The sequence below is a fragment of the Sinohyriopsis cumingii genome, chromosome 16 (assembly GCF_028554795.1).
Source record: "Sinohyriopsis cumingii isolate HCF-2022 chromosome 16, ASM2855479v2, whole genome shotgun sequence".
In the NCBI taxonomy this organism is placed as follows: Eukaryota; Metazoa; Mollusca; class Bivalvia; order Unionida; family Unionidae; genus Sinohyriopsis; species Sinohyriopsis cumingii.
In genome coordinates, this window is record NC_142976.1 from 55,188,894 (window position 1) to 55,324,301 (window position 135,408).

The 135,408-nt window shown below is 36.4% G+C and overlaps 2 protein-coding genes across 2 annotated transcripts; one reads left to right on the top strand and one right to left on the bottom strand.

Moving 5' to 3' along the window:
* The first annotated feature begins 5,264 nt into the window (after positions 1–5,264).
* LOC149780448 (DNA (cytosine-5)-methyltransferase 1.S-like) lies at positions 5,265–106,769 on the top strand. Its single transcript, XM_089937387.1, has 37 exons — positions 5,265–5,413; positions 10,298–10,346; positions 34,427–34,534; positions 39,941–40,135; positions 40,565–40,643; positions 41,625–41,715; positions 42,102–42,236; positions 43,727–43,865; positions 45,374–45,483; positions 46,911–47,029; positions 48,942–49,034; positions 50,423–50,574; positions 54,661–54,738; positions 56,618–56,721; positions 59,841–60,012; positions 60,576–60,746; positions 61,884–61,940; positions 64,019–64,102; positions 67,689–67,813; positions 69,318–69,423; positions 72,970–73,082; positions 74,349–74,460; positions 76,807–76,998; positions 78,143–78,321; positions 79,568–79,641; positions 80,956–81,071; positions 82,573–82,644; positions 86,861–86,993; positions 91,668–91,819; positions 92,999–93,130; positions 94,693–94,895; positions 99,385–99,496; positions 101,257–101,406; positions 102,609–102,775; positions 103,277–103,517; positions 104,246–104,362; positions 105,279–106,769. Exons 1-37 carry the CDS (start codon positions 5,361–5,363, stop codon positions 105,471–105,473), a joined length of 4,680 nt encoding a protein of 1,559 aa, XP_089793513.1. The 5' UTR covers positions 5,265–5,360; the 3' UTR covers positions 105,474–106,769.
* A 7,463-nt stretch (positions 106,770–114,232) lies between these two features.
* LOC149780449 (uncharacterized) lies at positions 114,233–117,575 on the bottom strand. Its single transcript, XM_089937388.1, has one exon. It carries the CDS (start codon positions 117,306–117,308, stop codon positions 116,109–116,111), a length of 1,200 nt encoding a protein of 399 aa, XP_089793514.1. The 5' UTR covers positions 117,309–117,575; the 3' UTR covers positions 114,233–116,108.
* Positions 117,576–135,408: the final 17,833 nt, after the last annotated feature.

The window sequence follows — 135,408 nt, forward strand, 5'->3', positions numbered from 1 at the left end:
ACACATTGCATAGAATTTTCATCTAAAGACAAAATTCGATAACGTAAAAAGATCTAGGTTCTCCTCTAACTCTTCCTCTGGAACACGTTGTAGTAAGACCAAGATGAAACAAGTAGGATGACTAGACACCAAAGTCTTCTGGTCCTCGTCCAGTTGAACAATGTCTGACAAATGGAACATTTTAAGAAGAATCAGACATCTTATAGCATTCAGGTACCAGTGGTTTAAACAGCGGTGACGTAACGGATGCAACTGTTCTTTGCGTTTCACATGTATTTTGACCAACTCTCGGTAAATGCGTTCTCTCAAGTCCACAGCAATCCAAGAATGTTCTCTTTGAAAGTATCCATGGTCATGTCGTGCTAAGCCCTGTTTTGTTGGAGATCATAAGTGTACTTATTGAACAGCATCGGTTGGTTCTATTTTAGTTCCGTACCAAAATGATTTAGTCACTAACTCACACACCACATGTCGTACAGACGTTTCCTCTTCAACCAAGATTTGTTGCTGTAAAAGATTTTGATAATCCTCTAACTCGTCCGTTGAAATTCGGTGTATTAGGATCACCTTGAAAGTAGAATCAGTGACATCCAAAACTGTATGAATCTCATGCGAATCACCAATGTTCGACCAATTGAACACTTTGAAATGAATCATTCCTCTTATGCCAGTCAGGTGGCGAAGCGGGTGCAATTGTTCTTTGGGTTTCACTTGTATTGTGACCAACTCTTGGCAAATGCGTTCTCTCAACTCCACAGGCAAACCACGAATGTCCTTTGTAAATTATCCATCCATGGATTACTGATATCGTCCCACTAAAGGTACGTAGTGACAATTCGGAGACCATCGAGTCTGTTCCAGGTATGCTGAATCTTGTTGTTCCCATTGGTGTAGTGACACATCATAACTGAAGCACTTTACTTTATCCCCTTCGCCCAAGTATAAAAATCCGGCCCTGGCTAATTCTTCGGGGGTAGGTCCTCCCAGATATTTAGGCCATTTTCCTTAGAACGATTGAAAACGATTTTTAAAGTGGCAGTATTCGGGCAAACGTACAGAGAACGAATAAACGTCTTTCACATGTTTATTTCGATAAGGTTAGGGTGAAATCGACAAGAATTTTTTCAGATTTGGTTGACATTCGTAGGTAGGTAGACCCATGGTCTCACGTGAAGGTTGACATTGACAATGAAAACCAGTAAAGAATCAACGATAACGAGTGGCATCGCTTTCGCATCCGTCAGGTTTGACACGCACATCATCACTTTCCATGGTAGGTGTAGTGGTAGTAGTAGTAGTAGATATAACAAAGTTCTCATGATGCTTTACTGCGTACGGCATCGCTCTCATCGCAAGGCACAGCATCGCACTCCACTTGAGAGTCCTCAAACTTGAATGACGTCTGTTTAAAAGGATTCATCTTTCTCGCTTGGTCTTGGTAGTGACAATGAACTATCGACTTTGGGCGTTGTCCCTTTCTATATGCTTCCGAATATCGACGTGAACGTACGGTAAAGTGAAATGGTTGGGAAGTCGCACTCGCTTCTGATACACAATTTGATACAGCTTTTCTAAGGGTCGACTGACGATTTGGTGAGTGAGTAAACATACAGTCTTCTGCGGTTCGTAGGTGGTCACATTAATGTTTCCATCCTCTCTAGACTACAAGGCTTCTTTCAATACGCCAAAGTTCACCACTCGACTGGTGCGATAATTGAGAAGCAGTCCTTTCACTTTACACTCCGCGTGCACTTCTTGTTTGTTCCGGTATTCGTAGCCGTAATTTGTAGGACCTCCACTTGCAAAACTTAGAATCTTCTCGTCGGGGTGCTCGTTCGTCCATGCTCCTAAACGGTCTCCTTCGATGTCACGGTAAAGTTGACCCGGGCGACTGACCGTGTTAAAGTACAGGACACGATCACCTAACAGTTCAAGAGCTTCGTACAATTTTAAGCGAGCATGGGCTGTCACGTAAGCCGCAATGATGACATTTCAAAATTCGTCGGCTTCTACATAGTCCAGTTCTTCTTTGTAATTGACAAAGATCAAATCCTCACGAACGACGTCCACGTGTTTCATGCATTTGGCTTCGTCGTGAATCATTTGGAAGTACCGGGAAGGTTCTGTCAAATACTCCGTCTTAGGTGAACACGGTGGTTGTGTCATTTTACCCCACAAGATATTTAACATGACTTTCGTAAACGATCGCCTTTCCTCGTTTTTCTCCACGTGGTCTAAAGTGATGCCTTCCTCCTCCCAGTAAAATCTCTTTGAATTTATTTTGGTCTTCGGGAGCGTTGTACCAGGAAGGATAGCCGCTGATTTCTTGTTTTAGTTTCTAAAAGGAATCAACGTAGTCTGCGAAAATGCCTGTCTGAGTCTCGTCGCCCTTGTGTCTTGGGAAAGTGGTAAATTTCGTACACTTCTAACAGTTGGTATCCCATGTCCAGAACTTTGAACAACTCTTCGCTGACCCACGTTCCCGTCAAGGAGAGTTCTTCCTGTGTGTGCTGCCAGGGATGGTCTTGATTGCCAGAAATTGCGGGTGCCCTGCAGGAAAGCGACAATATTTTCACACGTAGGGATACAGGGAACACACGTCCAAGTATCTGATTTCTTCTCCTTTCTCTTCGTCAGCGTAGTACAGAAAAACAGGTGGCTTTTGTCCGTCCTCCGTACAAACTATCCCGCTAGTTCAGGGGGTCCACCAGCTTGTAACTTTCCACGATGCGTTTAAACTCGGGATCGGTTTTCAAACGGTGATCGTATTCGTGACTACATTTTCAACGCCATGGGTCACATTATATCCATGTCAGACCAGTGTGTGACATCCCTTCCAATATTCAAAGCCTTTCCCACGGCCAATGCCTACTTCTGGACTGGCTCCTGTCGATGATGATTTGGTAGAAATCACTAGGGGTGGTATCGCAGGCGTAGTAACAGGGTTGTGTTGTTTGGCTTGGGATGGTCTTTTTCTCTTAAGTCGTAATAAATAAGTCTGATGCATTTGTTTCATGCTCCTTAACTCTGCTAAAATGTCTAAGAGTACCGTCACCGTTTGGCTTTCACTATTCGCCTTCTCTCCTAGACCTTGTTTCTTCTCTGCTGCTTCTTCCTCATTTCCTTCTTGCCTCTTCTTCTCGCTGTTGCTGTTGAAGTAGAAAAGTTTGTTCTTCTTCCTTCTGCTGTTGTAAAAAATTATCCAATTCTTCTGTCTGTTTTTGTTTAAAATCCTCAACGTATGGTAAAGAAGGAGAAAGTGGCGAAGGTACTGGTACTGGAACAAATTTGTGAGAAAGAAAATCCACAAAATCCCTATTAAATTTTATCTCTTTTGGAAGCAGGTCTGTGTTGACTTTGGTAGCCGCTGATATTCCATTGCTTCTCGTCTCCACAGCCGGTCCACCCCAATTCATCGTCTTCTTAGGTTCCGTCATATTTGAAAACTGTGTCGCATGAATTGACTGCGCACAGACGCTAGCGCATCTATATAGGGAGTGTGATGCCACAGGTCGCTCTCTTTGGATTGGAAGACCGTCTTCGTGTTATGACTGAATTTTGCAGCGCGTGATTGGATTGGTGAATAAACTCAATCCGTTTAGATCCGCCCTTCCACTATAAAAAAAAAAAAAAACCCGTTCAGTGCATTCCCTTCACCTGTTCTCGTCACAAGATGTGGACAAACGTAGAATCATCTACTCTTATATAGTCAGTGCTGTTCCATACGGACTTGCCCATATATGTGAAATCATTATGGACAATTATTCGGATCACGGATACGAGTGTTTGGAAAAGAAGAATTTATGTGGAGAGACAAAGCTGTTTGAAGAAAGTTCTCATTTACGGACCAGAAGTCAGAAGAAAAAAGTTTGAGGAACAGATGAAGACCTATGTGTTGCCTTCTATAATGTTTATTTATTGTCTGCTGTCTGTGTTATCTCTGTTCCATTTCTCTTGTTTCTATACAACAACCCAACTTTCCTTTGTCGCTATACAGGCCCAATAGTCCTATGATAAATTTCCATTGTCGCTAAACGTGCCCAGTGTGTGCTTAAAAGTGTTGTCACTAAACGTGCCCAGTGGGGTGGGGGGAGTCTTGTCGCTAAACGTGCCGGGGTGGGGGATCTGTAATATTTTCCATTGTCGCTAAAAAGCACCCTCCCCCCCCCCATTTCTATTACCCCATAGAACTGACTGTGTCATTTTTAAATGTGATAAAATATCTTACAAATAATAAGGTTCCATTTTTGATGACGAAATATATTTCTGAAGAATTATCAGAGTTAAGAGTTCATGATTACAAATCTACTTTTAAAAATAGGAACAATATATCGACATTAGAAACATTTCCACTTTTATAAAATCGGAATCAACATTCAGTATTTACCATCATTGTCAGTTTAGGATGGCTATCTGCCATCTCTACCATGCCTTTGCGAGCCTTTGTCCATCTATGCCTTTCTTTTGCCAACCCATATTTTTTTCCCGCGTCTTTGCGGTTTACTTTAACTATAAAATTATCATCTCAGAATATATGTATATTTTAATATTTTATTTTCGATGAAACATGTACCAGTGATAGGAAAATTTCAGTACATAAAGTTTGAAAACATCGTTGCGCATTTCTATTTTCCTCAATACTTACCACACATATTAAAAATATACAAATCAGGGAATTTACTGCATCATGATTAAATGTGATAAAATATGTTTCATATAATGAAGATTCCCTATTTTGTAATATTTACAATAATTCATTACAACTGTGAATGCAGATAGACATGGAAAAAATATGAGCAACCTGTGAACAATAGAAACATTTATATGTTTTCAAAACTGGAATCACATTCAGTATTTTTCCACTATTTAAGTTTAAAATGTCTATATGTCGTCTTTGCCATGTCTTTTCGCGTCTTTGCCGATTTTTGCCCTGTTTTTGCGCGTCTTTGCGGTATTTAGTGTTAACCTTTTTCATGGTTCCACTTCTGGTTCAATTGGCCAGTCCATTCAAGAACAGGGGAATTAGGTTATTCTCATAAATAAAATAAAGATAAATAAATTTAATAAAAACAGTATCACCGACAACAACAACAAAAAACCATTTCATAGTTTACCTGCACTTATAAAACAAATTATAAATACATCGACTGACAATTAACGTCATCTAAAATCTTACAATAAACTTTTAAAACCAACATTTACAAGAATCTATCCTGTATCATTTCTCCCTATCGGGTTGATTCCATTATTCCGCGGGAAATTAACAAGATTCGTGCACACATAGGATAATTTTTCTGTAACATTCTCCAACACTTTTAGTTGGCGATCGTGATAATTTTGTTACAAAGTACGAAGCCAGGATGCCGGGCAAAGTTTTGGAGGCACCCGTTCTGAAGAACAATTTGAAGGAGAAGTATGTGTTGGAAAGATGTATTGAAGTTGAATTTCTGATCTAAGTAGTCTACAACCGCTCTCAGTAGAGCCTTCTTCCCCAGTGTTTGAAATATTTCCCTCTCATGTCATTTTACTAACGTGTAATACTTTATCCCTCAGATAATATTACAAGTTTTTTTAATGAAATCAATTTCAGGAGTGTACCTTTTAAAAAATGCCTAGATTATGTTAAAAATAAATATTAATTTTTTGTCAGTAAAAGAACCTGTTGCAAAGATTTGCTTTGACAAATAAATTTTGCAAAGCTCATAAGCCTATAACAGTCTTGGAAAGTAACGCTGTATTATAATGTTCTTATTGGTACATATTAAAATTGTTCTGCTATTGCTGCATACTGAAGCAAATTTTCTCTGACTTTCCCTCTTTCTATTCCATTAAAAAATCTTTGTCAATCGAAGTGCGTAAATGTAAATAAAACAGTATATGGTGGTTGACCCATATTAACATACCATGGGGAAACAGCTCTATATTATCGTGGTATTTGCCTAATTTTTGTATGGTAGCATGCACTTATTGTAATAAACATAAATTGCAACTTGCGTTTGGGAAGGAATATAAATGCTTGCACTGGCAGAATATTTCCACCTTAACCGAAACAGATCTAATGATCAAATCAAACAAATCTAATTCATGAATAACAATATTGCAAATTATGAATAACAACATTACAAATTAAAAACAAATATTATTTAAATTTTTATTAAATTTAAATGTATTGTGGGCAAAGAAATATAAATATTTTAAAACTTTTTATTATTTATGTATAAGAAGTATGATCATTCTGTCAAGTTTGGTCCATAACAGCTTATCATTGTCATGGACGGCTTATCATGGACGTGTTTTATGTCACCATCTGTATATGACCTAATATGCTCATAAAACACCAGATCGTACATTGAGTATATTTCATAATCAAAGCCAATGAAAGTCTAGCAAGTTTGACTGGAGTTTTTTATATGGTGATCAATGGAATTGCATGCACTTTACGAAAATGTGATGTCATTCTTTTTCCGTGTAAACTTATAAAAAATGTGGACATTTTAGAGGAAATTGTGCTGTAAGATATTTGTGTCCTTATCAGCTACAGCTTGACAGCCATAAACAACTGCTAGTACAAAATTAATCAGAAAATCCAGTTTCCCGCAATAACATGGAGCCCTCGATAATTAAGCATCTGAGTATACATTTGTGCAGTACGTTGGCCCAGCAAGTTAGTCTAATGTTCAGAAGAGTGTATTGCAACACCTACCTCACTATATGGTATTTGCAAACCCCATTTGCACCCCATACCGATTTCTTAAAAAGAAAAGCATAAAGGCTTTAAAAAAAATGCAAAAAACTTAGTCATTTCATTCATTAGTTTATAATTTCTAACCTTACTGTCACCAGCGGTCCCTAACACATTCTCTCAAACCAAACTGGATCTCTCTATGTAAACAAGCAAACTGCTTACTGACTTTTTCTTGTGTTTAGAACAGTTAATTTCAGTAAAAACTGTTGTATATATGGGTTTAGCTCCCATATATACAGAATTATTGAGACTCAAAACAAATTCACCTATCCAAATATGGTGATGGTGTTACAAAGAAACACTTGTTTGATTAAAAATGCCAAGAAGTTGACAGTGTTTGGGATCAGCAGGTTAGAAAGTGTTTGGTATCAGCTGGTTAGAAATATGAATGAAATGATTTTACTGTAGTGCATTTTTTTTATATTGGTAGGGGTACAAACATATATAAATTTATTGACAAATTATATTTTTTATATTGATGTAGTATTGTAAACTTGTTCATACAGATAGATATGTAAATAGCTAAGGGAAATAATTCAGATTGTAACTATCCTTTTGAGGATATTTCCTGAAGCATATATGATGTGGCTTTGCCATTGGAAATATGTGTGTTCTGATGTAAGGTTATACAGTCAGTGACAAGACCTATGGTTCAGGAGAAGTTGTGTTATCTTGTATATTCATAATTCAGTCCACTTAAAAAGGCAGCCTTCTTGAACAGCCTGATGCATGCCTACATTTTGCATCGAGTGTAACACAACATTGGAACTAGGTGTGTTAGCATCTCAGAAGTTTTTAGCTATGTCTAAAATATTACAGGGTGAATTCATTTTCACTTTCCTAACAGAAGAAGGCAAAGTTTACATTTTTTAGGTAACTTAGTCACCCACTTCACCTGGTAGCAAGACCCCTGAGTATGGTTTGAAATATTTCACAAGATACACCTTAGCAGTTCTCTTCATGTCACACAATAGGATCATTGTGATTTTTACATTGTTCTACTTCCTTAACCCACAGCTTTTTCTGGACCCTCATTTACATGGGAAATTATTGGATCTATGCTGTTTTCACTTGCATCAGTATCCAAATTGAACTCTTTTGTTATGTAGGTGTATCTGAATACTTGTGCTGTTGTTAACTTAGCTTTTAGCATTTCAAATGCTTTCCCAGGTAAATGCTTTCTATCTCCATCAATTTATAAATCTCTTGTAGTAGGAACAAAGTACAAGCAAGCTGTCAAGCTTCTTCACAGTTATTGGTATAGTCCAAGATTTCACTGCTTCAATTTTTTGATGGTGTGTTTTATGCCACTTCATGTGACACTTGGAGCAAGTGAAAATTTCATGGCTAGATTCTCATTGAAAATGCTTACAAAAATAATGATGTCATATCAGGCAGTTTTTCCATTGCAAACCTGCAAGGCATCGATTTCTCGAAGGTAGAACCTGAATTGCACATAACCAAATGGAATGCATGAAATTGATACACTCCAGTCATTGTTATGAATACTGTTTCTGGTTTATCTTCCACTTTTTAAATCAAGCGTGAAAACTATGATACACCGGAAAGTCGCCCTAATGAATCATTCATACCTGGTAAGGGATGAGTGCCCTTCACAATTAATTGATTGCTGGCTCCATAGTCAACATAAAAATGTGTAGTGCCACCCTTCCTAGATGCAGATGCTATGGGTGTTTTACTCGACAGATGCTATGGGTGTTTTACTCGACAGATGCTATGGGTGTTTTATTCAACAGTGCCTTGATTCAGCATGCACTTGTATAATTCAGAATTCCATGTAGCTGTTGTGTCCGTTTTCTTGCATTTCCTGTATTTGTGACAAATCGGATCAGTTTTGCCAAGGTCTTATTTTGATTTAACAAATAATAGAGAACTTGAACAGAAATTGGTCAACTTCTTTGTTCTGGGAGATACATTGGTCAGGTGTTCGTGCATTTGGATGGCTTCCACTTAAGCCAATATATCTCCAGAAACATTATCAGTGTTACAGCCATAACAGTTCCAGCATGAACAACTTTTGTTTTATCAGTAACATTTATGATCCTTAAGGGAATGAAATCAGTGGGTCTGGCCCTAATGAGTGCTTTTCCCACCAGAAGTTGCTTATTTTCATTAAAATATAAACTTAGGTTCCTCAATTCCAGTCAAACCAGATGAGAAATAGTTTCAATCCAACCTCTGCCATCAAATGTTGTAGCATGCAACATGTTTAGGAACTTGCCATGGTCTTGTATTTAACACAAGCTTCTAAATTTACACTTAATGTGTCCCTTTCCCTGCCTTTAAGTAATATTTTATAATCCCACTCTAGATCACAAAGGTCATTAAAATTATGTCTGAAGCTCATTCAGGTTACCTTCCCAAATATGCCCCAGCCAGCTCTTATCATTTTCCCCAATTTCTTATGATCACTGCTCTGATGGCCTAGTGGTTAGAGCGTTCGCCTCAGATGTCAGATGCAGGAGGTTGTGGGTTCTACGCCTGGACCTTGTTATACCAAAGACTTATAAAAATGGTACTAAAGCTGCCTTGCTAGGCATTAAGGATAGACTGGTCGGCTTGGTATCAGGATAATGTGACTTGGGGGGGGGGACATTATGCTACATGTCTACAGCATGATGCCCCAGTGTTAGACATCGCTATAGATTTCAGGGGAAAAATTGTGACTTTGTAGAAACTTTCATGCTTTTAAAAAATGTTTTACAACTTTGAATAATTATTTTAAAATATTGTCTTGTAAATCCAGATCTGATTATGTTTCACTATGAAATGGGTCAAAGGATTTTGTAAGGCCAGATCTGATTGGGTTTCACTAATCACTATATGAAATGGGTCAGAGGATATTGTAAGTCCAGATTTGATTGGATTTCACTATGAAGGGGGTCAAAGGATCAATATCGTCTTTTTTTTTCATGTTTAAAACAGTGTTACACTTGCCCCGGGTCTTTTTAAAAGAAAGAAACTGCAATTTCATTGATACCTTTTTATGCCATAGTGGAATGCGGCAGGTTATTTCATTAAGGTATGTAATTAATTTTCACAGTCAAAATGTTTAAAGTCTCTCCACCATTTCCACCAATTCTATGTATGCCATTCTAATCATACTGTTAAGACATCAACTGATGGATCAAATTTTTGTGATATGTTATTAAAAAGAAAACATCTTGATATCAAACTTATACCTATATATATATATATATATATATATATATATATATATATATATATATATATATATATATATATATACAATTTGCATTGTTTGTTGGCTTTTCTTAATGGTTATATGCTATATACATTTATGTTTTTGTACTTTACATTATCCAAGATCAAATTCATAGTGTACCTGACCAGGGACATTTATTTTGAGAATACATGTACCTACAATGTGAGTGGATTAAATATTCAATTATTATAAATGTGAACAAGTTTGCTTGAATTTGAGCTGTAAGATCCAGTCTTGATTCTGATCTTAGAATCTTATATAAAGGAAAATAATCTTGTTTATCCTTCTTTTTCCATACTTTTCAGATTGCAAGAACTGGATAATGAACTAAAAGATGGCGATATCACTGAAAAGGTTTGTAATATCCATAAATGTTTTTCATCGTGTAACATTATTCCAGATGGAAAATATATAATATTTTTAGAATTTGTTTTCCTGCTAATTGCTATGGTTCCTTTGTCCCTTAAAATTAAATTTGCTCTGAATTGTATATGTGTAGACATTAACGACTCCTTGATATTTTGATATTATTTTACTTACTCTTGTACGATTTTTCACTTGGTTTTTACTCTATTACTAGACTTCCTAAGTTGTTTGTTGTTTTTATACTAACTGCTGAAAGATTTCTGAACATTTATTCTCTCCATTTCCTTAAAAATTTTCAATAAGTCACCTTGAAATCTGTGATATGCACTAAAATATTTTACAAGCCGACTTATAAGATTGAGAATGCTTTCACCTCAATTTCTTTGTTTTCCAAGTAGTATGTATCAGTTTCCTGTAGTTATCATGCTTTCAATGAAATCCTTCTGGTGGTTAATCGTCAGAGACTTGTGCTTTTGATTTCCAAACACATCAGTTAGAAATCTCGCACATTATATTATTAACAATTAACATCTACTTACTGTAAAGTCAGCGAGAGGCATCAAAAAGTATTTGACAAGCTGGTTATTTAGAGTATGCTCTATTACAGACTGCTCAAGGCTGTGCTTGGACCTGAATGTTGACGTATGCCGGATACATACAAATATTACAATTAAAATGTAACTACTATGTTTAAATATCAATATTTATTTGTTGTTTGTCAAAATTTGTTTTAAATAGTAAATATTCACATTATCACATGACTGACCTTGACATTGATTACAAAATGGAAAGCCATGATAAATGAAAGGAGCTGGCCAGACATGTAATAGAAAAATGCAGTACATGAAAACAATAAATAAATGTGTTATATGAGACGATATCACACAAGATAAAACTTGCAGATGATCAATCTAAAAGTTAGACAGTCTCTAGAAACAAAAATGAGGGAACCAGTATCACTATGGGCATTTTTTTGGCTTTCTCAAGGAAAGGTGCTTTGGAAACTTGAGGCTGCCTGAACTAAATTTGAGCTTGTCCCAGGAGTCAGGTAAGTTGATTTGTAAATCCCGGTTCATACTGAAAAAGATTGGGGTGTTGGTAATCAGTGAAAGATTCTACTTCAGTATGGGGCCTTGGGTGATTCAGTGCTTTAAAGTGCTCGCCTTCACTGATCACTGCCATCTGCCTGGATTCAATTCTTGGGCTCGGCTAGGAATGTGAGAAAGCTTGCCAGTAACTTCCCATGGGTCATTGGCTGTTACCTGTTTTTTTTCCCCAGGTATTTCCTCCATGAGTTGTACTGACTGACATGTATAGCTTACTGTTTGCTGGAAAAAATGACATTGAACCCTCAACTCCAGTACAGTAGACTTGGTTATCTTAGCAGACAAGAAATCTGTTGAAAACAGTTGCATATTCTTAACCTGCAGCTACTGATTCAAAGCATATAATGCTAGAAACGTGGATATTTATTTCAGAAAATAGTAAATTCATGATGCAAGTATCTGTGATGTTTGAATTTCTTGAATAAACAAGAAACAGGAAGGGATATTTGTTACTTCTGTTTTCAGCATTACCAGTCACAGAACAGAGGACAGAGGAGTTTATGGAATGGCTTGTGGTCCATCCATCATTTTGTCCATCAATCCAGGGTTCTTAGTAGATTTTTGCCTTCTTGTTTGACATTTGGAATTGAAATTTGACGTATTTCTGACACATGGAGATTCCAACTTGTCTATTTGTATGATGTGCATTGATTTGGGTTGAAACATCAGTCTTGATTACCATTAATTTGCCTCTGGCATCATTTTATATTGAGCTAACACTGACAAATTTACTGTATGTGCCTCTGATGTGGATTTGCTAGACTAATGATTATACCGTGTCAGTAAGTAATATTGCACTTCTATGAAAAAAAACAATATGAACTGGTCTGGGTTGAACTAACAGGTTTCTGGTGTTGCAGTTAGTTGTGAATAACTGAATCATGATCTGATTATTCTGAGATTATCTCTAATGCTTATAACAGTTAACCCTAAACAAAAATGGTGCTGATCTGACCTCCAATATGGCTGCCATAGTGTTTATCATGTTATTACTATTCCTCTGTAAATGGGTGGTCTTATTGATATTGTACTTTTACCAAAAGCTTTGTGAAACCTGTCTAGATGGTCCTAAATGAAAATGCTACCGATCTAATAAGTGCTGTGACCACCATGGCATTAATATTGAAATTCATGTTATTGCTATTCCAAAATAATAGATTATTTTGATGTCAGGTTTTCACAGAAGACTTTTGAAATGAATGAAAATCTAACCCTCAATGCCTGGTTGGTTCTAGATGAAAATGATGCCAATCATACATACAACATGCCTGAGATGATGATTTTGGTTTGGATCGATGGTCATAATGACATGTGGTATGCCTCAGATGTGGGAGGTCACAGGCTCGAACTCTTGAGCCATACCAAAGACTTATAATAATGGTGCTAAGAGCTGCCTCGCTAGTGCTTATTATTAAGAGGTGTGTTAGGACTGGTTGGCCTGGTATCAAGATAATGTGGCTGCTGGGGACATAATGCTACGTGTCTGAAGCATGACGCCCCATTGCCAGACATCACTATAAACTGTAACACTGCAGATATCATAGTGACAGACCTGCCAACTCTTATGATTTTGCACTTATAAAAATTACCCTTAAAATACGAACTTATGGCATACAAGCAAAAGATGTAAAAAACTATCGTTGCTGAAAAATCGACATAATTGATTCATCCGTGTTTTATTTGGATCTGGGTTTTATCTTAGAATTAGTGAAATTAGTCAAGGAACCAGACTAACTTTACAGCAGCACCCCAGACACTTTAAACTGCACCTAATTGTTCATTTGAAGCTTCTGTTTGATCAAACTGTTGATTATAGAATTTTTTAAAATGGCTTCCATAAAGCAATGCATGCTTAAGGTGAAAGGGAAAATAAGCTTCTAGAAAAGTGTTAATAATCAACACAGAAGAATGAAAAGGAATATTCTTGTGAATAAAAGATGGAAAGGACACAATTATGTTTATTGGACATCACGTGCCAATTTGAGTATGTCTCGTGGCAGGAGATATGATTGCCATCGTCATGTGAATTGGAAAAGAATTTCCAAGAATTATGTCAGGTTGAGAGATAGCAGCAAGCCATTGAGTTGCATAGGGTTTGGAACTAATGTTTTTTTTTCTGGTAAATCTTAATGAAAACAATAAACTGCCTTACCAAGACCAACTCATCAGTGTTGGCAGGTCTGTAGTGATATGACTGAAAAATTGTTAAATCTACATTTTTTAAAAATCCAAATCCAAAAGACTTCTGATGGTGTTTTTTGTGGTCCCAAATGAAAATTTTGTCAGTCTGACATTCAGTGTGGTTATTGCTGCAGCTAATCTGAAAATTTTGTCACTGAAAAAAAAACACAGATGGTTTTAGTACTTGGCAGTTACACAGAAGAAATAGTTTTATCCTGAACTCCGGAAATGCTTTTAATCAATAGCGCATCAGTCCTTTTGTTTCTGTTAAATTACCCCATTTTTTGACATTGTATGGGACACTTGGTACCATTTTCCTATCTCTGGAGTGTACACTTTGATATTTCTGGGATTTGTTTTTTGGAATTTTGATGATGGCTTGGAGGGAAAAATATGAACTGACTCAAAAGTTATGAGACAAACAGGCCTTAGAATTGATGTGTGTTATCACCAACCCGTTGACTATGTCATATGGAAGGTTAGCAGAGACACCAGCCATTTTGGAGTGTACAGGTGATATCACAAAATGTTGGTGAAATTCTTAATAGCAAATCATGTTGACAAAATTGTTAAATGTCTACGAACTGGTGTTTCTAATTTCTGACCCAATAACAGCATGTCATATGAACACTAAGGCAACCATTCTAAATTATGTCAATTAAATTCCAGAAAATAAATGTTATGGGATGAAGTTTAGAACAGGAGTTTTCTGTATAGACACACATAGGGACAAACATACTTCCATATCACTCACTGCTTGTATTCTTTGTAAATGTCAAGTAATCCTTAGTGCATCACCACCTTACATTGATACACAAGGATGTGGGCTTGATCCCACCTTGTTTTTGTTATCACAAATTGAAATCCAATCATAAACAAGGGTGTAAGAATTAAATTTTATTGGCATTTCCAGTATGCTTCGTTTTGTGATGTCATCTGAATGTTGCGGTGGCTGCCACTTACTGCCTTGAACCACTAAAACACTTGTGTGTTCATTAGTACTTTCAAGACTGGACTGTTGTAACTCAATTCTGTCTGGTTCATCTCAGTATCTGCTCCAGAAACTTCAAAAAGTTCAAAACACAGCTGCTCAGATCATACTTAGAGTACCACGATCAGAGCACACTTCCTGCTGCTCTGTACCCTACACTGGCTATCCATTTGATCCAGAATCAAACACAAAATTTGTTCTCTGTGCTACGTTTCACTGTCGGACTTTAGTCCAACATACCTATCTGACCTCACCCATTTGTACACACCAGCAAGATACTTACGCTCCTCTTCTGACAATCGTATACTCATTATTCCCACTATGAAATACTGCTCCGGTGGCCTAGTGGTTAGAGCATCTGCCTCGGATGTGGGAGGTCGTGGGTTCGATCCCTGGCCAAGTCATACCAGAGACTTACAAAATTGGTACTAACAGCTACCTCGCTTGGCGCTCAGCATTAAGAGGTTAGTGTTAGGACTGGTCGGCCCGGTGTCAGGATAATGTGACTGGGTGGGACATCATGCCACATGTCTGCGGCATGATGCCTAAGTGCTAGACATCACTAAAAACTGCCACACTGCAGACATCGTAGCGATATGACTGAAAAATTGTTAAAGCTACATTAAAAATGAAAATCACACACACACACACTTCCCACTATGAAAACAGTCATATGGACAGCGTTCTTTTACATACCAGGGCCCAGCAACGTGGAAAGAATTGCCCACTGAACAAAAACACAGTAATCACATTCAAGAGGGCTATCAAAATTCAATTATTTTGACTGCAATAACAAACTTGAATCCCTAATAGTGTTTAACACCTTACTTATTCTCAGCATGTTTTTTTTAATGTTTTCTAATTTCATGGTGTTTGTTTTTGTAATCATATCATTATGTTTTTTTTTTTCATCTTATATGTGTTGTCTAATGTTGTAAAGCGCTTAGAGCTTCTAAAGATTAGGCACTATACAAAGTCTTCATTATTATTATTATTATTATTATTATTATTATTATTATCATCAGTCTTGTAGTCTGTAACTGCATTTAAAGAATTCCTGACTTCTAGTTAATTGCCAAAATTTTCCCATTCTCACTAAAGCCATTGCAGAGAAAAGATTAGAGCAAATGCAATCTAAATTGAATCAGATGTCATTATGAAAGTGTATGGTATTGTCCAGGTGCCTTTTTACCGCCAAAATGACGACATTGTGGCGGTGTTGTTGTCTCAACCAAGGGAAGTAACTTGCAGCAAGGCGTATGAAGTACTTCAGAACTAATATGACTGACTGGTACATAGAATATAGTTTCTCAGTGTAAACAACCAGTCTGTGCAAAAATAAGAAACAGTTGATTACAATGTAATAGATTAAAAATTGTGGCAAAGATTTAATTTAATAGATGGGAACAAATGTTTATGGCTGGTGTTTTCACTACTTTCTCAGATTAGGGTTGTGGCTTGAGAAGAAAATAAAATACTATCATTGCACCAGTCTGTAGCAGATAAATGAAAATTTCACAACTGGTTGGCTTTTATTACATAAAAGACTGTTCCTAGATGGAACATTGCCTCCAACATGTTTGTAAATTTTAATGTATTCAGTTTTAATGACGTAATGAGAAAATCTGTATTCTCAATGAAGACAAGAATATCTAATAGTAAGAACTGTATATTGAAATCTCTTTGGAACTATGACATTCATATAGATTCTCATTATTAGCAGATGGAACAAATTGCTCTTTAAATGTGCCACTTAATTTCATTCTTAACAATGCATGGCGCAGTTATGTAGATGTATCTGTATACTTGTACGTATGATATATATGTTCTTTTAATTTAGATGTATGGACTATGTAGTCTGAAATAAAGAAATCTCATCTTACCTTATCTTAATGGTAATGCACAAATTCACTAATAAATTATTTAACAAAGCTCCGAATATTATAAAATCTTTATTTATATTTGTTTTTGTGGATTTGTTTTGTTTGTTTTCTTTCTTAGAAGTTACTCTTAGTTTTACCACTCCTCCATTAATTTGTAAGTTTTAAATCCCACCTCATTCCATGTTCCTTTCCTATTCTGTACTGTGGTAACCATAAAAGATTTACCAGTCATGTGTATAAAAATAATACAAAAAAGTGCACACATCAGTAAATTAGTCAATGGGTACTCGGGTACCCACTTGTTGATATATCCTGGGTAGTAAGATAAACAATCAGGTACACATTTTTAAAAAAAGTATTCCAAGTTCAGACAGAATAAGGATTACAGTTTAAGTCTCGTGTCATGTACATATTTATTCATCATCACAGGGACTTGTATGGCTGCTTACTTTTTACTTGTCATTCATATATAACAATACAAGGGAGGACACTTCTCTCCTTTCTTACACCACCTATTTAAGAATCAACGCTGATATTTAAAGCTAGATTGCATGTCCATTGTACATGTGCCATTTTTCTTGCAACTTACACGTTTGTTTTGACATCCTGATGACATTAACTAGGTCAGTAACTTTCATCAACATTGACTGTAAGTACTGATTAAGAAATATTCGATGAAATAAATTTTTTAATGTGTACTTCAGTTCAAAAAAGTGAAAGCACAGTAAAAATGTTCAGTTTAAATAATGCCATTTTTGCCTCAAGTTTGGAACCCTTGAGAGAGTATTAGCTGTTCAAGTCATGGCTGCTGTTCATACGTTTGTTTACTGAACTCTTCTTTGATTAGGAGGAAACCTGACAGATTTTTGTCACAGCAAAGGCAACACAAAAAATTGGTTACCTACACTGCTTATACCATGTTAGGAAAAATCGAACGAATGAATTTTTAACTAAAATATTTAAATATAAGGGAACTCTTTGTTATTTAATAACACTGAACAAAAATCTAATACAAATTAACCACTTGTGTCAATATGGAAACAGTTCCAAGAAAACAGATGGGATTATTGAATGTGAAACCACTTGTCATAGATTCATTCTAATTTGATACTACATATATAGTGGACCAGTCTAAATTAAAAATAAATGGCGCCAGACATCATTAAAAAAAACAGGTTGTATCAGTGTGACTGTTGGATATTATATGACTGAAAAATGTTAGGTGAAAGGGATTTTGTTAAACTTAAAATCATGTTGCACCGGCATGTCATTGAGGGACAAACCCTGGCATCGTTTGTGGACTATGACTATTTGCAAAAGCCACTGAACAAAAGACAATAAACCACTGAAAAATGTGTTATGGTACGGAAGAATAAAATAGAGTATTCAGGTTCTTGAGGGGAAAGTAGCACATACATTTAGTAGATAACGTGTTGATTTGAATATGTCACATGGCGGGAAAGATGATTTCCGTCACTGTCGCCTATGTGATTTTTTTTTAAAAGGATCAAGTTGAGAGATATGAATAAGTTATTGAGCTCCACATGGTTTATAATTGCAGTTACTGGAAACTGGTCCAACTTAAGAAAAAAAATTGACTGCCTTACTGAGAAGGTCTTGTTAGTGTTGGCAGGTCTGATAGAGCTGATAGAAAGATGCAATTTTTTCATATAGGTTTATTTATTTTCTGTGCTTGGCTGTGAAGATTCTACAATACAATTCCTGGTCACCATGCTCAGAGATTGGCATCTCACGAGTTGAAATGGAACCCGATGATCACAATTTTGAAACCACTGAGATCCCCACTCTATAACTAAATGTGTACACTAGTTTGCATGAAATGGCAAATATAACTGACATGTTGCCCTGTGTGTATGCTTATCTCTGCTTCTGGGTCATCACAGGAAAATTATTGAGATTCCCACCCTGTAACAATATATATGCACTTTGCAGACATACATTACAGAAAATTTATATATAAAAACGACACCATTCTATCAGCAAGTTACCCTAGCGGCCATCAGACATCAGGGCAAAAATCAACTCACAGCTGAATAATTGTCAGTTTTCCATCATCAAGTAACTTGTTTTTATTGAAGTTAGTCGCACATAAATATTTTGCTTGCCATTGCCAGTTTTTGCAATAACTGGTGTCACTACCAACGATGCCACAGGGACTTAACCCCTGGGTCATAACTTAGTTATTGAGATCCCCACCCTGTAAACAAATGTATAATATATACACATTATACTGAGCATGAAAAGGAAAATTTGTATGTATAGCTAATATTGGCTTTAGGGTTCATTCCTACCCAATAGCTTGAGAATTGTCCAGATCCTGGTCCTGTGACCTTATAATCAAGCAGCAGGGGGGGCGAATCGGACATTTGTCTGAATCGTCATTTGGCTTAATTAATACTTTCTGCACTCAGCGGATCCGGTGTCGTCAGCGCCCGGTAAAAAAAAAAGACGACGTCGTCGTCGGGGATCGTCCAATCGTCATTTGGTTTAATTAATACCTTCTGCGCGCCGATCCCAGCGTTGTCAGCGTTCGGTAAAAAAGCGCGACGACCGCGTCGATGTCATTGCCCCCCCTGCTGCTATGATCTTACAAACAGAGTGATCACTAACTCCTCCTCCTGTAGATCAGTTAGGTTATTTGACTGATCGGTAATTCTAAAATTAATTCTCGTTAAAAACCGATCATGGCATCGCATATAGACCGGATTAATTGGACTCTCAACGATTAAAAATCCCGGAGGGGCTGTTGGTGAAAACGAATAAAGGATATACCCCTGTTGAGCCTGATTTGATTGCTTGGTATCCACCTGGTAACTCCCTTCGATAACATCACACACTAGATTAATCGCTATCACCGATGCGATATTTACGTTGTATGGAGCAATATGCCTACCATCATCTCCGTTATCGTGTTTGAGGATATAAGTTGATGGACCGAGAAAATCATTAAGAGACTTTCTTAGTTCTGGCGCGTTGTATCCTGGAACCTTTAAATCGGGTAAATCGGCTTCTGTGATATTAAACTCGGTTAGGAATTTTTGTTTATTATCATTGCTGTTAGCAGATATTATCTCAACGATTCATTTATTAATATATTCCATGTCTGATATAAGTTGATTTAACACCTCAACGTGTTTTCGTTCTTTTGTTTCCCGTAGCTGTTCTAGTTGTAATTGGTAATAATGATTAATCTCGGCAAACATATCAGTGATATTCCTTAAACTAATTACGAATGTGGTGCGCAATTCAGGAGTTTTCCCATGCTGAAAATACCATTGCATGTTATTCCTGTCTTGAAATGCAAATATACTGGGTAATAACGCGTTTTTCATAATAGATAATTTATCTCGATACCGGGGGTAATCTCATGATACGATTGCGTGTCCGCGGAGATTTCATGAGGTGGATTCTTAGGCCATCCAAGTATGGTTCTTATTGAACTGTTATAAATATCAACCATATGCCCCGGCGTGCTTATTTCAATCGTCGACGATAACGTCGGTTCATGAACCGTAATAGCGATTTTTGATTCTTTTCCTGTGATCGATTTTATTCTGCGTTGAAATTCCTTATTGATTTGTTCTATTTGGTATGACCCAGTTGGTATTGTAACCTCCTCCCAGTCTGGGGTCCCATCGGGTTTATTTGTCCGTGCAAAAACCAGCAAGTTATTAGGTTGTTGTCCGTTAAATGCGTCCGCTCGAATATTAGGCCAACTGTGATATATTCGCAATTTTGCCAGCGCTATTTCCTTCACTGGAACCGGCGATGGGAAGTTCACACTGAATTCTGGCTTCGTTGACGTTATCGATATCATATTTGTTTGTACCGGAGTGGTGTTCTCCGCGATCCGTTGAAGCAACTGAAACCCTTCGGGGTTCAGCGACATTATTATTATTCGTTGTTTTTAGTGTCTAATTTCAACAACCAGGTGGTTCCGGCTTCCAGTTGAAAATCCTCGATTTTTGACATCGCGGAGCTATACAACTGGACCATCGTGGAGAATTCAACATCGGATATGAACAAATTATCAATCGATAACGAGATCAACCCGGATAATTTCGAGTACGCGTCGGATACTATTTGATGTTTTACTGTATACTCGTCGAGTTTTTTCTGAAAACACGATGATATCTTTTTAGTGATTGCGTTGGCGACTCCAGCAATTGTTGTCATCGCGGAGATAGCGATTGGAACAGCGATCGGGGCTATCGTGGTCACCGTGGATAAAATAACACCAGTACCGGCTACTATACCCGACACCGAGTACACGACCGCGTCGATGGCGGTTATTTTTCGGCGGTATTTTTTTATTTTTGCGCGGTATTGTTCGGAAAGCGTTTTCAAATTCGTGGAGAATTCTTTTGCGGTATCGAATCGATATTGATGTGACGTCGGTGATACCTCTGATTCAATTACCCTGGTGGTCATTTTTATTTTAAAAGAGCTAGTGTTTTTAATTAATTAGATTCGCTACAAATTCCACATACCATGTGATGTTTGCCCCGGCTAAATTTCCATCAACGGCATAAATTGTAAACTGTTCAGTTGCGTTCCTGTCTATAATTGTTGATATTGTATTGTTAAACCCGGATGAACTCGACGATAATATATTAAACTGCATCATTGAAACCAGTGTCAATCGATAAATGCCCTTAACAGTTGCGGTGATATTTACTGTATTCTGTGTAGGAGTCCAATCGAATGATCCATGCCGAATTGTGTATACTGTGTTGATGATGTTCTCATGAGGGGTTTTTATTTTTTCGAATTGCTCTGCTACTCTCGGTAGTCCGTCTTTAATCGCTTCAACATCAGTTCTAATTATTTCCATTCTCAGCAAATTCGCGTCCATATTATTCTTGCTCGCTGCAACATTAGTTTTGATTGTTTCTATTTCCCGTGTATTCTCGGTTATACTTTTTTTGTTCGCTGCAACATCAAGTTTGATTGTTCCTATTTCATATGTATGCACGTCTATACCTTTTTTGTTCGCTGCAACATCAGTTTTGATTATTCCTATTCCCCGCCAATACGCGTCTACATTTTTTTTGTTCGTTTCAACATCAGTTTTGATTGTTCCTATTTCCTGTGTATGCGCGTCTACACCCCTTTTGTTCGCTTCAATATCAGTTTTGATTGTTCTTATTTCCTGTGTATGCGAGTCTACATTATTTATGATCGTTGTAACATCAGTTTTAATTGTTTCTATTTTCCGTCCATGCGAGTCTACATTATTTATGATCGTTGCAACATTAGCGCCGATTATTTCTATTTCCCGTTCATGCACGTCTACACCATTTCTGTTCGTTGCAACATCAAGTTTGATTGTTCCTATTTCCTGTCCATACGCAGTGATATCATTTATAGTTGTTGTAATCTCATCCAGCTTGGTATTTTTCTTACCAAAAAATTTATCAAAGTTGTCATCGATCCTGTTAACATTTTTTCATAACGTGTAAAATTGGCCCGACAGCGTTGCAAAATCCAAAATAGTATTCCTTATTGTTGCAAGATTCGGTTCGGTTACCGTCGGGGTCCCGAAAAAACTAGCGGTAGTGAGTTGTATATCGGTGACAGATTTTTTCACCTCGGTGACAGATTTTTTCACCTGCGCGTCAAGTTCGGTCACCGATCTATCCAACCTTATAAAACCGTCTTTGACTAATGTTATCGTCGACAGATGTTCACCCGGTTTGAGTCGTCCGTCGCTGGTATACAGCGCGATAGTGTCCTCGGCGGCATCACGCTGTCGTGTTAAAACGTCATCCAGCGACACATTACTGGATTTCAATTTACCCTGGCGGTCTTGAAATACAACTATTTCACCTGGGTCAACACTTGTTAAATTCAACGTATCAGCGATTTCATCCTCAATTAGTTTTTTTATGTCATCGGTGGCGAGCGTTTCCGTGGATTCTTTCAGCGCCGAAACCGTCGTCCCCAAATATCAATCATCGTTATTGTAAAAAAAACGGCGTTTCTAATTAACCCGCCGGGCCACTACGACCCCACTAGTGTATTCGTTTACAACCACATGAGGTGGTTTCCGCGATGATGAAATCGCCGCGAGTACGTTCAATACCTCACGGCCACATATCGGTGGGTCGCTTAACTGCTGTGTTGGCAGCGTGGAATAAAAAACCCGGGCTGAACACGCCCGGATATACCGCATGAACTCGTTTGGCGGGGCTAACCCGTATGAATCAAAATAGACGATCGCACGCGGATCAATCGCGTACGCAACCCAATGAGTCCCCGCTCCGGAGGACCCATCGAGGTTAATTATGCCGGTTTCAATATTCCTTGGTGCCGCCGGTAATTGATCCCTCATAAAAACACCTCTGAAGTTTTTTATCGCTAGCGCGTTTGCGGCGTCTATTAAATCAAAATTAGACATGGGAGTCATTGACTCCTGAGTCAATAAACGGTTCCCGGTAGTCTTAGACCCTTTCCCGAGTATCATGAATACGGGGTCCCCGGTAGTCTTAGACCCTTTCCGGCTACGGGTCGTTTTTTTTTATAGCCTTTCCCGGTTGCCTTCTTCAATGCCATTCCCGCCGCGGTACCAACGGCCCCTAACGCCGCCGCCTTAGCCACTGCTGGTGCGGCCGCGGCAATCAATGCCGGAATCGCGGCTAACAGCGGAAATATCCCACCGGTCTTTTCCATGTTTTTGATTGCTGCGGCTGAAAAATCTATTTGAACACCCTTTTTATTCTTCATCGCATTATTGAAATGTTTTATTTGACGCGCCGTCAACGATATCTTATGATTACCACCTGCCATCTGTGACGGCTTCAGCGTTATTGTGGTCCCGCATTGTTTAGCCGACTTTGATCGTAATTTCTTGACTTGACCATCAGTCAACTCTACACTGACGACACTATACGACATTTTATTGTAAACGTGTTTGTGCTTTCAATTACATGTTTTCCACTGGCGCATCAACGATTCTCATTCGTCCGCCAACACCTTCCAGCAGCATTGATTTATCGCTGAGAATGACAGCAACCGCTCTATAATTAACACCACCCGGGGCTATACGAGCTCTAAAGTGTATATCAATGACGGATTGTCTCGTTAAATCAAGATGCTCCAACGAAAAATAATAAATCGGATACAGGTTTTTAAAATCAAGTTGTGATATTTGCAAACCAGTGTCGACGTTTTGATCACGGCCCATATATGACAGCAATCGATGATACACACGTGCGATATGGTTGTCGCCGTAATTAAGCTGTATATCCTCGGATGGTTCCTGTTGTCCGTTTATTCTCAGCGAAACATCCCTGACTCCTAATTGATCAAATATCATATGGCTGCGTTCTTGACTGCCCAATCGTTCCCTATTCTGTAGCGCTATGAATATATGACGCGGGGCTGAAACACCCTGTTTTGATGCCAAGTGCCATGTAAACGTATCGGCGACGTTATCCTCTTTAGCATCAGTTGTTACCGCTAGCCAACTCAACAACGATTTTCCTCCCTGTTCCATAAATGCTAACAATCGTGCTTCCGTGGTAACTGATGGAGTCAGCACCGGCATCCACAATGCCATTTTAGTTAAAATGACTTTACCGGCAGCGACGCCAGCAGCACGCCATATTGCATTGTTATCATCGCCCCTTCGCGTCAGCGCGATTGTATGCTTAGTCCCATAGATGACTTTTCTAACATTTCTGCAAAATCCAAATATGTGATGGAGTGGAATCGCGCATGAAAACTGTCGGCGTGGTCTTTTTAGCATTAATATTCGTGCTGCGAATCCCATATTGTAATCATTGTTGATACTCTTTATAATATTGAAATTAGCGCCTGGTCTTGCTCTGCGGTCTGGGTTATTTGCTTCAGCCTGTGGGTCAGTTGCGGTATCTCTTTCTACCAGCACGTTAACGTACTGAAAATGATCAGCGTTATCGGCGGAGTCCTTTGCAAACATCATAGATGGGCCCGCTGATCTCGTATAATCGTCCGAGTATCTCGCTAACCCAATTATCGTCGTTGCAACATCAACCTCGCGTTCTATTGACTCAATTTCTCGCCCATCAATAAGATATCTGGCGCTCTCAAATAACGCCATGATACCGTTGTTGACGAAACCAACTCGAACACGATCGTCATCTGCGTATGGTGCATTATCGGCGGCATTTGTCACGAGTTCTCCCTCGATTTCGATAAACGCTTCACACGGCAGAAAGTATTTACTGGTATCTTGGACTTGAAGTTCAATTCGCGATCGTAGGTCAGGTTGCGCTGCATAATAAGAATAATATTGATAATCACGGACAGAATCATCCCTGCGCACTGGGGCATCCATATCAAACGCGGGATCAGCGGTTCGCGCAAACATTTTATTATTTATCATGTTGATGTTTTCAATTGTGATTTTTTCGTCGTAAATTCTTTGAATTCTGTTTAAGACCACTCCCCCGCTATTGTGTTTATGGGCGCGTTGGTGGATGACTGAGCCGCCAACGACTCTAGTTTTTCTTCCACGGCGTTTTTTATTACTTTACTGACATTTGCAGGCATCACTGTCGTTGATGGCATCACCGGTGGTTTTTGCTTTTTTCTTCTCACCAACGACATTAGTTTGTTCCGCGCGGCTGAAAGCACCTTTCTGGCAACATCTCCAATAGCGCTGATTCCCTTATCACGAATAACATCAATAGCCTTCATTCCTAATTGTTTGGCTAACGGCGCTACTTTTGGAGCCATTCTTGTAAATAACCCCGCAATGGTGCTACCGAGACCATCTCCATAGTACGCGCGGTAAACAGGCAATCGCGAGTTTACCACGTAGACGAGTACTGGTTTATCGTGGTTGTAGTGTATAATCATCTTTATTATAAAAACACCGGTTTTTCAATTAGTGATTGTGATCACCAACCCTCCCCACCGCCGTGTGGAAAACCGGAATAAATTTTATCAAAATTTCCTTGGGTTTTTGCCCTCGATAAAAATCCGGTTTTTTTCCGGTTTTTTCTTGATTTCTAGTCATTTTTGGCCATTTTTTGTTGCCTATAGTGGTTTTTTTTCGATTTTTCAGCAAAAACATCGATTTTCTCTAAATGATTTCCTGGGGTTTTTGCCCTCAAAAAATAGCAAAAAACGGTCAAAAAACGACCAAAAACGGTCTAAAAATGGCAAAAAACAGTCAAAAAATGACAAAAACGATAATTTTAATCATCCACGAGTTCGTCTATGAGCGTTCGATACGCACTAATGTCCATGATACCGCCCGTAAATAACCGCTTGCAAATATCAGCGGCCTCATTGATTATTTCCGGGGAATTATTTCCGGCTCGTTTTTCTCCGATTAGTACCTCTAGCCGTGATATATCACTGAGAACACTGTTAGGACAGGTAACGCCGTAGGATTCTTTGCCAACAGAGTATCCTTTTCCTTTTTTTGGTTTTACCCTTTTTTCAACTTCCTTGTGGAATGCGTCGTAATCGGGATCACCACGATGTGATAATACATTCTCGTGTTTATTCGCCAAATACACTATTCTTGTCCAATCCTTTAACGACTTTATATTTTTCTCGTAACCGCTATTGATATGCTCCTTATCTCGTGTGCTCTTAGCAAAATTGTTGGCAGCAAAATCAATTAATTCTTCCCCCCTGCTGCTGAAGCCTCTAATTTGATCTATTGTGCTCTTCTTAAGTACATTACGGGGTATATTCCCCCTTTTCTCTTTTTCTTCCGGTATTTCTTCCGGTATTTCTTCTTCTGGTTCTCTTGCGGTAGCACCTAGTTCTTCTTCGTCGGCCATTGTAACATAAGGTTCTTGTGGTTCGGTTATAGCGAGTGGTGGTGGCCTCCGTGTTGTAGCAGCCGCTATTTTTGCAGGGAGTGTTTCTAAAGACCTTTTTGTTTGTTTTGTCTCTGCCGCTATCTTTTCAAGCGCATCGAGGACGGGTACAGTTGCCGCCGTAACATCTTTGGTCGCTTTAGTTACCGGGGCAAACAGTTGTTCGCTTCCAACAGTAAAATCGGTTTGTAGTTGCCGCTGTGTTTGAAGTTGCTCTCGGACCCTGTCTCGTAACGGTATGAACTTTTTAAGCGCCGCTAGCCGCTCTCTGGCTAGCCGAGTAGCAAGTGATTCGCCTACCATTATTGCAATTGCGAAGCAATTTCTAATTTCTCGCTGGAGTTTTCGTCTATAATCCTTCTAATGTTTTTGATCTTACTAGAAATCTCCCGGCGTCGTTCATAAACACGTCCGAGTTTTTTTCGTATTATTTCAACGGCAGTGAATAGTCCAATGAATGCATTTGCGTCATTGTGGTACAAGTTTTCATTAATCGTATGTTGTAATCGTTTTATAAAAAAGTACTCGCGGGCCAGGGTAAAACGCCCCCGTTTTGATTGCTTGTTAATAATTTCATAATCGGATAATATTTTTTCACTGTCGAGACCATCAGATAATTCAATTCCTTGATTTTTTAATTTTGAAATCTCGGCTAATATATTATTGATGTCTTCGATATTCATTATTCCTATAAAACATCTTGTTTTTAAATAAAAAAAAATGAAACCCCGCGTATCAATCCCGGGGTGTTTAACAATTCGTTTTCTTTGAAACAGACGTGACCTTGTCACGGTGACCTCGTATCGATATACGAAAATCGAATTCTGTGTCCGGTCTTTTTTGAGATCGCTGTTTGATATACTCGTTCTGCAACAAATCGTACTGCGGGCATACAAATATCAAAATATTTTCCTGCCGCATTCATGGAGTGAAAAGTTTTTTCCTCGTGAGTTATTGTATTAAATGAACTCACGGGTTTTGCTTTCTTTGGGTATTTACCAGTCTGGCCTTTTTTACTGTTTTCACTCTGAGAGATAGCTTGCAAATTACACAGTCTGTTATTTTGAGGGTATCCATCAATGTGATCAATAACGAGACTATCTTTGATTAATCCGTGAAAACATTCATAGATGATTCTGTGACAGAGATATTTTTTTTTTCCAGCAGTAAACATCAGATACCCCTGATTATTTACGGTACCAACCGGCTTCTTCAGTTTGCGGTTTCTAACAATGCCGTCGCGAGATGCCTCGTAATTGACGAGCAAGGGGTGAGGTCTGAACTCTTGGTCCATTTATATAATAATACTACTTGTCTAATTTATTATTTGGTTTAATTATAAATCTTTCAACGTAGTCTTGGGGGGTTTTGATGACGAAGTCAGCGGTGGGGTCAATGACGGCGTTTTTTATTCGTTTGTCATAATAGCGTTTTAGTTCCCTGTATCGCTTTCCGCCACAATTGATACACAACTGCGATTTTCCTCTTACACCGACGTGGCAAACCAAGCACGGGAGGGGGCCAAGAGAACCATTACGAACGCTTTGTAAATGATACCCGCAGAATTCACCTCTACATGATTTATTGCACGGGGTTGTCGACCCAATCATCAACCATTTGCAGTGATTCATTATACTATATTCTTTCATTTAAATACTTGTTTTAATTATATGGATGAGTTCGAGAGATTAGCAGCAATTAAGCCCTGGAAAAATATTAAGTTCAATCTCGATAGAGTCCTCAAGGACACACCAAAACCGTTAATAAACGATAGAACCCTGCTGAGTAAAATACGCGATTGTATCAATGAATTCAAGCGTGATGGCGCATCTCATAGTTGGTCAACATTTCGAATTGATGGCGTTGTTGATGCTACCATGAACGACAACCGCGCAGCAACGATAATATCACAACTTGACGGTAAAAGGTATTTCTTCAGAGTAAAATTCATTGTCCGGGTGGAATCAGGTGATTGGATCATACGTGATAAATTTGAACCAGTTCTCAGCGACAAGAAAACAGTCATTGTTAGCCGCGACTCCAAGCCGGGGCTGTTAACCGGAATTGACAGACCATACTATGAACGAGCGTATCCTGAAACAGCAGTTGTTTATGGAATATACCCGTTAAATAAGAAACCTGATATCGGAAAACTAGCGCCGATGAAACAGTCAACGGGGATAAATTGTGTAGCAGAACGAATAATAGAGCATTTTACAAATGCGTGTCGAGGAAACAAATTGACTGATTTACGACGTAGCAAAATCAACCAGTGGGAGGAGACAGTGCGCGAGCGAGGAGCAACCATCAGCGACATAGCGAGATTAGAAACATCGCTGAGATTTCCAATAACCGTTACAACGATAACCGGTGAAGTATTACACGAATCAAAGTACAAATCGAAGGGAGCCCCAATCAAAATTATTGATCATAACGAACACGCATGGACGCCCGCGATCACAGTGTTTCCACGGGATAGAACAGTAAAGTACATACCTGAAGAATTTATACAGGATAGTTTTCTCGCGGAGAGGAAACTATTTGATGCTATCGCTTGTTTGTGTAAAAACGACCCTGTATCAATGTGGTTACTTCGCAGCGCTGATACCTTTGATCAGTTTGTAAGACCAAACGGTGAATTATATCGCACTGAAGCATTTCACAACAGGATGAAAAAAACCGCCATGGAATTTGAAGAGCATGATGAACAACTGCTAACAAATTGTTTTACGATTCCATCGGTTGCGGCTCATGTTGCAGCGAGGAAAAATGCGTGGGGTCCAACGCGCAGGGAATTTCTACCAGATGTACAATCCAGTTGTTTGGAATACTATCACGGTGGACTATGGAACACTGAATACAACCGCGACGCTATGATTTCCGTTGATATGGTTGCCTGTTATCCAGCGAGTTTTCTCGGGTATGGATCCGCCGCTGAGTATTTCAAACGATTTGGACACCCCAGACATGAAATGACTCGTGTTGCTATTAATGGACCACTGCCTGATTTTGATTTAACCGGATTCGCTCGCATAGTATCATTTGAGTTCGCGGCAGGACTTCATCGCTGTTGCTATATTTGGATTGGTAGGCACATGTCTGAAAAGAAGTGGCTGCCAATAGCGCTGCTACGGTATATGATTGATTGTAAAATGCTAGTTTCGTTGATTGTCAGTGATGCGATTATATCATACCGAGCGCAGACTGAAGTCTGGTTACCAGAACCGGAGCGTCTAGATAGCATAATTGACGAGTCCAAAAAACACATCGATGCCGACGAGGAATATATCATCGAATGGTCCAGGAGGATATTTAACCAACGAAACCGCGAGGCAAAAGATCTCGGTAGAAGAATAATCGGTAAGTTCACACAAGGTGGAAAAAACTGCGACTACAAACGATATTGCTCACGGCTGATTATAGATGACGCAGAATATGATTTCGTAATCAAGGACGCAGTGGCGAAAAATAGATACGTGAACTGCGAAACAGCTTTCTTGTCCAATGGAACAAAGTTGGGTACAGTTGTTACCTACAGCGATGGAGACAGCCCGGCATACCCGCATTTGAGGGCGTCTATGCTGGGTTATGCCGCTATCAATTTATTCTCGATGATAAATAGATTCCCCGACACCGCGGTTAGAGTAGCCGTTGATTCATTTTATGTTGACGTAGCGTATAAGGAAAACGTAGCCGAGTTTACTAGTCCGGACGAGAGTTGGGGTACATGGAGAATTAAAAATGAAATACGACGCGATTATTCCCCGTCAGCAGATGTCACCGTTGAAAACAATTACCTACGCGGTGATAAATTATCGGAATGGTCTAATGCACCACCGTGTTCTGATCCAATTTGTAGACACAAGACGGTTTATTTAAGCGGCTGTGGCGGGTCAGGAAAGACGACTCGGGCAATTGAATTATTTTGAACGCGGGCAAGTATAATCGTGCTTACACCGACCCATAGACTAGCGCGAGAGATAAAACAACGAAATGTTGACGCTGTTACTTATCACAGCTTTTTTCGATACAGCGGCGGTGAGTGGACCCCTGATCGAATGGGGGAAAAATTTATTCCTGAGGTTATCATCTGGGATGAAATATGTACTGTTTCGTTAGATGTTTTACAAATGTTTCTTGAGTGGTTGCTGCGCGCGAATACAGCGGTGATCATGTGTGGCGACCATGGCCAACCACCACCATTTGTCGGCGAGGGTCCACATGATTGGTTGAGCGGGTTTGTGGACTATTATGAAGAAACCGATACTGATTACCGAGCACTTGATGAACAACTGCGCGAGGTTAAAAAATTAATCAGATTACAGCCGGATAGAATTCAGTGTGAAATAATCCACGAGGTGATTCCGGAAATGCCGTTAAATGAATTCTGGGAAACATGGAGACCAAATGATTTAATTGTAGCGAGTAGAAAGATAGTCAGGGACACACTTCAGCGGAAGTTGTTTACGTTGCATAAGGAAAAGTTTCCAACGCGTCCAGTGCCGTTATGCTATAGACCCGCGGACACACGGCGGCAGAACATTGAAGTTGAAATTCCAGGCCGGACAGAAAAACAAATTCTCGTGCTGAATGATATCGTGCTCGTTGATATCAGCGTCGTCGAGGACGCGCTACGTGCTGATAAATCCCCGTGGACGCTAGGATACGCAACGACAATACATTCCTCGCAGGGACTGACTATCACGGATACAATTGTTTGGATGGTTGATAATCGCATCGAATGGTCAAATCTAGTCTATCTTGCAGTGTCCCGAGTACGGAGGATAAATCAGCTTCGAAGAATTGTTATTGACGGAGTCAGTGACGGAGTCAGTGACGACAACGACATCATCGATGCAAGCGTCATTGATAGAAAACTCTCGGGTTACCGCCAACAGGATAAAAAAAAACAGCGGCGTTTTGATATTGATGCCGAATTAATAATCTCGCTACGACAACAACAGAATAATCACTGCGCGAGTTGCAATTGTATAATGAGTTGGCGCTATTCGGATAAAGACACTCGGCAATTTACCGTGGATAGGATCGATAACAGTCTCGGTCATGTCAAAAACAATGTGAGGTTGACCTGTCTTGAGTGCAATAGACGCAACGGCGCTAGTTAAGACCACGTGGGGGCAATTGAGTATCGTTAGGTATCACTTGTAGTTGCTCACGTGTAAATCCGCGCTGAGGAGCAGTTGAATCCAGTCTATAGATCGGTGGTCTACCAGTTGATCGTGTTATCGTTGATATGTTATGTGTGGTAACACTCCAGATAGGATCAGTAGCTCTTTTTTTACCGCCTTCAAGCTCTCCTGGTTCATATAGATATCTCATGGTAACATCGCCAAGAATCGGCTTGGAAACGCTATCTATTTTTGATCTTCCGGGTATATACTCGTATTTAATCGCGTCGCTGGGCTTCATGTTAATTGCTCGGGTAATCTCGTTATTTAACGCTGCAATTACGCCTGGTAACCTTTTGACCCATTCACGAGATCGTTTTTCTTGGATGAATTCCTTCGCGTATTGATATCCAAATAACCGTTCAGCAAGAGTCCGATTGAATCGTTCAACAATTGCCTGATCACGATGTAGCGCAGTATGACCTCGTCGTATCGCGACGCTATGATGTTTCAGCGTTGATAAAACAGCGCCGCGAAATTCACTACCAGGATCAACTTGTAATAGATTTGGCCAGCGCAGAGGACCTCTTCGATAAATCCGCTCAAACGCATCGGCCACTTCAGTTGCTGACTTTGTTTTTAACGGCTCCGCTTGTTTGTATCGACTCGCAACATCAACTACGGTTAGCGCGTATTTGTAACCGTTGTCATGCGGCAGAAATAGTATATCAGCCTGATGAACTTCATTAGGTACGCTGACATCAAAGCGCGAGAAGTTGATTTGTTTAGGCGGTGGTAGATAGATTTGCCATATAGCCTGTTTGGATAACCAATTAGCCGCAGTGGCCCTTGTTACCTTTGCAGCGCTTGCAAGCTTACCAATTGCGGCCTTCCCCTTCCAGTATCCTCTCGGAGAATAATAGATGGATTCCATGTTGTTATTATAAACGCTAGCGTTTTCAATTACCAGCGCGAGAAGCTCCGCTTCCAATCATTAATTTACCTTTCATAGCCGATTTTACCAACCATGAGGCCAATTTTTCTTTGAATGATTTATCAGGAATAGCATTTAACGCGTGAATTAATTTTACATCCGCGATATGACGCTGTTGCAGATCGCTACTTTTGTAGTAAACAACATCATGAGCATGACACGCCTTATCGATAGCGTTTATTGGATACTCACCGGGTTTGGGTTGATTTTGATCATCGAGTCTGATATCTAATCGTGTTCCGGGGCCACAGTAGTTATATCCTGGAAGGTGCTTTTCTCCTGGATACTTTGCCCACGGGGTTCCGGGGAGTTTTGATAACTTGGCTGCAATATCACCTCCTCGCTTTTTTTTAAAACATCCCCGGGTCTAACAGAAATAAATCTAAATTTCTTTATACCGCATTGTACACACTTGCCAGTAAGCGCCGATCTGTTATTTCTTGTTGTAACGGTTGTCATATCATTTGTGCCAGTACGCACTCTACACTTTACACAATATAGATCCATAATTTATGTATAGAGACATGAATATAATTGACTTTTCAGCGACTAAAACAAGAGAACCAGTTAAGCATGTTGCAGCGTTACCAAACTCGATCCGGATGATTATCATCGGACCATCTGGATCCGGCAAGATGCAATTGTTACTTAATTTAATAATGAGATGGATGAAGTGGGATAAGTTGTATTTAATCGCCCCTAGCGTAGATGATCAACGATGCTACGAGGTGTTGAAAGATTTTAACGAGAATGCATCAGCGATCACTGAAAAAAATGTTATTGAGTTTATTACAGATATCAATGATGCACCAGGTATTGATGATATTGATGGCGACGTTAACAATTTAGTCGTGTACGATGATGTTATGTTAGACAATCAAAAAAACCCAGCTAGGATATTTTCCAGAGGCAGGCATAAAAACACTGACGTGATATATGTCACTCAACGATACACTCAGATTCCAAAAGTAATCAGAGACAACTGTAATATTCTTGCTGTATTCAACGGCGTTGATACACACACGCTACGAAATATTTGGCAGACATGGTGCGGCGGTGACATGGACTTTAATGTTTTTCGAAACTTTTTTAGTCATGCTCAGTCGACCCCACATGGATTTGTAACGATAAATTTACATGATCCTCGGACACGATATCGTATCGGACTTGACCAAATATTCGGTTAGTTGTAAATAACCACTTAGCAGCAGGGGGGGGGATGACATCGACGCGGTCGTCGCTGTGTTTACCGGACGCTGACAACGCTGGGATCGGCGCACAGAAGGTATTAATTAAACCAAATGACGATTGGACGATCCCCGACGACGACGTCATCTTTTTTTTTTACCGGGCGCTGACGACACCGGATCCGCTGAGTGCAGAAAGTATTAATTAAGCCAAATGACGATTCAGACAAATGTCCGATTCGCCCCCCCCCCCCCCCCCCCCCCCCCCCCCCCCCCCCCCCCCCGCTGCTAATCACTTGTTGGGAATGAAATGTACAACAGAAATTACCCAGACTCTGTTCTTTCCACTGTGCAACTTAGCTCTTGTGGCTCGGATTTTAATGAGTTTGACAAAAGCTGGGATTAAAAACATGTTTAGTTTTACCATCACTTTGTTGTTTTTTCTGTTCAGTTGTTTTTTCTGTTCAGTTTTCAGTTGTGTATTTGGGATTGAGTGGGATTTATATGGCAAATTATCAACTTGAGTATTGATTTTTAGGTAATACACCGATTTGAATTTACACATCATTGTTTAACTTTGTTGACTACATAGGTAAATCAAAACTTTTCTCAAATAACAAACATGAATTGATGAGATCAGTTTTGGAATAACCCTCTTGAGAAGACAAAAAATGAAATCTGTCTCATCATAAAGTATACTGTATATTGGAGTCTATGCTATATGTTTGTTTTGTTGTTTTTTTTTCTTTCTACAGGGCTACTGGAAGAAGAAATGTCGCTTGATTGAGGAGATTTTTCCAAGTGAGCTGAAGGAGACCTTACGGTCCTTGGAGCAAAATTTGAAAGATGACATTCTCACCGAGGTTAGAAAGTTGTGACCTATCTCAATACTCTGTGGTACATAACACTGACCAGACATATTGTTATAGATTACCTTGCTGAAAGACCAAGCAAGTTTATGTTATCATCCTTTATCCATAGTGCATCGTCTGTGGCCCATCCACATTTACCTTAACTCATTCAGTCTCAATCCCACCTGTAGGCATGATGAAGCTGTATCCTAATTCCGAGCTCTGCAGCATCAAGGTCATTTAAGATACGCCAAAGTGGCTGGTTTTGCAAAAAGACAGACAGATACAGCTCTAAAATGATACCAAATATTCTGGACATGTTGCAAAATACAGCAGGAAAAACCTCATTTTTTGGTCCCATTTTTTTCTCGCCCAAAATTCGCTCATGGTTGGAATCTGATTTTGTGTCTGGATTTTAGACCTTTTGGCCTCAGATCTAAGGCAGACCTGTCTGAACTGCACACAATCAGGTGAACCTTTGCAAAAACTAGGATACGGTGGGCATTTGGAATAAAGAGTGGTCTCCATATGAAAATGATAGATCCATTAGGAAGGAAAAAAATCCAACTTTGACCCTTCTGCTCATCCGCAAGCAAATAACCAATGGAAAACAATGTTTCTAATACATCTAGGCATTAGTCTCATGGAACATCTGTTGAAAGTTGATGTATTCAAGAAATAGCCCCCAAAACGTCTTTCCTGTTTGCATTTCAGGCAAAAACAACAAAAACCTCCAGGGACGAATGAGTTAACGACTTGTCAAAAACTGTTGGATCAATAATTTAATATTTGAAACTTGAATTTACACTTGTTTAATTATTATTTAAATATTCTCTACCCATCCAACATGAGTATTTATTGGTTATTGTGATATTAATTAATTTTTTTATGATACTGTTACATGTGTTGCCTACAGATGAACAGGCATGTTTTGTAAAATATAATAAATTAAGCATTTCAGCAGCAAACAAAAAGCTAAACTTTCTACAAAAATATTTCCTCAGGATGAAAAAATGCCATGCATCAATAAACATGGACCTGTTTACCTCTGTGGACTCTCCATATTTGGTACCGATGAACCCCCACCAAAAGGCTTACTACAGATTGTTTAGGCAAGACTACAGAAAATAGCTGATTCAGCAAAAAAATTACATCTCAACATTTCATTCCACTTTTCTTTTCATTATAAAAACTATTTGATCAGTGTCAATAAAGGGCTTATTCAGTTGTTCCTGCGCAAAAATGATAAACTGTCTGTATGTACACCACTCCCTCGATAACTCGCGCACATCGGGGTCCAGAAACATGAACTGCACTATAAGTGAGGCACGAGTTATCGAGGGGCCTACAAAATAAGCCCAAAACCATTAAAGTTGTCGAGGACATAAAGGAAAAATAAGTGGGAGGGGGTAGGCAGATTATAGTGTTGAATACTCACTTTATAATCGTGTTGAGATTAACTGTGAATAAATATTTCTTCATAACGGTGTACTTTGTTTATTATTTCCTCATAGGGCAACATTAATTTCAGGATAAATTACAGTATATTGAGGCGATCATCAAAAACATTATTCCACGTGGTTTCCGTTAGCTTAACATGTGTACCACTTAACATGTGTACCACTTCACACATTGTGTACTACGTCACAAATTTTTATGTTGAATTGGATACATTCTAGTTTTATTGTTTGTTCCAAATTAGACGTTTTTTTTATATACAAAAGATCGACTCTTTTCGAGAAACAGTGTCAGTCAAACAATAGATAGATAGATTTGAATGCAATAGAAGTAAAATGGAAAACAAAAAAACAAGGGTTACTCAGTACTAACATATTTAATGGGTCTACAGATTGTAAACAACGTAAATTAGAACAAGTTAATACTTGCTGTTTGTGCCATGCTTGACAAATATCAATTCACTTTTTTTTTTAAAAAATCAGTTAATTTTTAATTTTTTGTGTTACTCCTTGGTATCTCTGCCGCCAAACAAAATCCCTCAGATTTCTCAACTGCATGAGCTTTACGTAGTCAACATTTTGGGTCTCCAGCCAGCTTATGGCAATATCAAAATATTTGATTGCTTCCTGTGCAGAAGGGGGAGGTGGTGCAACATCTGCATCTGCATCACTTTCAACACTTGTGGTACTCCAGTTAGAATCGTCTTCTGCTGCAAATTTGATCGTTATAGAATTAATTATTGTTTCATCTGACATGTATTCGGCTGTGGGGCAATAATTGTCAGCACAAATCCACTCCTCCATATCATCAAGAGAAACGCCCATCTCAGGACCATGAGTCTGTACAAATTTCTCCCAAACAGCCTCGGCATTAATGACATCAGTTTCACTGAAACCTTCGAAGTCACTATCATCGTCGCTGTCTCTGTTACTGTTTTGCTTTACGTCAAAGGCAGCTCCAAGACCGTTAAACCAGCACCCCAGGTCTCTTGTAATCGATGTTTTAATGCAACAAACACTTCCCAAAGTTGTTGATCAAAACAAAGCCGGCATGTAATTAGGTTCTCACAGAAGTAATCACGGGTTTAGGTGTGACGGTCGATAGACTCTTTTCATGTTTTCAATGAACAGAATATGTTGCAATTATAATGTTTACACTGAAACGGAATTGAAGGATTAGAATGTGACTTTCACACAGGAAGACATTTAATTGGTGTTTATTTCCTTCTCTGTTGCCACCTATTAGCATTTACCAGAAGTTTTCATTGATTGCTGTTTTACCAGTCTGTTTATTTACAGTATACTGACAACTATTTATCATAAAAACTGACATAATATATGATATCTTTAAACAGGTCTCACTAGGATTTTAAAACTGGGTCTTTCTGCCTCAATCACTAAATATCAGTACATTTTCTCACCTGGCCGCCAGTCGAAGCCTTTGAACTAGCCGCCTAGCTATTGCATTATGTTCTTTTATTATGTACTCTTATAAAACAGCAACATGTATGTACATCAAGGAGTCTTTCAGTCACTGAATTCTGTCGTAAATATCAGCACAGTTAACTGATCAACACATTTTCCCACAAAGCAGGTGGCTGAAACAGGACTGGCAAATCTTTGAATTTTCCCGCGCATCTATTACATGCGTACAGAGGACTGCCGCCTCAGTGAATTTCTGCATTCCAGATCAAAAATTGGCATCCAAATACGCGTAATTAAGCGTTTTTGAGATCTCTGAAATTAATTCTTATTTAGAACTTGAAAATTTCAAAATATGGATTATATTTTTACGGGCATTAATCACCATTTTCGATGATAAAATGAGCAATGTATCAAGGTTTAATTTACCAGTTCTTATAGTAATTTTTTCATGTTCAGCATATTTTAAAGATATTTTAAATACATTTTCTCTGGAAAAAAATCAGGAGCCAAGATCGACATCGCGTTATAAGCGGGATCGCGAGTTATGGAGGGAGCGGTGTTTTAAAAAGGCAGACCAGTGTCACGTGAAAAGAAAATTGGAAGAAGTTGAAAAGTCTAGTACTAGCTAGAAGTTGCTAAAGATTGATAAAGATATTTGGTCGTTTATAAAACAACCTAACAATGAGTTCATTATGTTCACTGTGGTATGTGTGAATTGGCTTTTTCTGTCGCACATGGTGGTAGAAGTGATGTAAAAAGACATGTTGAGTGTAAATCCCACAAGGAACGGGTTGAAATAAGACACAAACGAGGAAATGCACATTATACATGCTGAAGTATTGATTAGTCAGCTTTTGGCTAAGTTAAGCTTGCCATTGAAAATAGCTGATTCATTCAATGGGGAAAACATTTCCAGACAGCAGGTACTCTATTTAATAATGTAGTTAGATTTCAGACAGCAGGTACTCTATTTAATAATATAGTTAGATTTCAGACAGCAGGTACTCTATTTAATAATGTAGTTAGATTTCAGACAGCAGGTATTCTATTTAATTAGTAGTTAGAAGAGGTAGAGTATTACTGGTTGTATGGTAAAAGAAATAGATAATCCTGGCTTTAAAAAAGCTGTAGCCAAAAAAATTGCCAACCTCAATATTTTTCCAAGTCTGTTAATGTAATAGGCAATGAAAATTGAAAAAGATGGGATAGTTATTACTTTATTGACAACAAGCCATACAGCCATATTACAAAATAAATCATTGCATGACAGTTTTTCACTACTTCAATTTGTCTTTGCATCCCACATCACCGTTAGTGCATAGGTATGACTGTTGTCACCTTAAATAGATGCATTATCAAATATAAAATATCTACTTTCCTGACATTTACACACACACACTCTCTCTCTCTCACTTTTTAAATAGAAAAATCAGGTATTAAGTAAATTTATATTATGTATATTATTTTCCAAATAGTAGTTTTGTAAGGAACTTTAGTTAATGACATTTTAATACTAAAACCCTATGATTGTGCTTTACAATGTAAGATAACTGACGTATAATGCAACCGTCAATTTCATGGCATTCAGGAATTAAATGATCCACCCACTCACCCCACCTTCACAAAGTACATAACCATCAACCACGAGCTCAGAAATTTATTTTTGCCATACTTTACATGCTTTCCTTGTAGTGAATTGCTTCCTAAATCCCAAGAATGATCACTGAATGCTGTAGATTATTTCTCGGCAAGCAAACTAGGATATCCATTCCCACCAATGAAACTTACACGAGTCAACACCTGGCATTAATTACTATCATTAAATTAAAAGAAGGAATGAAGAAACATACAGAGCATATCTGCCCCCATTAAACTAATTCAGAATAAATGTTATTTAGTAAGCAGTGTTATATGCATATATGAGTTAACAATAAGGAAATAAGGTGGAATACAAAATGTGGGAAATAGTTTCCACATGTATGGTAGCTTGAGACCACATATGAACCGTTAACATAAATTTACACCCATTTTAGGTATTGTTAGTTATAACAAAAAAGGGCATTGTTTATTTATCAATCAGTTGCCTGTGCTTTCACTAACTGTAGAACAGGCAGTTTCTTTGAAGTATATCGAAGAGGCTTGAGTCTAACCTTTAGCTATTGTGCAGTATGGGCACAGCTGACCATAATATGAAATTGGGGGGAGGGATAACACACTCCACAGGGAGAAACGGCTTGTCCTTTGAGAATTTCACGAGTATTGGACCCGAAAAATCGGGGAATATTTAGTGAAAAAATGCTTAAATATGCCTCAAAAGAAAACTTCCCGATGGTAGGTCGCAATCTGCATGTATTCAAATTCAATATCTTTTGTGATAAAAAAAATTTCACAGAATTTGACCATATTTACAGAAACCATCTCGCTTGAAGGCCGTTTAATTCTGTACCAGGAAATTTTCAAGCTTGAAGGTCTTTAAAATTTATAAAAAAGTTGCTGTTCCACCATTATTAATAGCAGATAATACATTCCATTATAGAAAGGCTATTACAAAAAGCTTGAAAAGCTGTTCGAGGATTTCCTGAACCCAACACCAAATGAGGCAGGAAAGTTCAAAGAGATAGAACTAGAGGCATCAGAGAATGGAAACCATAAAAATGGAAATTCCACTTCAAGAGCAGATGGTGATAAACCAGAGATAAAAGAGGAGAAAGCAGACTATGACATTATGCAGGTATTGTTGTCAGCATTTGTTTTGGGAATTGGTTGAAATTTAAATTACACAGGTATCATTGTTAAGCCAGCATTTATTAGTTTGGGAATTGGTTGAAACTTTAAGATTGATTTTAATTAGTGGGAGATAATTTTTATACTTTCTTTTAGTAACAGTCATTCATGCATACATGTTTATTTTGCTTGTATCCAAGTTCTAACCCTAATCCATATTATATTATATGCACAGTCAATTTTTGTCCATTTGAATGGCAGCACATTGTTGTATTTTTTTCTCAATACAATCTTTATTTTCAGTAAGATTTTCCTAATGAACACCTCCATACCCTGACACATTTGATTGACCTCCTTTTTCAATAGTAATGAGGGCAATTAATACTTTCCTACCATTTCTGGGAAAAAGAATTTTTACAAAATATTTCACTTACAGGAGAAGATGGCAGATGTTGATCCTCCTGTGGTAAAGGAAAATGAAAATGAAGCAGCTGAAATGGAGGAGGACAAAAAAGGTTTGTTGTGCAATGTCACTTGAAGTCACTTAATGGAAATTAAAGTTTTTTCTTAACTTCTATATAAGCTCTTGAAGTGTGTGGACAAGAATGAAGATGGTACAACATGTCGAGTGTTCTACACTAGATTTGATGTTTCAGAGTTATTTGTTAAGGACGTCTAGAACACAAACATCCAAAAACATTTGCTTGGTCTTTCCGCATAAATCTCAAAATTGGTCACCCAAAGGAAAACAAAAGAATGTTATCTGCATGTGCACAATGATTTTTAAATTGCTATTAACCTTCCAGTGTTGCACCTGGACAGAGCCCTGCAGACATTCTTCCATCCCAAACTGCCAGTGTTCCCCTAAAGTTATCAAACCCGATATCTTGATTATTTGAAGCTGACAGACATATCCTGACCACCCACTAGCATAAACTTCATAAGATGGGACTTGAGGGTGACTGAAAATTTTGTTACTTGAGATTATAGTGTATCAATTGTCATTTGATGCTACTTACAGATGATTTAGTGCAAGCATACTGGAGCCATATTAAGTACAAGGCTGTGCTTGAATTGTAACAATCTTCCAAGCTACTCACCTACAGTTTAAAACCTAACTAAACATTTGCTTTGAGCACTAACTGCAGTCTGATTGTTTTTGGTTTTTATGCAAAATTCTAGTTACCTTTTCTTGCATAAAACTTAATCTTTTTGTTTTGGAAAGGTATGGATTTCATATCACTTCTTTATAAAATATTGATGTTCAATAAGTTTGTGGCTTTAACAGGACCTAGTTCGTCTACTTTTCATCCTGCACTTGTTGATATTTTTTATGTGAACGTTCAGTGTCAGATAAAGTTTTTCAAAACACAACCTGTCTTTGCAAAATAAATCATTTAGTGGAAACTTAATTAATTTGTGCTTCACTGATGAGTCTTCATGCCTGTCACATTTGAAATATTATTATTATTATTATTATTATTATCATTATTCAGAAACTCTGGAAAAGAAGACACGGATCAGGAAAGGAAAGAAGACTAGTAATGGTTCCAGTCAGCCCACCATTATGTCAATGTTTAGCAAAACGTAAGGATTTCTTCTCCATAGAACTACAATTCATATAAATACAGATTCGTTATATTGGTACAAATTCTTATACACACACAAACACACTACTATATCACAGTTTATATTGGTACTAATTCTTCCATATCAAGTCACTACAATATCACAATTCATACTGGTACAAATTCTTCTGTATCAATTCACTACCATATCACAATTCATACTGGTACAAATTCTTCTGTATAAATGAAGATCTGGAATAACTATTAAGGGAGTCAAATAGAAAAGCAAAATAACAATTCTGAAAATTATATACTGGCTTGAAATGAGAAATTACTGTGAACTGAATGTAAGTCCTGTAGGTGATCAGAACAGACATACTGTTGTAGTGAGGACTTTTCTTACAGGCCCGGTAAGAGGAAGTCTTTGGCTGATGAAGAGGGGACAAGCGAAGAGAAGACTGAGAAGAAGACCAAGATAGATACAGAAGAAATCAAGGATAGTGAGGACATGGAAGTTGATGAAACAACTGAGGATGAAAGGTTCTGATTTCTCCCATTTGAGTTTCAAGTTATGTTGTGTTATATCATAATTTTAACCCAGTCTGAACAGTGATTATTTGCATCTTAATTTTGACTCAGTCAAAATATTAATTTTTTGCATCATAATTTTTGTGTCAGAACAATGATTATTTGCATCATAATTTTGATTTATTCTGAATAGTGCTTATCTAAATCATAATTTTGACTCCATCTGAACAGTGTTTATTGCATCACAGTTTTGACTCGTTCTAAACAGTCAGATACTTTAAATCACAAATTGAACTTGTTCTAAACAGTCACATGGTTTGCATCATGTTTTTTATTTTAAAAAATGAAGCATGTCAGGCTTTGGTCATGTGATTCTTCATTCTTCACACTATCACAACAGACCACTCCATTGACCTAAATGGTTAGAGTGTCCGCCTCGGATGGGGGGAGTCACAGGTTTGAGCCCTGGCTGAGTCATACCAAAGACTTATAAAAATGTACTAGCAGCTGCCTCACTTGGTGCTCAGCGTTAAGAGGTTAGTGGTAGGATTGGTCAGCCTGGTGTTTGGATAATGTGACTTGTTGGGACATGATGCTCCAGTGCTAGACATCACTATAGACCGCCACACTGAATACATCATAGCAATATGACTGAAAAATTGTTAAAGCTATGTCTAAAAAAACCCCAAATCTTTTCCTATGCTAATACCACATATATTTTGTTGTGTGGTACAAAAAAAAGCTAATATCTTAGCGATATTACTGATTTTTTTTAAAGCTACATTAAAAATTCAGATTACACACATACACAGATTGTGATATGATGAAATCTTAAAATGAACTGCAGAGAATAAAGTAAGTTCAGTTCTTTCATTCAAGTACAGTTTCTAATTTTCAAAGATTATTTTCTGTTTCATTCTTTCATTATCAGTAATGTTAGAACTTTAATATACTTCATTACTTTAGGCTCTTTATCCTTTCTCTCTATCCTTCTTGATCTCACAACACATATTGATTTAGGTTGTAAGTTGGGCCGACAGCTACTGGTATACATGTGGTTAGGAACACTGTAAAAGATTATATTTTATTACAGTAAAGAAGTTGAATTAACAAATAGCTCACCTTTTATTTTTTGCCAAGTTATCTGTTGGGAAGAAATTAAAGAGCAGAGGGGGTAGGGGGCTTTGTGCTTTACATGGGGTCTTTACATTATGGGCTTAGTGCAAACATCAAATCCTTGGAGATCAGTAAAACTGAATCACAGTAAAATGTCAAACTGTAATATGACATCTTTCTTGAGACCACCTGACCAGGTCCAGATTAATTGATTGCTGTTCAGTGTCATATCTAGCCATGGCATTTGAAGTAAATTATCTTGCACAGGGACATGTAAACCATTCAGCTACCACAATTAGAGACTTAAAAAAAGAAAACATTTTGACTGTACATTTCTCTGGATCATAGTACTGTGACATTATGATTAGAACTGGTTAATTTTACAGTGCCGTCAATGAGAAGACTGTGTCGGATATCAAACCTGCGCTATTAGTGGAGAAGCCTGTGCCAATCAAATGTAAACAGTGCAAACAGCTTCTGGATGATCCTGATCTGAAGCTGTTCCCAGGTGACCCAGAGGAAGCGGTAAGTTGCTTCATCAAGATTTCTTAGTTTCCTGATTTTTATAAAACCAGTATTTAATTATGTACCAGAAGATGACAGTGCTGTGAAATTTTCCATCCCTAATATTGCTTGCAAACAATTTAGTCTTCACCTTTTAATTATTGGTGATTTATTATCATTCCTCATTTTCTTAATTTTTATTCTGTTTAACTTGTAAATGCTTGACTTGCTAAATTGAGAATTTTTGCAAGTGATGCTTACAAGTTTTTATTTATCATTTATACAACCACAAAAAATATTTTCCACTAGTGGTCAGCAAAAATCGTCAGACAGTTAGACAATCCTTGAAACTTTCAATTGTCAGATTCTTAATTTTTATGGAACCAGATAATGAACATTTGGATGACTTGGCAATATTGGTGATCGCAAAATATGTGTTTTACCTAGATAGCCATACTAATAGAATCCATCATATGTAATGGTATTGGATAGGGAAATCTCATCCTCAGACTGTAGAATCCATCATATGCAATGGTATTGGATAGGGAAATCTCATCCTCAGACCGTAGAATCCATCGTATGCAATGGTATTGGATAGGGAAATCTCATTCTCAGACTAATAGAATCCATCATATGTAATGGTATTGGATAGAGAAATCTCATCCTTAGACTGTAGAATCCATCATATGCAATGGTATTGGATAGGGAAATCTCATCCTCAGACTAGAATCCATCATATGCAATGGTATTGGATAGGAAAATCTCATCTTCCGGTCAGAAGTTGCAGACAGGAGTGAGGTTTTATGTAGCTAAGTCAATTAGTGTGAAGCAGTCTGTTGGTGAGACACTAACATTAACTCCTGTTTGTTTTATTGTGTAAATGTGTTACAAATAATGTTTATCTTGATTATTTTAAAAGAATACTTGGGCCATGATATCCCCCACTGGTGTTCTACACTAGAAAACATGATCATGTTTATAATAGGAATGTGGAATAATTGTGTTCCACGTGACTTTCTTACCTAGTCAACCTAGCACATTTTCTACCATTGGTAACATAAACTTTATGATTTTGTCATGTGCAGAAATTCTTGCTTTAAAGATTCACAAGTGGCAAACATTGGAGCTACATTATGGCATTGATCATGCCTTAAGCTAAAACATTGGATGTCGAATACACCTTTGTTTATAGCAGTCACTTTAGTACCCTTGTAGATGTCTATCCTTATGTACGTCCATACCTTAGATTTAAAATGTTTCAAGCTCATTTTTTATGTTTTGTGTTTAATATTAAGCATGCCTGACAAAATGGCAAAACAAGGGTCTTGTTTGTGCGGGGAGGTGGGGATTAACTATTTAATGCATTGATTTTCTCATTAAACATGATTTTGTATCTGTCTTCCAATTATGATTCCAGGGCATTGTTCATAAGGTCAAAATTATTTCATAGATCACGATAGTTTACTCAACAGTCCAGATATTTATGTTCATATTTTGCATTTTTTGATTCATTTAATAATGCACACCAGTTGGAAGAGTTCATAGCCTTGACAGATCCCAAACTGTCTGTATTCACTGGAGAAGAGGAGAACATCCACAGCTATGATGAAAGGCCGCAACACAAGGTTACACAGTTTAAGTATGTACACTAAATTATACTTCGTGCAATCCTATTTTCTATTCCATGCTCTACTCACTCTAAACTGAAGTGCACCAAACTTTCTACAAAGGTTCTCCATGGGGTGACCATCTGCAAGTAGGTATGATTCTTTGGCATCATACAGGAGGCATTGTTCATATGGAGATCAGACATCAAATATGCAAACAATACAGTGAAAGTTATCAAAACCAATGGGATCAGTTTTGAGAGGTTTTTGGTTTCCCAGGGAGTTCATAAATGTGACTCGAAATAAAGAGAGAACATCTCAGTATGTGTGTCTATATAACTCATTTTTGGATATGATGTTATGGTTACCAGTCAAGGAAAAGGGGGTTGGGGGAATAAAGGGAGATAAAACAGAATGTGAATTTGCCATGGAAGTAGCATTGGAGACCAGTTAAAGTCTGTATTTGTGTGAGGGATTTTTGTTTATCCAAATGTAGTAGCTATTATTGAAATAAGAAATAAACAAATTCCCTGCTTGATTAATGAGACAGATTTAAAATTGCCTATACAAATATCAATATTAGAATAATCGCACAATTTAATGCTAGTAATTTTTATGCTAAAATAGTATGGGAGAGCAATGACGAATCCAGGTTCATCACAAGTTTTTCGCATAGAAACTAGGTTAAACTATATATTGTGGTATATATTAGGAGACCTCTCTAATGTGATTATATATATATATATATATATATATATATATATATATATATATATATATATATATATATATATATATATATAAAAGGTACCGATACAATGATATGTATCACAGATTTCTGTATTGTGATAAGTATCGAGGGACTTCCGTGATGCATATATATATATATATATTGGGGGACATATACGCTGTGATATGTATCAGAGATGTTCTTAAATGCAGTATTAATAATAGACTTTCTCAAAAAAACCTTTGAAAATCTTGAAAGCAATTGTCAACATGTATTAGAAATAAATATTTAGTTTTGAAACACTAATGATGCTTCAAAAAAGATTGTTATCCAAATCAAATTATCTGATGTAGTAATGTCCCAGTAAATCACCTCTCTGGAGGGAAGTGAATCCACTTAGCTAATTCTATTTGTAAATAACCCCTTTTTCTACACAGCAATTTCTGCTAGTAAATTGCCCTATTAATGTGGGCAACAGAATTCATATAATATTTCAAATAGCAAATCACCACTTTTATGTAGGCAAGTGAATCCACATATTTATTTCTAATCGGCTGAATGCCAATGATGGCAAAAGAATAACTCTTTTGCGGTTTAGAACTCTATTGAAGGTGAGCTTGTAATAACAAATAAGGAATACAGGATGATACAATCCTTTTCTGATCTTTTATCTTTCATTTTTGTGCACAGTTGATATTAATTCTTTACAACATTTTTTTTCTTCTTCAGTGTATATGACAAGAACACTCACCTTTGTCCATTTGACACAGGACTGATTGAGAAAAATATCGAACTCTACTTCAGTGGTTATGTTAAACCAATTTATGAGGAGAATCCCTTTCCTGAAGGTCAGTCATAATGAATAATTGGAAAAACGACAGACCTTTTCACATGCATTTTTATATATACTATGCAACTATGGTTTGTTTAGGGCCAGGATTTTTTGTTTTTGTCTAGCAGTCATTATTATAAAAGAACTTGACTGTACATGTGTTTTGTTATTTCAACAATCACCTTTAAGTAAAGCAATTTTAAATATTGTATTTTATCAAAGATTTAGCGTATGTATATTAGTATAAAGTTCTTGCATTAATCTGACTTGGATAGGTCAGTTGTAAGTGTTGTCTGGTTACACCTTAATTGCCAGAGTTTATCCCATTCTTACCTGAGTATAGCTTTTCTTGCTTAAGTCAGCAGAACTAAATTTAATTTTTTAAGTTCAGTAGGTATCACAATTTACAGTGTTATTCATTTTCATCCTGTTCTTAAACAATGGAGGACAAAGGAGGAAGAAAGTACAAGAGGAAGGCTGAGACCTATTAGCACAATCTCCACTCAGATGAAATACTTGAACCAAAACGCTTAATAATAATGCCATAAGTGATGGCATTAGAAAAATTACCACTTTGTCTGGAACTCATTAGATGTGAATTTGATACAAATGAAAATCTAATGGAAATTTAATGGAAATGATTTTACACTTAAATTTTAGCTGTAAGAGAATTAAAGCCCTTATCAGGTATGGAAAGCTAATGAAATGTTTTAATACTTAAATTTTATATGAGAGTAAATCCTTTAGCTTGTATGGAAATATAATGGAAACTTTATACTTTTTGAAAGTGAGAGATGAGAAGAACTTATGATGTAAGAAATGCAGATTTGCCACTTGTTCCAATTTACTCATGATTATCCAGAATTTTCGCTTAAAGGTCTGAAAAAAACCAATTTCTTAATTTTTTGCCAAAAATTATGATTTTAAAAAAGATGGTTAAAATACCTTTTGGTTCATGATGGCTATGCAAAGATCGCAAAAGCGATGGTGATATTCCACAAGGAATATACTACAGTCATATTGTGAAAATCTATCATTTTTCCATTTTCATCTTTTGTACTATCTTTAGTGTGTTAATTGTCATACTAAATATTAGGATTAAAGATAAAAATGGGAAAATGATTTTTCACGATGTGACTTGCACACAGTTTTACATTAAGTAAATAGCATAAGACAGTAGAAATGTAAATTTGTCAAGTTTTTGTAAATATAGGGTCATAAACACTAATCTGATTTTTTTCTTTGGCATTCTGATTTTCATTCCACTCGAGGTTGCAGATCTGGAAATGTAAAACCCTTACCTGTTTGATGGAAATCTAATGGGGACTTTTTGCACTTAAATTTTAGATGTCAGAGTCGTAATGCCCTAAACCTTGTATGGAATATAGTGGGAACTTTTTACAATTTTGCATCAGAATGCCATTCATGGAGTAAACCTTGGAAACCTCCAGGGTCTTGTTGCCATTAACAGAGTGATACTTTGATTTTCTTTATGATAGGTGTAAGTTTGCAAGGATATCTTCTCCCATCCCATCCATGACATACTGTATAAAGTTTGTGTATCTTACAGTCCAGTATTTAGCTTCCATATATACTCACTTATAAGTTGAATCAAACCAGATCTGTCTGCAGGCACATTATGCAATGGCAGATCAGGATCTTTGCAGTTTGACTTGATCTGCTGTTTCATAATGTTCAGGCAGATATAGGGCCATGCAGTTTGTTTGGTGTAATCAGTGAAATAAACAATATGTACCTGGTCTGCAGGCACATTATGCTATGGCACATCAGGATCTTTGCAGTTTGACTTGACTTGTAAGCAAGTATATACAGTCAAGTATGTATCAATATACAGTCCAGTTTGTATCTTACAGTGAGTATGTATCTTACAGCATATGATGTATCTTACAGTATAGTGTCTCTTTTAGGTGGAATACCTACCAAGAAGCTGGGCCCTATCAATGAATGGTGGACAGCAGGATTTGATGGTGGGGAGAATGCTTTAATAGGTTTCAGCACAGGTATATTATGCCCAAATCTCTCGCTCTTTCTGTCTCTCTCTCATATATATATATACAGAAGATGTGGACAAATGGAATAATCAAATGTAAGGATGTCAGTATGCCTTGTATATTCTGAAATATTACGTACCTAGAAAATATTTTCTTTTCCTGTGTTAGACTGCTCTGGTGGCCAAGTGGTTTGAGCATCCACCTCAAATGCAGGAGGTCATGGGTTCGAACCCCAGCCAAGTCATACCAAAAACATATTAAAAACGGTACTAACAGCTGCCTATCTAGGCACTCATTATTAAGAGGTTAGTGTTGGGATTGGTTGGCATGGTGTCTGGATAATGTGACTGCATGGGACATGAAGCTTCATGTCTGTGGCATGATGCCTCAGTGCTAGACATCACTACAAACTGCCACACTGCAGACATCATAGCGATATGACTGAAAAATTGTTAAAGCTATGTCTAAAAAAAATTCCAAATCCAAATCTTTTCCTATGCTATTACCAGATATATTTTATTGTGTGGTTAAAAAAAAAAATATTTTTATGAAGTGTTATATCGTTATTGTACCACAAGATGAAATATATTCAATGTTTGCACAGGGAAGAAAACATTATTTTTATTATATACTAGAGTTGAATCAAACCTTCGAAGATTTCTAAATTCATCTTTATCGGCTGATAATATAAATATCAGCGACTCAAGAGAGCATTAAGGTTAGGATGACCTATTTAATTACATTTGACATGATGTAAACCATTTGACCTAATTTAAATACAAAGGAAATCCAATGCATCATAGTGTGTTTATGACTGTAGTCCAAATAGTAAGGGAAATAGCTTCATACTAACACTAAATGCTGCATCAAATGAGATCCCTTCAGCAAAATAATTTCTACATCTGAAAGGTAATGCAGTTTCCAGATATTTGTTAAGTCAGAGAGTGCTTGTTTTTCTTGTTGCAGGTACAAGCATCATATGACATTATGGGAAATCTTGTATTTGCATGTGAAAAAAATTGTAACGAAAAATAAAAATTATTTGCCAATAGTTTTCTATATTTTGCAATTAAGTATATAATAAATGGCAGTGTCTTGTTAATAGTACTCATCGTAAAATAACACTTCCCTTGACAAAGGTCTATCGTCACATTGGCAGTGTAGTGTTGACAAAGCTATTATGACAGTTACAATGTACAGTTCACAAAGATGTAATGGCAGTGTACTGCTGACAAAGTTGTATTGTTGCAATGGCAAGATACAGTTGAAAATGCTGTATGACACAAAGGGAATGTAATGTTGACAAAGTTGAATTGACACAATGGCAATGTGCTGTTGACAAAACTATTGATAAGACAATCTGTCAACATATTGCTATAAATAATCTTCAATTCCAGCTTATGCAGAATACGTCTTAATGCAACCAAGCGAGGCATACGCTCCATTCATGGACACGATGAGGGAAAAAATTTACATGAGCAAAGTGGTTATTGAGTACCTACACAAGAATCAAGATGCCACATATGAAGATCTCTTGAATAAAATAGAGGTTGGTTTCATCCATCTTACTCTGTGGACCATTTATTGAGTATATGCATGTAATACTTGTACTGCAGTATCATAATTTTCTACTCTGATTTCATTCTGTTTGCTTTCTTATTGTAAGATATAACTAAAACTTGTAAAGGCAAATTGAAAGGATATATGTATTCTGTAATATTTTGTATACAAATTATCTTCCTTGAATTGGTGCCAATCAGTCTGATATTTTTTGGTTAAAATCTTTATTTTATTTATTGTGAAGAATTTAACATTCCAGTCTTGCGAACAAATTTTATTCTAAAGAACATTTTCATGACTGAAAAGCAAATTTGTAGCTCACTTGTACAAAGTATTAGTGGGTTTATGCTAGGAACCTAGTGGTCACTTCCACAAAAGATTAGCAGTGTTTATGCTAGGACCCTAGTGGACACTTGTACAAAATATAGGAGAGTTTATGCTAGGACCCTAGTGATCACTTGTTCAAAATATAGGAGAGTTTATGCTAGGACCCTAGTGGACACTTGTACAAAATATGGGAGAGTTTATGCAAGGACCCTAGTGGACACTTGTACAAAATATAGGAGTGTTTATGCTAGGACCCTAGTGGACACTTGTACAAAATATAGGAGAGTTTATGCTAGGACCCTAGTGGACACTTGTACAAAATATAGGATAGTTTATGCTAGGACCCTAGTGGACACTTGTACAAAATATAGGATAGTTTATGCTAGGACCCTAGTGGACACTTGTACAAAGTATAGGAAAGTTTATTTGTGGACCCTAGTAGTCTCTTGTGCCAAGTAGAGGAGAGTTTATGCTAGGACCCTAGTGGACACTTTTACAAAGTATAGGAGAGTTTATGCTTGGACCCAAATGGACACTTGTGCAAAGTATACGAGAGTTTATGCTAGAATCCAAGATGTAGAAGCAGCACATATAGACAAGCATGTTAAAAGTTGTATGTTTTCAGTGTGGTTCATATAAAGGAACTCCTGGCTATACTCGGTTATAAATTGAATCAAACTGCAAACAACAGAGATCCTGATCTGCCATAGCATAATGCACCCCTAGATAAGAGTCATTTTGTAGTTCTACTGATTACTCATATCAAACTGTACAGACCCTGATTGGCTGGTAATTATGTAACATTTATATGACATTTATCAAGCAGGTTATAAAACAATACAAGTAACTGATAAGATCAGCTTCTCTTAAAATCTGCCCTCAGGTGTTCTTAAACTTTGTACTGCGTTGGATTGTCTAAAAGTTACTGACTTCATTTCATCTGGCTTTGGTTTAGCTTTGTAGATGACATGATTCCAAAACAGGTGATAATTCATTATCTGTAAATACTAAAAACCAGATCCAGTTAACTTTTTATTTAAAAACATGGTGCTACTGATGAATTTTGGTTCAGTTTCTCAGTGAGCGGATTCAGTGATAACTGAATTGGCACAGTAGGGTTGTACAAAGGCAATGGATAACCCATTAGTAAAGTTTCTTAAACTGAATTGGCACAGCAGTTGTACAAAGGCAATGGATAACCCATTAGTAAAGTTTCTTAAACTGAATTGGCATGGCAGGGTTGTACAAAGGCAATGGATAACCCATTAGTAAAGTTTCTTAAACTGAATTTACACGGCAGGGTTGTACAAAGGCAATGGATAACCCATTAGTAAAGTTTCTTAAACTGAAATTGAAGAAGCCTAAGGTAAATTGGGGATGCTGAGGTCAACACTGGATTTCACTCAGTGGTTTTAGTTTGAAGACCGAATAAAATGCTGACAGTAGATTCTTAGATGAAAAAAATGGAATGGGATAATGTGAATGTTCGAAGAGTAGATCCAAATGATACAGGTCTAGTATGAAGGTCACAAATAATGCAAATAGAGTAGATCCAAATGCTACATTTCTAGCATAAAGGTGACAAATAATAAAGTGGTGAAGCTTCAAATTGAAGATCAATAGAAAGATATAATGTGCATTCGCTTTCACTGTTCCAACTAAGAATTGTTGAACAAAGATGCTGCATGTGACAGGAAATGCTTCTGATTGGTTGATGAGTGCTATATTAATTTCATTTTTATGTAGGATGGTAATGCGTAGTTTGTCAACTGGGGTCTTTAAAAGTCTTTGAAAATTAGAATTAAACATACAAATTTTAATTTCTTTCCATAATCACAAATAAAATTGTCCATGATTGTTAGATTCTGATGTATAGCTTGACTATACATCCCCGTTTGTTGACTTCAATAATGGAAACCTTTAATGTGATAAAAAGTGCAAGGAACTTGGTCAATTTATTCATTGTTTTTTAATTTCTAACCTGACTGAGTAGAGTGGCCCTAACACCGTCATCATCTGCACGTTTCATGCTTAACAGAAGTTTTCAGTATAATAGACAAACATGCTCAAGATCCATTTCCAGTTCCTGGACAAGTCCATTTTCAGCAAAGGGGTGTGTGCACAACTATACATGTACATACATACGTCATCTGCTTCTGATATTGATGTCGAATCAAGCAAAGAGAAAGAATGACAACAACAAGTTTGCTTTTCGTGTGGATTTGACAAGTGGTTTAATTTCTATGTTCATGTGTGCAAAGGGATATAATTCCAAACTCGACATTATGGTAATTTATGGAGTTATCCGGCAGTCACCGAATAGAATGTTGTCTGATGGAAATGAAGTAGCCCATAGTGTACACAGTATGGTGCCATGTTAATATGGAAAGTCAGTTAAGAAAGGTGTAGGGGATGTTAGTATTAGTGCCATTCTGGTCACATTCAGGTTATAAATTATAAAGCAGTGATTCAATTGACTTAGTTCTGTGCACTTTTTATCACATTAAACGTTTTCATTATAGAAATCGGTAGGAGGGTACAAACAAATGGGGATATATAGTCCGATTATAGTCAAGTTTTCCTGGTTTCTTTCTTTTGATGACCCATTAAGTTTCATTGCCACTGTAATAACAAACAAGCATTTGTTTGGTCATCCCATGTTGGCCTTGTCGGCGACTTCAATAACACATGTACTCTTCATCAAAGCAAGCTGGTTACACCCGTCATCAAAGGAAGTCAGCACCATAACTGTTTTCAGCACGTTTTTTCTTCTTAATTTCATGGTGTTTGTTTTTCATAATCATATCATTATATATGTTTTTAGGTGTTATCTAATGTTGTAAAGCGCTTAGAGCTTATAAAGATTAGACTCATTGTGCTTGTCAGTCAAATGCTTTTAGGAGAAGAGCAGAGGAGAAGATGACTGCAGTGGCTTCTTCTCTTTCCAAAATGAATGAAGAGGAAAAAACAGCAACTATAATAATGCATTTAAAGCAGTGCTGATGTCTGTTAAGAAAACAATTTATTTTGTATTAAATCTGATGCATAAGTTGTATATTTCTGAAATAACAATGAATGTTAACCCATCTTCCAGATCATTGTAAAGCAATTTTAGGAAATTAATTATAGTTTGGCATTTCATCATTAAACATTATTGTAGTATTTTGCATTCGTTGTTTGCTCATGTAACCTGCATACAAAATGTTAGCAAAAATAGGTCTTTGAAAGTTTGGGAAACGTATTTGAATTTATCATTCAGAGTTCAGTTGGAGGAAAAACCGGGAATTTTCAGCCTCCACTTGACTAGTGATAAATTTGACACATCTTGTTGCTGTGTATGTTTTTTGTGGTGATTTGACCCCCGTTATGAAACCGCAGAGATTTGACACTCAATCTACAGCCCTAGGGGAAACACTGATTTCAATAAACTCGTTTCTTGTGTCCTGTGGTTTAAGATAAAATCGTGTCTAATTCAGATATTGGGTAGGTGGGGGCTCTAAAAGGAAATGGTGTTTGATTTTCCAACACATGCTTTCATATTCAATTAGTTTTTAATTCCATTCAGAAAGGGTTATGCATGAACCTTGGAAAAATCTTTCATCTGGGAGAAAACCTGGAAAATTTAGTTTCAACAAGGAATGTGGAACTCAGCTTGTTTTTTGAGAATTAAAAAGAAAATTATTTTTGCATGTTAAATTTCCTTTAAACTTGCAGGTTTTGATGATAAAAATCATCTTTTGCATTTCAGACAACCGTTCCCCCTGCAGGTTTGCATAGTTTGACAGAAGACTCTTTGCTGAGACATGCCCAGTTTATTGTAGACCAGGTAAAGATAGAAGTTTTTATATATTTTTCTATAACAATTAGGATAGCTGAATTACAGTAATCTTTATTTACTGTTATGTAAAGTTAAAAAGACTCACCATTACTGATAACCTAAGCACTGTAACATTCAAGGTATACACTAAAATAATGAGCAGAGACTAAAATTAATGGCATTTATGCAGTAAATTAAAATATCTTGGAAATATTGTGGTATTACATGCCATTGACTCCTTTGGAATCGGAGTGGGCATAGGTTATGACATTTGGAATTATATTTTAACAAAATTTCATCTAGATAGTCAAAATACACACAACCATGTAACAGATTTGTTTTCTTTTTCCTTTTTTTTTTTGGTCCTGGGAATGTTGTGGTATCACATGTACTTAAATCTCCTTTCAGGGGGCTCCCTAGGGACAGAGGAGAGGGTGGGGGCAATGGTCGGATACTAAAAAAATAAAGTACAATAACATTTGCGAGCACTTATTTATTTAACTTGATACAAGTAGTCAGTACATATATAACCAAATAACAGACTTGGGGTTATGAGCTTAGGGTCACAGTGAAGTAATGGAATTGTTTTAGCTGCATATTTCACATAAACAAAAATATAATGTATATACTGTTTACAAAATTTACACACATGAATATTTGTGGTTTCTGTAGTTGCTACAAACCAACTCTTTTCAACTCCTGAAATCCCTTGTGAAAAACGTAGGATCCATTTCCCAGAAATTTACACAAATCTGAATAGGTGCAAAAATGCCAATTTTAGGAACCTCAAAAATTGATGCCCTCAAAATAAATAACTTCATAGTAATGAAATAGAACTTAAAATTGTTCACCGATAATATAGACTTTAAAAAAAAAGGAAAGGTTTATGGGAGTCATGAGATAGTCAACAAATCTGCAGATTTGTAGACATTTTTTGTGATTATATGCTTGTTCATCATATTGTCTGTTCTTCCTTATCTTCGTTAACCTTGTAACCTGACCTCCATGTAAACAAATATCGGAGAGGTGACTATAATCTTTGGTTGGATAATTTACTTTGATAAAAAGTTGACTTGGAAGGTTTTAGATGTCATGCACATGCACACTTTTTCTATACCTGCCATAACGTGGAGTGTATGATATCTGTTAATCCACCTGTCACTGCATCTATCTCTTTCCAATTATATTTCTGAATAACAACTCAAATGTTGTCTGTCATCTACCCTCTAAAGTTACTAAATTTTGTGGATGTGCAAAAGGTCAGAGGTCAAGATCAATGACTGAATGAAGAAAATAATTTGTGCACAGTGATATTAGTTGAACATCAGATATCTGGATTTTTAAAAAATGGATTGTTTTCACTTGGGATAGGTAGAAGCCTATTGACTTTGTTGTCAGATGGTTCTTGCATAATAACTTCTAGTAGAGCAGGTTCCATGGCAAAAACTTTGTGGCTCAAATGGGCAGTAATGAGACCCATAAGTTCTGGGGTCCAGAGATCATGGTATACGTAAATCTAATAAGAAAATGACGACTTCTACACACTTAGCTTACACTATATACAAAGGTTGAAGTCACTGAGATCCATTGGTCAGTAATCTCCAGTCTTCCACGCTTTACTAGTGCCTTCATAAGGACTATTAAGTCCAGGTCTGATGTATAATCTGCTGTTCAAGAACTTGTTATTGTACGTGGTGTATTTTACCACATTGTTTATATAGACAGAAAGACAGCAAGAAACTTCTTTTTTGGACAATTTGCATAATTTAGTTATGTTACTATCTTGTATTCATAGTATTGAGTCTGTATCACGATAGTAGAAAATACTGCGATATACTAATGATGTCAGGTCATCTCTTTGAATTCCTATATTTTTCTATACAACTAGGTTCAGAGTTATGATGAGGCTGCTGATGAAGATGAAGGCTTGATTATCACTACACCGTGCATGCGAGCTCTCATCAAGCTTGCTGGTGTCACTCTTGGAAAAAGGTAAAAGTATATTGTGTCTGAAGAAGAAAAAATTGGTTTCCCTTCTGTTTCACTGTAATTAAATATATTTTCCTTTAATCACTCTAGTTGATGACTTTTCAAAACTGAGTCTGTGGTTACGTGTAGGGAATTAGGATGATCAGAAACTGACATTGTGAACTATAATTAAGTGTTCATTCCCATTATTTTTTAGACTTTTTAAGTGTGGTATTTTGACAGATTCATTCACTCACTGCCAACCCATTCCTCAGTTATTGAAATAATAAACCCAACAGTATCTGTCCCACAAAGATCATCCAGTACTAGCCGTAAAGATAATTTCTTACCTACCTGGTTAATTTTGGCATAATTTTGATTCAAGAATTAAACAATTTTTACGCCTTAGCCATAGGATCCAGAAAAATCTAGCTGAAACTCAGAGTCCTTGCCATGATATATGAATGAACAATAATGATTTTTTTTTAAAAAAATCAGATCTCATGTTTATACACTGTATAATGTATTGACTCCCACATCCATTGAGTACAGACTTGGAACATGAAAGTATTATATGAATAAAGCTGTATGATTACAGATAGGCATAAGGATTGCATGAATGAGGCTGGTAAATGGAGTCGGGGGGCACTGTAGTGAAAACCTGAAAAAATCATCCATTGAATGCTAGTATGTGGGTTGATGCTCGTATCCAGTGTTCCTTCTTGGTTTCAGGAATGGGGGATTTCTGCATTTTTCACAACCTGGTTGCAAAAACAAATCCATAGGTATTCCAGAATAATCGTTTATTAGTTTAAATATGGCACCTTGACTCATATGGTTTGCATACAAGCTACTCAGAAACTTGTCTTGTACCCATTATTGTGGACAACTAACTTTCTGCAACATGTTTTTATAATATGTAGGGTTTATAGGTAGGAATCCAAGGAGTCCTGAGAATCTAGCATTCTGATTGGATAATGCATACAAGGCCCAGTTATCTCATTCACCTGTAGTTTACCAGGGAAGAAATGGCAAACAATCAGAATCTAGTTTTGCATTGTTTCAGAAGACGATGAAAAATTGGCATGTAACTGCAGGAAATTTATGACATTTATTTTAAAAGATATCAAGATGTTATTATAAATACATATTTCATGATTTGATCCAACAGAAAATGTGTAATTTTTTGGATTTGCAGTTTGTATTGTCTAATCAACATTTTATTTCAGAGTTTTAGACTTGAATATTACCACATGGCATTATTTTTCGTTTATGATCTTTAAAGTTTTTAAAATATTCTTAGCAGATATATGGTGGTGTCAAAAATGCATAAACCTCATTAGCAGACATATTTGTTTAAATCTGATAGGCTAGCATTCGTTGCTTTTCGTTCTCATTAGGGTCAGGACTACATATGCATAGCTGCCAACCCTCACGAATTTGGTGTGAATTTCACGACTTTTTCAGTGATTCACGGATTCACGCTGTAAGCCAAAAATTCACGAATTTTCCAATCCTCAATTATTTTAAATCTTTAATAAAATAACCGATTTCCCGTTAAGCGCTAGTCGTGATACTCGCAGTTGCTGAAACGGTCCGGTACTGCTGGTCACGATATTAGTAGATCTACAGCCGATTTGTACAGCTGGCCCGGTAGCAAGTATTTTAGCCTCTTTTAATCTATATGTATAAGAGTAGTTTTAAAAATGCTTTTGAGAGAAACTGGGGCCTGACCAGAAATTTGCTCCGCGCATGCATTAAAACACTGATTTGAGTTACCGTTCAGCCTTGCATGTAAGATTTTGAAAATGTCTTCACCACCAAGGAAAACGAAATGTATAACTCAAGAAGTGAAGTTTAATTTGGAATATATCAAAAATTGGCCGTGCATTCTGCCATTAAACATTGATATTCATTCATGCTTTTTGCGCTCAGTGTGTCATCGCAGAGACCATGTGAGGAAGAATGTCGGTTGCAAAAAAACACGTAGAAGTTGGGAAAATTAAGAATTCGCAGATTTCATCTCTGGAATATTTTAAAACATTTGCGGCAGACCTGCAGGCTACCAACGCTTAAGCATTATTTGTGAGTTTTCTTGTCGAACGCAATCTACCTTTATCAGCTGGAGACCATGCTAAACATTTGTTCTGACAAATGTTCCCACACTCGAAAATCGCTTTTTTTCCTGTGGAAGAACCGAAAATGCTGCAGTTCCTGTGCATTACTCAGAGCAACAGTGACAGCGTAAGAATATTTTCTTTGGTGAGGAAAATTAAGACAGACTTTAGGGCCTCCTTAGCTGCAGAAAATTTGTCAGCAATTTTAGTCCCCAAGATCAACCTGCAGGCAATAAGTCGGAACTGTTTAGAAAACAAATTTACGATCAAGCAGTTGAGGAAGTTCAAGTCTGCCACAGTATAATGTCTTGATAAATAAATATTTCTGCATATGTGTAGTGTTTTATATTTATTTTGCGAACTTGATATAGTGTAGTATTGACGGTCGGAGTGGTCAGAGTGGATGGAGTTATTGTCATGGTATTTTTCACGAATGCATGTCCAAATTCACAACTTTTTATCCCTATTTTCACTAATTGTGAGCCTGGAAGGTTGGCAGCTATGCATATGTTATTTTGATGTCTAGTAAGTTCTGACACAGAATGACAAAAGTCACTCAAGTAAAGAACTCTTTGAGCATCATTATTTATATGAATGTATATATACACATGTAATCACATACACCTGAATATATATATATATATATATATATATATATATATATATATATATATATATATATATATATATATATATATATATATATATAAATAATGAGGACTTTGTATAGCGCCTAATCTTTAGAAGCTCTAAGCGCTTTACAACATTAGACAACACCTATAAGATAAGAAACATAATAATATTATTACAAAAACAAACAACATGAAATTAGAAAAACATTAAAAAATAAAAAAACATGCTGAGAATATTTCAGGTAGGAAACATTATTAGGTCTTTAAGTTTGTTCTTGCAGTCAAAACAAGTGAGTTTTGAGAGCCCTCTTGAATGTGATCACTGTGTCTTTGTGTCTAAGTTCAGTGGGCAATTTATATATATATATATAAATTGCATATCTTTTCCTGGTAGGCGAGCTATGAGAAAAGATCTGCGAGAAATGAAGAAAGCCAAGCCCAAGCAGAAAGAGACTCTTGCAACGACAACACCGCTGGTCATGGAAATTTTTGATAGGATGTTTGAGGGTCAGCTTGATGACAAGGGAATTAAGGAGGCCAGGAAAAAACGCTGTGGAATTTGTGAGGTATTGACTTCAAGTTACTCAGTTATTGTTAGCCAGTAGTCTTTTAATGCACTACGATGAATGTGGTAGGGTAAAGTGTTAACCTCATCCACCAGTCTGAATATAAATATGGCTGCCCATGCCTTTCAAAGACAACTTTGTGCTCAACAACATAGTATTTAAAAAAACAAAAAACCGAAGCATAATTATTGTAGACAATAATCTGGTAGTCTGCTTCAAGCCACCCATTTGTGACCCCTAAGTTTGCACATGATGTACTTGTTTTTGTCAGCTGAAGTCCTAATTCATTTATTCCTCAATTAGTCCTAATTCATCTATTCCTCAATTAGTCCTAATTCATCTATTCCTCAATTAGTCCTAATTCATCTAATCCTCAGTTAGTCCTAATTCATCTAATCCTCAAATGGAATATTGATTTAATATTATTGAATCTTTTGTTTTCCTTTCCTTTTCTTGAAGTACAAAGCATTTGAAAAATAAATATGGCAGTTAAATTCCAGTTCTGATCATTTATATTATTTAGAATGTTGATCACAAAATAATGTTTTTTATCACTTGTGTAGGTTTGTCAGCAAGCAGATTGTGGGAAATGTAATGCTTGCCGAGACATGGTTAAATTCGGTGGATCAGGCCGTGCCAAGCAAGCCTGTGTTAACAGACGGTGTCCAAATATGGCCGTACGGGATGCTGAGGATGATGATTTACTTGATGAAGATGATGACAAGATGGCAAGGGTAAACTAATTGTAAAATGAAGAAAAATACATGAGCTATGAAGTAAGATGTATTTGCAGATGCAATTATAGACCAACCTTTTACATGTCATTGTTGTTTTGGACTTAATCTTCATAATCTAGCTGGTCCAGACATTTTAGTCAAGTAGTTTGTTTGCCTGAATGCTGCGTAGAAAACAAGAGACTGAATTATTACAGCAGATGTACTATTGCCTCATTTCCATAGCACTTATGATAGGAAAGGACACCAGTATTGTGGTAAAGGTATACAAGGCCATTACCTAACCAACCTGGCTGGTCCAGAACTTGTAGATTTGTACCATATAGAAGGTATGGAGTTGACTCTTCAGGTATCGCTGCATATATTGGGCCGCTTCATCTGTTTTCTTTATCTTGTTTTAATCCCAAAAAGTTGATGGTTTTGTGTGTATGTGGGTGTTGTGTCCAGGTTAGTGCCTTATACATAAGGAAGATAGACTTGGTGCTTGTCCACAGGATTTCATTTATATATAAAAAAAAACATTTGAACAAAGAAGAATCTCTCCATGCTGAAACATTTTTTGATAATTACACATCCTAAATATATTCAGGGCTAATTAATTTTTTCGTCATTTAAGGTAAAATAAATTAATTATTTGGTATATATTTGAAGAATGCACTGTTGAAAATTAGTTTTTTCTTTTTAAAGGTGAGAAGCATTAGTTGTAGACAGGATATTTTTGTTTTTATAAATGCTTCTACTGCACATATTATGGAATGGTAACATTTAAAAAAGTTAAATATGAAACAAGATACACCTAAATTAAGTCTTGGTTATTTTTTATTTTCATGCAAACTGTATGATCGGCAAAGGTCAGGTGCGCTAGTTTTCAGTCATGCAAGTATTTTTAGAAAATCCAATATTACCTGTGCGTATATATATATATATATATATATATATATATATATATATATATATATATATATACATATATATATATATCTCTGTGTGTGTGTGTTTATTGTGTCATGTTAGTACCACGCATAAGTTCAGATGTCCTGTAAGTAACAGTTACAAGATGATTTTATTTTATTATTTATTGGAATACTTCAAGTTGATAATGACGACTGAAACTGCTGTGTGGTTAATTTCTTCCAGGAGGAGAATGAGCCACCAACGCCAACCAAGAGGCATAAAGCCAGTGTGAATGAGAAGGTAAAGGAATTTCTTAACTGTGAAGTCTATAATAGGGATGTTTCAATCCTTGGAGTTACTTCCTGCGACCTGCAACGACCCCCAGAATTTGTAAAATAATAATTAATAATGCAACTTTTTCTTCATATCCAGCGATTTTTGTTACAACTTTGATGATTGTTACATTATTTACTTCATGTTTCCAACATTTCAACCTTCTACCTTTTATTAGCCACTTTTGCTCTACGAAAAGGTTTCAGTGATATGGCACTCGGGCCTATGTACTAATCTTCATGTGGCCTTTATGGTGATTTGAGTTTATGTGTTTGCCTCACCTGTGTAAACATGGTAGACATGAGTACCACTTCTGCCAACAGATTCAGGAGTGACCAAATTTTTATACAAGTTAGATACCGGTCAGGAGGGAAAGGAGAATACATCATTGTACAGTCACAGGTTAGACTCCCTGTCTCAGCTTGTCTTGGGTATTAATGGATATTTGGAGATGCCAATAATTCCAAATTTGGTGGAATTCCAATTTTTAGCCTCATTTAATACCATTATGATGACCTTGTAGATTCCGAGTTTTAGGTCATATAATCTTGTGTAAAGTATATTTTGAACACAGAAGTGCTTGTGGAGCAGTTGAATATTGAGCCGTCTGAAGTCAAATGAGCTAGGTGCCCTTATTCGCTTGGGAAAATTTAAGAATGATGTTGAGTGAAGTGCCTCATTGCAACTGGAAAAAATTCATGATAGATGTTGAACTGAAAGCATATGATGACGACTATGCCTTTCAGGAAAAAAACATGTTACAGACATATTTAATGGAATAAACAAGGCATTAACAAGAAGCAAAAACCATGCCTTTATGATCTTTTCTCAACAGACTTCCATGTCTCATGTAGTGGGAAAGATGACTAGAAAGCATGTTTCAACAGACTTTCATATGCCATGTGGTGGGAAAGATGACTAGAAAGCATGTTTCAATAGACTTTCATATGCCATATGTGGTGGGAAATATGACTAGAAAGCATGTTTCAATAGACTTTCATATGTCATGTGGTGGGAAAGATGACTAGAAAGCATGTTTCAATAGACTTTCATATGCCATATGGTGGGAAAGATGACTAGAAAGCATGTTTCAATAGACTTTCATATGTCATATGGTGGGAAAGATGACTAGAAAGCATGTTTCAATAGACTTTCATATGCCATATGGTGGGAAAGATGACCAGAAAGCATGTTTCAATAGACTTTCATATGTCATGTGGTGGAAAAGATGACTAGAAAGCATGTTTCGTGGCCCCGAGTGGTCTAAAGCGCTCTCCGTTACGGATCACTGCCATCTCACCTATGTCTGCATAGGTTCGAGTCTTGGATTCAGCCAATGTGGGTATGTGAGAGAGCTTGCCAGTAGCTTCTCGAGGGTCGGTGGTTCTTTCCAGGGTTTTCCCAGATTCTTCCTCCACCGTTAATACTGGCTGCCATGTATAGCCTATCGTGTGCTGAAAAATGGCGTTAAACCCTACAACAACAACAACAACAACAAAGTATGTTTCAATAGACTTTCATATGTCATATGGTGGGAAAAATGACTAGAAAGCATGTTTCAGTAGACTTTCATATGTCATGTGGTGGGAAAGATGACTAGAAAGCATGTTTCAAAAGACTTTCATATGTCATGTGGTGGGAAAGATGACTAGAAAGCACTTTTCAACCAAAAACCACCATAAATCAGGAAAATGTGTTCTGTTTTTATGTTCAGATTCTAATTTTTACAACTGGCATTGCTATTTATCATTGGTTGTAGGTGGCATCATCTGAATATTTATGCCTCTGTAGTTTGCTGAATTCTGATTGCTTAAGATATCTGTGATACTAGTGGATATTTATGACTGTCATTGGAGATGCAAACGGTTGATTGCGAGCATTTTTCATGTCACTGTACCATAATGCTAAATTTATTTTCTTTAGTTTTAGTCAAAAAATGAACTGTCAAGATTTTTTTAATTAAGTTTATGGTTTAACTGAAAAAAGTTTCTAGAAATGCCTCATTATGTATTTTAAATAAATTAATTTGCACCATTGTTCAACAGATGAAGCTGGAATGGATGGGAAAACCAATAAAAGAAGATGGCAAGAGGACATTTTTTGCTGCTGTCTCCCTTAACAATGAGAAGGTAGGAATATTTTGAATAATTACTATTGGTATTGGTTGGCTGTTTTCAACTTTTAAGGCCAGAAGGGTGGCTTTTTGAAGATTTGAGACATTATTTGGTCTTCTAAGCTTAATGACTTTTATGTCTTATAATTACATATGGAGAAAGCTGATAGGAAATTTTATAAAATGACAAATAATCAGAATTCCATTTATTTTATCTAACCAAACAATGAAAAATGTTTTCTTATTTTAATAAATATATTTGAGCACAAAAGATCTGTTTAAAAGAAAGTATTGAGACTATGTTTTGTGATTATATTGTTAAGTAAATCTTTAGTGAACAATGTAGAGTTTTTGAAAACGAAATACATTATTTTTACATTATGCCTGTTTAGGTACATCAATATAGATGCAATTTAAATTTCTTTTAAGTACCTAACATAAAATGTAAAATCCTTATCATTTTAAATCTAAGCCATATATATTGTTGCATTTTTTTTGTTTTAAATCCCTAAGTTGGTGATTTCAAAATAGGTCTATGAATGTCAGACAAAAGGTCAGTAATGTCACATAATATGTCTGTATGTCAGACAATCAGTAATGTCACATAATAAATCTATTAATATCATATATTTGGTCAATAATGTCACATGATAGGTATATTAATGTCATATAACACTGGTCAACAGTGAAATCATTACTGACTTGAAAAGGCCCTAATCTGTAGTATTTTGGTGTGCCGAACACGAATATAACCGTGAAAAATTTGTATTGGCTCTCGTTTTGAAGATATTCATATACCTCATTTTCTATGTTTCACTGTGTAAATTTCTCCAGTAGGACTGCAGCAACATCCGGAATAATGATGTAACATTGCATAATACCATCATGCTCACATCATCCACAGTTGATTGCATCATTTTCTGATGCAATGCAATACTAATGCCATGCGGCTGCTGAAGTAAGTTGACGTCAGCAGTGTACTATACATGTGTAGGCCTATTATACTAATGCCAGGCGGCTGCTGAAGCTGACGTAAGCAGTGTACTATATAAAGCCCAATCAGATAGGTTCAGCATTTAAAATATTTTAGACGTTGTGCGAGACAGTTCAAGCTACTGTTACATAAAACTTATTATTTTATCCATTTACGTACAATAAAGAACAGTAATGCCTCGAAAGTGTGTTAATACCGCGAACAATTTTTGCTATATTTGTGGGGAAGTGACATTTGCCAACCAGAAGAAAAGTATCGATTCTCAAGTGAAGAAGGCATATCATCTTTACTTCGGATGCAAGGTTGGTGACCAAGACAAGCCTTGGGCTCCGCATATATGCTGTGCTACATGTACAACACAGCTTTCACAGTGGTTGAATTGCAAAAGGTCATCAATGCCGTTTGCAGTCCCAATGGTGTGGAGAGAGCCAAGCAACCACCTAAATGACTGTTACTTCTGCTTGGTTCCTCCTCTTTCCGGCGGAATAACGAAGCGAAAGAAGTCGAGAATAGTCTACCCAAACATTCCGTCTGCATTGAGACCAGTTCCACATGGTGAGGGACTTCCTATTCCAGAACCTCCAGCAGAATATTCTCTTGATCCATCTGACGAAGACAAAGGTGAGTCGACCTGTTCTTCTCCTGGTCCATCAGCATGCAGTGATCCAGATTTTCACTGTGGTGCATCATCAACCCCACACAGAATAACACAGGAAGAACTAAATGACCTGATTCGTGATTTGGACTTATCAAAGAACAAGGCAGAATTGCTAGGATCAAGACTCCAACAATGGAATCTTCTAGAAGAAGATGTCACAATTACTGCATATCAAAAGCGTCACCAGCAATTGGAGCCTTTCTTCAGAAAGGAAAGTAATCTGATATTCTGTTCCGATATTGAGGGCCTGATGAATGCTTTAAAAATCACTCATGACCCACAAGAATGGAGACTATTTGTGGACTCTTCGAAACTGAGTCTCAAGGCTGTGCTTTTGCACAATGGAAACATTCTTCCATCTATTCCAGTAGCGTATGCTGTCCACATGAAAGAGACATACGATAACTTAAGGCAGCTACTGAATTCCATTGAGTATAACAAGTACAGCTGGCACCTCTGTGGTGATTTGAAGGTAGTTGCCCTTTTAATGGGACTGCAGCAAGGATATACAAAATACATGTGTTTCTTATGCGAGTGGGATAGCCGAGCAAGGGAAATGCACTACATGAGGAAGGAATGGACTCACAGGCAGAATGTAGCCATTGGAGAGAAGAATATCCAACACCCAGCTCTGGTTGAGGCTCAGAAAATCTTGCTACCACCCCTTCACATCAAACTAGGTTTGATGAAGAACTTCGTGAAAGCCATTGACCGGACTTTGCCAGCATTCCGATACCTGCATGAAAAATTCCCTCGACTCAGCGAAGCAAAGATTAAAGAGGGAGTTTTTGTGAGTCCTCAGATTCGAGAGCTTTTCAAAGATGACCGGTTCAACAACTTGCTGGAAGGTGACGCGAAACAAGCATGGAATGCTTTTTGCCTAGTTTCTACAAACTTCCTCGGAAATGTTAGGGCAGAAAACTATAAGGAACTAGTAGAAGACATGTTGATGAAGTATAAGAAACTTGGCTGCAATATGTCTCTAAAGATTCACTTCCTTCATTCCCATTTGGATTTCTTTCCTAGCAACTGTGGTATTGTTAGTGATGAACACGGCGAACGTTTTCATCAAGATATCGCAACAATGGAACAAAGATACCAGGGAAAATGGTCCACTACAATGCTGGCTGACTACTGCTGGACACTCCTCAGAGATGCTCCCGAACAGCTGTACAAGAGACAGGCGAAGAAATCAAAGATGTAGTCAATGACTTGATTTTTTATAGGTAGGCTATTACAGTTGACCTTTTACTATTGGAATGCATTTCGTTATGTAAACATTAATTTCTTGCAGATTACAAAAAAACTAGAGCCAATTTTGCAATTTGACTGTCATATTCGTGTTCAGCACATAAAAATTGATAAGAATTGACTAATTTTATTTCAGTAACATGACTTTTGTAAAAATTTGTTGTCCAGTGTAATCGGTCAATAATGTCTTTGAATGTCAAACAGTATTTCAGTAATGTCACATAATAGGTCTATGAATGTCAGACAATAGGTAAATAATGTCACATAATAGATCTATGAATGTCAGACAGTAAGTCAATAATGTCACATAATAGGTCTATTAATGTTAGACAATAGGTCAGTGTCAAATAATAGGTATTTTAATGTCAGACTATTAGTCAATAATGTCACATAATAAGTCTATTAATATCATACATTTGGTCAATAATGTGCTTTGTCTACACAAGAATGGGGTGATTCTCGATCTGATTTGTTAACATGTCCACAGTTCTGATCCAATTTTGATCAAACAGATCTCTGACAAGTCTGCTTACGGGTCAGATAACGAGTTGGGAGTTAACACCAAATAGAAGAAAATAAATTTGTGTGCAAGTTCAATGTATACAATGATTGTTGTGGGTGGCAGCTGGGGACTATGTATTGGTAAAGTCAGATGAAAAATTTTTGTGCAAGTTCCTAAGTATGCAATGATTGTTGTAGGTATCGGCAGGGGACTATGTATCGGTAAAACCAGATGATCCTACAATCCCAGTCTACATTGCTCAAGTTTCCTATCTCTGGGAAGAATCAAGTGGAGCCAAGAAGTTCCATGCTCACTGGTTCTGGTAGGTCTATTTAAAGTGTAAACTTTTTTATGTAAGTTCTTCAGTAAGTCCTACCAAGTCCTGTAATATCAATATTCCCTGATTATAACACTGTCCTGTAATGTCCAATATTCCCTCATTATAACACCAAGAAGACACAATACAGGGAACAAAAATGTTTGCTGTATAAAAGTAGTTGATGGATAAACAGCTGATAGATAAAAGTCATAACTGTTTTGTTATGTATTCACCAGTCCAGTGGCTTAGTGGTTAGAGCGTCCACCTCAGATGCAGGAGGTCGTGGGTTCGATCCCTGGCTGAGTCATACCAAAGACTTCAAAAAATGGTACTAACAGCTGCCTCGCTTGGCATTAAGCATTAAGAGGTTATTGTTAGGACTGGTTGGCCTGGTGTCAGGATATTGTGCCTGGGTAGGACATCATGCTACATGTCTGCGACATGATTCCCCAGTTTTAGGCATTGCTATAAACTGCCACACTGCAGATATCGTTGTGATATGACTGAAAAATTGTTAAAGCTGTGTTAAAAATCCAAATCACACACGCATACCCATATGTTTTACATCATGTACCAAACTTAATGGGCAGCTTGCTGTGGGGGGTGTTAAGGAGAATAAAAAACAGTTTCTACACAATCACATTAGTTCTACATACATACCAGGACCCAGCTTTTGAGATGCCTTGTACTAGGGACAAGGAAGAAGTTTGGGGGTCAATTACGGTCAAGGATATCGTTACTGAAAGAAGAACAATAGTTTTGGCGCTGAAATGTAAGTTCTTGTCAGTGTACCTTTATTAGATCATTGTTTTGCAGATTGTGTTTTTAAAAAAAGTATTTATTTGGATTTCAAAAGAGGTTGAAGTAACAGCGACTGAAGGAAGAAATATGGTTTCCACATAACAATGACCGAACTTTTAATGCTTTTCCTTTGGATAATGAATAAGCATATTAGTTTTGGAGTCAAGATCACTGAAACTGCACAAAGAAAAATGGTTTCTGAACACTAACATCAGTAACATATCAGAGACCAAGATCAGACATTATCAGTAGCTTGGACCTGACACACAAGAAGCTGATCAAAGCACTAAGATAACTGAAGGAAGAAAAATGGTCTCTGCAAAAATTAGAGATATCAATCATGTACAATAAAGTTGGTAGAGTGTTTGCTCTGAAGGTGTGGAAGAAGTCTATCAGTATGGATGTAAAAAGATGAAAATATCTGGATGATTGTAGAAAAATGGGTTTGTTGAACAACTTTTATTTTTGAGATCCCTGACCAAGCCTTGTGGATGGCTTGTGCTTAGGGTAATAAAGTAATATTTAGATTATTGAAACTACAGATCAGAGGTCACAACCATGGTAAGTCTGAAAATATTGGTTTCTGCAACTTTACTTCATGGCTACATACCTTGACCGCATGTTGGGTCATTGAAACCTATTGGTCATTAACCTCTATATAAGACATATAATGTGCCTTTCAGGCTTCTTTTTTTTTTTGTTTCAGCCGTGGTAGTGACTCTGTGTTAGGTGAGACAAGTGATCCCCTCGAGCTGTTTTTGGCAGATGATTGTGAAGACATGAACCTTGAATTTGTTTTATCTAAAGTTCAAGTGAGTATGACCATTGAGCGCGCCAGTGGCAACACCGTATCGCCATGTTTTGGAATCCATAGTTAAATGAAGATACACGCATACCATATTGCCATGTTTTGGAATCCATAGTTAACTGAAGACGCATGCATACCATATCGCCATGTTTTGGAATCCATAGTTAATTGAAGACGCACGCATACCATATCATCATGTTTTGGAATCCATAGTTAATTGAAGACACACGCATACCATATCATCATGTTTTGGAATCCATAGTTAATTGAAGACGCACGCATACCATATCGCCATGTTTTGGAATCCATAATTAATTGAAGAGACATGCATACCTTATTGCCACATTTTGATCTTGGAGTCCATAGCTGCCAACTGTCCCGTTTTTTCCGTATTTGTCCCGTATTTTGGAACTGAATACGGGTGTACGCCTTTTTTTGCACAAACAGTTACTGCTGTCACTGTATCTCATCTTCGTTATATTCAACTTCTAATCATGTTGAATAGGAAAGCAGAATATTCAGAATTTTTTACAGGAAAGACACGAAAACAGAACTGGAAGGACAATTGTGCCATCTAGTACAACTCTACGTTTTGCAAATTGTGTAATGTGATTTTGCTATTGGGCATGGAGGCGCCCATGAAATAAAGAGTATGAAAAAGCTAATAAACATCAGCTTCCTGCATTATCATACACAACTCAGCCTGAACTTAGGACGTATATAAATACCAGAGAGAACCTTGATGTAATTCGCTCAGAATTCAGTTAATTCAATTTCTTTTGGAAATTAACCTTCCTCTTTCAGTTACTAGTGTTGCTGGCGATTTATTTCACACACGTTTTCCAGACAGTAAAATCGTAAAGGATTACTCGTATGCTAGAACAAAAACAGTTCAATAAGAAAATCACACAGAATTGGGGTCATCAATGAAAGTTGATAATTCAAATTGATAATAATTGGGGAAAAAATAAGGTGTGGTAAAGGCTACTATAAACAGCTTGTGTGTTGCACTCATGCACCTTCTGAATGGGTACCCGAATGGAATATGGTACAACACATGCATCTTTAACATTAAATAATTATGTAAAGCACTGTCCTACTTTACTGGTGGTTGTATATGTTGTAAATAGTTACACATGCATTAAAGTTTTAAAAATCAGTATTTGTTCCTGAAAATCGGTATTTTCATCACAGGCAGTCAGTATTTTTTTATTCGGGGGTTGGCAGCTATGGGAGTCTATAGCTATTTGAAGAGTCATTTGTACGTTGTTGTCATATTTTGGTCATGGAATCTGTAGTTGAAGAGACTTGCATACCTTAACACCATGTTTTTGTCATGGCTATAGCTAATTGAAGAGATATTCATACCTTAACACCATGTTTTTGTCATGGCTGTAGCTAATTGAAGAGATATTCATACCTTAACACCATGTTTTTGTCATGGCTGTAGCTAATTGAAGAGATATTCATACCTTAACACCATGTTTTTGTCATGGCTATACCTAATTGAAGAGATATTCATACCTTAACCCTTTACCTCATGCAAGCGTCTTTGGACACCTCTACTCCATTCGCAAGGAAGCATCTTTTGACGCCTCTACAAGATTTGCATGGAAGCGCCTTTTGACGCCTGCTGTAAACATCAGCCATTTTGAGCTAGTTTTCATAGTGCCACCTTCGGGGAAAACCCCCCTATTAGATACTACATTCATTTCTGCAAATGACAATTACGTCAGATCACGTGGTAGCTATTCATGCACTGGTTGATATCTGGTATTTAAAGTAACTGGGTCGTAATCTCCACTCACCAAAATGGCAGTCGCAGATTTCATTCAGTACGTATGAAGTTTTCACAATTAGAATAACAGCCACGAAAGATTAAATAAATTAGGTAAAGTCTCTCATATTGATGTAGGCAGCAATTAGTTTTTATAAATTATCAAATTCAGATGACTTAGTGATGTAGACGCACATGAAAACCTTGTAAATTTCGAGTATCGGAAATGGCAGCTACGGTTGGTCACGTGGCCTCACTGACATGACAGTGAACGAGTTCTCTCAATTTTGAAGCACATAAAAAATTCTTCTGTGAAAAATAATTACACAGCTATAACAATCGGACTTTACTCCTAAATTTCTCCACGTATTATATATGTGTACCAGAAATGTAAAATGGTTAAAATTGCTGTTAAACGTAACATACACAACATTGCTTAACAGTTCACAGGCAGGATTTCATTCAGTACTTACGAAGTTTTCACAATTATAATCACAACCATGAAAGATTAAATAACTTAGGTAAAGACTCTGATATTTATGTAGGCAGCAATTAGTTTTTATTGATTATCAAATTCAGATGACTTAGTGATGTAGACGCAGACGAAAAACATGTAAATTTCGAGTATGGGAAATGGCAGCTACAGTTGGTCACGCGGCCTCACTGACATGACGGTGAACGAGTTCTCTCTCAATTTTAAAGCACATAAAATATTCTTCTGTGAAAAACAATTACACAGCTACAACAATCGGACTTTACTCTTAAATATTCTCACATATAAAAGATGTGTACCGAAAATGTAAAATGGTTAAAACTGCTGTTAAACGTAACATCATTACATTGCTTAACAATTCACAGACAGGCCTATGCGTATGCGGTCGGCTAGGTAACAGGTATTCTATTTATAGCGTGCTGCACTTTGTCACAATGCTCTATGAGGTAAAGGGTTAACACCATGTTTTTGTCATGGCTTTAGCTAATTGAAGAGATATTCATACCTTAACACCATGTTTTTGTCATGGCTGTAGCTAATTGAAGAGATATTCATACCTTAACACCATGTTTTTGTCATGGCTATAGCTAATTGAAGAGATATTCATACCTCAGACCTTGTTTCTCCCTGGTCATTTGCAGTTGTGACCAGAATGCAGGATTTCCTGTGTCATACAAGATAATGATTCTTTTGTTGTAAAATATTCATGCTAGTTAAGATAAATATTAAATTTTGTCTCAGTTACATTCAACTGGCTGCCCAAGCCCATTTTCATCAGCTATGTTGTTATAAGCTCACCTAAATTTTCACAGTGACTTTGTGGGTGTCATTTTGTGGTCCACTTTCCACTTTTTAAAATTAATATCTGGGATTCTTTTGTCACCTCCTTTCACTTGGACTAATGTACTAGTCTTCATATGGCGGTGATTTGAGTTTGAGACCCCTGGTTTATGCTCACTTTGACTTTTCCATTCTCAGATGGCTTGAAAAATCCATCCATATTGATGATAGCGGTTGGCTTTAAAGTTGCGAGTCGACATCTCAAACTGACCATAGCCAAAAACTGTTTATTGCTACACTGTTTCCGGAATGATTGGGTGCCTTTATGTTCAAATTACAAATATTAAGTTTTTGAAGTATCACAAGTGATATTAACCTAAAATGAGATTTTGTAACTTTGCTCTTCATTTGAAATATTTCTAATTGAAAAAGTTTGCAGGCTGCATATTTTGTAAGATTATACCTATTTTAAGGAACTAGTAACATTCTTATGTCTCCAGGTAATTTACAAAAAACCAGCAGAAAATTGGAAGATGTTAGGTGGAGTCAAGGATCCCAACAATGACAGACCTATCAAAGAGGATGATGGGAAGACTTATTACTATCAAAAATGGTAAGTACATGTATGTTCTACTTGATCTTGTGATACATAACCGGCTTTGTGGATTTGCTTTGTTTACTTGCAGGAATAGGTTTAGTCTGCATATATCAGATATTCATATTATTGTGACCTTTGCCGTGTAGGATTAGGATGATTAGATACACATAGGGTTAGATTAGAAGATATAGTGTATGATTACAAATGTGGCAGTGGCAGTACTAGACAGGAGATCTTGACTGTAAAATTTACAAAAGTTAGATACAGTGTACTGGTGATAAAAAGGCTGTTTTCCCAAGGATCGATCACACATACATAACCACAGGAACATCATTAATATACTTTTGTTTAGAGGTAACATATTGAGGCAAGACTGTATATAGGTCATGCTGTTGTGCCAATGAGCCTTTTTTGTCATCTTTGGCAAATGAATGTTCTCTCCATGGCAGCCATAAGATGCCTAAAAAATGACCCATGAATATAAAGATGAAGCTTTAAAACATTCTAGCCTGAATTGAGTGTTGTATCCCATGCTTACTGAATAGTGTTTTTATTACCAACTTTAGTATAAAACAATCTATTTCATTGGCTGCTTGAAATGTCTTATTGATTCTGATTAGCTTGGGGAGAAAAAAATAAAAACCACTTAAGTTTCAGCAGAAGTGGTTAAATGACGACAGGATTATGTCATGGCTAGACCCTAACAACATATTTCTACCTGCATCAACACTTATGTGAGGAATCCATTAACCACTGACCCAACTTTCAAACACCAGTGTTGTTCAGCAAATGTAACTGTGAGAAAGCTTGCCAGTAGTTTCCTGTGAGTCTGCTTCTTTCAGGGGTTATCCTTACTTGAACCTCCACTTACTACATGGGCTGCCATATATTTCCTATATTATGCTGTAAGTAAAGTCATTACATGGGCTGCAATCTATATTATATATTATGCTGTAAGTAAATGTGTGTTTTCCATTTGTTTTCATCAAATGCAAAGAAGTGCCTTGTTCTCATTCTTCAGTACTAATGTTTACCAGCGGGTGAGCAGACTGGTTTCAGTGTATAACAGCTAGTGTTAGAAGGGTCACAGGAAAAGTTTTGAAATTTGTCATTAACACAATCTGTTTATATTTCTATTTGAGCTAGTTGAGAGTTTTTTTCTGGGTGAGTAAATTTTTTAGATACTTGCCCGATTTGTGCAAGTGGAATTTTAGAGAGAATTTGCCTGATTTGGCAAGTGGAATTTTAGAGATAATATATTGTTTTGTTGGTTTTTTCCAGGTATGATGCAGACCATGCTCGTTTTGAAGATCCCCCAGAAATGATAGAACCACCGGAACATCTAAAACACAAATTCTGTATCAGCTGTCACCGCCTCAATGACCTTAGAAAGGTAATTTTGTCATTCTCTACATACCACTGAAATATAGTCTAATTATATTCAGTGCCTACCACTGTACTCGAGACAGTTAGCTTTGACCCCATTTACCTGATACTTCAATAATTTAACTGTATTGTGAATGTGTGTGCCTGCCATATCCATAAAACTTGGTTGTCTTGGAAACATTTTAGTCAAAATATTTATAGTTGTTAATTGAAGTGTTGTAAGACTTGATAATGAAAAATGCATCTGCGGATGGTAAACCATCACCACAATGGTACTTAACTCTATCATCTAATTAACTCATTACTAGGTTGAGTTATTTATTGTCTTGCCAGCTTTAGCAAAACATTTGGGCCTGCAGCATCAGCAGTTACGTTTTCGGTCCAAAAATTTCTATGTGGTCAAAAGTCCCATACTTTATGAGGGATTGCTACTGTACTTGGCCTGTAAAATCTGAGACATGCTCTTCTACCCTCACACCAACCCTTGGGCATGGTTAGGATAATTTGAAAATCTTTGTAAACTTTTTGTAAGTTAAGGTTTTTAGGACTTTTTAATAAGGCATATGAATTATTAGAAGAGATTAAATGCTTATTCACACATCAGTAACATAAACGCTTGTCATCTTTGTTGTCCTTTGTTTTATTCTAAGTTTAAGTACATGTAAATGTTGGGTCTTTGTTTTATTCTAAGTTTAAGTACGTGTAAATGTTGGGTCTTTGTTTTATTCTAAGTTTAAGTACATGTAAATGTTGGGTCTTTGTTTTATTCTAAGTTTAAGTATGTGTAAATGTTGGGTCTTTGTTTTATTCTAAGTTTAAGTACGTGTAAATGTTGGGTCTTTGTTTTATTCTAAGTTTAAGTACGTGTAAATGTTGGGTCTTTGTTTTATTCTAAGTTTAAGTACGTGTAAATGTTGGGTCTTTGTTTTATTCTAAGTTTAAGTACGTGTAAATGTTGGGTCTTTGTTTTATTCTAAGTTTAAGTACCTGTAAATGTTGGGTCTTTGTTTTATTCTAAGTTTAAGTACCTGTAAATGTTGGGTCTTTGTTTTATTCTAAGTTTAAGTACGTGTAAATGTTGGGTCTTTGTTTTATTCTAAGTTTAAGTACGTGTAAATGTTGGGTCTTTGTTTTATTCTAAGTTTAAGTACGTGTAAATGTTGGGTCTTTGTTTTATTCTAAGTTTAAGTATGTGTAAATGTTGGGTCTTTGTTTTATTCTAAGTTTAAGTACGTGTAAATGTTGGGTCTTTGTTTATCCAGCTCATAAATGTAGAATAGATCCCATGTGCCCTCATCCTTGTCACATGACACCAGGTCAGCGAATGGAGGCAACTATTTGACATGGGATGCTTTCTGTGATAAAGTTTCAGCTTTGTAGTTAAATTGTTAATAACCAAACTTGTGTAGATATTTCCATTAAGAAAGATCCTGTTTATCTGCTTATTACCTGATTATGTTATCCCATTGGAAAATACCTGGGCTTGCTTTCGATGCTTTGCAACCAAGAGATCAATGAAACATTATTTTGGAAGAAATGTGCGTTCAGCTAATTTTTCATTAAATGCTCAAGAAGCAAACAGCTTTCCTAATTTCACCATGTGTCTGGTTCAAGTCAGACTATATGAACATTTTTTTCTTCATAGGTCCCTCATATTTATATATGAGCATTTGATAAATATAAAACGTAGAACAGCATGAACAAAATTAGACTGTCTTATCTCACTTTTCACTTACTGAGTTCAGACAAGTATATACAGCAGACAGAAACCTTAGAATTTGTTTATTGTAGTCAAAATGACAGATCACTGTTTATCAATTGTAAGACAGATCTGTGGAGAAAATTTGTCATCGAAAAATATGATTGGAAACGATGCTTTTTGATAAAATGTTTAGAGCTGACGAATTATTTGTAAAAATCATTAGGTGATTTAGCAAAATGTGCGTATGTAGCATTTTAAACTAGAAGTTTCAGTATTTATGTGAAATTATGTTTCAGTGATTATTTATATAATTCTTCCATATTCACAAAAAGCCAGTGACTTGAACTAGGTAAAATCCGACTTCTAAAAATGGACAATAAAAATAGTTCTACTGGTAACATTTCCTTTAATCCTATGATTGTTTTCTTTCTTTTTTTTTCATTTGTCAAAAGGACTCATTTTGAACATAATGACGTCCTAAATTAGGCCATCATCTACTTTGATAGATTTCAAGCCAGATACATATTTATGTATGCAATAGCTCAAATGTAAATGTTGTTGATTTATAAAAGATTTCTTGTTTACCAATAGAAAGAAATGCCTCAAATGTATATGTCCTTGATTTATAAAAGATTTCTGGTTTACCTATAGAAAGAAATGCCATCTGTAGGAGAAATGATTGATGAGAAGGAAGAAGTGACAAGTAGCAAGGTTTACTATGGCAGCGTCAGGAAAGATGGACTGGAGTACAGAATTGGTGACTGTTGTTACATCCTTCCAGGTGCTTTTAACTTCAATATCAAGCAGCCTTCTCTCAAAAAGCAGAAACAAGAAAAGAAAGAGGTAAACCAGGGGAAGAAATTTAGTTACGGTTAATCAGTTCTTGAAAAAGAAAGCCTATAACCAGTTCTCAAATTTAACACTTGTAATTGTGGAAAATTCAAGTTGAGACTGCAGACTCATGCCCTTTTGTGTGAGTACTGAAATTTTATAGTCGTATACAGTAAATGAAAAGTGAAAATTTACAAAACATTAAAATTAAAATGAAGCTTGTTTAGGAATCTACTGTTTTACCATGTAATAAACTGTTTCATGCATTAGGTAGTACTGTGGTCTTACATATACTTACTGATAATACATAATGAAGTAGGGTCCAGCCATTCTAATTTCAAAAGACGCATGGCATTTCATTCATGCCCAGACATTTTATTCACAAATATGGACATGTTTTTTAACTGCCAGCTATATTTTGTTGGATGGTTGATTGTATGTAGATTCATATCACACATTTTCCAGACTGTCCCTGGCAATGAAATGGCTGTAGAAACTTGACTTTTTATACACCACAGTTTTTACCTGATGAAAGAACGATTTGGAATTTTATTTAAAGACTTTCTTGCATTCAGTTCATTTTTTACCACAATAGAAGTTAATGTGAATAAAAAAATAGAGCCATCTGGCGGTAGAATTTTAAGTAGCACCAAAAAGAAAACTACCAATGTGATATTCAGACCATAAATTAAAAAAATATCATTTATTTAACGTGTTAAAAAGCTAATTCATATCTTTGAAGGACAACTTTTTTACCAGATACATTTATTCACTAGGTTGATACACTTATTCACTAGGTTGATACATTTATTCACGAGGTTGATACATTTATTCACTAGGTTGACACATTTATTCACTAGATTGATACATTTATTCACTAGGTTGATACTAGGTTGATGCATTTATTCACTAGGTTGATACATTTATTCACTAGGTTGATACATTTATTCACTAGGTTGATACTAGGTTGATACATTTATTCACTAGGTTGATACATTTATTCACTAGATTGATACATTTATTCACTAGGTTGATACTAGGTTGATGCATTTATTCACTAGGTTGATACATTTATTCACTAGATTGATACATTTATTCACTAGGTTGATACTAGGTTGATGCATTTATTCACTAGGTTGATGCATTTATTCACTAGGTTGATGAGGATGTTTATCCAGAAGCCTACAGGAAGTCGGAATACATCAAGGGTTCTAATGATCAGGTCCCAGAGCCTTTCAGGATTGGTAGAATCAAACAGATCTACTGCAAGAAAAATCCAGGCAGCATGCTCCCAAACATGACAGAAATCAAACTTGTTGTTTGCAAATTTTACAGGTATGCAATCAAAATCTTTCGTAACTTGTTTTGAGTCTTGAATCATCTTCATTTGCACTTAGTTACTTATCTTTGATGTGTTGATTGTGGGGACCAATCTAAATATTTTGCTTTGAACAGTCCAAGTAAATTTTAATGGATGCTTGGGTCTTTCAAAAAAAAGAAACATCATCAAACCCACCCATTCACCTTTTCAAAGAGGATGTTGGAAAGAAAGGAAAAGTCTTGTTTTTGTAGTTAATTTTGATGCTTATTTGATGAGTATAAATGCCTGAAATTATATTACTCTCTACAGACCTGCTGCCAGAAATTCTCACAGGAACCTTGAAAAACTAGTGAAAAATTCAATTTTGATTGTCCAGTTTGAAGCAAGATATGTGGGCATATCCTAGTCCATTACTGACAAAATAAATCCTTTGATCCAATATTTAATAACATGAACTTGAAAAGAGAACTTCTGCTATGGATGATGTTTCTGTTCTTCAACTGTAATCTATTTTCGAGGTTGCCATTTTGTTAAACAACAAATGTCGTGAAGCAAAATTATGGAAGTTTTAAACTTTTACTTCAGTAATATTTTTATAAACTTCATTAATATTTCATCATCATTTTAATATTCAGACATAAAAATATACAAAAACATTAGTTTCAAGGGGACATTTTTGAACTTTCTCCATTTTTTCCAACATTCTGGCTAGAGGGACAGTTTCATCTAGATAAGTGCATTAAACAAAGTAAGTATAGGGTCTAAGCTGGACCCTAATGTGTGGAAGAATCAATTGAAACAAATATTGGGTGAGATTTAATATCAATATAATTTAGGTGAGTTTCAATTTTCATACCTCAGTCTGAAAATTTCATGAAGTTGCAGTATTTCCCTCCAGTGCACAAATTTTCCAGGCCAGGCATATACTAGCAGTGGAAGTTTACCCATATGAATTTTGTTTCTGCACATTGATTTTTAAAGAGCAACATGGAATTATATCAGATTTGGATATATACCTTTGTTTTACAAAAACCTACTTTAATTTTAATTTTTTGCTCGCATTTTTATATATTTTAACTGTGTTATATCCCCTGTTTGATAATGACGTTTACTCTTCCATTTGAACTCGATTTTCTTCATTTCTTTCTTATTTCCATAATGGACACAGTCTAGTTCGGTATAATTATATCATTAATTTAAATTTTGAATTACTGTGCAAGATAGTAATGTCCATGCTATACATGTGTCCTCTTTTTCCAGACCTGAAAACACACATAAGGGAATATCCGCAAGCTACCAGTCTGATTTGAATCTTTTGTATTGGAGTCAGGAAGGTGAGCATTTTTCATTATGGACAATCTCACAGAGGTATAGAATGTAGTTATTCTATGGCTGGTGTAAGTACAAATATATACCTGTATGCATTTATTCAGGATCTTGATTTTTATTTTCCTTAAAGATTATATATTTCATCCTCATTATACTCTTGCTTACATGAGGTGTGGGTAAGAATTAGAATGTTTGCAGAGATTGCTATACATTGCAAACCAGAGCACGCAAGTGCATGAATCGTGCATAATTTGCATACTTTGAGAGCAATGATGCATGAGAAATCCCAGAAATATGTTTATAAAAATTTACTCTGTGGTATACAATTTTTATTTAGCATTTTATCCTTAAAGTGCTTGTCCAATGTAAGCTGCACCGCCAGTAGAGGTCTCATAGTACTTGTTACAACAGATGGGCAACTGTATTCAGGTACTTCCACTTGACATTAATTGTTGTTAAAGTAAATTTGATTGGCACTTTGGGCCTTGAAAAAAGAATTCTATCACTTTTAACTTTGCATTCATCATACCATGAAAAGAAAATAGCTAGCTCCCAACATCATCGTTTAGAGAGAAAAAAAGAGGAGTAGCAAATACCCATATCTGTTTCTTTTTATTCTAGAAATTTAAACACGTCTCATTTTCGCATGCATTCTTGTTGTCGATTTATTCATTTCTGAAATACATGTTCACTTATATAGAAGTAACAAATTACATGTTGCCTTATCTCCTCCTTGATGCAAGTCCCCTTGTCCAAACTCATAATTCATTTATCATTTGATGGAAAGTTATAGAACAGAAAGAATACAGACCCAGTGTGATAGGTCAGCATTGCATAATTTAAGATGGCCAACTCCTAAATGGAAAGTCATATCGACACGGAATTTTCACCAGATATGTTACAGTATCTTGATTGTCCTAAATGAAAATGCGGAGATTCTTAACAGCTAATATAGCTATTGTAAATGTTTCCTGAAGAAGTTTGATATAAAGTTGCTGCTGTTGGTTTTCAGGGGATGTTATAAATCTTGGTATGTAGTATGGTCGTCATCAGAGGATGTGTTTGTTGACCAATCATTTTGCTCAGATTAATCTCCAGAAGAGTTAACCTTCGTAACTACAGAATTGTCACCATCATGTACTTAAAGGATGGATACAAGAGAGACTGGTATAGTTACATGAGCAAATTTGTCACCATTGCAATGCCTTTCGTATTTTTTTATTTATGATTGTCTGTACAAGATAAAGAAAACTACATTTTGTAGTTTTTCATTGGATATTACTGTCCGACTTTTTACTTATACCAATGTTTAATTTTAGAGGCAACAGTGGACTTTCGTACTGTACAAGGAAAATGTACTGTAGTGTACGGAGAAGAGATGATTGATCGAGAAGAGTATTTCCAAGGTGGTCCCAATAGATTCTACTTCTTTGAGGTAGGAGAACATTTCATTTGAGAAACTTTACTAATTTTAACTCAAGATACCTTGTTCAATGCTTTCCAATCTTTGAGTTTCTCAATAATCTCTTGCTACAACCCCTGTGAGAGTTGATATATTCCCCATGAGAAAATTTTTTAGACAGTAATCACATCTTTCGTACATTACAGTAATTGGCCACATCAGATTGACTTGTTTGATATTGAAATTCTAAAGCCCTGCGATATCTATGCAGGGGACATTTAGTGTTATTCATATATAATCACATTTCTGTAAAGCCCTGCGATATCCATGCAGGGGACATTTAGTGTTATTCATATATAATCACATTTCTGTATATCACACACTTGGTTTCTTTACGTTAAGAAGATGTATGTTTAACTTGGTTTTCTTTCATTTCTGACTGCAACTTTACTCTTCATTTGGATAATACATTGGCAGGGGTAGATAATACATTGGCAGGGGTAGATAATACATTGGCAGGGGTAGTTTTACTCTTCATTTGGATAATACATTGGCAGGGGTAGTTTTACTCTTCATTTGGATAATACATTGGCAGGGGTAGATTTACTCTTCATTTGGATAATACATTGGCAGGGGTAGATTTACTCTTCATTTGGATAATACATTGGCAGGGGTAGTTTTACTCTTTATTTGGATAATACATTGGCAGGGGTAGTTTTACTCTTCATTTGGATAATACATTGGCAGGGGTAGTTTTACTCTTCATTTGGATAATACATTGGCAGGGGTAGATAATATATTGGCAGGGGTAGTTTTACTCTTCATTTGGATAATACATTGGCAGGGGTAGATAATACATTAGCAGGGGTAGTTTTACTCTTCATTTGGATAATATATTGGCAGGGGTAGTTTTACTCTTCATTTGGATAATACATTGGCAGGGGTAGATAATATATTGGCAGGGGTAGTTTTACTCTTCATTTGGATAATACATTGGCAGGGGTAGATAATACATTGGCAGGGGTAGTTTTACTCTTCATTTGGATAATACATTGGCAGGGGTAGTTTTACTCTTCATTTGGATAATACATTGGCAGGGGTAGATAATACATTGGCAGGGGTAGTTTTACTCTTCATTTGGATAATACATTGGCAGGGGTAGTTTTACTCTTCATTTGGATAATATATTGGCAGGGGTAGTTTTACTCTTCATTTGGATAATACATTGGCAGGGGTAGTTTTACTCTTCATTTGGATAATACATTGGCAGGGGTAGTTTTACTCTTCATTTGGATAATACATTGACAGGGGTAGATAATACATTGGCAGGGGTAGTTTGCATTCCTGCAGAATAAAAGTAAATGTATGAATTTTTAACTTCATTTTATCAATTGATAAATATTTAAGATATCGTCACTTCTGGTAGTCTTGGAGATTTTCAATAATGGAAACTTCTGTCTGTATAGTGAAGGTGATTTCACCACACTGCCAATTCTGTTTATGCGATTATTTTTTTTATTTTTTCATTATACAGGCTTATGACAGCAGCAAAAAAACTTTTGAGGACCCACCATGTGACGCCAGACAAATGGGAAGCAGAGGCAAGGTGAGATCAAATTTAGTCATTCAGGGGAACTCCATTATAATGAGCTTAATTTTGACAAATATGCCTATAACAAGGTCATATAATGCTCCCGATTTTTTTTTTCTCTTAGATGTCCCTTATATTAATACACAGACTCAAAACAGCAGACAAGCTGTTAAACAAATTAAACATTGTTATGGTAATCAAGTTACAGTTGCTACAGTTACCTTCTTACTTTGGGAGCTTGTTTAGAAATTGTTACAACAGCTAACATATAACCAATTACTGCTAAATCATTATTATTGACTGCTCCAGTGGCCTAAATGGTTAGTGCCCACCTCGGATGTGGAAGGTTGTGGGTTTGATCCCCGGCAGAGTCATACCAAAGACATAAAATTGGTACTAGCAGCTGCCTTGCTTGGCATTCAACATTAAGACGTTAGTTTAGGACTGGTGGACCTGGTGTCAGGATAATTTTTCTGGGTGGTACATGATGCAACATGTCTGCAGCATGATGCCCCAGTGCTAGACATCATTATAAACTGCTACACTGCAGACATTGTAGTCATATGACTGAAAAACGTTTAAAGCTATGTTAGAAATCCCAATCATACATACATAGTTTTTTATTAATTGCTTGACAGTGTTAGAACAGAGACAAAGTCATTAACAGCGTTCTTCAAATAAGATTGAATAGTATTGGAAAATAAGGATTTCCAGATTCCAATGCCGATTATTACTAGATTTATTTTTTCTTTCAGTACCTACTATTTTACAGCATGTCACTGAAATGTAAAGATACAACGATAAATATGCAAAGCAATTTACAGAGAGCTTACACATAAACAGAAAATTAATAAATTTTAGATTAAACCATATTTAGATAGTGAGCCAGCCGTACCTTGATTGAGTCAAAAACAGAGTTCAGCGATCATTGATACCAGGTTGAAGATAATGCCTGGATATAGATATTTTAACTGAACTTGTCTTGTGAATATGCCAACTAAACATCAATAAAATAGTAGTTGCTCCAGCATTGGCATTTCTTGGATTCTAAACCAGAAGAGTGTCAGCCCCTTCCAGGGACTCGTGCTATTTTTTTGTGAAGCACCTGAAAAGATAGATTTCAAAACTGTGGTTTCACTTTTTCTGTGAAACACAAATTTTGGTGGATTTCATAGTTGCTCTGAACCACAAATATAAAGACCCTGCTAAAAATGAGCCACGTGTAATACAGAAAATCCCAACCCAATTTCATACTGAAAAATTCCTAGCAATCAAAAAAAACTTAAATGTTTGATGATCCAATTTCATTACTGTCATAAAATACATGTTTTATTTTAACCATTTTTGAAAAATATTTTTCAAGCATTTGATTTTGTTTCAATGCACATAGAAGTATGTGGTATCCAGTAGCTGCTGGTTCCACTCCCTGCCTAAAAATTATATGTGCAGTCAGTAAGGAAAGCGAAAGAGAAAAAAAATTAAGCATATAAAGAGTAAGTTTGCAAGTCTTAGTATTACTGAAACTTAAAGAAAGTATACTAGTACTAGTGTTTTTGAAATTTGAAGAAAGTGGACAAATGTTAGTATGATTGAAACTTCAAGTATACAAGTATTATTATTGAGACTTAAAGTATACAAGTATTTTTATTGAGACTTGAAGTATGCAAGTATTATTATTTAAACTTAAAGTATACAAGTATTATTATTGAGACTTCAAGTATACAAGTATTATTATTGAGACTTCAAGTATACAGCTATTATTATTGAGACTTCAAGGATACAAGTATTATTATTGAAACTTTAAGTATACAAGTATTATTATTGAGACTTGAAGTGTTCAAGTATTATTATTTAAACTTAAAGTATTCAAGTATTATTATTGAGACTTTAAGTGAACAAGTATTATTATTGAGACTTTAAGTATACAAGTATTATTATTGAAACTTAAAGAAAGTATACAAGTATTATTGTTGAAACTTAAAGAATGTATACAAGTATTATTATTGAAACTTGAAGTATACAAGTATTATTATAGAGACTTTAACTATACAATTATTATTATTGAAACTTAAAGTATCCAAGTGTAAGTATTATAAAAATTTGATCATATAAGTACAAGTATTTTTTTTAATTTGAAGAAAGTGGACAAGTATTAGTATTAGGGCTGTTCCATTTAAACATACTTGTTACCCAGGGAAGGCAGTTTTTTAAAAGTATATGCCAGGGTACTTTTATTTCAGAAAGTTCATATTAAAATGATAAGACAATTCTAAATTGCATCTATGGGCGAGTACCCCACTTTAAAAGTGCCATTCCTGGGTCTCATGTACGTTTCAATGGAACAGCCCTTATTGAAACTTAAAGTATACAAGTGTTAGTATTATTGAAACTTAACAAAAGCATACAATTGTTAGTGTTGTTGAAATTTAAAGAAAAAGTGGACAAGTACTATTATTGAAACTTAATGAAAGCATACGAGTGCTAGTGTTGTTGAAATTTAAAGAAAAAGTGGACAAGTATTATTATTGAAACTTAATGAAAGCATACGAGTGCTAGTGTTTTTGAAATTTAAAGAAAAAGGGGACAAGTACTATTATTGAAACTTAATGAAAGCATACGAGTGCTAGTGTTGTTGAAATTTAAAGAAAAAGTGGACAAGTATTATTATTAAAACTTAAATGATAAGTAGATCATCAAGGAAAAGTGGATTTAATGCTTATTTACATTGATCCTTCATTCAAGTGAAACTGCTGTTTAAAATGCTTCAATGAAAGCAAATTATATTTTATTCTCTGTAATGTTTTTTTTTTATTTTAAAGTAATCTGAAATTTTAATCCATCTCAATAAGCTTTATAAAGCAAACGATGATAAATGCAAGCATTGATACTTCTGATCATTGGCAGCAAGCTTTCCTGTTCATATATAAATCTTCCTGAAAGTACATCTTACTTTATCCGTGCAGTTTTAATCCAAGGAACACAAGGCTGTAAAATACTAAAAGTATTACTTGAAACACAAGTACTAATTAAATAATATGTATATTGATTGATTACAGCAAATGTGCTAATCAAATATGTATATAGATTAATTAAAACAATACTAAAGCTCACACATCACTGATTTTGTAACAAAACCACTAAATAGGGGCCCAGAGTGGTCTAAAGCGCTTACCATTATGGATCACTGCCATCTCACCTCTGTGTGGTGGGTTCGAGTCGAGGGTTCGGCCAATGTGGGTATGTGAGAAAGCTTGCCAGTAGCTTCTCGTGGGTCAGTGGTTCTTTCCGGGGTTTTCCCAGGTTCTTCCTCCACCATTTATACTGGCTGCCATGTATAGTCTATCTTGCGCTGAAAAATGGCGTTAAACTCTACAACAACAACAACAACAACAACTAAATAAAAATCAAGTCTTAAGGTACAAAACATTTACCACATAAAAATCAAGTCTTTAAGTACAAATGTTTGCCATATAAAAATCAAGCCTTAAGGTACAAACGGGGATAACCACATAAAAATCGAGTCTTAAGGTACAAATGGGGTTTACCACATAAAAATCAAATCTTAAGGTACAAACGTTTACCACATAAAAAAATCATGAAATTGCAGCCTGACACAGATCAAGCTAAACACAAAGCCATGTATAATTAAATTAATGATTAAATCTGATCACACATATGCACTTTCTTTTGAGGTATCTAACTTGAATTTTACCACTTGTAACACCATGACTTGCAATACATTGATGGTACAGTTGTATTAACAACAATTTAAATAAAAGATAGTATAGATGTGCTTCAGTTACCACTTGATTCAAGGTTGTCAACTGCCTTAGCACCTTTTGATCTAAAGTATATGGACATAAACATGGTGTAAAGGACTGATCATGACAGATGGCTGATTTATGCTTATACTTGTAGAATTGATTTAAACATTCTTGCTACCAGTCTCTGTGGTTGGAATATTTTTCTTTTTTATTGGTTTTTTTAAATATTATTTAAAGATTAATCGGTACAAATTTGCAAAATAAAATACTCATCAGAAAATAGATTTTAAAAAAAACTTTTTAAAATTAAAAAAAAATGGTTGAATAGTCTGAACATAATACATGATTCACAAAGATGAAACAGTACAAGTTCAGGTAGTCGAGCATTGTACATTTCTTAGCTTAAATTTTGTTAAATAACATCGTAACACTGATAAATGTATTTTTATGGGGTTTTGTAATGTCAGGGCAAAGGAAAGGGAAAGGGAAAAGGCAAAGGGAAGAGTTCCACACCAGATGCAGAAAAAGAGAAGGATAACCCAGAGGAAACAGTGGAATTCCAGAAACTAAAGACCTTAGACGTGTTTGCTGGGTGTGGAGGTAAAGCAGACTTTGATAGCATTGACTCGCTTGTATATTTATAGCTCCGCATCAAGATGCATGAACCATATAGTAATCACTGTGTCGTTTTTTTTCTTCAATCCTTCCATACATTGCTTTTACAGTTCTAGTAACCTTCATAGCTCTGCAATTCTAGCACATAATTGGAAACTGTTTAGTTGACGAAATACCTATATGTAGATCTATTTAATAGGTGAAATGCCATTTTTCTTGCAGTTGTCCCTTTAAGTTTTTTGTTTTCCAGTACAAATTTCCCTGAATTGTTGCCATTTTTCAGTTTTAAGACATCTCCACTTGCCTACCAAGCTGTGCTTTCATAGGTTTAGTCTGTCGATTGGCTGGTTATGGCTCTTGACAATTAATGCAAATGTTTATTGTAATTGTCATATCCACAGAACCGCTCTGGTGGCCTAGTGGTTAGAGCGTCTGCCTCGGATGCTGTAGGTCGTGGGTTAGACCTCCGTCCAAGTCCTACCAAAGACTTGCAAAAATGTACTAACAGCTTCCTCGCTTGGCGCTTAGCATTACGAGGTTAGTGTTAGGACTGGTCGGCCTTGTGTCAGGATAATGTGACTGGGTGGGACATCATGCGACATGATGCCCCAGTGCTAGACATCACTAAAAACTGCCACACTGCAGACATCGTAGCGATATGACTGAAATTTTTTTAAAGCTACGTTGAAAAATATCCAAATATCCACAGAACAATTCAACATGTATTCTGATGCAGGTTGGTATGAACACTGTTGCATAGGCTTCCTTGTTCCTTGTATGTTTTTGTTTTCTTCTCATTTAGAAGAGTTCTGGACAAGTGACATGCTCATTCTCCTGACTTTGGTTTGTGCAAGATAATTTAGGACATGACTGTTTAAAATTGGATTTCAACCATATTTGATGAGATTTTGAGTGGGTTTGTTTTAAAGCATTATATAATATAATATACTTAGTTGTTCAGCCCATGATTACTCATCCTTTTGACTTTTAGAACTGGCATATGGCTTTATGTTGTTGAGATATTCAAAGAATTTCATTTCTAGCATTCCACATATTCATTTACAGGAGTTGTGGTCTATGATTGCCCATTTCTAGTGTTCCAGAAGATAATTTATGTGAGTTGTGGTTGGTTTTCCATCATTTTTTGTCAGATCAATGCAGAGGTGTCATATGTTTATAAAAAATATTGTAAAAAATAGAGATTAATTTTTGAATAATGATTTTCTTAAAATCTGCAAGATCAGATATTGTCGTGGCCAATCCCTAAAAACCTGACTTTGCTTGATAAAAATAACAGGCTTTGAGTAACTATGGAGTGACAGACTCATGCATATTTATATGATTACCTTGATTAGCCACTACAGGTGATATGATTACCTTGATTAGCCACTACAGGAGATATAAAGACCTTGATTAGCTACTACAAGTGATATGATTACCTTGATTAGCCACTACAGGTGATATGATTACCTTGATTAGCCACTACAGGTGATATGATTACCTTGATTAGCCACTACAGGAGATATGATTACCTTGATTAGCTACTACAAGTGATATGATTACCTTGATTAGACACTGCATGTGATATGATTACCTTGATTAGCTATTACAGGTGATGATTACCTTGATTAGCTATTACAGGTGATAATAATTACCTTGATTAGCCACTACAGGAGATATGATGACCTTGATTAGCTACTACAAGTGATATGATTACCTTGATTAGCTATTACAGGTGATATGATTACCTTGATTAGCTATTACAGGTGATATGATTACCTTGATTAGCCACTACAGGTGATATGATTACTTTGATTAGCTACTACAGGTGATATGATTGCCTCGATTAGCCACTACACAAGATGATTACCATGATTAGCTACTTCAGTTGATATGATTACCTTGATTAGCCTTTACAGGTGATATGATTACCTTGATTAGCTACTACAAGTGATATGATTACCTTGATTAGCCACTGCATGTGATATGATTACCTTGATTAGCCATTACAGGTGATATGATTACCTTGATTAGCTATTACAGGTGATATGATTACCTTGATTAGCTATAACAGGTAATATGATTACCTTGATTAGCTATTACAGGTGATATGATTACCTTGATTAGCTATTACAGATGATACGATTACCTTGATTAGGCACTACAGGTGAAGCATCGCAAGAAAAGTATGCAGCTTGCACTAAACTGAAGGCAGCATATCATAATATATTTTGGACAGTTTGAATATGGAAAGATTTCCACATAATAAACAAATTTATTCCTACTTCCTGTGCTGGTTGTAAAGGCCCTTCTCAGAAATTTCACCTCAGTAGCAGAATGTGTAATATAGATGACATTGACATTTTCTGGCATGGGTCTAGTACTAAATGTTTAAATTCATCCAGTGTAAAGATTAAAGCACAAACAGTAAAAAATTTCATATTGAATCCAAGTAAAATAGATTAATTATATTTTGATAATTTATTTAGATAATGGACCTGTCCATATGTTAAATGGTGCCTGATGGTAAGTGTTAGGGGCTTTATCGATGTGATTCATGGATGTTGTATGAGTGAAAAATCTTAGAGGAGAGTGACAAATCAATAGTTCTTTACAGATTTAAAATGAAAAATGATGTAATACAGAATTCAGATTGAACACATCATCATGTTTCATTGCAGAATGTGCAGACTTGCCAATATTTTTTATCAGAACCCAGTGTAGTCAATAACTTTTATTGATACTCAGCATTGATATTGATTTGTATAAATATACTGTGTGTAACAATAAATTGATCATTATCCAATGTAGACGATTTGTATAGGTAAATATTTGTATCCGTATCAAGCATAGAGATGAATTTGTATCAATATACAGTATGGGCACTAACTTTTATCAGCATAGAATAAAGCCAGTAAATTGTATGAATATACCATGTAGACAGTAATTTACACTAATATATCTACCATCAATTAGTAGGTTTATCAGTATACAGTGTAGACAGTAATTTGCACTAATATATCTACCATCGATTATTAGGTTTATCAGTATACAGTGTAGACGGTAATTTACACTAATATATCTACCATCAATTATTAGGTTTATCAGTATACTGTGTAGACGGTAATTTACACTAATATATCTACCATCGATTATTAGGTTTATCAGTATACCGTGTAGACGGTAATTTACACTAATATATCTACCATCAATTATTAGGTTTATCAGTATACCGTGTAGACAGTAATTTACACTAATATATCTACCATCGATTATTAGGTTTATCAATATACCGTGTAGACAGTAATTTACACTAATATATCTACCATCAATTATTAGGTTTATCAGTATACTGTGTAGACGGTAATTTACACTAATATATCTACCATCGATTATTAGGTTTATCAGTATACTGTGTAGACGGTAATTTGCACTAATATATCTACCATCGATTATTAGGTTTATCAGTATACTGTGTAGACAGTAATTTACACTAATATATCTACCATCGATTATTAGGTTTATCAGTATACTGTGTAGACAGTAATTTACACTAATATATCTACCATCGATTATTAGGTTTATCAGTATACCGTGTAGACGGTAATTTACACTAATATATCTACCATCGATTATTAGGTTTATCAGTATACCGTGTAGACAGTAATTTACACTAATATATCTACCATCGATTATTAGGTTTATCAGTATACAGTGTAGACGGTAATTTACACTAATATATCTACCATCAATTATTAGGTTTATCAGTATACTGTGTAGACGGTAATTTACACTAATATATCTACCATCGATTATTAGGTTTATCAGTATACCGTGTAGACGGTAATTTACACTAATATATCTACCATCAATTATTAGGTTTATCAGTATACCGTGTAGACAGTAATTTACACTAATATATCTACCATCGATTATTAGGTTTATCAATATACCGTGTAGACAGTAATTTACACTAATATATCTACCATCAATTATTAGGTTTATCAATATACCGTGTAGACAGTAATTTACACTAATATATCTACCATCAATTATTAGGTTTATCAGTATACTGTGTAGACGGTAATTTACACTAATATATCTACCATCGATTATTAGGTTTATCAGTATACTGTGTAGACGGTAATTTGCACTAATATATCTACCATCGATTATTAGGTTTATCAGTATACTGTGTAGACAGTAATTTACACTAATATATCTACCATCGATTATTACGTTTATCAGTATACTGTGTAGACAGTAATTTACACTAATATATCTACCATCGATTATTAGGTTTATCAGTATACCGTGTAGACGGTAATTTACACTAATATATCTACCATCGATTATTAGGTTTATCAGTATACTGTGTAGACAGTAATTTACACTAATATATCTACCATCGATTATTAGGTTTATCAGTATACTGTGTAGACAATAATTTGCACTAATATATCTACCATCGATTATTAGGTTTATCAGTATACCGTGTAGACGGTAATTTACACTAATATATCTACCATCAATTAGTAGGTTTATCAGTATACCGTGTAGACGGTAATTTACACTAATATATCTACCATCAATTAGTAGGTTTATCAGTATACAGTGTAGACAGTAATTTGCACTAATATATCTACCATCGATTATTAGGTTTATCAGAAGGATTCCATCAGGCAGGGATGGCCGAGTCACGCTGGGCGATTGAGAAGGAAGAACCGGCAGCCCAGGCTTTCAGGTTAAACAATCCTGGCTGTACTGTTTTCACGGATGACTGCAATTTACTGCTCAGGCTGGTCATGGATGTGAGATTTTTTTTTAAGGGATTCTTTTCTATATACATACTGAACTTGAGAACTTTCTTTGATTTAATTATCACAGCAACACTTCCTGAAGTTACTATCCCTATATTGCTTATGTAATATGTAACAGATAATGAAATTGTTTATGTGTTAAAATCATAGTGTATCAATGTTTACATGGAATGGTCTTTAAAAAAATGTTCCCTTAGTCATTCTTTCTCTCCTCTCTCTCTCTCTCTCTCTCTCATACACAGACACACACAAACTCTTAGAATGAACATACACATTTGAGCTGTACTCAAAATTGAAAACAGGAATCAGTCTATTTATGAATGTTGACATTTTCGCAACCTGGCACATAGGGATGCCAGAGGCTCTTAGAGTCCTAAATGAAGTCAACCTTGAATTAATATTTGTGTACCTAATTTTGGTGTCGGAAACCAATCTCTCCATAAATGGTATATTTGTGCGAAATGTGTTTTTACTACTCCAAAGAGTGAATTCTGTTTGTGATTTACGATCAAAGTTCAGATTCATGGGGAAAATTATAGCATTTAAAGTTACTTACCAACCAGCTGGTTTAAACCTTTTAGTTTCATTGTGTGTCTGCCTGGCCTTTGAGTCAAGTTGTTTGTGTGCCAGACCTTGTAACTAAGTTGTTTGTGTGCCAGATCTTGTAACTAAGTTGTTTGTGTCTAATGTTGTAACTGTTTGTTTGTTTGTATCTAGTAGTTTGTGTACCTAATCTTGTAACTGAGTTTTTTAGCTTAATTGTCTGTCTGACCTAGTTGTTTGTGTGTCTGACTTTTTAGTACTTTTGTCTATCTGTCTGACTAGTTGTTTGTGTGCCAGACTTTTTAGTATAGTTGTCTATATGCCTGACCTTTTGGTTTAGTTGTTTGTTGCCTGATCTAATAGCCTAGTTGCTTGTGTGCCTTATCTTGTAGCCTAGTTGTTTGTGTGCCATATGTTTTTTGGAGAGTTGTCCATTTTCAACACCATTTAGTCTGACTGTTTGTTTGCCTGATCTTATAGTTTTGGGTTGTATTCCTGTCTTTGGTGCTTGAGGTCAAAGGTTCAGTGTAACTTGTACATTATACTCTGTTCCATTTCACTCAGAAAAATTAATTGCCTTGATTTTATACATGGCCATACAAATAACTGTAATATTAATGTTTCCAGGGAGAAACGACAGATGAAAGGGGCCAGAAATTGCCCCAGAAAGGTGATGTGGAGCTTCTATGTGGAGGACCACCTTGTCAGGGCTTCAGTGGGATGAATCGTTTTAACTCCAGAGAATATTCGAAGTTCAGGGTCAGTAAAGCCGCAGTGTAGATTATACCTGAAAAAATGTTGGGGATTGGTGGGGGGGCGGGGCCTTAGTTATAATCTTGAGATATTTTGGAACTTACAAGTCTTATGTTAATATTGATGCAAAATGTATTTCTCAGGTAATCATTGTAACAGTACATGATATTTTGTTACCTTACTGGAAACTGGTCAAACTTACAGGAAGAAACTCAACTTTAATGAGGTCTTGTTAGAGCTGGCAGGTCTGATTGGAAGCTGTAAAATTTATGCTGTTAATCTATTTGCCTGCTGTTATTTCATGAAAAGCGGGAAAAAGTGTTTTCATTTCTGTCCATCCATTACGTTTTGGATTCCACTCCATAACTTTCAAGGCCTTTGAGATTAATTAAAAGAATTTAATATGCATATACACTGTTAGATCTTGGACTTGTGTATGATTTATCAGTGTGTGATTTATATCAGTGTGTGATTTATATAAGAATGTGATTTATATCAGTGTGTGATTTATATAAGAGTGTGATTTATATCAGTGGGTGATTTATATCAGTGTGTGATTTATATCAGTGTTTGATTTATATAAGAGTGTGATTTATATTAGTGTGTGATTTATATCAGTGTGTGATTTATATAAGAGTATGATTGATATCAGTGTTTGATTTATATCAGTGTATGATTTATATCAGTGTTTGATTTATATAAGAGTGTGATTTATATAAGAGTATGATTTATATCAGTGTTTGATTTATATGAGTGTGTGTTTTATATCAGTGTTTGATTTATGTAAGAGTGTGATTTATATCAGTGTATGATTTATATCGGTGTTTGATTTATATAAGAGTGTGATTTATATCAGTGTGATCACATGATTACAGGCAGTATTACCATAAATATAATACAATGAAACTGAAGTGTGAAAAAAAAAATGGACAAAATTAAATTTTCACAAAGTTTGCATTGCATGAGATTTTTTTATGGACGGGAGACACCCCTAAACTGAGACGAAAACCCTCATATGCAGGAGGTTCTCATGTATGAGTATGGCTACCACAGTCCACATACTGGAAATCTTGTTAGTGCTACTCATTCTGAATGGGTAGTCATATCAACTTGGGGTTTTCATTCAAATACTTCTCACGATATCTAGTTGGTCTTAAATGAAAATAGTGTTGATCTGACATCCAATATGGCCACCACTGTCCATCTTGACAGTAATGTTATCACTACTCATCCTGAATGGATGGTCAAATCATCATAGGGTTTTCACTAAAATACTTTTTATGGTGTGTAGTTGGTCCTAAATAAAACTGATGTCAGATATGACCACCACAGCAGCCATATTGAAAATCTTGTTATTGCTACTCCTCCACAGTGGGTCAATATATCTACATGGGGTTTTTAACAAAGACTTCTAATCCTACTCTGAACCAAATTTCATGTTCATTACTTTGCAGTGATTTCACAAACAAATCCCACCTTTTCTTTTATATCTCTATTACTTTGCCACAGTTGGCAAGAATGGATTGACTTGGGTTGTTTCACTCATGCTGTCCCTCTCTTCATTTCAGAATTCTCTGATTGTGTCATACCTGAGTTACTGTGACTACTATCGGCCTAGGTTCTTTTTGCTGGAGAACGTGCGTAATTTTGTGTCGTATAAGCGGTGCATGGTACTGAAGCTAGCTATGCGGTGTCTGATACAAATGGGCTACCAGTGCACATTTGGTGTCCTCCAAGCTGGCAGTTATGGTGTTGCTCAAACCAGAAGAAGGTAAGTTGAAATGAGACCTTATAAGATCCAGGAATATATTAATAAGTACATTATCCACCATTTATACTGACTGCTATGTATAGCCTATCTTGAAATGAGGCCTTATAAGATCCAGTTGATTGTAAATATTATAAAGTACATTTTGCCCTGATTGCACACAGAATCGAAGATAATAAAAATTGTTACCATTAATCTTGATACATGCTGTTTGTGTCTTGAGCCAAAGACTGCAAAGATGCAAGGGGACCCCAAGTGGTCTAAAGTGCTCACCATTATGGATACTGCCATCTCATCTCTATCTGCGTGGGTTTGAGTCTCAGGCTTGGCCAATGTGGGTATGTGAGAAAGCTTGCCAATAGCTTCATGTGGGTCACTGGTTCTTTCCAGGGTTTTCAGGGGTTCTTCATCCACCATTTATACTGACCGCCATGTATAGCCTATCTTGTGCTGAAAAAATGGTGTTAAACCCTATAACAACAACATGGATGCAAAGTGGGTGTATTGACCAGTATGCTCTGCATGCCAGTGGTTTATGCTTTATTTTTAGTGCAGGTAAAAGAAGATTAGTGACCAAACCTATTATCTCATGAAAGTTAACAGCACCTCACTGTGTAAAAGATAAACGTTGGTGTCTCTGACAGAATTCAAGTAAACTATCTTGTTTGTGCCATTATTTTGCTGAAGTTGATCCATCATGGACAATTTAGTTAACTGACAAGCTAACAACTGAAGTAGTTTCAAGTTAATGTGAGACCAATTTGATAACAAGTATATGACCAAAGGGATTTTTAATGTGGGAAAAAATTAAAATATACAAGTTTGTTTGGGCATAACAGAATAGCAGTGCCAATAATAGGTTTCTAACTAATTTAGGTTGGTTGTGAAATTTGGAAAACGTCAATATCAGGTCCAGTTTTGGGGTTTCAGGAAGGCTTTGACAAATCCAGGTAACTGGGTCATATTCCTGCTGTTTCAGCACCATTCACATATGGTATCATCTAATGGGAAAGGGCTGTCCTTCATGTAGTAATGGTTGATCAATCATATTCTGTATGTAAGGACAGTGGGGTGTGGGATTTTTATATATATAATACACACGCACACACAAGAGAATAGTAGAAGAGAACGAGAACTAGATACAAGTTTGAAATACGAAATGGGAACTAAACAGAGAAACTTCATAAAAGGACTTAGAGTTATAGTCAGAAAACCCCCCAGGTAGAATACCTTATAGATATAATGAGAGGATAATGATATCAAGAAGCCATGTAGCTTAATGATAGTGTAGAAATTGTAGAGGTGGACAGAACTTTAGAGTGTGTTTATTAGATAAAGACCTTAGCTTGCAAAATGACTTAGTGTTTTTAATAAAACACCACTGGTCTCCCCTCACCCGGAAGTCAAAAGACAAGACCCAACAGGTCAGACATGGTAGAGAACCCAGGTCAGACATGGTAGAGAACCCAGCAGGTCGGACATGGTAGAGAACCCAACAGGTCAGAGGTATACAGAGGACTTACCTTGTAGTAAAACATGAATTCATGCAAATTAAAACCATTTACTCTAACCACTTTTAGCCTTAGGATAGTTAAGGAACTTGGAAAACTACTAATAGACAAATCTCTGCTTGTAGACCAAAATGTGTGATTTGATGGCTGGTCACTCTTTACACATATTAATCTTGACAGCTGGTAAATTGGGGCACATGTAAATACAACTGGTAAATTGGGATATATGACAATACAGCTGGTAAATCAGGGCATATGTAGATAAAATGGTTGTACATGTCAATACAGCTGGCAGATTGGAACGCATGTCAATAGAGCTGGTAAATTGGGGCACATGTAGATAAAATGGTTGTACATGTCAGCACAGCTGGCAAATTGGAACATGTGTAAATACAGTTGATAAATTGGGATACATCATAATACAGCTGGTAAATTGTGTACATGTCAGAACAGCTGATAAAATTAGGTAGATGTCGGTACAGCTGATAAATTGGGGTACATGTAAATACAGATGGTAATTTGGGATTTATCTAAATACAACTGATAAATCTAGAACATATCAGCAATATAGTAACTAGGAGACATGATTACACTTGTTAAATTTGGATAAATTGTCATTACAACGACAAATTTGGACAACATCATTACAGTTGGTAAATCAGGGTACATGTAGTTACATAATAGAAGATGTTATAAGAGTGAATTATATATGAAGTTTATGTAACAAATTTAATGTATGGTAGACCATTTTGCAATGAGTATAATAACATAACTTTCAATATTTGAGCCATTTCAATGATTGTAATGACATTAGATGTTTAGATTTGTCATGTGGAGTACTACATATGTCACTATTTTTCATATGAAGTACTATGTCATTTGGTCATTAGATGTTTAGATTTGTCATGTGGAGTACTACATGTCACTATTTTTCATATGAAGTACTATGTCATTTGGTCATTAGATGTTTAGATTTGTCATGTGGAGTACTACATATGTCACTATTTTTCATATGAAGTACTATGTCATTTGGTCATTAGATGTTTAGATTTGTCATGTGGAGTACTACATGTCACTATTTTTCATATGAAGTACTATGTCATTTGGTCATTATATGTTTAGATTTGTCATGTGGAGTACTACATATGTCACTATTTTTCATATGAAGTACTATGTCATTTGGTCATTAGATGTTTAGATTTGTCATGTGGAGTACTACATGTCACTATTTTTCATATGAAGTACTATGTCATTTGGTCATTAGATGTTTAGATTTGTCATGTGGAGTACTACATGTCACTATTTTTCATATGAAGTACTATGTCATTTGGTCATTAGATGTTTAGATTTGTCATGTGGAGTACTACATGTCACTATTTTTCATATGAAGTACTACATCATTTGGTCATTAGATGTTTAGATTTGTCATGTGGAGTACTACATGTCACTATTTTTCATATGAAGTACTATGTCATTTAGTCATTATATGTTTAGATTTGTCATGTGGAATACTACATATGTCTCTATTTTTTGTATGAAGTACTATGTCATTTGGTCATTAGATGTTTAGATTTGTCATGTGGAGTACTACATGTCACTATTTTTCATACGAAGTACTATGTCATTTGGTCATTAGATGTTTAGATTTGTCATGTGGAGTACTACATGTCACTATTTTTCATATGAAGTACTATGTCATTTGGTCATTAGATGTTTAGATTTGTCATGTGGAGTACTACATGTCACTATTTTTCATATGAAGTACTATGTCATTTGGTCATTAGATGTTTAGATTTGTCATGTGGAGTACTACATGTCACTATTTTTCATATGAAGTACTATGTCATTTGGTCATTAGATGTTTAGATTTGTCATGTGGAGTACTACATGTCACTATTTTTCATATGAAGTACTATGTCATTTGGTCATTAGATGTTTAGATTTGTCATGTGGAGTACTACATGTCACTATTTTTCATATGAAGTACTATGTCATTTGGTCATTAGATGTTTAGATTTGTCATGTGGAGTACTACATGTCACTATTTTTCATATGAAGTACTATGTCATTTGGTCATTAGATGTTTAGATTTGTCATGTGGAGTACTACATGTCACTATTTTTCATATGAAGTACTACGTCATTTGGTCATTAGATGTTTAGATTTTTAATGTGGAGTACTACATAGGTCTCTATTTTTCATATGAAATAATATGTCTGTTAATGAAAATTAGATCACCGTTTCCCAAGTTTTATGATCAGGTGATTTTGGTTGACTTCTGCATTGGCTAATTTTCTCAAGTACTATAGTCACATAAATTGGTTCAGTGATTTCTGCACACAGGTCCAGGTTCAAAATATGTGTCTTGAAGATATTTATTTTGTAATAAACTCATGTAAGATTAAGTTCTCAAAATTGATGTCCTTTTCCATTTCATGCCCGTGTTAATCCTGTCAGTTTCAACAAATAACTTTGATCTGTTGACCATTCACTGCCTATGCATCAGAGTGAGATGTAAGACTTGACAGATTAAACAAATATCAGTCCTGCCAGATTATACAAATATCAGTCATGACATGACAAAATAGACAAACTACAGTCATGACAGATTAGACAGTTTATACAAACATCACTTATTGCAGATAAGACAAATATCAGTCATGAAAGGTTATACAAATAGCAGTCATAACAGATTTGACAAATATCAGTCATGAAAGATTATACAAATATCAGTCATGACAGTTTCTACAAATATCAGTCTTGACAGATTAGATAGATGTCAGTCATGAAAGGTTGTACAAATAGCAGTCATGACAGATTTGACAAATGTCAGTCATGAAAGATGCAAATATCAGTCATGACTGATTAAGCAAATGCAATGAGCATGTAGATATTTGACATGGTCTGCATCATATATGCAGCAGTAACACCATTTTGATATTTAAAAAATAATATATTAACTTAACCTTTTTTCTTTTCAGAGCTATTGTATTGGCTGCCGCTCCTGGGGAGAAACTGCCTTATTATCCAGAACCACTTCACGTCTTTTCTCCCAAGGCCATGCAACTGACTGTCATGGTTGATAACAGGAAGGTATGACAGACAGCACATGTACATACTCATAGCAACTGTATTTTATTAAAACAAACACTAAATGAAGACAGAATTTTCATGCATGTACCAACACCACTAATAGTTAACCATTCGGCGTTTCATCTTCAGGGTAATACCACTTCACAATTAAGCTTCACTACATTTAAAATGTTTTCACATCCAAAGAAAAAGATATTTATTTCACAAAGTGAAGTATAGATTGGAATACACCAAAATTTGGCCTAGAACTCAGCCACCAGACATTGATATACATTATGCTTTTTGGACAAGAGTTTTCCACAAATTTTAGAATTTTGAATTTGCACAGGGGCTTGTATAATTGCTTATGCTTTACTTGTCATACATGTTGTATATAATAATATTATTATATAGTACATGTATGAAAGATAAATTTTAAACGATTCGAGCCCCTGTGGGTTTGTGGCAGAGACAATGTGAAAAAGCCCACTGCTAGCAAAAAGCATATAGATATTGGGAAAATTGAGAGCACACCCAGCAGATTTCAGCTCTGGAATACTTCATCCCATCCACTTGAGTCCTGATAGTTACCAATGCTGAAGCATTGTTTGTGAGTTTTCTAGTTGAATATAACCTATGCAACAGTGACAGTGAAAGGGTATTTCCTATGAGAAAAAATAAGACAAACTTTAGTACCTTCTTAGGCGCAAAAAATTTGCAACAATTTATTCACCAAGATTACCCAGCAGGCAAGAAGCCTGAACTGTTTTGAAAACAAATTTACTATAGCCCAGTTGAGGAAGCTCAAGTTTGTCGCAGCATCATATTTTGACAAATTGCGTGAAGTTTGTGTATATCAGTAAATTTTTCTGCAGATAAAATTGTACATGTAATCAGTGCTAATAATGTGTTTTATTTTGGGATTTTCATATAATGCAGTACTGACTGTCAGAGTGTAAGTAGCTTGTGTAATCATATAATTTTTCACTCATTTCTATCCCACTTTTCAGTAATTGCAAGTGGAGGGTTGGCAGCTCTTGTGATAAAATTCATTTTAATTTTGTTTGATTTGATTTAATTTGCCATTCTGGAACCGATCATCTTTTCATTTTTTTAAAAAATATTTTAGCCTCATTATGTCACTAAAATTGGCACATTGTTAGGAGTGGAAATTTTTATTTTTGGTCTGGAAAAGGTCTAGAGACGTTTTTTAACATTTGTGGCAGGAACCCTTTTTGTTAGAAAATGTGGAGAACCATCTATACAGGTTGCCTGCTCATTTTTAAATTATTACTACCATGATAATTGGTGTAAATGAAATCACTCTAATAACTACATTCCAGCACCTTAAAGGTGGATGAGTACTCATTCAGTGTGGTAAAGACCACTGCTCCTATAAAGTTATTTTGGACTATATGGCAAGCTATTCAGGATGGAACCATTTAGGCAGTATTTTTTAGAACAAATTTTTATATTACAGATCGAAAAATATCCTGAATGTTAATTTTGACAAGCAAAATAATGTCTGCCTGAACTGGGTGGACAGGAATAATGGTTACAAACATAATTTGGCATGAGCTTTATTTTAAGAAGGCTTGGATCAGGATCAGTTTTCAAAATCTTCAGACAAAATTTGATCCCTGTTGAACTTTGTCCGTACATGTTGAAGCATGCTTGTTTTAATCACACCATGTTGATGGTGTCATCTGTGCCACACAAATACCTTTCTAGTGTCAGATCAAAATAACATAATAAAAAGGGCCATTATTTTTTTTTTTCAGTTTGTTTCAAACATCACCCGTCTTGAGTCAGCACCGTTCAGAACAATCACAGTCCGAGATACCATGTCAGATCTGCCAGAGATCAAGAATGGAGCAAAGGCAGAGGAAATCTCATACCAAGGGGACACACAGTCCCACTTCCAGCAATTGGTCAGAGTCGAAATACCATTCACGGTTTAATCTATCAGTCTTTTCTAAAATGCATGATTCCAGTGGTCATGCAGATATCACAAAACCGTGCCAAAAACTTTAGCAATGCACAAGTCATGCATAATGTTTGCAAGTCCTGGCTTTGTTTACTTAAGTATCCCCCTATATTTAGAAAATTGCATCATTGTGCCAAAAAGGGGGGATTCTCCCTCCAACCCACCAGCCATTTCAGTTTCTAGAATAGAATCTGATCTGGTTGTAAGAATTATGAAGTGAAAGGATCCTTGCATCTGCTTTTCAACAGAAAGAAAAATAACATCTTAAAATTATCTGTTGGAAATGTTCAACTGAGATTTCTAATTAAGATGCAGAGGGATAACTTACAGAACTTGTGGCAGACAAAATTACATTTGAGCAAGCTGTATTTAGAATGCATAATACCGATTATCTCATTTAGCTTAAGATTCTAAAAATAGATTTCCTAATCTATAGAGGATCTTGTACAAGTGCATAAAATGAAATTCATGAAATGAGTTTTAAAATCTTTTGCAAGTTGTCGGAAGTAGTAGTAGTTTAAAATTATTCAATGTGTTTCGTTTTGTTTAAAAATAAGCAGAGATAATAGATTCTGTTTATCATACAACAGAAATTCTGATTTTATTCTATGAAACTATATAAAAGTGTAGTGAACTGACTGAATGTATTGAACTTAACATCTTTAATTTACATAGTCATTGCATCATTTGTGAAGTGTTAGAGCATTTGACTCGGATGGGGGGCGGTCGCGGGTTTGAACCCTGGCCGAGTCATATCAAAGACTTCTAAAAATGGTACTAATAGCTGCCTCGCTTGGCACTCAGCATTAAGAGTTTAGTGTTAGGACTGGTAGGCTTAGTGTCAGAATAATGTGACTGGGTGGGACATGATGCTACATGACTGCGGCATGATGCCCCAGTGCTTGACATCACTATAAACTGCCACGCTGCAGACATCGTAGCAGTATGACTGAAATATTGTTAAAGCTACATAAAAAGTCCAAAACACACACATCATTTGTGAAGCCATGAGATGTGGTATATGTGAAACATGATGCGATATGGTCGGAGATACACATTAATCCTTTTGTGTCAAACCATGTACACTAAAATTCCACCGCTAAAAGTTCTCCTCTAATATTTTATTTTGTTTATTCCTTTCTTCAGATTCGAGGCAGGCAGCATCAGCCAATACTTCGAGACCACATCTGTAAAGAGATGAGTGCACTTGTTCATGCCAGAATGCAACACATTCCTCTTGCTCCAGGTTCTGACTGGAGAGATTTGCCAAATATTGAAGTCAGGCTCTCTGACGGAAATAAAATCAAAAAATTGTAAGCGACTTATGGAGTGTTAATTGAAGTATTAATTTTGATATCTATCTGATAATATCATAAATTGACATGGTAACTAGGTTGTAGAAATGTTTAAAATAGCTACAAAAAAATCCATTAACTTTATTTTTATTGATGAAATCAGCATCATAAAGATACATAAATTGGTACAATATGAGCAAAGTTAATTTTATTCTGTTTGAATTAACTTAATTCCCGTTGAAATGAAATTATTTCTTGAATCTACAATTAAAAGATGTGTGCCTGACTGGAGGTTGAAAAAGTTGCCCGAAATTCATTTAACATTTGATTGACTACCATTGTCTTCCCCTGCTTAAACACAAATGTTTTAATAAAGACTGAATTACTTTTTGTATCTGATATTTGAAACTGCTCAAAAGAAGAAAAAAAAAGAACCAAATGTAATGACATTTTCTTGCTGAAGACACAGGTCTGATTCATACTGTCCAAATGTTTTCAACAGTAATGTTTTTATTTTAGACGATACACCCATCATGACAAGCGGAATGGGAAATCTTCAACTGGTGACCTCCGAGGGGTGTGTTCTTGTGCAGAGGGCAAGGCATGTGACCCAATGGACCGACAGTTTAACACACTGATCCCATGGTGTCTACCTCACACAGGAAATCGACACAATCACTGGGCGGGACTCTATGGGCGACTGGAATGGGATGGATTCTTCAGTACCACAGTCACCAACCCTGAGCCTATGGGCAAACAGGTTGGTGCAGTTACTATATAAAAGCACATTTTGCTTTCTTAGAGCTACTTTGTACATGTTTCAAACAATCATTCTTGCAGAACTCCAATATTTTTGGTTTAATCACAACCCTTCCAGCTTAAAATTGAAAAAAAATATATATAAAAACACAGCTGAACATTTATTATCAATACATTAGAAATTCAAAACAAACAAAAAACATAAGTACATTTTCAACATGAGGGAACATTTGTAACTTGAGGGTTGCAAATTAATTATATATTGAAAGAAAAAGTGTGCTGATATTGAGTTTTATCAGATTTTACTTGATACTGGATACTGTACCATTTAGTATTTCCTCAGTTTAAAGTTGCATATGTTTTTGTCTGTACATTTTGAATGCAGGACATAAAAAGAAATAAATTATATTTTATAACCTAGCTTTCCTAATGAGTGGTGTTTAGCAGCATTATATTTAATGTCTTTCATTTCTTTCTTTATTTTCATTGCCAGGGTTCTTAAGGCTGAACTTGAGTTCAGGCTTTCAGCACTAACTAGGTGAATTATTTCCACCAAACAAAAATGTCCTATTTAAGTTTCAATTTTTTATTTGAAATTAAGTTTGTATTGGAATTCTAGAATGACCAAGACATTTGAAATCAAATCTGTTGACAGATGAGGAGTAACAGACCCAGTATGTTGTCTCATTTAAGGATGACGGTTTACAGTGATATTGTTTTATCCCATAGGGCCGAGTACTACACCCAGAACAACACAGAGTGGTCAGTGTCAGAGAGTGTGCTAGGTCCCAGGGATTCCCTGATACTTACAGATTTTTTGGCAACATCCTAGACAGGCATCGACAGGTAAGAATCTCTCTCTCTCTCTCTCTCTCTCTCTCTCTCTCATCACAGCATGTTCGCTAATTTTATCACTAGTTTATTTTACTTTGTATTTTATTGATGCACAGTTCCAAAATTATCTTCTGCAAATTGATTTCATTCAAAATAAAAAAATGTATAAACCCGACCATCACCAAGAGAAATGAGATCTCCATTGAGTTACAATAGTAAGAACTAGATCTCCATCTCAATAAGCATCTCAGAATTCTTTCCTCAGATTTATATTTTTGAAAAACTTTTTTATTGCTTGATTAATAACAATGATTTTGTCACAGAATTTCAGCATGCATCAGAAATTAAAATATTACAATTTCTCAGAATTAACTTTCCATATTGAAAAAAGTTTTCCCTGCCTTAAGTCTTAAAACTGAAAAATAATTTTGCATCCTTTTCTCTATCTCTGCCTTGGACAACAATATTGATATTCTCTGAAGTATTAAATGCGATTGGAGGAGAGATTTGTAATGAAACCAGAAACAGATCAAAAAAAGAAACAAGATCAGAGTGAATAATGTCACAGCTTGTAAGAAAAACCATTCAAGTTTAAAGCTTGTTGTATTCATTCTTTAAATTATGGTTGCTGTGTATGCAAATTTGTGTGGCAGCATCTTAGTACATGGAGCAGACATGGTCTGTTCAACACATCAAGTCACAGCATCAATTTCTTTTCTACTCAAAGATGTTTGAAGGACTGGATTAAAAGTAACATTATTTGACAAAGCTCTGACCCCCCCCCCCCTTTCCGTCTGAGAAATGATTATTGATCTGTGCTTTCTTATTTTCACTATATTAATAGGAGCATTTATTTGGTATGGACACATTCTTGGTCACTTGAAAATTCTGCTTATATAGGAATGAATAATATATTAATCTATTGCAGGTTGGAAATGCAGTTCCACCGCCTATGTCCAAAGCCATTGGTCTAGAAATTAAGAAATGTCTTATTGCCAAGGTCCAAAGGGAAAAGCTTCAGAGTTCAAAGGTTGAACCAGTGTCGGCAGTCACAGATCAAGAGATCACCAAAGAAGTGCATAAAATGGTGGAATCTGAATGCGGTTCTAGTTCTTCTCATTGAGAGAAATAGTTTGGAAAAGACTTAGAAAGACAGTCTTTGATCTTGAAATAAATCACCAGAATCTAAAAACCTGGACTTGATGAAAGTATTCAGAATAGTTTATTAGAGCACTTAACTTTCCATGTCGTTACCAGTTAAAAGATCTGTTTACATCCTGTACAGTGTTTTGCTAAGTGCCATGTATATTTGTTAAGTGCCATATAACTCCATATTTTGTCTAAGTGTACAATTTATAGCCTTTCAGTGTAAAATGTATTGATACAAGGATGAAATATACATGATAGCTTTTTAATAATTATAACATTGTATAGGCGTACAATTTTATCAATTTATGAGATGGAGTTATTTTGAGCATATAATATATGTGTAATGGTTGCAAATTCAAAATAAAGGATCAAGAACAGAGATTCTGCCATGGGTCACAAGTGTATAAATAATGCAAAACTTGAATGAATTTGCACACATAAAAAGCATGAAAAGTCCTACAATGTAGTTTCATAAACAAAGTTGATGATATAAAAATTCACTCTCTGCAATTCATGTTACAGTATACTGAATAATAAGATTCTAAACAAGATTATAGTTCATGGTTTGGTGGAAAGTTTCTGATTCTTTTCTACTCAAGTTGTTCCTGGATTTTTTTAAGCAAAGTTTCAGAATCCTTGATTGTTACTTTACATATGTCTGTACCCCAACACCAAGATGGGAGGTATGTTTTGTAATAGTTACAGAAGTTATTTGAAATAATAATCCGCCTACAATGGAATCATGTTTGAATTTGAAGATGTTAACTCTTACATCAAGCCATGTCACCAGATCACATCCATTTTTGTGGCAGCTATGTGCAGAAGACAGATATTCAACAAAACTAGCATAAAGAAGTTTCCCGACTTGTTAAAGCTGGCTAAGCTATCTAAGATGACAGATTGTGAACGGGGTTTCTCATCACAGATAACTATTAAGGTAAAGATAAGGACTAAGCTACGAAACAGTCTGCAGATTAATGCATATACAGCCAGTTGGGTAATCATGTGATGATTTTGATTTCAACAGAGACCAAACAGTTGATTGGGAAGAGAGAGTTGGATATTTACTTTATATACTCGAGTATAAGCACATTTGCGTATAAGCCGACCCTTCCCCTCCCCCCCTCCACTGAACAGGTATAAACACTAAAAAGTGCATGACCCGCGTATAAGCTGACCCACAACTCCGAGACATCACAAGATGTTCGCAATAAGTTCAAAATGCTTTTATTTAGGGAAAATTATATTAACAAAAAGTACACGTATCTCAGGCATGACATGTATGATTATTAAAAAGAAATGGTATAATATTGTTATTTAATTTTCTGTTTTGTTATTGGTTCAGCCTAATTTAGACTTGTGTATAATTTGATGAAGCGATGACAAGAATTGAGCAGTCATGAGTTGCTGTAACACTACCTGTCCCTTTTGACTTGATTATTGTTTGTTTATGCATCATTGCATTGGACATTTTATATCAGTGTACCAGTAATTACGTTTTTATTTTGCCTTGAAATTGTAAATACCTAACTCATTATAATTTGATCCCAGTATGACAACACAACGAACAACAATACGGTTTGATTCAACACTTGCACTTAGGCTACTGAACGTATTTACATAATGGTGCCACCACACGTACATCGTAGGTTTGAACATGTGCTGAATGAAGTACATCCGTAGACTCTAATCATAGGTTCCACTGTACTAAACTTTAATGATATCTCCAAAATACAATAATGAAGGTTCTGAAATAATCCTTCGAAAATTATACTAATACTGTTAAAGCTGAGTTGTAGTTTGCTCTGATGTAAGAGACCTTACACCATACCTGTCAACTCTCACGCCGGGAGAGAAAAAAAAACTTATGTATTTGGGGTCACTCCACGCCTACCTCCCAATTTCATAATATATACTGATTTTTGTGGAGAACTCCCAATTATTACATGTCTTCGGTTTTAATTTCTCCTAAAACAGAAAAGTCTTACATAAATAGATATATGGAAGGCATGTTCTGTTGTATCACCTGTGAATATAGTCCTACATGTAAGACGTATCAAAGGATGTAGTTTAAGCATTCACATAAATTTGATTTTTTTTCATCTACAACAATACAAAAATCAGAAAATAAACCACAACCAAAAATAAACCACAACAATAAAATTGTTGGCAGTTAATTTCAATCCCAAGAATGATCACCGTGAATGCTGTAGCTCCATTCTCACCAAAGAAACTTACACGAGTGAGCACCTGGCATTTTTATACCGTATATACAAACGTTAATTACCATCATTAAATTAAAAGAAAGAATGAAAATACATACCATGCAGCATATGTGTTCTAAAAAAATTAATAAAAATATGTATGTTTTATAGTAGACAATACTACATGTCTTAGAGTTGACAATAAGGGAATTAGGATGGATATACAAAAAAAAGGGAAAATGGTTGCCACATGTACGGTACCATGAGGATGCCTATTCAGGTACTTTTAGTTCAACAATATTCGTAATCCTTTATTTCCCAATCAATTGTTGGTGCTTGCGTAACACACAGCAGTGTAGAACATGGTTTCTTTGAATCATGACAGAGGGCCAGTTATTTTCACAAAATAGTTACATCGATAAGGATTAACTTTTAATTAGTCGTGCTGGCTTTCTTGCTTGTTTATTTAAGACTAATCTTTAGCTATTGTGCAGTATGACCACAGCTGACCAGAATATGAAAATAGGGCAAGTCTTGGGGGTAAATAAGGCACATCACAGGGAGAAAACGTGCCTCCTTTGAGAATTTTGCCCATATTAAGACTCGGATGATGGATCAATATTTAATGAAAACAAGGCTTTAAAAATGCCACGAAAAACCTCCCAATTTTAGGCAATTACACATCAATGATACTGGTATAGTTGCCAGTCAAAATTCCCTTTTAACACAAGCCAATTTTGGGGTTTTAATGATTAACTGGCCTGTATTGCTGTCGGAAAATGAAAGACAAATCCACCAACTATCAACAAAGGAGATGCTGAAGCTTTAAATTATGTGGAAAATTTGATGTTACTCAGCCAAAACAAAGAACTAACATTGAGTGATGATGATCTTAGTTTATCTATAATGAGAATTTTAGCCTTTATTATTACCACTCTTCGTGAACATGTAAGTTACGCTGGTTACAAGTAAACATTCACACGTTTTCATAAATATTACCTCAGTTTGTAGGATTGCTTATATCATTGAAAATGAGTAACTCATGAACGCGTGATTCAGCTTAAATGAAACAGCTATTAAGGACTTGCTGAAATGTTATCTGGAAGAATGCAATTTGGTTGAAACAATGATTAAAGGAAAATCTGCATCTAATATGTTTGGGATTGATTTAAGTGATGCTATGCATGCTTTGCACTGTGTAAGTACTGTACATTAGAGTTCAACCTGGTCTCCCAGGTAAACACAAAGTCTGAAGTCTGTATTTACCTTTATTTAATAACATGTTGGAGAAATCAGACGATATGCACATGCAAAATAATAACAAAATCAATCAAAGTGCTTTTTAACAGTTTGATAAGTGTTGAGACACCGAAAATGATTTTTTTTTTACATGCATATGTGTTAGGACACAGAAAAAAATTACTTTTTTGTGTCCTAAGATTTACAGCCTTTACAGTAGTCAACAAAAAGACTTAAAAACTGTCAAGTTTAGACACTGGCCTGCGGATAAGCCTACCCCCTGTCTTCCAGGCCTTTAATTTTTTCAAAATTATTCGGCTTATACACAAGTGTATACAGTAAGTGTTCGGTAAATAATTAACTATGGCAATTTCTTCTCTCTCTCCAAAGCATTTTCATTTTTACCAAGTCTCCCCTTGTTTACTGACAAGAGGGAGAACCCTTCAAGGCTGTTCCGTTTAAACATACATGGTACCAAGGGAATGCAGTTTTTTTTTTTTTTGAACATATGCCAGGGCACTGATATCAGAGTTCATATTAAAATTATAAGAAAAATTCTAAATTGCATGTATGGTTGAGTAGCCCACGATAAAAGTGCCTTCCCTGGGTCCCATATATGTTTTACTGCAATAGCTCTCAGATAAAATGCTGACAGCATCTCTGCAAGAAATTTCCTTGGAGTAAAGTTGAAAAATGAATGAGAATGTTTACTATATTTCATCATAAAATGTGTTTCTGTCTTTGAAATTATTGCTGCTTTTTTCATGTTTTCCATTTAAATCAAGTGAATTTTAGATATCATATATAAAATACATATATACATGTATATTTATGTTCATTATTTTCTTCATTACAGAGTGTCATTTTCAATGAAATGTATGATGACAGCACTAGCTGACCATTAGAACTGTACATTTTAAAAAAGTGTACATTGCCAGATCTGTAAAGCTATTGATTATTTTGAAACTTTTAAAACTTCAGGTAATATGTTTGTGCACACTTAATATTCATTATGTTGTAAATTATTGCCTGCAACTTGAACATGCATTTCTATAATTGTTTGTTAAATCAGGCATATATATAAATGTGTTTATGAAACAACCTGTAATGTTATATTTCTCCTATGTTTCAAATTTGTATTGTTTAAAATGTTGGTACTTAGTCCCTTCCCAAGGATATTATTACGAATGGGGACAATTATTCTTTGTGCACTGTTTATATTCATGATGTATATATGATATAAAATACTATTGCAGCTGTAATTTTTAAGTTACTTCAGTGACTTCTTACAATGTACAACATCCACCTTGTTCGGCATTAAAACAATAAATTCTTTTGTACTTTTTGAACTGTCTGTTTTGTTCTTCACATTAGAGAAATGTTCCAAAAGGTTAGAATAGCAATAAATTGGGCTTAGTTTTGACCTTTTTGGTTGGCATGATCCATTGATAGAAATGTATTTGTAATTAATGTAAATTATTTTTTACCTAAAAGGAAAATATTGTGATAGCTCAGATTTCTTCTCCTGTTGATGCTAGCAGTAAGATTTTGCATCAGGCTTTATTTCGATTGCAGGCTGTGTAAACCTAACTCGGGCTGCCTTGACTGTCTGTCATCTATTTGCCTATGTATCTATTTATCTGTCTACCTGTCTGTCAAAATGTCTATATGCATATGTTAAAATGTCTGCCTACCTGTCAGTTCTCTCTCTCTCTCTCTCATATTTAATCATATCCAATCTGTCCACCCATCCAACCAAAGCATTGTACCCAGAGGAAGAAAAATCAGTTACGTGTCGCTTCTTACATGCATTTCATGTTTAATGCAGTATTATATTAAATAATACATGTATGGGTTTTAATCCAAGCTAGGAAGTGCTACTTTAAAGTTTCATTCCAAAAAAATGTAAAGTCAAAAAACTGCTAAACAGCAAGGCCAGCTCTTCCAAATAGAAGTAAACATCATGATGGTGAGTCCATTTTGTACATTGGACATTTTTTTTGTCGATACAAGTCATACCCCTGAATGATATTGGCAGTTTGCATGAGCTTAATTTCTTATCAAAAACATTTAAACCTGTACATAACATTATTTTGTATGCAATTAATCTAATGGTTTCCATGCTTCCTCAAGGCCTGTGAAACATTTAAATTGTTCCATTGAATTAGTTTTATTTCAAATTAACACTCATTTAATATATATCTACATGGTAAATTATGGTTACTTGAAATTAACACTTGTTTAACATGTCTACATGGTAAATTATGGTTATTTGAAATTGACACTCCTATAATTTTGTAAATGGCAAAATATGGTTATTTGAAATTAACACCAATAATATGTCTGCACGGTAATTATAGGTTACTGCATTTGTATGGGAAAATATGAACAAATTTTTCGAATGGAAATACTGCACGACCTTGGGATTGCAGTATATCCATCCGACAAAACGAGTTCATATATTCCCATACAAATGCAGTCATCTTTTTATTATATGCTAAAAAAATTTATTCTACCTTATGCCTAATTATATTAACAAAATACACTACACGAAACAATGTAACTGAATGTATGCCCTATACCAAACTAAATACACAAGTAAATATTCATCATTTCACAACAACAATACTGCGCACATAACATTGGCCAGATAAATTTGAACTTAGTCGCGCACTCGACATAACTGTCGAAAGAAAATGGCGTGTCTATTTAAAATTGAAATTTGGAGTCGTATTGTGAATGAATGCGCATTGCAACAACTTTTCCATTTCATCTGGAATGAATAGATTTTGGTATTTTTTTCGATTCTACGAAATTTCGTGATTATGGACTGGATTTATATGTGACAATTCCACATGAAATAGATAGGATTGAAGAAGCGAGGGAGAAGCATGTTGACATCTGCAAATGTGTTTCTCTTTTTGTCAATGTTTGAAATCATAATATGGAAAAAATATGAAGTCTTTCAATTGCAATTATCAAAAAGGCGCTATGGAATTTAATGTTTATTTTATTTTGAGTGCAGTAAGAAGGATGTAATTGCACTTATCATCGAAATTACAGTACAATTTCGAAATGTGTAATCAAGATTGAGAACTTATGACATGGCTCATGTAATTCGGATTTGCAGAACTGAGAAAATACATTTTTAGGAAATTCAGGATGTAAAACTGAAAGTATATTTTTTTGCCATTCTTATCACCAGCTAAAGAAGACAGTATATGACTTGTCACTTGTATGTTATTTGTAAGGACCCTTTTTTGCATCTGTTGTATACTGTAGCTAGCCAAAATCTGAAACATTGTATCAACGCGGAATGTGCCAAAGCAGCTGGTATGTGGCAGTCCACGAAACATCTGTTTTAGTTCATTCAGGAACAAAATTTAAACAACCACAATGTAAAGCGCCTCTTACGCGAGCGTACGTGATTTGTTTACAAATCAAAAGTGCTGGCGTCTGCATCCATTGTTTGTTTACAATAGAAAGTAGTTCCTTTATGCATGTAAATGCAATATGTGTATTTGCAAGCGAATTCAGTATCGGGTAATATTGAACGATTCTGACAATGTAAAGTTAACGAAGAAAAAAATGAGCATATAATAAATTATGATTATTTGAAATCAACACTTGTAATATCTGTTTAAATGATAAATTATTGTTATTTGAAATTAACAGTTGTATGTCTTCATGGTAAATTATGGTTATTTGAAATCAACACTTGTATGTCTTCATGGTAATTTTTGGTTAATTGAAATTAACACTTGTAATATCTGTCTAAATGATAAATTATGGTTATTTGAAATTAACACTTGTATGTCTTCATGGTAAGTTATGGTTATTTGAAATCAACACTTATAATATCTGTCTTCATGGTAAACTATGGTTATTTGAAATTAACACTTGTATGTCTTCATGGTAAGTTATGGTTATTTGAAATTAACACTTGTAATATCTGTGTTCATGGTAAATTATGGTTATTTGAAATTAACACTTGTATGTCTTCATGGTAAATTATGGTTATTTGAAATCAAAACTTGTAATATCTGTCTAAATGATAAATTATGGTTATTTGAAATTAACACTTGTATGTCTTCATGGTAGATTATGGTTATTTGAAATCAACACTTGTAGTATCTGTCTTCATGGTAAATTATGGTTATTTGCAATTAACACCTGTATGTCTTCATGGTAAGTGATGGTTATTTGAAATTAACACTTGTAATATCTGTCTTCATGGTAAATTATGGTTATTTGAAATTAATACTTGTATGTCTTCATGGTAAATTATGGTTATTTGAAATCAACACTTATAATATCTGTCTAAATGATAAATTATGGTTATTTGAAATTAACAACTTGTATGTCTTCATGGTAAATTATGGTTAATTGAAATCAACACTTGTAATACCTGTCAAAATGATAAATTATGGTTATTTGAAATTAACACTTGTATGTCTTCATGGTAAATTATGGTTATTTGAAATCAACACTTGTATGTCTTCATGGTAAATTATGGTTATTTGAAATCAACACTTATAATATCTGTCAAAATGATAAGTTATGGTTATTTGAAATTAATACTTGTATGTCTTCATGGTAAATTATGTCAGCTTAGGACACAAATATGGTACTTATGTATGAAAGCAAACCAGAAGTAAAAGAAGGAAATGTTCCCTGATATGGTCTGAAAGACCAGAAAAAGAATTTTTTTTTAAGAAATAGCTAATTTAACATGGTTAAGTTTACACTAACCTGTACATACTTGCATTGAAAACTGGACTGGATCGTGGAATAATTACGGGCACATTTAGAAACAATTATCTATTTTTAATATCCTTGATTGGAAACATAAAAATGAAAATGTTTTGAAATAATTATGCCATTTATTTTGGTGACAATGATGAAGATTCCAAAATAAATTCAAGGAAGACAGAGGTGCAAATAAATAAATAGTACCAGGACCATATTGCTTGATTATCCCATCACAAAAGGAAATAAGGAGAGGTGGAGATGAATTTAATTGATGAAAAAGGGTTAGTAAGTAACGTATTATTTCATCCATTGCTCTTAATATGTGAGTATATTTTCTTGTTCTGACAAGTCAATCACCCTTTCTCAGCCAGGCATAGATATTGACATTTGCCACACCAACTTCCTATTTTACTTTAGCATCATTAGCCCACTGCTAATGACTAAACTGACTGGTGAAATGAAATGTTACAGATGAGAAAGAACAAACAAGGAAAGGTTGGAGAGAGAGATGACTGGGGGGAATTGGAGGACAACAAACATTGTAACATTTATTCTTTTAATAATATCTGCTTCAATCTGAAGCTTTGTACTCCGATAATTTACTCCAAAAGAGCTTAAAATGTATTCAATCAAATTTATACTAACAATACGACAGACTGTATACAATGTCTTTGTCATCACTTTCTTTTTTTACAACTATAAGTAGACCCCAAAATTTGCTCATTCATAACTCTGAGAGTGTGGTTAAATTAATTCCATTCAATGCACCATGAAATATGTATATCCAAAATGTATTATTTGCTTCGTCTATCCACTTGTGATTTTGACAAAAGGAATTTATTTCTTTCCACTTAAAAACTGAAAATTGTTGGGCATAATAGAAATACTATATATATATATATATATATATATATATATATATATATATATATATATATATATATATATATATATATATATATATATATATATATATATATATATATATATATATATATATATATATATATATATGTATGTATGTATGTATTCAGTGCAAATTTGGTACTAAAATGCAAGCCCAGTAGTCCATATTCCCTGTCAAGATTCTATTTCATAAACATGATGCAATACCAGTTTAGTATGTACTGTGCTCAGAAGTATGCCACAATTGATGAAGGATATGTCAATCTAACAAGTCCAATTAACTTACTTATTCTGTAACTAAAATTAATGGCAAAATTTATGAAGTTCTTTTCTGAAGAATTCTTGTACCATCTGATTTTTTTTTTTCCGTTTGAAGTACAATAAAGTAGGATGTGAAGTGGATTCAAACATTTGTATCCAAATTAAACTGATTTGCATAATTGTGCTACGGTTGCATGACAAAACATTTGTATCCCAAATTAAATTGATTTGCATAATTGTGCTACGGTTGCATGACAAAACATTCTTTTGTTCTATAATTTTCAATTCGAGGCAGGTATGGGAAATTTCGACTTAATTACATCTGAATGGGGCAATTTATACAATTTATTAGATATTTTACTCATTTATACCCCACACAACCCTCAAGTTCTAAAACTGATCATGTACCTGCAGGTACTTGTTACATAATTTTCACCTGTGTCCCCAAAGTTTTCATAAACGTCGATAAGATTCACCTATGGCATTATTTTAGCATATAAAAAAGTAAAAGAAAATTAAACACATTTAAAATTAAAATCCTGATTTTCTGCCTCAATTCAGTATTCTTAGGATTGTTAATGGCTTCAACTTGATCAATCTGCCTGAGTAAGCCACACCTACAGTTAATCCTATCCTATCTGGGTATGGTTCTGCCACAGTAAGCAGTAATTACAGTTTATATACATGTTCTACACATGGTTCTGCCACAGTAAGCAATAATTACAGTTTATATCCATGTTCTACACATGGTTCTGCCACAGTAAGTAGTAATAGTGTTTATCCATAGTCCAGATAGAGGTATGCCTCAATAAGCAGTAATTTATGGTCTAGACTGAGTTTTGCCAGAGTAAGCAGAAATTACATAGTTATCCGTAGTCTAGATACGATTTCTGACTCGGTGAGCAGTAATTAAAGTATATCCGTAGTCTAAATATGGTTTTAATGTAAAGAGTCCATTCCTCAATGTTACGGGTTAAGATACTCTTGTAACGAAACTAAACATAAAATAAAATCTCTATAATGTATTTAAATAGCGTGTACGTTCTATTTGTTTATAATCTCATGAGTGTCATTTTGTCAAAAGTATATATACACTGAGCATTGAACAAGTTGCTGTCATCGTCTTTCAGGGTTTTGCAAGATGCAATCGCTTTAGGATATATAATCATTTTGTTAGGTTTGCTCTGGTAAATGTTGTTCACTGCATTTTGCCCCTATACTTATCGACAATTTCAACGAAATCGAAATCAAAATTCGGTCTGTGGAGCTGGTCCAGTCTTCTTCAATGGCGGAAGGGAATATTTTGCCCCTTCCTCATTTTTCGACAAAATTTCCTTCATTTCACTCCTTTCATTGCCGTAGTCGTTTGACGTTGCTGTTGCTTCTGATTTCTCTTCTTTTGCTTTCTTCTTCCTTCCATTTTTATTTTCTCTGTTTTCTTTGTCACTGTCAGACGATGATTTACCCGCCATTTCTAATTTTTCAACCTTTATTTTTCTTCGTCGTACAGTTTCGTTTGAATCACTTATTTTTCTGAAAGCATCTTTCTTTTCGTTCATTTTTTCAGATAGTCCCTTCTTCTCACTTACCCTCGATGATAGTTCCATCAAGGAATCTTTCACATCTTTGCATTCTTTCGAAGATGGTGTTTGGGAGGCTACTTTAATCGGCGGAAGAGTCTGTGGGCGTTTGCTGTCATCAGTCTCTGTATCAGTTGGCTGTCTTCTCTTATGCACAGCACTGTGTACGATGTTTTCTTCGTGTTTTTCGTCTTTCTTTTGTTCATGACGTCGATATCTTCGTGCCTTCGTGAAAAGTCGAACTGTCGTCTCACCCCCGTTAGGGTCTGTGTCGTTCTCCTTTCTTTCCCGCGTTCGCTTTGTAACGAACTCTGCTCGATTTTCAGATACCTTAATATCACCGGTATAGAAACCATCAATCGCTGGCAGAAATGAGGGTAACTTATCTCTCCTTTGACTCGGAAGTCGGGATTGAACAAGTGGTGTTTTAAAATAGTCAGTTATCTTTTCCTTTATTGTCTTCTTGTCAAGAATAGCTCCTTTTTCCAATCCCTCATCGAACAACTCCTGAATCTTCTGTTTCCGACGCACACGCGGATGGTTCTCCTCCAAATATACGTCGATCTGTCCAGTGAAAGTGTCTACCGGGATACCTCTATATTTTCCATAGAGTTTGGTGGCATCTGTTTTCTCTAGTTCTTCGACCTTCTGTTTCATGCATTTCTTCAAAACTCTCTGCCTTACTATGGCCTTCCTTGTGTCCACTATCGACTTATCCATACGCACTCTCGTCTCATCTTTCTCCTTGTCCAAGTATCCGTCTAGCTGATCCTGTTGAGATTTCACCACGTCGTTCATGACGCACACAAATTTTCTATGTTTAATCTCTTGTGCGTAAATTTCTCTAAGACGGGCTGTGGACATCATCTTTAGGACTTGTATGTAAGTACGCTCTCAACAAAGAAATTAAAACCATTATTGGCCTTGGTGGTAAACATGGAATCGTTGGAGACAAAACACATACTTACAACAGCAGCAAGTCTTTGTTATAAATTCATTTTTTCTCTCCGAAGTCAAATAACACAACAACACTCTAGATAAATCCTTCTAGGGAACGCGATTTTGAACCCCAAAAGTTCTTTCATTATTCACGCCAACCTCTGGTTAACTATGATAGGTATGTGTACTGGATACATTTTTCTTGTTGATTAGTCCTGCTGTTATTGCCATGCGATTCCTCCAGTTGATACACTTGTCTATTGTGCTACACACTGCACCCAAAAGTTAAGAACAACGTTCCATAGATCTATACATATATAGATTCAACATATTTTTGCCGATCAACGCACCATGACACAGGTCCTTGAATAACTCGGTCATAATTTCCCGGTGGTGTGATCTAAATTAAGGAAAATGTTGCACCGCCACCACACCAACGCCACCATGTCGAACACGTTATGCGTTCAGAAGAGAAGTGTTGGAACAACTAAGTTACTAAGTTTTGAGTCGCGATTTCTAGGGAGTCAGAAGAAATGTGGTGTCTGTCGAGACTTCAGTGTGTGTGTGTGTGTGTGTGTGTGTGTGTGTGTGCCGAATTGGCATCATTTTACATGTTTTAAATCCTTCAATCATTTGTGTTTGGATTATATATATTTGAATCCTTCAATCATTTTGGTTTGGATTATATATATTTGAATCCTTCAACCATTTGGGTTTGGATTATATATATTTGCTCTCTTCAATGTCAGATAGTTAGCATTTCCACCAAAATATAGGTCAAAGACAGGCTGTACTTTTTACAATCTTTTATTATTGTTGCTATTGTTTAACGTTATTGTGTTTTTTAAGAATTGTTCCTGCTTTCATTTTGCTTGACCGAAATTAGAACCAAAGAATTGCAAAGTAAAGGCCTTTGCTACGGGTGATGCTAGTGAACAAGGGGTGCGAGAATTCCTTGATTATTTAGTTTCGGAATCTTGTTAAATATAATTACATTAAAAATTGCAACGTGACGTATCTCATTTATTTATTATTTGTTTGTTTTGTGGGTGGATGGAGGATAATTACAACGTATTAAAATAAGCATGTAATGTAAATACTTCTTTCTTTTAAAGCAAAGTCAAGAATCGTTTGATTTGTTCAGTTTCATGACTATGTACAAAAAATCCAGTTTTTAACGTGTGTGTGTGTGTGTGTGTGTGTGTGTGTGTGAGAGAGAGAGAGAGAGAGAGAGAGAGAATTTCAATAAGGTTTTACTATATTGTTGATAATGGGGAAATACGGACCGCTTATCTTTTCACGTAGATGTTAGATATATACCTCCTGTTTCCTTCTCTATCGTGATGATCATTAGATGTATACGCGATATTTATTCTTTAAAGACAATGGAATCACTTTATTAAGAACTGAGACAATTAACGTTGTTTACTTAATTAGTTTATTGATCGTGTCAGGAAAAACAATCCGCTTGAGATGCCAAAGAAACATTCCAGGTCAGAATAGCATTTGTTTCATGATATTTAGTATACCCCAGCAGTGGGTCAAATGCCTCAATTGTCCGTTAGACAATGATACAGCCATCTTCCTCACGCGTATTTCACGGCGGTTTGGCGCTTTTGTTTGCTTACCTGAACAGATGAAACAGTACACCAATATATAATCTTGATCAATGAATATAACCGGCGGTTAGGGCCTACCTAGAAATAATATAGGTATTGATATCCCTTTGTTATCCCGACGTATTCCATTGAAATTAATACAAGTTGTTTTTAGTTGTCTCCATACAAAAATACCATTATTACCTCATGCTTGTTCTCGTCTGTCGCATCTATTTTTTTTATAGGTATTTTCCAGATCCAACATTCCGTGATTGTGCCGTAACGTTATGTGCCATCATTCATCGCTTTGTTCCAACGAGTTAAAAGTTTGGCGGACGGATCGAACTTTCTGGTACAGCTCTTTCCAGCTTTGAACAGACAAAATCGTTGCTTCCTAATTCAAAACTTAATACATTGATAAATAAATAATATCATTAAATAAATACTCTTACAACTATTAAGTGTTATTGCAAAACAGTTCAGCAACATTTTTATTTAATCATTTTAGTATCGAGAGTCTTTTGATTTTTTTTAAAGTCTTAAACTTGGCAATCTCCTAAGGATAATAGCTTTTCACTTTCTTTTAGTGAAAGATAATACCCAGACGTGCGGAACCGAGAATACATACTTCCCAAAATTCTTGAGACAGAAAGAAGTAGGAAAACGGAGATGCAGGGGATTTATGCGTTTGAATTTAAGGTGTTGGACGAGACTCCCCTCCAGTTGGACGTGGAGTTATACTATAAAATCAGCAATCATGTCAGATCGTGAGGTTTGCAAACATGAACTTAGTATAAAACGTGATATTTCACAAGTTCGCGTATATAACACACATCTAAATTCGCAACTTATGTCATATTGATAACGGTAAATAATAATTTTTGATTTAATGGATGTAATATCAGCTCGTGAATCCACAAACAACGACGTTACTTTTATTTAAAATTAACACTCTTTGCTTACATAAAATTATTCGCTATAGAGAGTATAAATCGTTTCAGTTTTAGGTCCATGCTAATAGTGTAAGAAGCTGCCGTCGATTGCGATTATATTTTGTACAATTACATTGCCACGTAAAAGTGTCGAAACATGCTTATTTACAACCAATTTTATTTCCCCGCTAATTTAAATATTTCGTCATCACCACAATGTTTGTAGAAGAATACATGTATATTGATGGTTGTATTGTTTCTTCTTGTTTTAATACGTTTCTTTCGAAAACAACTGTGAGTAATTACTTCTTCCAAAACTGTGTTCGAAACGAGTTTCTCAATCAATCATATTATTTAGCGGAATACGTTGCGATATATTAATGCATTATATGTTTGAGAAAAGCTACTGAATAGTCCGGCAAGAAGCAGGCCAGTCTTGTAAAAATGACCATTCCAAACACCACTACTGTCATCATTACCGCCGCCACAACATATATATTACTGCTACATGTAATTATGCATGTGTATCGTAATGTAAAACTTTGATTAGACCAAAAGACCATGACACCACTGGACGTCGTCATCATCAATACCGACACTACCATACACGTTGTGTCGTTCTCCATTTCTTCGTTAGACCGTTCACTCTAGCGTGATATTACGTTTTGTGTCAGTTTCGCTTTTTCGTATCGTCCGAGTAATACAAGTGCACCAAGTGTATACTTTTAGTGTTAATGGCATCCTCCTCTACAAGATGTATTAAGAGAGAAATATTACTCATCAGTTTTCCCCATATACACGTTACACATATTCAACTTAATTTCCCTTACTGTCATTTTCTATTTTCATATGACAATATATATATATATATATATATATATATATATATATATATATATATATATATATATATATATATATATATATATATATATGGGATAACAAAAGTAAATAATGCTTAATTGTATAAAACATATTTTGCACAAAACTCTCTTCGTTTTAGTTTCTTGTTATTATCGAAAATCTCGATGCAGGATCTTTCATTTTAATTCTTCAATCAGAATCATTAATTTACAAATAATTACTTATGCTTTTAAATTGATTCATTGTAGAATTTACATTCCCTTGTTTTTCATTTTATTTATTGCCTTATGCAATTAAGTCTAAGGGTAACAACTCAACTGAGGGGAAGATCGCGCAGCTTGATTTGCGAATCAAATATAGCACAATGTTCCTCCAAAATTTAACTTTAACGAGAAACATGTTGACCTTTAAACAAATAATTGCTAAATTTAGAAACATGTTATTTATGGATACTTTATTATAAACACTGCAATATCTTGCAATCAAGTAATATATAAATAATGATAGGCCGTTATCAAATCGCGCATCGTGTTCCCAAAAGAGTACATTTGCTCGTTCTAATATTACTTTTTATGCGAATAACACATTTGAATCAAATTAATGCTAAATTGTCCTAAAATGGACGTACTTTATGAGTAAGATTTTAGATAATGAAATATAATGTATCTATTAGGTAATAGACAGACAACGAATAATATCGCGCAGAACGTTCTTCCTATACAGTATAATGTTAATTCCTCTTAAAATTATGCATTTCTCACTTTCACTACATTATTATACAATTCCTCATAACATCAGTTTTAAGTAATTGATAGAAAGCAAATTGGAAGATCGCGAAGTTATTTGCATATAGCTCACCTGTGTCACATTGTTCTTCTAATACGGACCGCTCCGGTGGCCAAATGGTTAGAGCGTTCGCCTCGGATGCAGGAGGTAGCGGGTTCGAACACTGACCGAGTCATACCAAAGACTTATACAAATGTTACTAACAGCTGCCTGTCTAGGCACTCAGCATTAAGAGGTTAGTGTTAGGGTTGGTCGGCCTGGTGTCAGGATAATGTGACTGGGTGGGACATGATGCTACATAAGTAGTGAAAGGGGTGAGATTAGCGTCAATGGGAATTAGCGTTAAAAACACCCCCTGGGCCAGATTAGCGTCAATGGAAATTTAACATTAACCACCCTGGGCGAGATTAGCGTCAATGGAAATTTAACATGGGCAAAAAACCCTGGGTAAGATTAGCGTCAATGGAATTTAACATTGGAGAAAGGAAAAAAAAGGAAATATTGAGATTAACGTCAAAGGCATTCGAACAATGGAAAAAAAAAATATCGATTCTAGGGACAAAGGCAATTGAACATGGGGAATAGAGTTTGGGTCTGTCTAGGGACAAGGGGAATTGAACATGGGAATAGAGTTTGGGTTTGTCTAGGGACAAAGGGGAATTGAACATGTTAGAAAAAAAAAACTACTTTAGGGACAAGGGGAATTGAACATGGGATTTTTTTTTTTTTAAATTTAATAAAGGGGTAGGCAATTGAAAAGTCATTCTCTTTTCGAGAAATATGGCTGGCCCTGAAAAGGGCCTTTGGTTTCTTCTTCTTCTTCTGCTTCTAATTTCTTCTTTTTCTCCACCAACTTCTTATTTTCTCACCTACACTCTTTGTCTTCTTTTTTTTTCTTCTCCTCTTCTTTCTTCTCTTCCTCCTCCTCTTCTTTCTTCCTCTTCTCATTTTCTTCTTCTTTTTCAATTTTTTCATTACATTTTCTTATTCTTATCCTTTCCTCTTCATCCTCCTTCTCCTCCTTTATTTCCTTCATCACACCACTTATCATGTCCTTTGCTTTTCTTAAGTTGTTAATCTCCATTTTTACTCTATGCGGACTATAAAAATAGTGGTCTTCATTGTGTCGTACTAGCATTTGTTCTATCATGCCCAAATTGTCAAGGACGTCTTGCAATATTTTAAATTTATCGAGGTGGTTCGAAGCCATCTTCTCTGTAGAATGGTTTGAACGACGAATACTGTGGGTTCTTATACGAAAAGCGTGGACGTGAAGGAAAACATCCCCCTAAAACATAAAATTGATATTACCTAGATCATGACCTAACATCGTGCGGACGTGAAAGAAAACATCCCCTACTTTTCTCATTTCATGTAATATACTATCCACATAAGTGAAGCAACAATAAACTAACCCCAAATCTACTATTTACACACGCAAATCATTAAAACAAACCCAAATCTACTATCCACACAATCGTACGTGAACTGTTACAAAACCCTAACTATACTCTCTACATACGCTAAGAAACAATAAACAAAATCCATAATCTACTATCCACACACTCGTACGTGAGCGGTTACAAAACCCAAACTATACTCTTCACATACGCTAAGAAACAATAAAGAAACCCATAATCTACCATTCACACAAACTTACGTGAGCAGTTACAAACACAAACACACAAACACATACACTCGCACTATGAAAAAAGAGTTAGTGTTTATATTCACACTACTCTACCTACCTACACACACACACACACACACACATTGGCAAATTGATGGTTATTTCTTTTCTAGAGTATTGGGTAGCCCTGAAAAGGCTGTTTTTTTTTTTTGAACTTCATGGGCACCTGGTTAATGGTGGCACCTTCCAGGCCTGGCGCCACATACACATCTTGTTCCCCAGTTGCTTTTTACTTTTTTGGGGGAGAGAGCAGAGGCAGGATATGTGGCTTCAGAATCCCAATTTTCGGTTTCTGGGATTCTGAAATTTCTTCTTCTTTTCTCCTTTTCCTCCTCCTCTTCTTTGTATCTTCTCTCCTCTTCTTTGTATCTTCTTTCCTCCTCTTCTTTGTATCTTCTCTCCTCCTTTTCTTTATTTCTTCTTTCCTCCTCCTCTCTCATCCTCCCTTCTTCCACAATGGCCTCCGCGGCCAGTTCGTTCAACAGGCGCCTGGCATATTCCAGATGCACATGAAGTTCCAACAGTTTCGCCAGTCTCGTGTTCATTCTGGTGTTGATCAATCAACAAGGGTAGCTGGACTGCCGATCGAGTTTCAATTTATACTAAAACTGCGGACGTGAAGGAAAACATCCCCCTAAAAAACATAAAATTGATCTTACTTAGATCATGACCAAAAAACAACGCGCGGACCTAAAAGAAACACTCACTCACTTTTTTATACTACCCATTCCTATTCTAAAAAATTTTTTCATTAATCACTCCAATATACTATTCACATACGCAAAGCAATTCAATCAAACCCCCCAAATCTACTCTCCCCACACCTCAAACAGCCAAAAAACATGATCTTAATCTACTATCCACACCAACGTACGTGAGATGTTACAAACACAAACACACAAACACATACCCTCACACTATAAAAAAGAGTTAGTGTTTATATTCACACTACTCTACCTACACACATTGGCAAATTGATTGTTATTTCTTTTCTAGAGTATTGGGGTAGCCCTGAAAAGGGCTGTTTTTTTTTGTTTTTTTGTTTTGTTTGCTATGGCAATCTTTTAGTTTCTAAGAATGCGATGTCCTCTGAGGATAGACTTTCTGGCGATAGGTCTGCTTCTTCGGAAAGAGAAGAAGAACTCTTTGGTGTCGATACGACAATCGACAAAGCCTCTCTCAGGTTCAGGTTCCTGCTGCTGTTGTTGTTGTTGCTGCTGTCTCTGAAGTCTGTACTTCTCTGTCCATTCTTCTTTCTCCCTGTTCACTTCTTCTCTGAAGAGTTCTTCTATCAAGTCTTCAGTGACTTTTAGCATTCTCACATTCTCTATCTCTTCTGGCTTCGGTATCAGACTGTGTCTGACCCTATGCAAATTCACGTAGGCTTCGTTTAGCTTAGTTAGTTTGGAGCACATCTTCGTAGGAGGATGAGTCGACAATGGATGGTTAGACTGGAAACAACCCGGTTCTTAAAGTCAAAGCGCGGACGTGAAGGAAAACATCCCTCCACGGTTTTCGAGCCGCAATGTTCAATGAGTGTCATAAGAGGGATAGTAAGAAGTCAAAGAGCATGAATCAAACATTCTTATAGCCAAACAAATCACAAAGGCATTTTTTTCAAAACACATCATTTTTTATTCAAAAATCACTAAACACTAACCAACAACTCTAACATTTTTTAACAATAATCCAACAATATAACATCAAACATTTTTTTCAATTTACACTCTACTTTAAACAGGGTTGGCAAAGTTGTGAATGAAATTGTGATTTCCACTGTTGCAAGTCATTGAGTCATGGATGGACGCTACGCTTCCTAGCTTAAGACAACAAAATAAGCATACTAGTCACAAAATCAACGATTTACTTTCTCATCGTTTCTAGAAAAATCACGATCAAAATAAGTCACTAAATGTTCTTTTGCTGATAATAAGTGATCAATTTCGATCTCGACTTTCTCTTTGAATTTGTCAAAGAGGGTTTTGATGTAATGGATGTCTCGAGTCGTTAATGGAGGACAGAAATGTTCACGCAAGTCTATATACCACCAACGTAACACGTCTTTTTTAAACAGACTCCAAGCTTCGTCCAGATATTCGTTGAATTTTTCTTCTTGACTGATGTTTTGACATCCATAGTAATCATGCTTCATCCATGTCGTAATTGTGTCTGCCAGGTATGTAGCACAGTAGGAGACCAATTGCTGTTCTTGTTCTGGCCATCTCGACTTGATCACGATGTCCTTTTGGTCTTTGTGTTGGGATTCTCCTTCCACGGTCTCCTCACATTCCATCTTCAAAGCTTCTCCACTAGGTAAAGAGGGATAACAGTCTTCCATGGCTTCTAGTAATCTAGAATGACTTCTCTCAAACTGTTGATTTCTATGGTATTATCGAATTCTGCATACAGGATGACGTTCAACGTTACATCATCATCACCGATTCTGTTTCCGAACTGAATTTCCACACGAATCTGGCCGGATTTTATAGGGTGGAAATGTCCCTCGTCGCTGCCTTGGTCTGGAGTGAAATCAAAAGCCCACAAAGCATAGCCTCCGTCATAATCGTCGTACGTAATGCCGTGACTGGTGTTGGTTCCTAACTGTCCCGTGGCTTCGTACAAGGACAAGTACGATCTCAAGTAATTCTTCTTCTCAAAGTCAGGTTCGAAAGGTCGGGTACACAAGGTCTTGCCATCGCGACTGACTTCAATCTTGGACACGTTGAAGTGATGAAAGTTGAAAGGATTTTTAGTGATAGCTCCGTTGAAGGCTTCATTCGAGACCATACCAAGGATCAAACGTTTGGGTAGCTGTCCTTGGAACAGATGATCTTCGATCATGGATCGCTGTCCCCTAGGAATGGTGAAAGTTTTCACTTCTACGCGTCGGATCGGATACTTGGCGGTCGTTCTGCTCAACGTCTGACTGATGTCGTTTCCCACTTTAGGTAACACTTCCACACGACGTACGTAGAGTCTGGCTTCTTGGATTTTGGTTTTGTACTCGCCAGCATCAGCCAATAAATGGAAAGTGGTACTGCTCCGATTCAGTCTCAGGCGGACATCCACCCCGTTCAGCAAATATTTTTCTTGCAACCACATGTCCAAATGCAAACGATCCATCAGTTCTAAACTTTGGTTGGGTCCTATGATTCTCTTTCTTCGTTCTACAAATCCCTCATTGGTGGTTGTTTTTGATTTGGGGTCAGCTTCAAGACCTGTTTTATCAAACTCGCCCGCTTCGTCAGGTTCCCATAGCACGCAGGCATTGAGATGAGTGTTCTTGGCGTCTATTCCGTACGTCAAGAGATTTTCCAGGTAGGCACGGTAAGGGTAAGTATCCATGCTGCTGCTAACCAGTTTGTTGTTCAAGTACAAGTCCACTGAGCTGAACAAGGAATGCATGAAATTGTTGACGGGAGCTACTGGCTCAGTGTCTATAGCATTTCCATCCTTATCTAGAACTTTGACTTTCAGGTACAAGTAACTGCTATTCAGATCGATGTAATCTTCGGGCTGTCCCTTGATTTCAAACTCGATGGGAGCGGAATCGGTCAATGAGGAGACGGGATGAAATTCCACCCATTGGCATTCTTGCATGGTCATCATGGTGGGGGGCATGGCAAACAGATCCAGTTCCGTCTTGGAACAGGCGCAAGACTCTCGGTGCATCATTTTTTTGTTGCAGTGTCTCAATAATCGAAAACGTCTAAGTCTCGAACGGTTCTTCTTTTCTTGGCCTTTCTAGCTTGAAGTCTGGTGAAAGGGTGTTTTCTTCGTCGTCTCTTTCTGCCTTGTCCTTGCTGAATGCTTGACTCGGTAGCGTGCAGGGCATTTATAGGTGTGTCTTGTCGGCCCAAAAGGTCTTTACCCGTTTGCAGCAAGACATTTTTGCCTGCCCTCATGAAGGCTTCTTTAGGGTTTTGTTTGTCGATGATGACATTTTGGAGAAATTCTTTGCCTTGTGTCAGTGCCGCATCTTTCAAGGCGTGCAATCCGCGTGTCACCATCGGTTTCAACACCGGGGCCACCGAACGAAAGGCCGATTTTAACATATCTCCTAAACCGTGTCCTCGCTGTCGTGCAACCCCTCGATACACTGGATACATGACTTACGAGTCGTGAGAGAACCGTTTTCGAAAATGGAGTTTCACCGTGACTTTTCCTTTGGTGAATGAAATATTTTGTCCCAAATCTCCTTTTATAGCAATGTTGACCGTGTCCAAATACGACTTGCTGACAGGCAAATAATGAGGATGCACAAATTCCCGGTGGACGTGATAGGTGTTTCCACCTTCCTGGTCACTGGTCGTGGTACTATCCACTTTGAAAGGAATGACACGCAGTAACGGTACAGAGGTGTGTCCCACCAAGTTATACTCCACCACATCGGAGTACACGAACATCAAATTCAGTCCTTGGTTCAGTTCTACAGGGAATCGAAAAAACTTGTAAAATTCCGTATTGCTGTTGATCTTCGGTTTAAAATTTGGAGCCATTTTTGTGTCTCCACCTAAAATATCAAACAAGTCACGATTAAAACTGATGGACAACGTTTGGGTATCCTGAAATTTCATCAGTAAGCGACGAGCCACTTTATGGTACTCCAGGGTGACACTTTTTTTGACTCTGTTCAGGGCTTTGCCAAAGGCGAACTCGAACCTGGAAGTAATGATGTCCACCAAATGTTGGCCACTAAAATGAAACCCTGCCGGAATTTTCAAGGTGTAGATATTGAAGGGTGAATTGTTGGATGGTCTTGTGTCCCCTGAAAACCCGATGTCATTCATGGCTTCTTGTAATTGTTGGTTCAGGATTTCGACCTCAAAAGTGTTTTGCTTTTCGATGATGTTTTGGATTTGTGTAGGGTGAATCATTTCTACTAAAGCCACTTCCCAATGGGCTTCGTGATCTAACTGGATGGCTTGAGGTAATTTAGCCGTGTAACAGCACAACGTGCTGTGGGGAAACACCTCCATGGAACTGTCACTGGGTAAGGTTAAGTAAAATTGGTTTTCGTGACTCATAATTCCAGAGTTCTGTGGCTGTCCGAGGGGTTAGTGGATGTCAGAGGCGTGTCTCCGCCCAAAATGGGGTTCTGGTTGTGGTTGTTGTTGGAGTGGTGACTGGCACTAGCACTGGACACAAGGTTCCCGTGGTTCCCGTTCGAGGTGAACTTCAGGGAGGGATTGGAAAGAAAGTAACCGATGCAACTGCTCAATAAAATGGTCCACAATTGTTTGTCTCCTTGTTGCAAACTCAAATTGGCAATGGCTGCCCCGATGACACAATACACCACGAAGATTTGGCAGAAAAAGACGATTTGCGTTTTAGGCACACGTTCTCCACACCACACCCACAAGGGTTGTTTTTGTAAATCTTGCACAGAAGAACTAGGTGAAGGAGGAGTGGTCGACGTAGCTGCGTCTGTGTGAAAGGGCATGATGGTCACTTCTTTTTATAGTCGATGACTTGCGAAGCGTCGATCTAAGAATCAAAACTGGGTGGATATCCTTTACAACGTACTTTGACTTCTTTGACACGTCGTTTGCCCACTTTACGGGTTCTGCGTTCGAGAATGCTTTCGATGTCGTACACGTCGTCTTCTTTTTTGGTGACACGTTGTAACTCGGGCAAATAAAACGTTCCTTTGAGCACTTCTCCGTTCATGTCTTCCAATTTATAGACGGCAGGATGACGGCCATGCACTCGTCCAGTGACGCGAAACAATTCGGTCGTCCAGTTAGGTAAGTAACCTTTGTCGAAAGTGCGTTTGGTTTTGCCAATGCGTACCCAATCTCCTACGGCCAACTCTCCACTTTTCTTGGGGACAGCCCTCGTCGGGGACGTACCGAACAGACGCTCAAGCACCAACACTTCGTTGTCGGGAGTCACGTCTTGCGGGGCACGTCCGATGCTTCGATGGTAAGATTGGTTGTACGCTTGCACCAGGTGCGGTAAGATGTCGATGTACTTCAGAGTGTGGTGATGCGTAAAATATTTCCACATGCGTTCTTTCAAAGTGCGTTGAAAACGTTCCACGATGCTGGCTTTGGTTTCGGGATTCTCGGTGGTAAAAAAATGAATGTCACGTTTCTTTAATTCTTTTTGGAAAGCTTGGTTCAGAAATTCGGTGCCTTTGTCCGTTTGCCATCGAAGAGGGTGACGACCGCTTTGTTTCAACACCCGTTGCAGGGCTCGCCTAACAAGAGAGGCAAAATGCCTCCACGTTGGACTAACATCTTCTTCTTTCGACGAATGGGAATTTTCTTTTGAACCATTTGGCGAAGAACGTGACGATGTTTGCTTAAGCATTGTTTCTGGTGTTTGGACAGAGGGATCATGCCTTTCAAAACGTTCAAACAACATTCGCACACGGTATCGATGACCTCTTTGGAGGCCGATTGAATGAGTTTTTTTCGTAGAGGTGGAGAAGCTTTGGACAGGACAGATAACATGTCCCCATGTTTGACTAAACGTGGTGGTAGTCCTTTTCTTTTCTTTCCTTGGGGTTTTCTGGAGGGTGACATCTTTGAGTCTTCAGGAGCACCAAATAAAACACTGATACCCCCGACTTGGTCACATTTCTTTTTTATACTGGAACGCGTCGCCACTTATTGTCTTTACGGCGTATCAGTTTGAGGACAGGCATGACACGTCGTGCAGGGGTACGCAACGGACTAAATCGAGCCAGTTCTTGCTTGGACAAATCCAGTAAACTTTGTAACATACCCGATCTTTCATGGACTTTGATTTTGGGAGAAGGTACTTTGTGATCAGCAGCCACTGCCACTAAATTGGAGGGTCCTGCCACTGGGGAAGTTCTTTTTGGGGTCATCAACGGAGAAGTTTTTGGTGTGATCAACGTCTCCAAGTACTCTTCAGTTCTTGGTGTCATCAACGGAGAAGTGGATGAACGTGAGGCTGCCGGAGATGCGGTCACCGCCGTGGCAGGTCGTGGTTTGCGAGTGTAAGGTTGCGTCCTGGCCGAAGTGCCTCTCTTGCGACTAGTTTTCTTCTGTGGACTTTTCTTTTTCTGGGGGCTTCTTTTCTTTTCCCGGGGTGGTGTCTGGTAAGAGGAGGGTCCCGCCACTGGAGAAGTTCTTCTTGGGGACTTGGTCTTTTTCTTTTTCTTCTTGGGGCTTCGTTGGACTTTTTTCTTGAGGATAACTTTGGGGACATTAGGATCCCATCTTAAGAGAGAGCGAATGATGACCCCTGCTAGAGTACCACTCCCTCCAGGTTTCAAAATGATTTGTTTTTTGGTTTGAGTGTCGATGCGGGGAGCGGCCAGTTGGACCAAAGCGACTTTGTTTCGATCGAAAAAGCGTTTGGTTTGATGAGGAATATGAATGATTCCTTGGAGTATTTGACGTGCCGTCACCGTGAACCATCGTAAGACTTCTTTGAGACTAGCTTCTAAGACACGAGCTCGTATTTGTGGATTTGTTTCTCGACTGATGCCATACAAGGCACGAATCAATTTGACGGGAAGATGCGACTGAAGGGACGTCATGTTCACACTGTGAGTGAGACAGACGAAAAAGGGTCTGAGGTTTTTATAGATTTTTTTATGTGGAGTGAAATGACGTCGAGGACGGAGACGTTTACAGGACAGGCCCTCCGTCTTGGCACCAGTGGTGAAACAAGTGGGTACGAAATCACAAATCCTCGGGGGTCGTAGGTTTCAAATCGACGAGTAAATAGGCGTGTGGAGTTTGAGTGGCATCGTCGTATGCCTGAGTCAGCCAAGGCGTTCCTAACTGTTTGGCTAAGACTTGCACTTGCGATTTATCTCGAGGGCTTTTAAACAAGACCACGTAATGCGCATTGAGACTGATGGTGCGATGGGCTTTACTTTGTTGAAACAAATTTTTGGTGATGTAAACGACACTGGCATTACGGTGATGCCCTTTGCGCGTAAACCACAGTTTAATTTCTTCTTCGTCTTCTCCTAACATGTCGTCAAAAATGACCAAATGGGTTTGACGGGAGTCAGAGACGATGCCGTCGTCTTCTTTAGGAATGCCTTCCACAAACACGATGGAATCGCCTTGACTTTCTCGCAAGAGGCTGTACGCCGATTGCCACTCTTTGTAACACTACACGATCCGCTGAGGTGGTCGATCGATCAAATGATGTTTATGTTCGATCAAACGTTTGACGAATTCGGTTTTGCCTGAACCGCTAGGTCCAGCAATGAGCATGTTAAAGGGATGGCGAAGATACAAAGCCTCCCAACTGGCACGATCTAAGTGTTCGTCGATGACTTTGACAGTGAAGGAAGAGGGAGCAGAGACAGCAGAGGTAGCCATAGTGTGAGGAATGTCACTTGTGACACGAAAACAAACAAGACAAGAGTTTATATACTTTTTTTCAGAACACGTTTATTGAATGTTTCAAACATGAAAACGAAAGACAAAAATACATAAAAGCCAAAAGCTTAAGTATAAGGATAAAAGGCACATGATGACCATTAACGTGGAATAAACACAAGTGTCTGTACAACATGTTTTGGGTAATGTTCTAACCAGTACCAAGCCGACGAAGAGAAAGGAGAAGAAATCAAATACTTGGACGTGTGTTCGTTGTATCCTTACGTGTGCAAATATTGTCCCAAACATCCTGGGCATTTACATCCGCAATGTTAGTGTTGCTCTCGATTGTTATAGCCATAGTCACATTTCTCACAGTAATAACCGTATCTCAGGAATCCAGTGATAGTGGTAATGGTATCGAAATGGTCATCGTGATAATAGACATGAATGTATTTTCCGTCCTTAAAGTCTTTCCCTCGAAACAACAGAGGCCCACGCACTTCTTGAGGGTGCACTTTCAAGGTGTAGCGTGGAGCTAGGACATCTTGCAATTTTTGCATTTCAGGAATGCCACAGGGTGTGTCTTTGGACAGGCCAGCTTGTTTCAACAGGAGTTCTGCTTCGTTTCGTTGTTTGGCTCGGTCCGATTGTTGAATAGTTTTCCAGGCTCTTTTCCATTCTGCCGTGTCGTTCTTGTTGGCATAGGTTCGTCCCACCACGATGGCTCGGGCTAAGCACATCTGGTCTTGAGGGTTGTTAATTTGGACGAGACTCTTTTTGGTGCTGCGAAGGTCGTTCACCAATAATACCTTATTGCGTTGTCCGGTCCCTTGAGGAGGAGAGACGTGGGCCATTTTCAGTGTGGCTTTACCATCGGTGATGTCAAACTGGTCATTAGATTGTTGTACGTGTTGAATCTTGTCCATGACTTTGGAAGGGGTTAGTTCTGCGGGTCTGCTAAACTCGATCCAAACAGGGGATTTCAAGCTGTCGTGATCTATGGATAGTGTCAAGCGATCGTCTTCTTTGGGTTGACATTGTCGCTTGAGTGCGGTGAGCAAAGAATCCCACATCTCGGTGATTAACCCTTCTGCTTTCTCCAATGGTACGTCGGACTTGAAATCTTTAAACTTCACTGTGTAGGTGTAAGCCGTGGTTCTAAATTTTCTAGAGGAGCGCTTTTCCGTCTCTCGAATGGAATAGTACTTTTCAGGGTTAACTAAGGGTGGTGAACTTTGTTTAGAGGGTTCGGATTCTGGTTCACTCATGTCCTCTTCAAAATCACTGGCATGAATTTGTGCCAAGACTTCAGCTCTGGTACGAGGCGATAGATCACGTTTCTGCCTCTTACTTTCTTCTTCTTCTTTCTTCTCGAATGAATAGGATCGTTTCATCTTGAGTGCAAAACGTCAAATGACTCAAGTTTAAACACCATAGACTAATTTATAGTCATGACAAACCAGCGTATATAAAAAGGGTGTGTGTCTTGTCCTTTCACTATTCATTTCACTCTCAAACCGAGCACAACGATGGAAGAGACTACCCAGATGGAGCGTTTCATCAGAGCTTTGCGAGGAGTCATTAGAAAATTCTCTTCAGACCAGCCGACGGACTACTCTCCTTCCTTTCGAGATAAAAGTGAAGATACTTGCTATATCTGTCAGAAGAAAAGGCATTGGTCTTCAGAGTGTCCAGACCGTCAAAAAAGAACAAAAACCGGGGCTAGAAAAGACAAAAGTCAAGATACCTGTTATTATTGTCAAGAAAAAGGACATTGGTCTCCAGATTGCCCAAAAAAGAAACAAGAGGAGTCGGAAGAAAAGAGGGATTCTTCAGAAGAAGAGAGAGATTCTTCAGAGGAAGAAAGCAGCCAGGTGAAGAAAAAGAAACAGGAGAAGAAAAGAAGAAGGGAAGAAAGTGAGGAGGAAGAGGAGAAAAGACTGTGACGGTGAAGAAATTGAAAAAAAAAGAGAGAGTAAAAAAAAGAAACAGAAGAAGTGAATGTAATTTATAAAGTGTTCTGTTGTGAATTGTGAATTGGATTGTAACTATGGAGAAAAGAATACATTAATTATATAAGGTAAGTGTCTTTGAGTTTTGATTTTAAAATAAGAAGCTACACTCACGCACTCATACACAGACATGTACTATAAGGGTAAAATGTTTTTTTTGCTGTTGACTTTTGAGTTATTGGCAAATTGAAAGGCTATCTATTTTCGAGAGAAGTGGGTGGCCCTGAAAAGGGCCTTTTTTGGTGTAGGGGTGAGTTTAAGAAATCAACTTTAACTGCCTTAAGCCTTTGCCACGGCCGTGGCCTACTTCTGATGATGATGATGATTGGGTTGAAATCACTAAGGGTGGTACGATAGGCTTAGTCACAGGGTTGGCGTGTTTAGCTCGGGAAGGTCGTATTCTCTTCGGTCGTGATAAAGAAGTCTGATACATTTGTTTCAGACTTCTTAACTCCGCTAAAATGTCCAACAGTACCGTAGCCGTTTGATTTTCACCCTCTTGTTTCTTTGCTGCTACTTCTTCTTGTTGTTGTTTTTTTCTTACCTCTTCTTGTTGCTGCTGCTGTTGCTGTAGGAGAAAAGCTTGTTCCGCTTCCTTTTGTCGTTGCATAAATTTCTCCAATTCTTCTTTCTGTCTCTGTCTAAAATTCTCCACTTGCGGTAATGAAGAATGAGACGAAGGTTCCGGAACAAATTCTTGCGAGGTAAGAAAATCCACAAAATCCCAATGTACCTCTTCTGAAAGTAAGTCCGGGTTCCCTTGGGCGGTCTCCACTGCTGGTGCACCCCAATGGATCGTTTTCTGAGTTTCCGTCATGTTGAATCACTGTCGCATAGATTGACAGCACACAGGCGCTAGCGAATCTATATAGACCACATGACGTCACAGACTGCTCTCTTCGGATTGGATGCGGGCTGACTGAATTTTGTAACGCGTGTTCGGATTGGTGAATGAACTCAATCCGTTTCAATCCTTCCTCTACCTATAAATAAGCGCAGTTCACTGCATTGATTCACCTGTTCTCGTCGCCTCACGATGTGGACCACAGTTGAATCATCCACCCTTGTGTCTTCCATGATGTTTAGGACGGACATGCTCATGTATGTCCGGTCCAAGTGGACTGTTGTTGATAGGACAGATACTAGTCTATGGATGAGAAGAGTTTACATAGAAAGACAAGGATGCCTCAAGAGGGTACTTGTGTATGGACCTGCAGTTAGAAGGAGTTTAAGAAGAAGAAGAAGATGTGACAGATGCCGTCTATGTTAATATTAATATTAACATAAACCCAAAGGCCCTTTTCAGGGCCACCCACATTTCTCGAAAAGAGATAGCCTTTCGATTGCCTACCCCTTTATAAAAATTTTTATAAAAAAAAAAAAATCCCATGTTCAATTCCCCTTGTCCTTAAAGTAGTTTTTTTTTCTAACATGTTCAATTCCCCTTTGTCCCTAGACAAACCCAAACTCTATTCCCATGTTCAATTCCCCTTGTCCCTAGACAGACCCAAACTCTATTCCCCATGTTCAATTGCCTTTGTCCCTAGAATCGATATTTTTTTTCCATTGTTCGAATGCCTCTGACGTTAATCTCAATATTTCCTTTTTTTTCCTTTCTCCAATGTTAAATTCCATTGACGCTAATCTTACCCAGGGTTTTTTGCCCATGTTAAATTTCCATTGACGCTAATCTCGCCCAGGGTGGTTAATGTTAAATTTCCATTGACGCTAATCTGGCCCAGGGGGTGTTTTTAATGCTAATTCCCATTGACGCTAATCTCACCCCTTTCACTACTTACATATCTGCGGCATGATGCCCTTGTGCTAG

Excerpts from the sequence above, each read along its gene's own strand:
- LOC149780448 (XM_089937387.1), top strand. The coding sequence starts at position 5,361 with ATGCCGGGCAAAGTTTTGGAGGCACCCGTTCTGAAGAACAATTTGAAG. Across the intron at positions 79,642-80,955 it reads TTTGTATTGGAGTCAGGAAG|AGGCAACAGTGGACTTTCGT; the intron begins GTGAGCATTTTT and ends GTTTAATTTTAG. Across the intron at positions 86,994-91,667 it reads CGTGTTTGCTGGGTGTGGAG|GTTTATCAGAAGGATTCCAT; the intron begins GTAAAGCAGACT and ends ATCGATTATTAG.
- LOC149780449 (XM_089937388.1), bottom strand. The coding sequence starts at position 117,308 with ATGATGTCCACAGCCCGTCTTAGAGAAATTTACGCACAAGAGATTAAA.